This window comes from Rutilus rutilus, assembly GCF_951802725.1.
Source record: "Rutilus rutilus genome assembly, chromosome: 3".
NCBI classification, from domain to species: domain Eukaryota; kingdom Metazoa; phylum Chordata; class Actinopteri; order Cypriniformes; family Leuciscidae; genus Rutilus; species Rutilus rutilus.
The window spans coordinates 27,057,063-27,178,958 of NC_140211.1; the positions used below are offsets into that span (position 1 = coordinate 27,057,063).

At 37.8% G+C, this 121,896-nt stretch overlaps 8 protein-coding genes across 14 annotated transcripts in view; 5 read left to right on the forward strand and 3 right to left on the reverse strand.

Annotated features, from left to right (window-relative positions):
* Positions 1–18,360, reverse strand: part of LOC311288010 (E3 ubiquitin-protein ligase RNF182) — a 32,118-nt gene extending 13,758 nt beyond the window's left edge. The window contains exon 1 of the mRNA XM_084405212.1: positions 17,985–18,360. The gene's annotated coding sequence lies outside the window, so the exon portion shown is untranslated. The remainder of the gene's footprint in view (positions 1–17,984) is intronic.
* Positions 1–42,779, forward strand: part of cep89 (centrosomal protein 89) — a 116,231-nt gene extending 73,452 nt beyond the window's left edge. The window contains exons 18-19 of the mRNA XM_084405822.1: positions 18,134–18,303; positions 41,636–42,779. Coding sequence (XP_084261948.1) covers positions 18,134–18,303; positions 41,636–41,951 — 486 coding nt within the window. The 3' untranslated portion in view covers positions 41,952–42,779. The remainder of the gene's footprint in view (positions 1–18,133; positions 18,304–41,635) is intronic.
* Positions 42,780–48,247: 5,468 nt separating this feature from the next.
* On the forward strand, positions 48,248–60,675 carry slc7a9 (solute carrier family 7 member 9). Its single transcript, XM_084404368.1, has 14 exons — positions 48,248–48,625; positions 51,498–51,541; positions 54,230–54,376; positions 55,480–55,627; positions 56,419–56,661; positions 56,738–56,863; positions 57,211–57,310; positions 57,671–57,715; positions 58,186–58,309; positions 58,585–58,688; positions 58,778–58,874; positions 59,013–59,162; positions 59,650–59,824; positions 60,016–60,675. Exons 3-14 carry the CDS (start codon positions 54,275–54,277, stop codon positions 60,075–60,077), a joined length of 1,476 nt encoding a protein of 491 aa, XP_084260494.1. The 5' UTR covers positions 48,248–48,625; positions 51,498–51,541; positions 54,230–54,274; the 3' UTR covers positions 60,078–60,675.
* A 226-nt stretch (positions 60,676–60,901) lies between these two features.
* Positions 60,902–62,867, forward strand: nudt19 (nudix (nucleoside diphosphate linked moiety X)-type motif 19). The gene is made up of 3 exons (XM_084404369.1): positions 60,902–61,777; positions 62,129–62,336; positions 62,468–62,867. The coding sequence occupies exons 1-3, from the start codon at positions 61,010–61,012 to the stop codon at positions 62,695–62,697; spliced, it is 1,206 nt and encodes a 401-aa protein (XP_084260495.1). The 5' UTR covers positions 60,902–61,009; the 3' UTR covers positions 62,698–62,867.
* A 499-nt stretch (positions 62,868–63,366) lies between these two features.
* On the reverse strand, positions 63,367–97,354 carry celf1 (cugbp, Elav-like family member 1). Of its 6 annotated transcripts, none has more exons than XM_084404363.1 (16): positions 97,156–97,354; positions 95,322–95,364; positions 84,566–84,688; positions 79,551–79,738; positions 79,180–79,262; positions 78,897–78,945; positions 78,354–78,488; positions 77,451–77,530; positions 76,916–77,077; positions 72,694–72,751; positions 72,299–72,469; positions 71,597–71,713; positions 71,102–71,290; positions 68,911–69,054; positions 68,597–68,768; positions 63,367–65,274 (listed from the first exon to the last, which is right to left on the reverse strand). In XM_084404363.1, the coding sequence occupies exons 3-15, from the start codon at positions 84,667–84,669 to the stop codon at positions 68,641–68,643; spliced, it is 1,608 nt and encodes a 535-aa protein (XP_084260489.1). In that variant the 5' UTR covers positions 84,670–84,688; positions 95,322–95,364; positions 97,156–97,354; the 3' UTR covers positions 63,367–65,274; positions 68,597–68,640. The 6 variants fall into 6 exon arrangements, with proteins under 6 accessions (XP_084260489.1, XP_084260491.1, XP_084260490.1 ...); XM_084404365.1 differs by having other exon boundaries at positions 72,347–72,469; positions 97,156–97,348; XM_084404364.1 differs by having other exon boundaries at positions 72,347–72,469; positions 72,694–72,763; positions 97,156–97,348.
* Positions 97,355–98,171: 817 nt separating this feature from the next.
* Positions 98,172–103,033, forward strand: ptpmt1 (protein tyrosine phosphatase mitochondrial 1). Its single transcript, XM_084404370.1, has 4 exons — positions 98,172–98,441; positions 98,572–98,652; positions 98,743–98,934; positions 102,398–103,033. The coding sequence occupies exons 1-4, from the start codon at positions 98,295–98,297 to the stop codon at positions 102,527–102,529; spliced, it is 552 nt and encodes a 183-aa protein (XP_084260496.1). The 5' UTR covers positions 98,172–98,294; the 3' UTR covers positions 102,530–103,033.
* Positions 103,034–104,632: 1,599 nt separating this feature from the next.
* Positions 104,633–107,418, forward strand: ndufs3 (NADH:ubiquinone oxidoreductase core subunit S3). The gene is made up of 7 exons (XM_084405220.1): positions 104,633–104,786; positions 105,192–105,248; positions 105,580–105,677; positions 105,793–105,942; positions 106,189–106,314; positions 106,646–106,765; positions 107,178–107,418. The coding sequence occupies exons 1-7, from the start codon at positions 104,732–104,734 to the stop codon at positions 107,337–107,339; spliced, it is 768 nt and encodes a 255-aa protein (XP_084261346.1). The 5' UTR covers positions 104,633–104,731; the 3' UTR covers positions 107,340–107,418.
* A 2,670-nt stretch (positions 107,419–110,088) lies between these two features.
* Positions 110,089–117,713, reverse strand: c1qtnf4 (C1q and TNF related 4). Of its 2 annotated transcripts, XM_084404959.1 has the most exons (3): positions 117,502–117,713; positions 117,199–117,252; positions 110,089–112,916 (listed from the first exon to the last, which is right to left on the reverse strand). In XM_084404959.1, exon 3 carries the CDS (start codon positions 112,909–112,911, stop codon positions 111,763–111,765), a length of 1,149 nt encoding a protein of 382 aa, XP_084261085.1. In that variant the 5' UTR covers positions 112,912–112,916; positions 117,199–117,252; positions 117,502–117,713; the 3' UTR covers positions 110,089–111,762. The 2 variants fall into 2 exon arrangements, with proteins under 2 accessions (XP_084261085.1, XP_084261084.1); XM_084404958.1 differs by lacking the exon at positions 117,199–117,252.
* Positions 117,714–121,896: the final 4,183 nt, after the last annotated feature.

The following is a 121,896-nucleotide window of genomic DNA, read 5'->3' on the forward strand; positions in this document are numbered from 1 at the left end:
CCCCCACACCATTACACCACCACCACCAGCCTGCACAGTGGTAACAAGGCATGATGGATCCATGTTCTCATTCTGTTTACGCCAAATTCTGACTCTACCATCTGAATGTCTCAACAGAAATCGAGACTCATCAGACCAGGCAACATTTTTACAGTCTTCAACTGTCCAATTTTGGTGAACTCGTGCAAATTGTAGCCTCTTTTTCCTATTTTTAGTGGAGATGAGTGGTACCCGGTGGGGTCTTCTGCTGTTGTAGCCCATCCGCCTCAAGGTTGTGCGTGTTGTGGCTTCACAAATGCTTTGCTGCATACCTCGGTTGTAACGAGTGGTTATTTCAGTCAAAGTTGCTCTTCTATCAGCTTGAATCAGTCAGCCCATTCTCCTCTGACCTCTAGCATCAAACAAGGCATTTTCGCCCACAGGACTGCCGCATACTGGATGTTTTTCCCTTTTCACACCATTCTTTGTAAACCCTAGAAATGGTTGTGCGTGAAAATCCCAGTAACTGAGCAGATTGTGAAATACTCAGACCGGCCCGTCTGGCACCAACAACCATGCCACGCTCAAAATTGCTTAAATCACCTTTCTTTCCCATTCTGACATTCAGTTTGGAGTTCAGGAGATTGACTTGACCAGGACCACACCCCTAAATGCATTGAAGCAACTGCCATGTGATTGGTTGATTAGATAATTGCATTAATGAGAAATTGAACAGGTGTTCCTAATAATCCTTTAGGTGAGTGTGTGTATATATATATATATATATAAATATATATGAAGAGTTCAGATGCAAAAGCCTCTAAATGCCATCTGAAATTTTCTTCTAGAATGATCATTTTTATCAAGCTCGTATATTTAAATTCAATAATTTCACTTAAATGGCAATGAAGATTACCTATTAATTATCATTTAAGTGAAATTGCTGAACTTAAATATACAAGCTTGATAAAAATGATGATTCTATAAGAAAATTTCAAATGGCATTTAGAGGCTTTTGCATCTGAACTCTTCATATATATATATATATAATATATATATATAAATGCCATAGAATATTTATGCCAACAACTGAAGTTAAAAAAACAATTTCTAAAGATGGCTGCGCACTTATTTATCTGATGCATAAGGTACAAGACAAGGAAAGCACCAGGCCCAGACAGTGTTCCTCTATCTTGGCCCCTATCTTCACACAGATCACTGGAGCTGTGCTAAGTTCCTTCCTGCTTCAAATACTCCACCATCATCCCCATCCCAAATAAACCCAAAATCACTGGACTGAATGACTACAGACCTGTTGCCTTAATGTCTGGTGAAAGACTGGTGTTGGCATACCTGAGGGACATTACTGGACCCTTGCTTGACCCCCTGCAGTTTGTTTATCGAGCAAACAGGTCTGTAGATGATGCGGTCAACATGGGGCTGCATTACATCCTGCAACATCTGGACAAACTAGGGGCTGGGACTGAAATGCTTCCAATGCTCATTTTCGGCAGAATAGATAAACAATACCAGCTGCGCTTTCTCGCTCTCTCATGATCTCTCCGACAGCGAGTTGATGCACAAACCCACCTTCCCTCACGCACTCGTTTCGTTTGCTCCGGATGAATATTGTTGGTGTAACAGGGCTTAAATTTCTGCGTGGGACTGCACAAATTACACATAATTTTACTCATTCCCACAGATGTTGTGCTCACACCCAAAGCGCGGGAACATAAAAGCCTCTCAGTTCTAAATTGAGTTATTTTTGCCTAAACAGTCGAAAACACACAAAAGAATGTCAAAATGCTGGTCTTTGTGAGTATTAATGTAAACACAGTCAGTTATGTTTGAAGTGAAGTAAACAGTTGAGCAAGAAAATACATGTGTAACAGTATAATGGATCAGTGCATTAGGCATTAAAGTGACAGCAGCCTAATATACCTGTTGCCAAATTATGAGATATTATTAAAAATATCTATATGGCAGTTTTTCCCCATGGTATTGATGTCAAAATTGTGGCCAGTGAAAATGCTGAGTGGCTAGTAACTTTGGAAAACCAATAGCCACAGTGGCTGGTGAGCAAAAAAGTTAATATCAAGCCCTGTTGTCAGGCTTTGTCACGGCAGTCTTACGGAGAAAGAGGACCCAGATGCAGAATGACCAAGGGATTGAATTTTATTGACAAGACAAGGCACAATAGGGATGGTTAGGAGTGAGGATGATCCAAACAGTAGGACAGGGCAGTCAACAGGAGAAAGGGAAGACAGATGAGATCCTATCCGGGAAAAGCTAGGCAGGAGAACTGAGGAGATGGAGTAGCACCAGATAATGACAACACTGGAAATCAGCAGTAGTTTGAGGAACCAGAGGCTGGAAACTTTGAGCTGGAACTGAAGCTGTATCTGTCTTACTGCCTGGTCTAGGGAGCAGCAGCCAGGGTGGATCAGGATGGAGGACAGGAACGTTACATTTAATTTATTGCCTCACTTTAATATGTGAATTATATTATCAGAAAACTGAACATTTAGCATTTGTCAGGCTTTTATTTGTGCTTAATAGATAAAACAACGGCGCTGCACACTCAGGTATGTGGCTGCTATAAATTTGACCTGCCACAAGATGGCGCTGTTTTTGACACTCATGATGCTTTGAATCAAGGGAACAATCAAGGGAAAGCCTCAGTGCTTCATGAGGTTTCATTTGCCCATCCCTAAACTGGAACTAAACAGAGAAAAAAAAAACGAATCAAAATAGAACCCAAAAATAAGGTTTGAGAAACCTAGAGCAAAAGGCTAGAACTAGACTTCAGCAAACTCAAAAGAATAAAATGCAAAAACTAGAACTGGCAGGAACACTGTCTAAAAAGATCAGTAGACAAGCAAAAATCTCACATACGCAACGAACCAGCAAAGACATGAGGGAAAGGAGCACAATATAAAGGGATCAGAGCACATGAGGATCAGGTGAGCACAATTAGTGAAACAAGGACTAAACAAGGGGGTGTGGTAAAGGGAAACAAGGAGGTGGTACAAGAGGAGCAAATGGCCAACACAAACAAAGACAAAGCCATGTGCTCAGGCACAAGACAAATAAAGAAACATTAAACAGAGACAAGACTGTCAGGGTAGAACCCTGACACCTGTGTGTATGTATGTATGTATGTATGTATGTATGTATATTTATTCATTCTATTAGGGCTGTCAAAATTAACACGTTGATTAACACTGCAAAACACGCATGCAGTTATTTTTTTTTCAGTTTAACGCGTTAAGTAAAAAATATATTTTTTTCCGTCATTCTTTGGCTGCGCTACAGTGTATGATCACGCTATCATTCATTCAAGTGCTATTAAACCATTCAAGCACAATAAGAAGCATGTATTTTTATGCTGTGTCATGTCGCCGTTATTCTGTCTGTGCTGTGGAAGCTTCTTTCACCAAGACAAATTTCTCAATGTGTAAATATACTTGGAAGTTCAGCTCATTCTGATTCTGACTCTAATGTATGTGTCAATATATATATATATATATATATATATATATATATATATATATATATATATACACACACATACATATATATATATATATATATATATATATATATATGTGTATGTGTGTGTGTGTATATATATATATATATATATATATATATGTATGTGTGTGTGTGTATATATATATATATAAATTGGATTGGATATATACACTAGGGCTGTAACGATATGCGATATGAAACCGAAATCGCGACGCTCAGATGATCCACAAACCTGTGTCGTGGTGTGAGAAGGCAGAATCGCGACACGCCCCTTCCAACTCCCAGAGTTATCCTTCCCGTCCAGATCCAATGCTACCACATCTTTAAATAACTATTAGTATTATTTGAAGTTAACATTATAAAATACGTAGACCTACACCACAAAACTAGTTGAGGATCAATTCTTTAAAATTGGGCAATTCCAGCGTTATGGACGTGACATTTGCAGTCAAAACTTGAAATATAAATTCTCAGAAAATGCATTCTGATTTAATACCAATATATTGAAACGTCTGTTTATATATCCATACTCCCTTAATAAAGGAGTCCAAACATTAGAAAAATATCAGTCTACACATGCATTTTATATTTAATATGAGGGAAATACACATGCAGGGGCGTGTGGGACATGACACAAAAAATCGTTTACTTTTAGGTGGCAAATTTTTTTTTTTTTAATTCTGTGAAATAACATTGTGAAACTTAATTCTGCAAACCAAAAGTAATACTACCCACTAGGGCTGTCCCCGACTATGGATTTTCATAGTCGAATCAGAATCGTCACGTCTTGCCTGTAGTCGACTAATAGTCGAATCATGTGTATGGGGGTGGGGCTTTAACGTTTCAAAGCCGCGATGTACAGAAAATCACACAAAGATATAGAAGAAAATGTATAAAAACATTTTGGATCAATAAAACTAAGAAATAACATAAATAACTCCAGAAAGGCCACACTGCAGACAGGATTTGCATTTCACATGCAAATCAAATTAAATCAGCTAAATTACTTGTGCGAGCAGGCCAGCCTACAGCACAACATCGATGCACCGAAAAAATAAACAATTAATTTACTAAATTAAATTAGAACAGAATGTACCTTTCTAATAAATAAAAATACAAAACGAAATAAATCAGAATCAAGTCACAAGATGAGGAGCAAATGTGTGCAAAATGCCTAAAGTGCAGGGGAACATATATTCAAAACACAAGCCACAAATAGTTAGATTAGATAACCCTGACAGATTAATAAATAAAATAAAAATAAAGAAATTATTAAAATAACGATAGTAGCCAGAATTGCTAAACTGGAGAGGCAGTCTTTTTAGCTAAAAATGTTCACAGCATCCAAAAATCAAATTAGAACCGGCTGAAAAGTTTTGAAATCACTTGTACCCCACCTGATCGAGAGAACAAATCCAGTCTTTCACTCTGTCTGTGTCCGTTGGAGTCTTTTCAAATTGTGTGCACGGATAAAATACATTCTAACGTGAAACCCAGTCTATGCCTGAAACGTGTTAACGTTGGCCGGCAGAAGTGCGATCATGGTTTTCCTGATGCTAAATTCAGCCTTGGAGAATATCCTTTCTGATGGTGTACATCCACACTTTAGATTTTCTTATCCCAGACATTGTTAAAGATTTAAATCCTTGCCGCGAAGACGCTCCTCTGTCGGTCACGGATTGAAAGTGAAACCAAAATCTGTCACGGGGTGTTTAGATTTATTCACGCACGTTAAAAAATATTTATTAAAAGCTTCTTTCTTTGCACATTTTTATATACAGCATTATCATAATAGGCTGAATATTAACGTATTGACATAAAAGCTTGTTCTATGTGAAATCAGACATTGAGCGCCCTCATATAGCCAAAGTGGCATGATCCTCGTTTCATAACACCTCTGCGAAGATTCGACCGTGAGATCGGTAGTCGAATCAGGCTCCTCCTATCGAAGCATCGAATCTTCGACTATTCGGGGTCACCCCTACTACCCACCGGATGAAGAAGGGTTGGCTCTCCACTGAACCTAAAATAAATATTCATATTGAGTGTATAATGTTTGAGTGTATAATGTTACAAAAGCTTGATTCCTGCTTTTTCAGGAAGGGCTTGACAACTGCAGTTTTCAGGGAGTTTGGAAAACTCCCAGTGAGAAGTGAGGAGTTTACCTCTTCTAGGAGATCTGCTTCTAACAGTTTAACACACTTTTGAAAAAAGATGTGGGAAGTGCGTCAAGGGTGCAGGTTGATGTTTTAAGGTGCTGTACGGTTTCTTCCAAAATTTTGCCATCAATTTCTTCTAAATCAGACCATAGTATCTACTTTCTCAGGTTGTGGTCTGATCTGTCTGACCCCAGCGCATCTCAAGGATGTGCTGATCACCTTTCTGATATTATTGATTTTCTCAGAGAGGAAGGAAGCAAACTCACTACATTTGCTGTCTGAGAGCATTTCACTGGGAATCTGGCTTGGGGGGTTTGTCAGTCTCTCTACAGTAGCAAAAAGAGTGCGTGTGTTGTTTAAGTTGGTGTTTATAATATTTGAGAAGAAAGTCTGTCTAGCTTTGCCTAGTTCCATATTGAAAGCATGAAGGCTGTCTTTGTAGATGTTATAATGGACAAGTTTTGTCTTCCGCCACATGCGCTCTGCTTTTCTGCATTGTCTTTTCATATTTTGCACTGCTGTTGAGTTTCTCCAAGGTGCTTATTGTCTGCCACTCTTCTTCCTGACTTTCACAGGAGCAATATCATCAATTACACTTTTAACTTTTTGTGTCTTTTGTGTCACCAATGTGTCTGGTGAGAGGGTCTGTTGCTCTGGTGTTATCGGAGGCTGATATGTTGTCCTGGTTTTCCTGGCTGTTTTCCAGGAACTCATCCTTGGGTGCTGAATCTTGGAGCAGTTCTAATATGTCTCAGTCTGTCTGTGGTGAGCTCTGTGGGCAGGACTCAGCTGAGATTGTGTCCGTGAGCAGAGGTTGTTGTGGCTGCATGGTGTTATCATTATGTGATGTCCTGTGGTCATTCATACTGTGTGTGTGTGCCATTCAGATTGAGTGGATTGGCACAAACTGCAGAAGGATGATGGAGGGAGAAGTAGAAATTGTCGTTTAGCACTCTTGAACCAAGTTTGTTTGGGTGGTGGCCATCCTGTTTGAAACAGTTGTCTCTGACTCCAGAAAAGATTGAAGTTGTCAATGAAGTTCACTCCTTTTACATTGCAGGTTTTTTTGCAGCCATTAATCCCAAGCAACCATGAAAACCTGTTTGTTCCTTTTGCTGGGAGTGGTCCACTGATGAATGTCTGACCTTTCAGTTTTTTAGTGTTTCAAAAAGTTCATTGAAATCCTTCTTAAGGAGTTCTGACAGCTCTTTATGAATATCATTCTTCCCCACATGAATAAGTCGATTTGCAGTCTTATGTTTCATCAGAATGTTCTGAAGTTCCCTGTTTACATCGGAAGTTGTTGCTTGTGGAAGGCAGCACATCAGGGATGGAAATTAGCACCCGCCACCAGCCAAATGCGGGTGATTTTGTGTTGTGGCGGGTAAACTCGCTTCACCTACCGGCTACCGTGGCGGGTAAATAAAAATGTACTGTTTCACACAGACGGCGGACACTTTTAGAGGACATAAGTGTACGCTGAAATAAAGTCTTTCACCTCAGAAAAACGGACTTTCTTGTCCTGTCACGTCAGCCGTTATCCTGTTCTCGTAGCGAACACTCTTCAATTGCACGCGCAAATGTGGCGGCGCGCGCTGTGTATCGCCTCACTGTATATAAAGTGCAAAATAAACTACGAGCATGCAACGCCGTTACGTTGTAAATTACACAAAATAAAAGTAATGCAGGGATGATTTTCATACTATTCACCAGGAGCAGTTTCCATGGTTCATTAACAGTTATTGTTAATATTGTGTATTCACCATGGTAACTGTCGTTTCCATATTAACCCCAAAATGCCACTTTATTTTTCTTTGTGTTATTTTTTATATTTTTAAATGACTCTAGTGGCTCATACCAACATTGTATTAACAAAAACTAGTTTGGGACTGCTATTTAATAGCTTTAGCATAGGCCTAATGTTTATTTATTAGTACTAGTCTTTACTATTAGTCATATTCTTACAATTTATGTTAAGAAAAGGGGGACAGTACTTGTGTGTGTGGAAATAGCCGGTTTCAATAAAACTACTTGTGACGTCATATTTGGCTTTGACTTTGACTGAACATTTGCTCTCACTTTGCGGAAAAAATATCGGGATATATATCGTATATCGATATTCAGCCTAAATAATCGGGATATGACTTTTGGTCCATATCGCCCAGCCCTAGTTTCATTGTTGGGACTAAAAACCTAAAACTGGAAGCCATAAAAGACCACGAATCATTCAAATGCCACATCCAGGTAAAAAAGAGAAATATATATATATAAGAGAGAAAGAGAAAATGTCCGTATTTCATTGAGACTTGAGATTAAATAAACTGCTTAAGTATTGTAGATCTTGTAGTATTAATTTTCACATGCAGTTACACATTGTCGGTTAAAAACAAGAAAGTGGCTGGTAAAAACATTGAGTGGCTGGTAGATTTTGAAATCCACCAGCCACAGTGGCCGGTGGACAAAAAAGTTCATTTCCATCCCTGCAGCACATACTTGTATCCCTGCTCATATTTCTGATTATGGAGTCCCCCACTATCAGAGTCCTGTGCTCGGCTGCCCTCTGAGTTGAGTGCCGCTGTCTGCTCGACCTTGAGCGCCAGTTAGCATCAGTGTTAACTACTGGCTGATTCGATCTTTGTTTGATCATATTCATCACGTTTGGGGATTCCACATCTACATTCATTAATACTTCAAATCTGTTCTCAAGTTGTATAGGTGGTGGTAGGAAACCAGTGTTTGCAATCCTTGTCAGAGCCGTATCTGGGGTAGAGGATGCTACTGCGGCAATATGTGATGCTCGTGACAATCTGTCTCAAGTGCCTTTGGGTCTCGCTCCCTGTTTGTGCCATCGATTTGTATGTCGATCAGTTACGGCTTGTTTCTCTACACTCAGTATGGCCTGTCGAGGAGCACTAGATTCATGGGACTCACCGGCTGTCCATGACGAAGCTCTGTTGTGTGTCCCGCAAGTAACTTTGTTTCAAGAACTGCAATCCCTTGTGAAAGTCTGTGGCAGTTTGTGCAGCAAGTAGATTCTTGAACCAGAAGAGGCATTTTCTCTCTTATCCTTTTGAAAGTAGGCAGTTGTGTTTTCCTTTCCCCGGAATGTAAGCTGATGGCTTTCAGTGGGAGGCTGGTCGGATAAAAGAATTCTGCTTTTTTGTAGTAATCCAAGCTTTGCCGTTTGAGCACTGAGCTGATTTGCTGAAGTTAAAATTATGTGATAAAAGGAGATAAAATATAAAAATATAAAAGCGATAGAGCAAAGCGCGGAGCAGTAAGCAAGAGCTTCCAAACAGTACAACAGTCCGAACAGAACTGTGCGAGGTTCACTACTGCGAAGATCGCGAGTCAGCATCGTCAACTTCATCTTTGCAGCTGACACTGACACAGAAAACACTTGTTTATTAATAAACAATTAAAATGTCTCCTTGCTATATTTGACATATTCATAATCATTACTTTTGCCGGTTCTTTGTGACAGCTTTTAGGTGCTTTATTGGCAGTGCCACCCTTACGTGAACGCGTCACCACCGCATCAGCATATGCGCCCCTTTTCGGTTGTTGAAAACAAGGGGTTCAAGTATTTACTTAGTGTGCTTGAGCCCTGTTATGCATTACCAAGCTGGGCGCATTTCTCTCAAAATGTGCTACCAAAACTTTTATCAATATTATCAATGTTGAAAACAGTTATGTAAAGACAATTTTCAGGATTCTTTAATGAATAGAAAGTTCAATAGAACAAGAATTTATCTGAAATAGAAAGCTTTTGTAACATTATACACTCAAACATTATACACTCAATATGAGTACTTATATAATAAATCAGAATAGAATAAATTATATAGAATAAATCAGTACTTTTATTCAGCAAGGATGCATTAAATTGATCGAAAGTGACAGTAAAGACATTTATAACGTTACAAAAAAATTATATTTCAAATAAATTAAATAGAACTTTCTATTCATCAAAAGAAAATTACACATTGATGATAATAATAATGAATGTTTTTTGAGCATCAAACTAGCATATTAGAATGATTTCTGAAGGATCATGTGACACTGAAGACTGGAGAAATGATGCTGAAAATTCATCTTTGTATCACAGGAATAAATTACATTTCAAACTATATTCACATAGCAAACAGTTATTTTAAATTGTTATAATATTTAACAATATTTCTCTTTTTTTAAATCAAATAAATGCAGCTTTGGTGAGCATGAGAGACTTCTTTTAAAAACATTAAAAATGTTACTGATCCAAAAAAATATATATATATATATATATATATATATGACTAGGTCTCACTTGTAAAAGAGGTTTTAACCTCAATGTGACTTTCCTAGTTAAATAAAGGTTAAAAAAAAAATATATATATATACAGTACCAGTCAAAAGTTTGGAAACACTACTATTTTTAATGCTTTTGAAAGAAGTCTCTTATGCTCATCAAGCCTGCAGTTAAAAAAAACAAACAAAAAAAATTTATGAAATATTATTACAATTTAAAATAATGGTTCTCTTTTTTAATATACTTTAAAATGTATTTTATTTTTGTGATGCAAAGCTGAATTTTCATCAGCAAGTACTCCAGTCTTTGGTGTCTTATGATCCTTCAGAAATCATTCTAATATGCTGATTTATGATCAATGTTGGAAACAGTTGTCCTGCTTAATATTTTTTTATAACCTGAGGTACTTTTTTCAGGATTATTTGATGAATAAAAAGTTAAAAAGAACTGTATTTATTTAGAATAGAAATCTTTTGTAACAATATACACTACCGTTCAGTACCGTTCAAAAGTTTGGGAACAATAACTATTTTTTTTTTAAGAAATTAGTACTTTAATTCAACAAGAATGCGTTAAACTGATAAAAGGTGATGGTAACGATTTATATTGTTAGAAATGTTTTTATTTTGAATAAATGCTGTTTTTATGAATAAATGCTGTTAACGTTTTACTCATCAATGAATCCTGAAAAAAGTATTCCAAAAAAATATATTAAACAGCACAACTGTTTCCATCATTGATAATAACTGAGTATCAAATTATCATATTAGAATGATTTCTGAAGGATCATAAGACACAAAAGACTGGAGTACTTGCTGATGAAAATTCAGCTTTGCATCACAAAAATAAATTACATTTTAAAGTATATTAAAAAAGAGAACCATTATTTTAAATTGTAATAATATTTCATAATATTACTGTTTTTTTTTTTTTTGTTGTTTTTTTTTAACTGCAGGCTTGATGAGCATAAGAGACTTCTTGCAAAAGCATTAAAAATAGTAGTGTTTCCAAACTTTTGACTGGTACTGTATATATACAATACTAGCATGAACTGTAAATGAAACAATTAGAAATTACTCCTGATGAATAGAATGAACATCATACCTGCATGCAAATCTATGGAAGAAAATGAATGACAAATGTATTTGAAGCAAAAAAGCATCTGATTTAAAAAAAAAATGCATTGCATTAACCATGCAGGTATTTTTAGGGCTTGCATTTTTATTGGCTGAAATTCAACATGGCCGTATATTTAAGCTGTGAATATTTCAATTCAAAACATTTCACACACATTTTCATTATTAAAAATTAAATAATCCATATTCACCTTTCAGACTTCACATCCAAAATATTCGGTCTGTTTAAAAATACAACCTACTATATTTGACTGGCAATTTTCGTGCTAGTTGACATTCGCCTTTAGTCCTTTTGGTGTGTTCAACTGCATCTTTTTGACCGAGAGGTGACAACACAGTCTGCTTTCATCGCTGCTAGTTCTTTAATGCCGGCTTGGTTTGTCCCGAGCTTAAGATGAAGTCTCTGATATTAATATTGCCCACTAGAGGGAGCCACAGGATAAGGAATCTTTGAAGCTAATGTTTTTCTATCAATTTCCCGCTTGCAATGCAATTATTAAAATTTCCCCCAAAATAACTGTAATACTGACAAATTCTTTAATAATAAATAGACTCAATGTACAGATATTACAATGTGCAGTTTATTTTAAGTTCACAGGGCTCCAGACTAACATTTGAGGGCAGCAGCACCGGAGCCACTGAGTTCTACAAAAAATAATCTGGTAGCACTGGGGCTGACAATAAAGCACTAAGCTTAATTTAGGGTGTAGATGAAATTAACTTTAATTATTATCATTCATAATGTCTTAATATTAATTAAAAAGCAAAACAAGTGAAAAAAATTATATTAGGGAGTGAAAATAGCCAATAAGCATCCTACTGTTTCCAATGCAAATTTTGTAAAAAAAAATTATAAGTGTTATAGTTACTTTACTATTATAGTAATATTATAGTTTTGAAGTGCTGGAATAAGATGTGTAGTACTTGTAAGCGTTTGACTATTTATGTCACAATACCATAGTTATGGTTAGAGTTACTACATTAGCCTAAATCCATGGTGAATGTTGCTGATTTGTGGACTGAAAGCCTTCTACAAGTGTTTCTCCTGGTTTCCACGTCAGCGCTGTTTGATCAGATATCTATGGTTCATAACAGAGAACTCTGCGCCGAATCGGAATGTTTCTCACTGGATCTCGCAGCGATTTCGGGGCGCTGCGCTGTCTATTATTGGTCCGAACTATTAAATGGTCCGTGAAGCATAAATGAGTAGCGCATTTTCGTTCCGCTTTCATTTTGCTTGCATTCGCTGCTCGGCAACATTCATAGGGGCAACATTATGGTCGCGCCAGGGCGACCTAAATAAATATTTGGTCGCACCGGCAGGAAAAATGGTCACAAAATGCAACCAATTGGTCGCAGTCTGGAGCCCTGCAAATGACATCTTCACATTAATTTGAAATTGACCTGACATCCTATGACATGCGATTAATTTAAATTTAAAATTCGATTATTAGTCCACACTTACACAACTTATATTATGATCACATGCCTTACAACAGGAAACATTTTAGAGGGGTATTTTTAACTTCTTATTTAATCTAACACTAACATTAAGTGATTTCTTTTGAAAGTCAGTTGCCCTTTTTGACACGTGTTTTGCTGTAACCTGTTTCATATATTCCAAACTTTCAGTGAAGATTTAATTATACTTTTTTAAGATTAGTTTCAGTTGGATTACTAATCATCCACATGGACCATTGGTGCTTGGACCCCGAAGACGGCCTCTTGAGACAATATTTTGTTTTTAATTATAGAAAAGATGTAGTATAGATCAGAGGTCTCCAACCCCCGGGCCGCAGACCGGTACCGGTCCGTGGGACATTTGGTACCGGGCCGCACAGAAAGAATAAATAACTTAACGTATTTTCGGGACTATAAGTCACTCCGGAGTATAAGTCGCATCAGTCAAAAAATGCACCATGAAGAAGAAAAAACATATATAGCCTAAGTCGCACTGGACTATAAGTCGCATTTATTTCACACAAAAAAAACAATGTTACAGACGGGACAGTTCTCCTTTACGGAAAATCTGCTTTAAAACTTTCACAGAGACCTCAAACAGAATGCACAAAGCCTGTCTTTAAATTTAATTTTGTTTTGTATTAATTGTATCTTAATTTTAATCAGTGTTTCATCACCCAATTGCCTGGATTTAATAAATAAGAAGTAAATATATTAGAAAATAGATAATCACGACACAGAGCGTGAACTGGACTCCCGTCTCATAAATTAACCGAAACTCAGTGATAAGGTAGCCTACTTGCCTCACAGACCTGAGACATAGGCCTATATAGAAAGCTTGAAATGTCTACTTTTAAACAGAACAATTCAAAACGAAAGAAAACTGACTGTTCTCTGCTTATGTAATCCGTATGAAATGTGCATTTCTCTCTGGCGCGTTCACTGCGAAGATCGCGAGTCAGCATCGTCAACTTCATCTTTCCAGCCGACACGTAAAAAACTGGTTTATTAGTAAACAATTAAAATGTCTCCTGCTATATTTTACATATTCATAATCATTCATTTTGCCGGTTCGTTGTGACAGCTTTTATGTGCTTTATTGGCAGCACCACCCTTACATGTTACATGAATGCGTCAGCACCGAAAACATGGAGATTTTTTTCTTTTGGGGGGCATTTTGTTTGTGTTCAGGCTTTCTCAGTTGTCTTTAGGCGCGATGTTACGAGGACGCTGCTAATAAAGTTGCGAGTAGGCCTACACATTGGATTCACGTTTATTATTATATTTAAAAAATACTCCAGTTTTTATGCCGGTCGTATCATTTTATTTTGTTGTATTTATCCGCCACACCTTAAAGGCCGGTCCGTGAAAATATTGTCTGATATTAAACCGGTCCGTGGCGCAAAAAAGGTTGGGGACCGCTGGTATAGATGATATAGTATAGATTAAATATGATTGAATGCTTGTTTGCTTAGGTGTTACCACTTCTTACAGGCCTCATGCCACCGCCTTGCCACACCATAAAAAAATGTCTAAATCCAGGCCTGCTGTTTTTTGTCCTACTATTAGGTTGGGAAGTATGCACATTCAGACACAGGGCATGAGATATCATTCACTACACTATGGGATTCCTACGATCTAATCAGGGTCTCCCATCGCCTTTGAAACTGGTGACATAAATGATCTTCTCAGTAGAAAATACTCTCTGATTCTCAGACCTTAGGACATATTGTAAATGCAACCTACCCAGTTCCATCACCGTTTTACTATTGTCTTTTCAACTTTCATTTGAAAGCAAACCTTCATGTTCATCTCTGTATTCTTCAGTAAACTGACCTCAATCTGACACTTTTTCCTCTGAAAAATGTGTCTTTCAAAAGAAAAATTTGGTTTGATTACTTTAGGTACTTGGACTGTCTAAACCTCCTACCACATATCGGAGACCCCGATCACAGCAGTCTTTACGTTAATAAGTCATTATTGGTGACGCATCAGCTGCTGAACTAAACTTATTACAACAGTTGATTTACTGCAGTGGCCTCCATGCTCATTACAGCATATGATTAATCTCCATGTTTCAAGTACAGAACAGTGTGTGATTATAATATGCACGACCAAAGAAATTAATACTTTTTTAATAGCAAGGATGCATTAAATTGATCAAAAGTGTCAGTTAAGACATTTATAATGTTTAAAAAAATCGAATAAATAATGTTATTTTAAACTTTTTATTCATCAAAGAATGAAGCTATTACAGTTTCTGCAAAAATATTCAGCAGCACAACTGTTTTCAACATTGATAATAATAAGAAATGTTTCTTGAGCAACAAATGCTTCTGAAGGATCATGCGACACTGAAGACTGGAGTAATAATGCTGAAAATTCTGCTTTGCCATTACACAGGAATAAATTACATTTTAAAATATATTAAAATATAAAACAGTATTTTAAATTGTAATAATATTTCACAATATTACAAATTTTACTGTATTTTTGATCAAATAAATGCAGTCTTGGTGAGCTTAAGAGACTTTTTGAAAAGCAATAAAACATATTACTGAAATATTACCCAACATTTTTAACGGTAGTATATATCTATATTCTATTATTTGCAGTTATGCAGTTATATTCGAATATATAGATTTTGTGCATTATATATAATAACCACAGAATGGCAAAATAGTTTGTGTTTAAAAATCTATTTCATATTTGTAATGTATGATTAGAAAAGTGCAAGGGAATTATATCAAATTTAGTAGAGGCGCTAAATTTGTAAATAAATTCTTTTCCACTTCAGCATTAGACTGATGGGTAGCATTCAGGTGAAAAGCAGCAGTGAGATTGCAGTGAACATGAGCCTTAATGAAAACTTTTCCAACTGTTACGATGGAGTCGTTCATTGAGTCATACTAAACAGATGTCTAAACTTTTGTTGTCTATACATGGACACGCCTAATTAAAGTGCTTTAGCCCATTATGTACCTTTCACACTTGAACATTTACTACCTTCTTTGAAAAGGCTGAAAAATCCAAAACCAAGTTAAACAAGCTATAGAGGCAACCCAAAAGCTTAGTCATCTGAAAAGAAACTACACACCAAAATCTTATAAATCTTTTTCATATTCAGAAATATACCTGGGGCCAGATTCATGAAACATTTTTAAGAATCTTCTTTTTAACTGCTGTTTTCTAATTATTTTCTAACTTAAGGATAAAGTATAAAGTTAAGAATATTTTGTATTCCCATAAAACATTTTTTAAGAATGTTATCATTTTCCTGAAGATTGTCAAAGTCAAAAACTTAAAAATAATTTGAATTCCTGAAAAGAATGTTATTAAAAATTAGAATAACCTACAATTTGTCTTAAATTCCCAAATGTAAGATGTTAAATTAATTTATTGGGTTGTTTTAAATATTAAGCATTACAACATAACACTAGCGCTATATATGATACATATTACCATTATTATTAGTCTTTAATAGATTATGTAAACAATGGGCGGTCATGATTATGCCTGACAACTTTTTTGTCAATTTATAATTCCGACATCATTTTTGAAAGCACATTCATACAGAGAGAGAGAGCCCAGAATTGCAAAAAAAAAATTGAATCTGACCCCTGTTTGATTTAACAGTTAACAGATTGAACTTCCCAAATGATTCCCTATAGTGTTTAGCCTCATTCTGACCACTGTCTGAAAGAATCTGGCCAATTCATTTTGACAACACTAGTTTTGGCTTATCATTATGATGCCTTAACAGCTCTTAGGAGAAAGTTTTGTATGGAAAAGCTCCATTATGGACAGCAGAGTACAGAAGAGCATACAAAGCTTTCCAAAGACAGAAGAACTTAGAACAGAAGTGAAATATCCAAACAGCAAATGGACGAATGGACGATGCTGCTTACAGTTCCAACTGACAGATTTACCATGTTGGAGAGAATTACAAAAGCAAGCAAGCATGGCATGAAGAGCAGTATAGCCAGAAGCTTGCTATTACAAGCCCAATGAATATGTCACTATCATATAAATAAAATGTCACAAATTGAAATCACATTAGCACCATCTTTATAATGGTGCAGTCACTGAAGTCACTGAAATCGCTTCATGTTGGCACGCTTGTTTGCAATATTAGTTCTGGTACTCCTTATTGGTTTTGTGGTTTGTCTGGTGTCATCTCAGATGTTCTATAACACGATCAAGACAACACTAATATCTCTAGAAGAGAAAGGGGCGAGAGAACCAGAGAGACTCAGAACTGCTGTAATTGAATGCTCACACACACATGCACTGAAAGAGCTGTTGACTGAGACTTGTTTGTGTGGAGTGTTATTGATCCATATGTGAGGGAAAGGTTGGGACCCTATGTGTTCTAAAACCCCACAGAGAACAGTCAGATCTCTCCCTCTGTTCCACACACACACACACACACACACACACACAATCCCACGGTCTCCACACATGCTCATTCTCTGCTCAAAACAGATATAACAACACAGGGTGTCCATTAAAAACATTACCATTGCTAATCAGCTCTCTAAACGCATGCGTATGTGTTTTCACGTTTACATGCATGGACATTTTCTTTCTGGATATTATTTAGTTTTCACTCTTGCATTCCTCCCTCTGGGTTATGATCTCTGAAGGAAATCACAATTGTGCCTAACAACAGTTACCAAGGAGAACAACTCTCAGCATCAAATTATCTGTCGCTCTGTTTTTTTCCATTTTATTGCCCTTCTATCCATTTGTCTGACTCTCTTGGTTTTTCTTTGCAATTAAATGTTTTCTCAGAGATCCGTCTCATATCCTCCCCGGTGTCATGTATTTATGATGAGGCATTTATGGACTGAGCATATCTGACTACTCACGTTTACTCATGTAGCTGTAATTGTCTCATTGCCCTTTGCTATGTGAAGATGAGTTATATCAACAGGCTGCCTCTCCCTTGAAACCCCAGGAGCTGCGCAAATGTGCATGTTTGTTTTTCTAAATAGCTCACATCTGTTTTAGCAGCAGACAGGCCAACATCTGTTCCTCTCCGTAATGCATCTGCCCTGAAGTCTGCGGTTCAATATCACTGCAATATCCCAGCACATCAGATCTCTGCTTCATTCATCTCCAGTAACTGTATTTCTTTCAACCTGTTTTTTTTTTTTTTATTGTGTGTGTATGTGGGTTCATTTTGTCATCCACAAGGTAACCAGCTGGAGGTAAAATATTTCCTCGTAAATGTTAACAACCTCAAGTATTAAACTGTAAATTCAGACCTTCTTCGTTGCTCCCATACCCTCCCTTTTCTTCAGCTCTCCTCTCTTTACAGGTAATAATAGTTTGTCACTTTTCCTGCATTGGTTAGACTTGATCTAATCCAGACAGATGAACATGTCTCCACACACACATTAGCACTCTTTCTAGTCTTACCGTGTTGTGTAGTCTCTGGCTCTGGCTCCTCCAGGGTTGTTTGAGTTATTTTATTTTCCCTTGATTTTTTATTAGTTTAAATGGTACTCCACCGTTCCTCTGTGCTTTCCAGCGCAACTGTTTTCATATCTCTCTCTCGGCCACTCTAGGTGTACAAGCAGAAGGCGTCAGCAAGTGTATATTCGCTGGGTCGGCGTCTGCGCGAACAGGAGGAAGACTTTGCGGGGAAAGCAGCGAGTTATCAACGAGAGATCCGGCACCTGCAGAGCCAACTAAGAGACAGACAGGAACAACTGCACGGAGCTCTGCAGCAGAAGAGGTAATCCTCTCTCACACACACACACACACACACTCTCTCTCTCCCCCTCTTGCTCTCTGTGTATAGAGGGATGCAGCAGAAGAGGTGAGAGCAGTAAAGGGAGCTGCTGTCACAAAGGCACAAACCAATAACAGACAGCAGAAAGAGAGAGAGAGAGAGAGAGAGAGAGAGAGAGGAGGGGCTCTAGACAAGCTGGCACAGCTGCAGGCTCATCTGTCTAAATGTTCCATGTGCTCGTAATTTTGAGCTCTCATTATTACATTTGGGTTTCTAGGAAATGTACTGTTTCTGACTGAATTCATAAAAATATGTTAAATTCAGAAACTGGAATCAGTGGGACACTGATCATTTATCATTTACCTAAGCATTTACCATTTATATATATACCGGTACTGTAACCTTTTTTTATTATTTTTTATAATGTTACTCAAACAGCAAAACTGGGTTTTATACATTATAATGATCTATTTGGAAGAGCAGAGACTTTTTTGGTGCTTTCTAAATAGTACAAAATTCTATGTTTGTGTATCTATATTTGCTTGCAGATGCCACGGGCAGCCTTGTAGCAGAAGAGGTAAATCTAGTTAAAAGGAAAAATGTCTTGAAAAACGTCCTTTCCACCTTTTAAAATTAATTCAGGGCTTTACAAGTAATAAGCCTATAGATATTATGTTACAACTCAGAGCAGCATTTTCAAGGTTGTTGTGGTGCTGTTTATAGTACAAAGAAGAGCTGTTGTTTGTTATTTTGTTGTAAGTCATACATCACACTTTTTTATAAAGTTCAGTAACATACTCTGCAGAACATACTACTTTGCAGTGGATCAATGTTTGTGTCAGAATGAGTGTGAATATGCCTATTATACAGACATAGAAAACAGACATAAGCACAACTTACTAACTAGCTAACTAACTGAACCACACAGTTGTAATTATTGCTTTAAAGGGGACATATCATGAACATCTGACTTTTTCCATGTTTAAGTGCTATAATCGGGTAACCCAGTGCATCTAAACACAGAAAATGTGAAAAGTGACAACCCAGTAACTTTGTTTTGGCAATGAAAAAATACGCCGATCAGATTTCGCTCCCCTTCTGACGAAGGAAGGGGATCTTTCTATAATATTACCGCCCCTTAATCTGCATGTTTTCACCCACATCGCCGCCATTTGGTTTTCACAAACGACAACAGTTCTAACGCAATGGCAAAAGTTTGAGCAAAGCATGCAAACTGTTCTGTCGTTGGCTGCACAGACAAGCACAGAACACTAATTGACCAAAAAATTGCACAGCTGTCTTATAAAGACCTCAGGGAACTGTGTCAACTTGTGTAAAGTTAAACATGACGGTACATACAAGTCGATTAGACGAATCAATGTAACTCCACAACAACAACTACATAAATGTATCCACTAACCATTCAGAAACGTCCAGGTGCATCTAAAAGTTGCAACCTCTTCCTAAGTCTCTATATACGACTGCACTCCGCTACTGGTTATTTCTGAAATTTGACTGAAATTCACGTGTTTTGTTACTGCCGGAGTATCCGAAGCTCGTGTACTGGATCGGCCCTTTTCTGAACGGAGGCGGGAGCAGCAGCTCATTTGCATTTAAAGGGACACACACATAAAGGGGCAAATTTGACAAGCTATTTTGAGCTGAAATTTCACAGACACATTCTGGGGACACCATAGATTTATATTACATCTTGTGAAAAGGTGCATAATATGTCACCTTTAAAGATTTGGACAGACTTGACTGAATGTGTTTATTATGATTTTTTTACTTAAAGACTTAAATGCTAGAAATGGGTTTTGTTTTGTTGGCAGTAATAATGAATTTCTTTACAAAACTAAATATATATATATACAGTACCAGTCAAAAGTTTGGAAACACTACTATTTTTAATGCTTTTGCAAGAAGTCTCTTATGCTCATCAAGCCTGCAGTTAAAAAAAAAAAAAAAAAAAAAAAACAGTAATATTATGAAATATTATTACAATTTAAAATAATGGTTCTCTTTTTTAATATACTTTAAAATGTAATTTATTTTTGTGATGCAAAGCTGAATTTTCTTCAGCAAGTACTCCAGTCTTTGGTGTCTTATGATCCTTCAGAAATCATTCTAATATGATGATTTGATACTCAGTTATTATCAATGATGGAAACAGTTGTGCTTTTTAATATATTTTTTTGGAATACTTTTTTCAGGATTCATTGATGAGTAAAACGTTAACAGCATTTATTCATAAAAACAGCATTTATTCAAAATAAAAACATTTCTAACAATATAAATCGTTACCATCACCTTTTATCAATTTTAACGCATTCTTGTTGAATTAAAGTACTAATTTCTATAAAAAAAAATAGTTATTGTTCCCAAACTTTTGAACGGTAGTGTATATTGTTACAAAAGATTTCTATTCTAAATAAATACAGTTCTTTTTAACTTTTTATTCATCAAATAATCCTGAAAAAAGTATCTCAGGTTATAAAAAAATATTAAGCAGCACAACTGTTTCCAACATTGATCATAAATCAGCATATTAGAATGATTTCTGAAGGATCATAAGACACCAAAGACTGGAGTACTTGCTGATGAAAATTCAGCTTTGCATCACAAAAATAAAATACATTTTAAAGTATATTAAAAAAGAGAACCATTATTTTAAATTGTAATAATATTTCATAATATTACTGTTTTTTTTGTTTTTTGTTTGTTTTTAACTGCAGGCTTGATGAGCATAAGAGACTTCTTTCAAAAGCATTAAAAATAGTAGTGTTTCCAAACTTTTGACTGGTACTGTATATATATATATATATATATATATATATATATATATACACACACACTGTATATTAATACTGGTCCAACTCAACTCAGCTCGAACTCAAGTCTGTCTCTCTCTCTCTCTCTCTCTCTCTCTCTCTCTCTCTCTCTCTCTCTCTCTCTCTCTCTCTCTCTCTCTCTCTCTCTCTTAACCCTACATCAAAGCTCATTTTGAAGTCAGTTCCCTTCCTAAGCCTGAGTGTGAGGGTTTTAAATGTCGGCTTTGATATGTCAGTCAAATGCTTCTCCTTCAGAAGAATTTGTTTTCATGCATGTGTGTTTGACATTGTGAAGAATATGAAAAGGAAATGACAACTCCTTTGTTAATATTAACTATTCTTGCTCTTACTATGCAGCTGTTCACACATCTGCTTCAACCACTTTAATTTTTGACACCAAACTCAGTGTTGGAGGGGCTGTTTTTCAGGAAGAGATGTGGCATTATTTGGCTGTAAAACCTGTGGTGATTCTACAAATGATCATGTATGTGATGTGATATGGCTACTGTTTCACCACAGCTCATAATGCTGCCATCACACACTCTTTCTTCCTCTCTGTCTTCATGAGTGCTTTTATAAGTATTTGTGGTGACATGCTTTATGGTCTAGTGTTTGTGTGTTGATTTCTTTTAACACTGTGATGTTCAAAGGTGTAATGATTCAACACTAATTATTATCTTGTTCCCTGTGTTGTAGACTTCTTCATGTGTGAATGATTAATAAACACTTACTCAACTGGGTCATCATGGGACCTTTTCAATACAAACAATTTGCATACACACAAATGGCAGATTTATTAAAACTTATATATACCATGTTCATGAGCATCCTCAGTGGGTATTAAAATGACATAAAAATTAAAAACTAAAAATCATTTACTCACCCCCATGTTGCTACTTACATATATTACTTTCTTCTGTGGAGCACAAAATAATACACACTGCTGTTTAAAAGATTTTGGATCTGTGAGCTTTTTCTTTAGTTTTTGAAAGTCTCTTATGTTCATGACTCCATTTATATATCAAAATACAGTAAAAACCGTAAGGTTGTGAAATATACAATTCAAAATAACTGTTTTCAAATTTAAAATGTAATTTATTCCTGTGATCAAAGCTGAATTTTCAGCATCATTACTCCAGCTTTCAGTGTCGCATGATCCTTGAAAAATATCTTCTTTTGTGTTGAGCAAAAGGAAGAAAGTCATAGAGGATTGGAATGACATGAGGATGAGTAAATGATGACAGAATGTTCATTTTCAGGTGAACTATCCCTTTATTTCTGGAGGATTTCACTCCAACTATGGGCTACTTTGCAGTGCTGTGTGGGGGAGAGAGAAAAAGTGTGTGTTCAAGTGTGGGCCAAAGGTGGAACTCATGGGGATCTAGAGAGATCTAATCTGGCTAATCTTTTGCTGCTCATATTGCTTTTGTAGTCTGCTGAAACATTTGCTTCCAATCATATAGAGATTATTGTGTGTGCTCAGAGATTTGTGTGTAAGAAAGAGAGATAAAAAGCTTGGTTATATACTGAAATGTCACCGGACTGTGTGAGTGAGAACAGAACATTTAGAGAGAGAATGAAAAGAGAAAAGAAAGGGAAGATTAATGGACATATCTAAATTACACATGAGCGCTTTGTCAAATGATATAGTCTTCCTCCTTTTTTAACTTTTTTTATTATTATGCAATAATAACAAATACAAAAACAAGACAATAATAAACAATACAGAGGGTTACATTGCATAAGCATAAAGAATATTAAACTAGCTGAAATGATTGACACCATTGCAGAGTCTTACATGCAGTAGAGTTTTTAGAGATCCTCAAAGAATTTAGATATATATCAAAATCTTTCTTAAAAATAAAAAAGGAGTTTTCTTTGAAAATGTACACTTGTGAATATAAAATTTGGCAAGAAAAAGTAGCAAGTTAAGAACAAATTAAAAATGATAAGGGTCTAATTTCAGAGTCACCAAAACATATATATATATTTTTTTTTTGATGGATACCTTTTAACAAAGTTTGAAAAGTCAACCCAAATTTTTTTAATACACACATTCCCAAAACAAATGAATAATTGTCTCATCAAACTGATTACAAAAGGAGCACAAGGGGCGAAATGTTTCAATTTTTCAAAGCACAAATTTATAATTAACTGGGTAGCAATTGTGAATAATTTTAATGGAGACTTCAGCCACTTTAAAAAAAAAAAATTTGCTGAAAAAGCCAGACATTTTCCCGTTCTATATCATCAAATTGTTATTCCAAAAACTTACACAAGCAGGTAAAGAAATCTGAGCTCTGTTAAGAATTTTCTTGTTTGACAAGCTACTGAGAGGATATTGATCAACAAATAGAGTAGTGTTGTCAAAAATAGGTGGAGAGCATAAAGGACCTTTAGGGTCAGGTTTGACTAAAGGTTTCACACAATCAGGAATTGCACTAAAAACAATGGCATATTCTCTTGGGGGGACTGAAAAAGAGAATTCTTAAGTATAAAGTGTTCATTAGAGAGCAAGACAGCCCTTTCATCTAAAAGTTGACTCACTAAAAGTATATTTTTATCAAACCAATTATAACAAATAAAAAAAAATATTTATTTTTATATTTAATATTTTGATTGTTCCAGATAAAATAGCTATGTGGAGAAAAATTGTAATTATATATTAGGGACCAGCATATTAAAGCCTGTTTATGAAAACTAGAAAGAGTTAAAGGTATTTTAGAGATGTCATAGTTGCAGCGCAACAAAAAAAATGCAAACCTCCAACTGAACTGAAAATATGATTTGGGATAATATTCCAAAAAGATGTAGGGTTGTTCAAAAAAGATTTTATCCACTTACTGTAACCTTGAAAGAATTATTAAGAGTGGAAAAGTCCACTAAGTGAAAAACACCCATTGTCCGGTCAGCTATCATAACACTCTTTTTAATTAAATGATTTTTAGATTTCCAAACAAAGATTACTGTCATTTCTACAAATCTCCACAGAAACATCCAGAGCCATTGCAGGATAGATAACCCGAGATAACCCATCTGCTCTGGAAAGCAACACTCTGTTATAGACAGATCACGCTGTAACCAAGAATTACATTTGCGTTGAATAGAAAGAAGAGGTTCAAAGTTCAGTTTTGATCTTTTTTTAGTTCAAGTATTTAACTTAGGATTTGACTGGAATGTCACAGACTTTAACATCAGTGGAATGTTTAATAGATAAAAGTTCACATTTGTGAATATTAATATTAAGAACTAAACCAGAAGCAGATGAAAAGAGATCAATTATATTTAAGGCTACAGAAACTTGATCTTTATTTTTCAAAAACAGAGTTGTGTCATCAGCCAATTGGCTTATTAATATTGATCGGTTTGCAATAGAGATAACTTTCAAATGACTATTTTGAATGTGGATGGCTAATAATTGCATAGGAAGCAGAAAAAGATACGACGATATTGGGCAGCCTTGACGGATACCTCTGTCTATATTAAATCTATGAGTTGTACCATGCTGTAATTTATTTGAAGCAGTGGCGTTATTGTACAAAGTTTGAATTGCATTGATAAAGTTGGGGCCAAAACCAAAAATATTCAAAGATTTAAGAATAAAAGGAAACTCAACAGAATCAAAAGCTTTATAAAAAAAAAAAGAAGAAAGAAACCGTCATCAGGGATCAGATCCGAGTAATCTAAAATATCAAGAGCAAGTCTAATATTATTTGAAATAAGTCTGTCTTTCATGAAACCTGACTGAAAGTCATCAATTATATTATCTAAAACACATTTAATTCTTTTAGCAAAAATCATGGCTAGTATTTTGTAATCATTATTTAACAAGCTTATAGGTCACCAATTTTCAAGTTGAGCAGGGTCCCTTTGAGGTTTAGGGATCAAATTTATAACACCCTGAGTCATAGAGCTTGGGAGAGTTCCCTTATGCAGGCTTTCTAAATACACTTGGAGAAGACACTAAGACACTAAGTTTCAGCTTATCGATCGCCTCAGAAATATCTTTAATTTGAATAGGAGATTCACACAGACTTTTGCCAATATCATCAATTTTGGAAATACGGAATTAAAGAGAGTCAAGAGAATTAAAAAATACATCAAAATTTTGTTGACAGTGTCTAGAACGATAAAGAATTTGTATAAAATTCTTCACAATAATTAGAAATTTCTTTATGATATTTTAAAACCAATCCATTTATGTTAAGACTATTTATATAATTGAGATGATTACGCTGTTTCTCTAACTTAAAAAAATAACTGGAATTTCGTTCTCCCTCTTCCATCCATCTCCTTCTTGAACGAACAAAAGCACCCTTTGCTTTAATATATATATATATATATATATATATATATATATATATATATATATATATATATATATATAAGGTATCTAATGAGTTCTGAAGTTCAGCCAATTCTAATTTCTGGAATAAATAAATTTTCCTTATATTAACCTAATATTGTATTTTAATAGCTCCCAAATAGAACCAAAATTATTTTCAGCTTGAGCTTTATTAAAAAAGAAATGAATCTTAGAAATTACAGATTGACAAGTTTCCTCATCCTCTAATAAAGCAGAGTTTAGTTTTTGTACAAAAGGTTTTTGTACCTTGTAGGTCAGGATGGTGTAAGTGATTTTAGCAGAACTGACAGCTCAAAATACACAAATGCATCAGCATACGTCTCGCATCTCTCTGCTTGGGATTAGTTTTCATGTGTATTGTATCTGGGGATTTTTTCCTCATTAGAGAAACTCACACAAACTAGTAATGAGACACTCTAATGCAATTAAAGACCTGTAGCCCTCCTGATCTCACCCTGTCATCCTGACCCTACCGCACTAATGACGCTCAGTTTTCTCTGGGTACGTGACATGTTAAAACGTTAATTTGCCTACCAGCCACTTTATGTGAGCTGACTGAGACCTTGCATAGTTTCTGTATGTTGCTCTGCAGTGCTGCAGTTCAGATGAAACATTGATTTAATTTCCACACACTCAGCGTAGAAGATACTGGTCTTAGTATTAAATATGATGACATTGCTAAGCATGTCTGTCACACACAAATTATGGCCGCTATTGTCTTGCAGTAACATTTAGTCTTTGTTGTTCTCTCACACATGTGAGTGTAGGTTTGTGTTCATGTGTGTGCATGTGCTGGCCTATATGTTGATCCGTTCCAGTTGTATGGCTGAATCATCCCTCATTAAGTCTGTAATCCATTACACACCACTAATGAATTATATTAGTAATGCCGTATGTGTGTGAATTGGATTAATGCTGCTGAGTGGCCATTTGTGCACCTAATTTAACTTTGTAATGTACAGACGTAAAATGAACGGATGAGACTATAAAATGTAGATTATATTGGAAATTATATAAAACATGCTGTGGTTGATTCTTTTGCTATTGTACATTAACAAGACCATGTGATTTTAATAGATTAACACCTAACTCTTAGTACTATAATATTCCCTTTAGTACAATAATATTCCCATATCCATAGGTATTTTTGTTTTTCTGAAATCTGTGATACAGTCACAGAGATGTTTCAGATACACAGGATATAATAATTTAATATTTAATGCTTATTATAAATACTAATATTCATATTTAGTCAATTATTAGATGTTTTAACCAAAGCGACTTGCAACTGCGGTTGGAATATCTGACTGAGATTATTGATTTTGAGGAAATATTGGAATAAACAATAAAAATGATTAAAATAGGTACTCTCAGTGCCCTCCACCATACAGTCAGCAACATGTCATATACTGGGAATGTGGGGGAAATCAAATGTAGGGAAGCCTCTAGTAGAATTAGGTGTGTTTAGAAAGAAAAAAATTACCCACTTTATACTGTTTTTTTACTATTTTATAACTTTTTAAAACTTTATATTGTCTTTAAAGTGTTAAAGGGATAGTTCACCCAAAAATGTTAATTCTGTCATCAATTACTCACCCTCAAGTTATTCCAAACCTGTATGAATTTCTTTCTTGTGCAGAACACAAACAGAAGATAATTTTAAACAATGTCTGTAACCAAACTTTTTTATATATATATATATTTTTTTTTTTTTTATTTTTTTTTTTTATACTGTTTCACACTTTTTTTTCATACTATGGAAGTCAATGGAGCCATCAAGTGTTTGGCTACCCATATTCTTCAAAATATCTTCTTTACAAAATTTTTGGGTGAACTATCCCTTTAATTGCTATGTGCTAACATTTCAATTTCAATTATTTTTTTATTTTTTTACAGAGCCAAAAAACTGTTTTTTTGTCAACTGTCAGTTGCATAAAATAAGCTATCAGAAGCAATCAGTGTATAAAATAATCTATCAACAATTCAGTGACAAGAAAGCAAAGTTAAGTCTGATGGAACTGTTTCCCCATCACAGTAAACCAAAGCACCAATAAATGACACATTAATTACTGAAACTATGAGACTGAATTGAAGGTTACATCAATATATACTGATAATCAGAAAGTGAACATTCAAAAAGTAAAATATGATGAATTATGTACTGTAGGTTTACTGTATTTTCTCCTATTTTTTATGACATTTCACAATATTATTGTTTTAGGTTTATTTTAAGGTTTATTTTGTCCTTGTTAGATTGTAATTATACATTCAAATGCTGAGTAATATTAAAGGTCACCCATCACACGTGTAGACAGTCAACGAGCGCCGCTAACAAACAGCAGACACCTTTTACAGTTCCTCCTGAACCAAAATGTGCCGTTCTACCAAATACTTTATATACAGAAAGACAGTGCACTCTTTTTACTATGAATGGGAGAAAGTGCAATATATGGCGGAATAAGTCCCGCCTTCTTAAGAAAAGAGCCAATCACCGATTGGTTAAGTCATTGTTTCATTGCAACTGATGCACGCTTGGTCTGCGCATTAGCTTGGTCCAGCCTGAAAAATGCTGTTTTTGTCATGATTTGAGCATTTAGAAACAAAATTTATGAGACAACTTTTGTCAGATTTCATTGGTGATTTCAAATATGAAATTTAATCGTAACCGTGGCAAACAGTCGTGGAGAATTCCATTCAAAGAGATAGGAGCTGCACTTGCATGCCCGAGAGGCCTTTCCAATATGGCTACCGAGTGAAATGACTTGCCTTGACTTTGGTTCTACTCGGAGCTGTTCACGTCCTTGGACTCGTAATTATACATTTCTATGGCTTGTTCATTATTGTAATGTTATGTGCTTTGAGACAGAGATAATTTAATGCTGTCTCTCGTGACATTTTGCAAACTTTGCTCTGACTGTGTGCACTCATGTGTTTTGGAGGAGGCGTGGCTTTGGAGATGCTCTGAAGGGAGGGTGGGATCTCATGCTTTCAAAGATAGCCTCTCCAGAATTGCCTACCCTACCGTTAATTAACAACGTGTAAACTTTTTTTCCTCACGCGGTACTCACGCTTTCAATGCAGGCATTCGTTGGATCTCTTACACAGACAAGCCTTAGCACACACAGATTCTCCCGGTGCTCGCTATGTCCCGCCTTTCCCACTATTAATGCACTATACATATAAGAATAAACCATGTAAAATTATTTGAATAATCATACTACTAAAACTACATGTGATACTGATTTAAATTATATTTGCATTTTCACTTTGAGGAGTACTGTAACAGCGTGTGTGCTTCAGATGATCCAATGCAATCAATCAAAGTTCTGATCGCAAGAAAGCATGCCAAAAGTGACTATTCTAAAGTGGTTATTCTAACTGTAAATGGCTAGTTAATCCAAAAATATAAATTCTGCATTTACTCACTCTCATGTTGTATTCGCGCGTCACACACGCATTTGAACGTCCGTGTTTTCTACAGTATGCGCGTCGTTGTAAATCTGTTCATCATATAAAGCCATCGCCATTTAGATAAGACCACTCGATTGATTATTTTTACGATGCCTTTATGAATTTTTTTTTATCTTTTAAGTTTTAGAGGAATGGACACTAAATGGAGGGACAGAAATCTTTCAGGTTCCATATAAAATATCTTCATTTGTGTTTGGAAGTTGAACAAAAATCGTAAACGACATTAAGGGGAGTACATGATGACAAAATTTTTTGGGGGGTGAATTCTACCTTATAAATACAGTAAGAATACAGTAAGCTGAGCCTTGAATAAAACTAACTATCATGAATCATATCGTTCACATTAACGATACATATCGTCGCATTTGTATATCGCGATATCTCGATATATGTATCGTTACATCCCCCATTCTACCAGTATCACCACGGGAATCGTTTCACTGTTTGTATCACTGCTTGCAGAATTTCTCAGAGCGAGTGTCACGGTGGACGAGCAAACACCATCATTTTACAAATACTAGGTGCCATCTTGTCTTGTCCTCGTCACACAAAAGATGCGTCCGTTTTCACTCCAGAAAATCACTGTAAGAAAACAGTAGTGCGCATTAAAGTCTTATCCATAAACTCTCTCTCTCCCTTTCATTATTATCAACATACACAGCGAATTACACAAAAACACTTGAAATGTAAAATGTAAAAAATGTATTAGGTGGATTTTTATAATTATAGGCTTGTTGTTTACACACACTGTTCAAACACCTTGTAAAAATGAATTTTGCATAATAGGTCACCTTTAACTGTTAAAAGGACAAAGACAGATATCGCTTTCCTCAGCGGACAGTCAATTGATTCTGTTATTATGAATATAAGATTCACCTGAAGAATATCAGCTAGATGTATACATATATACTGTATATATACTGTGTGTGTGTGTGTACATATATTAGGGGTGTAACGGTTCAATTGTATCATGGTTCGGTTTTTATCACGGTTTTAGGGTCATGGTTTTGATATGGTGCGGTATGAGATATGTTGAAGGAAAAAAGGACAATTGTCTAATAATCTCATTTTATATCTCATCTCGCCATGACTCCCACTGGTGCCCTCTCAAAAACAATAGACTAGGTGACTACATATGGTTACCAGCCCAGGTTTTTAAGCACTAGGCAACCCCATGAGGAAGAAACCAAGCATGAAGTCAACATTTCCTATCTCTGACATGAGCTGTTCACCAGTAAATTACAGCTTGGTTGATCTGACGTAGATGAAATGTATGGCATCATTCAAAGTGGCTTTTACATACAGTGACACAGCAGAATGTACCACAACCTCATTACTCAAATTACTACTGCTCCCATGAACCTACTTCCCAGTGCAGCTTTCACAAAGTACTCTCCCGTCTCTCTCATTTCTTTTTAATCTCTTCTTGAAGACTTTGATGCTAAAACCAGCCTGGTCAATACTGGGCTCTCTCTCATCTTTCATCTCCTGACGTTTCAGCACTCAGACGTGTCACTTCTTTTCTCCACACCCACTCGTGCCCGTCTCTCTGGTCCTATTCCTTCTCTCTTTTGGCAACTGGGTCATGAGAATGAGAGCAAAAGCAAACACTAGCAATCGATTAGATGGTGAGAGAAGGGCATGCAGGAAGCATGAATTGAAGTAAATAATCTAAATGATTATTATTTTGTCTTAATATATTTTAAAAGGAGGATATTAGAGCAGAAAAAATGTCATTCACTAACCTAGAAACAGTTTCTACCAATGTTTCTTCCTGCATCCTGTCTGGATTGTTGATGTGCACTGATCAGAATCTATGCAACCATTAATATTAAAGTTTTATCATATAATTTGATGATGCTTTCAGCTACTAGTTTGCATGTAGTATTCTCAGCTCCATTTTTTTTAGCACAGAAAATGCAAAGAAGTCTGATGATACCATTTGGGCTTATACATTCAGATGTGGTAGTAGTCTGTCAGACATGTCTCCACTGCTGATCTGTCTGTCTGTGGGTTTTTTTGTCCCTCACTTCTGCCCTCTCTGCATCTCTCTGTCCTACTGTCTGTTCCCCTGTCTGACACTATTGATCAGCTGACCCACCCACTGACAGCAATCTCTCTCTCTGTTTCTCTCTTCTGTTATAAATCTCTAAGGTGACAGAGGCAGGATAGCTGTGTGCATAGATAAGGCCTTGTTTGGTTTTTGCTGAGACTGCACAATATGTGATGAATAGAAAGGAGGAAGGAGAGAGGAAAAGGGCACCTACAAGGAGAAATAAAAGAGTCTCGAGGTGAGAATCTGATTAGGTATTCAAGTAAGCCGGAAAACTAGACGAAAAATATACATTAAATTAAATAGAACTATTTACCTGACAGGATGTAAAAAGAGCAGCCAGGCACTATATGACAACACATCAATGACAAAATGATGTATAATATTAAGTATTAGGACAAATCCGCTGTCTTAAACTGAAATATGGATTTTTTTTAAACATTTTTGAGTTTGAATCAGAGGTTTAAGCTTAAGGGTCTAGAAATGGAGTGCTGGTGAGAGTAAAGCTATTTGCTGTTTTATTAGACTCTCAGTTATGTGTTAATAGGGGCTTTTGTACCCGGTAACTAAATGTTCCCTTAGAACCTTTTTCCTGGTTGCATTCGCACCGCCATTTGGAACTCTGAAGTGACGTAAGCCGTGTTGTTGTGCGGGACTTTAATTTTGATGGTGGGCACACTGGGCAGACTTTAAATTTGACGGCGCTGAGAACGGCCTAGCCAGAGTCTGAGCACACAGTGCTCACATTCTCCGTCTTCTCCGTCTTCACTAGTTTATGATTTACCAGGTTCCTCCAACAAAGATTCTTAACACAAAAATACTGACTATATTCAAAATCCCAACCAGAGAAGAGAGGGATGTGCTGTTTAGATTAATTGATGTTTTTCTTTTAATTGTTTATAATTCAAGTCTTAACAATAAGAACTTAATATATTCACTACTGTTCAGAAGTTTGGTATCAGTAAGATTTTTTTTAATGTGTTTGAAAAAAGTATCTTGTGTTTACCAAGGCTGAATTTCTGTCAGGACAAAGTCAAAGATGATTGACAATTAGCATACAGTTTGGATTGGCGATATGGTTCTGTTCTCCCTGCCCATCCATGCAGCCTACCATGGATAAGAGCAGGGATAGTAGCAATTACATGAATGAATGATTGTTTTTTCCAAGGAGGAATTTTACAGAAGTGTGTTTGTTTCAGTATGCTTAGTATGGATGGGCAATTTCGATATTGATAGATCTCAAAGATGAGTACTCAAATTATAACGTTATAACGTGCAAATATGTCTATAAAAATATGAATGAAAAATAACACTGCTAGATTATCAATAATGCATGTTTTCGAAAAAGAAACCTCTAAAAGAAATAGCTGCTTGATGTGAAGCTGAAGAGTGAATGATCACCAGTAAACTGAAGCTAGTTCTATATGACGCATATGAGATTAATCAGATATCCTAGATACACAACATAAATGTAACATTACAAACATGATTCTGCACAAAAGCACCCAAATGCAAGTGAACTTGAATTAAGTTAAGTGCTTGCCAGAAAGTTTTGTGTGAGTGTGCTCTTCCCATAACAACGCGCTGAAACACTGGCAACTAAAGCATAAAGAATTCACAACATTATAGTGTTCTTATTATAATATCATGGCGCTGCACAACTTCCACTTAACTGTATTTTCATCTACTTTATCAAGTTATTCCAGACATTCCTGCACGTTTTCAAAGCTATGACGAAAAATTATTTTGTTAAAAAAATATGATGGAAAAAAATAACCCTGCTGGGTTATTAATAATATCAGTGTGTTTGAAAAAGACACATCTAAAAAGAATATGAATGTCACCAAAGTCCAATCATAGTTAATAATGTTGGGCATTGCCGTTTGAGCTGATGCTAAAGAGTTGAACACAGTTAAACTGAAGCACTTTTTGAAGCGGGTTACAGTTTTTCTCGATTGCTTAAATGCATTTCTTGAAACTACGTATTCTCAAAACAGTAAACACAAATCCATAACGTCTCACCCAATTCCCCAAATTTCTATTTTCTGGCCAAAATGAAGCTCTACACTTAAAACCATTCACTCTTGCTGAAAAACTAAACTTTGCCCTCAGACATCACACACATGCCCTCACAAACACACACATTACAACATAGTCTTACACACTGGTGCAATAAATTCAAAACAACATTTCCAAAACTGGTAAGTTATGTTGCTTGTGGTAACCCCCCCCCCCCCCCCCCCCCCTCACAAACCTTTTCACAAGATGAACACAAAAGACACAACCAATGGATACATTGGCACATTTTTATTCCTTAATGTACTGTACAGTGCAAAACACCAAACAAACAAACAAAAAGAAATACTCTGCCCCAGCATCCTGTCTTTGGTCTGGGTCAGGCCAGAGAATCTTGTCAGCATCACAGGCTATATTGGCCCTAGCCAGGCAGCGGAGGTAAAATCCACTTGTATGCCTGTTTCCCGTTGGCACGCATCAACTGAAATATTTGGCAGGCTTCTTCCATTTCATCGTCTCTGTGTAGAAAAATAGAAATACTGATTACTGTAACTGTAACGCATCCTTTTTACAAAATGGAAGCATTCAGAAAACTATCTGTATGTGAGGCAATTTGATGCATTTTTTTTATTTATTACAGTAGTATAGACCAATTTCGAGCCGACGGATCGTAGGCTACCACACAAGTCTTGTACGTGACCATTTAGTACAGTTGTAGGCATCTAAAGATTTATATGCCCTCAGTTTCTCTTTATGCTTAGTTTCTCTATCAGGTAGGTGTAGAAGTCAGGCCACTCAGCCGGAGGTAGCGTTAACGTTAATCCTGTCAGATCGTCCATTCATTGACTGAGCTTGTACGCGTCAGCCAATCTGGGATATCCGTTAAAATGAACTTTTGCAAATAACAATCGCGGTCCTGGACAGTGAGTGACCTTGCACATTAAGATAAAGCATTATTAAAAAACAAGCTAACAAAACTTGCAAATGTGTTAGGTGTCGCCCAGTCTGCAGCTCTGCAGATGTCTGTTAGCAAGGCGCCGTGCGCTAGAGCCCAAGAGGAGGCTACACTCCAAGTGGAGTGAACCCGAACCCCAAGGGGACATGGTTACCTTGCTGCTGGTATGCCAAAGCAATGGCGTCCACTATCCAGTGAGACAACCTTTGCTTGAAGAGAGCCTTTCCCTTCAGCTTCCCACCATAACAGACAAAGAGCTGGTCTGAGGTCCTGAAACACTGCGTTCTGTCTACGTAATCTCGGAGGGGTGCGTACTGGACAGAGCAGTGCCAAGGCTGGGTCGGCCTCCTCCAAGGGCAGCGCTTGCAGGTTCACCTCCTGATTTCGAAAGGGAGTGATGGGAACCTTGGGCACGTATCCAGGCCGGGGTCTCAGGATCACGTGAGAATTAGCTGGCCCGAATTCCAGGCACGCTTCGTCAACCGAAAATGCCTGCAGGTCCCCTACCCTCTTGATGGAGGCCAATGCAACTAGGAGCGCTGTCTTCATTAACAGGAACTTAAAGGGGTGGTTCAGGATTTTCGACATCGGACCTCATTTTCAAGTGAGCCTGGTTGTTATTCATCAGTGGAGACAGTTTTCAAAAAAATTCATCCAGTCCTTACTTTTGGATAGTTCGCCTATGCTAGGCTAGCGCGAGTCAACGATGCACGTTAGCCTGCCATTAAAAACAGTCTTAACCACTCCACACACAGTACACCAAAAGCAAATAAATTGTAACGCCAGACTATCGATGTAAATGTCTATTGACAGAATAATGTTAGAAATCAAAGTACTGTTTGATGAGTGAGTGTGGCAGGTAAATACACTTGCGTGATTGTTATGTGGACCGGCTCTCTCGGTTTCCTAGGTAACCAAATATAACTCCGCCGCTGCTGTAGACTGCTTATAAATACAGGGAACAAATTATAACTAATGCACTGTGATGAAAGGGTAGTTTGATTTCTAACATTATTCTCTCAACAGACATGTACATCGATAGTCTGGCGTTATAATTTATTTGCTTTTGGTGTACTGTGGAGTGGGTAAAACTGTTTTAAATGGCAGGCTAACGTGCACCGTTGACTCGCACTAGCCTAGCATAGGCGAACTATCCAAAAGTAAGGACTGGATGAATTTTTTTGGAAACTGTCTCCACTGATGAATAACAACCATGCTCACTTGAAAATGAGGTCCGATGTTGAAAATCCTGAACCACCCCTTTAAGCTCAACTGATTGCAGAGGCTCAAAGGGAGCACTCTGCAGAGCAGATAACACCACTGCGTGGTCCCAAGACGGTACAAGATGAGAGCAAGGAGGATTTAGTCACTTTGCTCCTCTAAGGAACCTGACGACCAAGTTATGCTTCCCCAAAGACTTACCTTCAACTGCATCGTGATGTGTGGCGATAGCGGCAACATACACTTTGAGGGTGGAGGGAGGCAGCCTTCGCTCCAACCCATCTTGCAGGAAGGAAAGCACGACACTGATCGGGCATTTTCTGGGGTCTTCTCTGCGAGAAGAGCACCAGGTGATGAAGAGGTTCCACTTCAACACATAGGTGTGTTGAGTAGACAAGGCCCTAGTGGAAATTATGATAGTCACCACAGGTGGTGGCTACCATCACTTCCGATAGGGTGCCAGAGGGTGCCCCGTCTCCAAGAAAGGAGGTCCTTCCTCAGAGGAATTGGCCAGGGAGGGGCTGTCGCGAGGAGTACTAGTTCGGAGAACCAAAATGACCTGCTCCTCATCCTCCCTGATCTTGCACAGAGTTTGTTTTTCTGATGGGTGTCAGCGCGTGCAGCCCCCAAGAACCAATCATCCAACCAGCGCTCAGGACAGGGCGGAGTGTTTCACTCTAGTCCGATACTCGCGGCAGCCCGGGAAAGCATGGCTGTCAATTCCGGGTTGGACTCGGGCAATGCTGGCACACCCGAAGGCGGCATTGCAGCAGAATCTTCATCCTCAGAAGACTCTAGCCCACCTTGCGATGCGGTGATCGACATCGTCTCGTCATCTGGAGCCCCAAATGAGACACGGGGAATGTCGGTAGACGGCCCCGCCATCATACTCGGGAGGCTCACGGGTTGTGGTGCGCAAAGAGGGGGGTGCGGCCCGAGGAAGCATCGTCAGGGCGTTGTTCCACACCGTAACCCTCAGGTCACCCTGGCCACCAGCCAAAGTATCGCCTCTCGTGGAGGGGATAGATTGGGGTGTGGCAGAGGGGACTCTACCTCTAGTGAGGTCACGGAGTCTTGACCGCAGCACCACGATGGTCATGTTCCCACAGTGAGAACATGATTCATCCACAAACGCTCCCTTAGCGTGATCTAAGCCCAAACACACAAGACCGCGCTCGTGCCCATCAGAAGACAGAACAGAATGACCGCACCCAGAAGTGCACGGTCGAGACATCTTTAAAAAGACATGCCACGTGCAAGCTCTTTTTGTGAGAGGAAGCTCAGCAGCTGTGCTGAAGCACCCAGGGATAAACACACACGCTGTTGCAGACCACTGTACATATCAGCAGGCAGGAATGTGAAACTTGCTGAAAAAACGCCGTCACACCAACACAGACTGGAGAGCTGCTTGTCTCGAAGATTCTCGAAGATGACACTCAGAAAACAGGCTTACAGGAGTGAAGAGGACCTCTTGGCTCCGAAGCAGAAACATAACTGCATGTTGCCAGCGTACTTGCTTATATACCCACGAGGTGTACCCTCCTCCTCCACTCCAGTGTCCTCAACCTCTTCCTTCATGTCTTTCTGGATCCATTGTTCCAAAACTGAATAAACTGACTCTGGCCCTTTAATAAGAGTGTTTCCACTTGGGTAATTGTGTGCTAACTGAACTGAAGCTGTGCTGACTTGAGTGAGCAATATTGAATGCTAGTGCTTTCTAAATGACAACATGGTGTAGGCAATGAGAAATGAAGGGATTTGTGTGTAGAGTTTTGCAGTGACAGTTCAACAAATCTGACTTATGTGTCAAAACAGGGGAATAGTGTTTATAGGGAAATGGGTGTGCTTTTTGATAAATGGCGTTATGGATTTGAAATTTTAGGTCAAAAGCCTGGTTATGGTGTTTAAGCAATCAAGAAAAACTGTAATAAACTCAACTTAACACTTAACACTTAACCCTATTTGACAGGGATCGGGAACCTTTTTTGACAAAATAGATGTTTTTTTCATTTTTGGTTTATGCATTTTTTCAAAAGAGCCACAGCAACAACAAAAAGATAGAATATTATAAAAAGAACATGTTTTTTTTGTTTGTTTGTTTTTTTATAACATTTCAATAATGGGATCTTTGTTTGGTCCATAGACAACTAAAAACAAATAGCCTATGCAACAAAAATAAATAGGCTTCAATGTGGAATTAATTGTGGCTTTCATTGTGAGGTTGAGTTACCACCTGAGGAGCATAAACCCCTTTCAGACTGTGCATTGTTCTTCACTCACTCACTCACACTCTCTCTCTCTCTCTCTCTCTCTCTCTCTCTCTCTCTCTCTCTCTCTCTCTCACACACACACACACACACACACACACACACACACACACACACACACACACACACACATACACAGTGCTAGTGCTTACATCGACTGTGTTTACGTGAATATACATGGCATAGTATACCATACATAGTATATGAGATTAGTCTATAATGTATACAACATAAAAGTAATATTACAACTTACATCTGCCCAAAAGGATGCGAATACGGACGTAAACCGTGCTTGTCTGAATGTGCAACTCCCGTTGTGGATGCGCTCTTCCTGTAACAACGCGCTGATACACGGGCAACTAAAGCACAAAGAATTATATTGCAGTAGTGTTCTCAATATAATGTTATGCATATGGCAGATTGGTGCTGCACATCTTGCATTTAACTGTATTTTCATGATAAAAGTCATGAAGGCATCCAGGCATCACTACACAATTTTAAATCCATAGTTTCACTTTATTTCGCCATTCTGGACTGCATGCTGTCCTAACGCTAACCAATCAGACATCAGGAACCGCCCAAAATGCCTCAATAACAGAAACAATTTAATCAGAAAAAAATTTATATATTTTCTCTGTCACTGTGATCATCGACCATGGTTCCCTGAGAAGGAAACGAGATCCTGCGGCAAAAGTAGTGAAGCTATGGGAACACCTCTGCGCGTACAATTCTGCATCCAGAGCTGCATAGGGGACAAATAGAGTGGACTAAAATTAGTAGTGGCTACCTCAAACAATGTGACAAAAATATAGTAAGCATTACTATACTAATTACTAGGGATGTCCCGATCCGATCACGTGATCGGAAATCGGCCCCGATCACGTGTTTTCAGACTCGATCGGAATCGGACGTTACCTCCCGATCAGGACTCGGATATATATGTATATATATTCTCATTATTTTTTAACACATAAATAGTTATGCGGTGGCACAGAGTTACGCCGGTTTCACACTGCACGTGTTAGCAGAGCATAAGCAGCGCAGGAGCAGTGCGTATGGTGAGCAGGAGCAGGACACGCGCGTTTTGCTTTCACACTGGCAGCGTTTGTCACGTGCGGCTGAAAAGTTGGCATTGCTTTTTTTCGTTTTCAAATACATTTAAGAGAAAAGACTTGTCAAGAAGCTTATTTTATTAATAATTTCATATAACTTTTGGTTCATCTTTGTTTTTATTGTTATGGCAACAAGTTTGTTTTTGGACATTTGTTTTCTTTTTAAATTGCTGTTGGTCATTTGATTGACTGTTTAAAACACAATAGATATCATCAATGCACTTTTTGGATAAAACTGCGGTGTATTGTGGCCATGATCAATGTATTGTCACTTTAATTCAGCAAAAGCGGCGCAGCAAAAATAGACTCGGCGCCGAAACGATCGCGGCACTTCTGCTCTGCTATGCACTGCCGCGCCACCTCTGCGCGCGGTGTGAATGCTCTAAAGCCTGGTTTAATCTGTTAACATGGGCGGCGAAAAAAAATACGCACTGCATGCTCTGCTAACAGTGCAGTGTGAAACCGGCGTAAGAGTTAGGAGTGCAGTTCCTAAAAGCACATTACTGGCTTTGCAAACACTGTAGCACTTTTATTTTTTATTTGTTTACATGCCTGCCGGGTATTTTAAGTTGAGGTGCTATTTGTTTATATATTAGACTTTTTTTATATTTACTGTTGCACTAAAGTCCAAAAGTGAAGAATTTATTTATTACTTGATTGTTCAAGCTACCTCACAGAAGTGCTCTGTTTGTTAAGAGTTGTTGAATGTTAAAATAAGGTGAATTAAATAAAAAATAAGGAACATCCTGGATCTGTTTTTTCGCTCTTCTTTATTATTTTTTTTATGTATTAAGTATCGGATCGGGACTCGGTATCGGCAGTTACTCAAAATCAAATGACTCGGACTCGAGGGCAAAAAAACCTGATCGGGACATCCCTACTAATTACTAATATAAGCTACTAATATAGAAGCAAATAAAGTGAGAGACTATACATGTAATATACATTTATGTAATTTTAATGCTCAGGCCTTTGCAGATATTTAAAGATGGCCATCTTTAAACATAGCAGACTCTTTGGATTTATATGAAATGTAACACTTTACAATAAGATTACATTTTTAGCATTAACTAAGGTTAATAAATGTTGTAGTATTGTTCATTGTTAGTTTGTTAATTTCAGCATTTACTAAATACATTTTAAATTGAGTTGTAATTTTTATTTTATCTGTTAACCTTAGTTAATGTACTAACTATGAACTAACATGAATGATCAAGGTACAATTGTATTGCTCAAATATTAATACATGCTATAAAAATGTATATTCCATAATGCATATAGTTCATGAAAGCTAGCTAAGTGTTACCTATGACATTACGTATGTTTCTAGGTTATAGCTAAAGAAACAAACATTTGAACTGTAATAGTTTAATGTTTAAATTATTTTCTGTAGACCTTCTCATTTTAAAGCCAAGTAATATGTATTTGTTTTCGCCGCTAGGGGTCGCTAACCTCTTACAATAACAAAGGCTTATATTGATGACACACAAGAGGAATTATGGAACTTGCCGTCATGCCGAAGGATCTAATAATGTTTATGGATGAGTGAATAAATTGATGATTTTAACATGACTGTGGTATGAAGCAGGTTGCTATTGCTAATGAGAGACAGATATCAGCATCACATGCGAGTCCCGCGGATATAAAGGAATAAGGACATTTCATTCTAACGTTACCGAACTAACTTACCAGCAAGTGCTGAATTATTACTCATATGGGTCAGTTTATTAGACGAATGAAACTTGTGAGGTAACGCAGTGCTGTTTCACTTGGTCTACACTATCACACTAAACTGCATTTGAGTGTGTTGAAAGTTATAATGTTATTCTATGTGTTAATTTAAGCTAGATCAACACTATAGAATAACATCATATTCTAACATTTCATCATGTTGAGCTATATAACATTGATTAGTTTTATGTACATTTGCTCACCTCTACATTTGCGAGTCTCTGTCAAGTCGAAGTTTGTCACGGACGTGGAGCTCTCGGCATCTCGAAAACGCCACGCTGATATTGATCCTCGTTTTAGTTCTCCTTTTGTCCCAAAGTCTGCTTGTCATGGTCCACAATGTTTCAACGAAACAACAACAGCGTGAGCTCAGCGTAAACAACAACTCTGCGTTTCGTCTAATATGGGCTAAGTAACGCAGTTGTCCACGTCTGTCGCCATGGTTACTATGGCAGTACGAGCGGAAACCAGGGATAACGCGGATATTAGTGGATGTTAACATTGTAGATTAGTGTACAATGTTTTACAATAATATTTTTTTTTCTTATTTAGTGTCAAACATCCTGTTTCATTCTGTTTCTGAGGTACGTGGTGTCTGAAGCAGTGTGAGAGGAGATGAGTTTGAACAAGTCTGCTCGACACTGCTTAAGTCTGTCAGAGATGCTGTGTATTGAGGCAGGTAGAGGAGAAGATGGCAGCTTAAAAACACATCTTAATAACAGACCAGAATCCCGCAAAGTAAAGGGCACTTACAGAGATGACTCGACACTTTCCACACAGTGGGAGACAAAGAGAGATAGACTGTCATTGTCATAAACCTTGTCATAAACCACACAGTGTGTGTGTGTGTGTCTGTGTATGCATGTGTGTATGCATGTGGAAGCGAGGATGTGCGTCAACAGATGGTTGGGCTAATTGATCTATCATTACGACAGCTTACACACCTCTGCCGCTCGGTCATCTCCTTCGTTCTCTCGCTCTCTCGCTCTGTTCATGTTTGTGCTTCAGCACATTTCCAGTTAATACCTGTTATTATTGCACAGCTGAGCCCTCAGAATCCTGGTGAGCGAATCCACTGCTATTGACTGGAGGGTACAAAATGACTGAAAGGTCGCAGAAATTTGTGTGTTCATGTGTATTTTGAATGCTTGTGTGTGTTCGCTTGAGTGTGAAGCAAGACATTCTACCTTTTTTAGAGCACTTGATGGAACAAGAGAGCACGTATTTGAATCAGGAAAGCCTATCCATACTGCAAATTAAACAAGCCTCTCTCTCTCTCTCTCTCTCTCTCTCTCTCTCTCTCTCTCCTCAGAGAAGTGGAAGGTGATTTGGAGGTGGTTTGGGAAGCAGCGACCAGAGAGAGTCAGCGCTTGAGAGAGGTGGTGTTGAGGAGCAGTACACTAAGTCCAGCCACCATGGCTCCAGCCCTACGCAGCACTTCCGGCAAGTCTCCTGCCAGGATCCCCCGTATAGAGGATCATTTGTCCTGCTCACTGCCCCCTCCCTTCACCTCCAGACAGAGTCATCTGCCACATCCTTTACAGTGCAGCCCCATGTATGACTCCGATTCTGACCAGCACCAGAATCCGTCATCTGATGAGAGTGACAAGAGCGGACAGGATTCCTAATAATTCCGGATTCTCCTTAATAAGTGTTTTAAGTTCATGAATTCATTTTCGTGGTTTACCTGAATGCTGAATGTGTTTTCATTTAAAATGCATAAGGCCCTTAAATACACAACCATTCTTTCTGTTAACTTTGATAAATGTGCTTTGATGTTTTTTCCCAGCATATATGTGTATCACAGTGTTCTCGATTGTTAATAATGATTATCCTGTAGATGGAGCGTTTCTTGAGCTACTGAGCTTAATTCAGAAAGCATTTGTGACAGAGCAGTTCCAGCAGTGGATGCACAGGAAATTCTGTTACACAAGCCATTTGATGAAGGATTGAGCAACAGAAATCTCATTCTCTCTCTAGGAAAAAAGCTTTGCACAAAAGTTTGCACTGTCTAAGGTTGTCCCTCATAATGTTCTATAATAAGGACAAAGTATGGTATACAATAATATAATTAGCATCTCTGTTTGTTGATTTTTTTTTTTTCTCGTGACCCACAGTGAGCTCAAGTCTGTGCTGTTCCAAATTACTAAAACAGTAAGTTTTTCTTGAGGGAAACAGTAACTCTATTTGATTACGCATATACTGCCTCATCAGTAAACATGTCAAGGTACATGTTAAAGTCACCATGAAATCAAAATTGACAATTCTTATTTTTAGGGAATATTGCAGTTTATTGTTATTATTATAAATTATTTATCTGTGCACATAACATTTTTTAATTCATGTGCCCCTACCATTGACGGAATTTTCCTGCTTTCCATGTTTTAACTTATACTGTAGGGGCACTGTTACGCAACTTCTGAAAGAGTACAGGATATCTGGATCAAAACACATGCAAAAAAGAAGCAGAAACATGTGATAAAAGCTTTGCTTAGGGCAGTGGTATTTAAATGGCGGACGACGGTCCGGTTCCGGACCCTGGATTGGTTCCATCCGAACCATAGGATCCGAACCAATAGATAATTGCACCATTTGACTGTTTCTAGAGATTAAAGTGAGCAGCACATCAAAACAACAGACCACAAGCGCTCAGGGTTGTTTATGGTAATGATCTTTCGGCACTACATTCTCTAATATTTTTATCTAGAGCCAAACACGCTTCATTCAAGCCATTTCCAAACCATGCACGTTCTCTCTCCTGCTAAAGACTTAAAGCGCCACATTAAGAGCTGCAGAAGGCACGGTTATTTTAACAACAAGAATGCAGTAAATAAAAATACAAAAATTCTGTCATAAACTCCGACCGTTTAGACCGCAAACCAGGTTTGTGACAAGTTACGCGTGAACTTTAGACGTTTTGTTTTTTCCCCATACATTTAGCTTTTAAAGCATTTCATAATAAATTATAAATTGGAAAATTATTTAGAGATGGCAAGGGAAGGCAAAAAAAACTTTGAAATTACTTGTTAACTTTGTTAAATTTGTGCTCATGATGAGATCTTTCATTATTAGATTGTTTGTTTTAGTAGTTTATTACTTTGAGCAAATATAAAAATGTTCCATATGTTTCTTCTTACGTGTCTGGTGGCCCTCTATGTACCATACGCATAGTTGTTTAAATGTAAAATAAATAAATAATAGCCTGATAAAACATCTGATCTTACCTTTTTAGATTCATATCCAGTTGGGAGATATATTCATTTTTTTGTCAATATTGGTTAAAATTCTTAGACATCACTGCTTTGGCTCGTGTGATTTTTGGCCCATATGTGAACACTCCAAATGATCTTTTTCACTTGGGTGTGTATATTGGATCTGCACATTACTGTAGTTCTTAAAGTGAAAGCAGCCTAAAATAAGAATTAGTAGAGTATGTTTTATTCATACAGTGAAGAATATGCAGTTTTATTTTTTCATTCGATTATTCAATTTCATAATTGAAAGCTGCTTTGGGGCATACCTACTTTACCTGGAAAATTTAAAGCAGTTTATTTTATCTGCATCTTACTTTTATTGTATTTGTCCTGTATTGTTTGTTTGTTTGATTTTGAATGCTGACATTAATGCCTTCTGCAAAAAAAAAAAAAAAAAAAACATGATTCAAGGAAAACAATTCAAAGTAAATGTTATTTATAAATGTGCATGTGTGATATAGTGCAAGAATCTGGATGTAGTGTTGCAAAAATTTTTATGTTTTTGTGTAAAAGATAAACTTAGAGTTATGCTAAGTTAACAGCATTTGTAGCAATGTCGTTTTACAAAATAATAGTAATAATTAATTATAATAATCCATACAAACAAATATCTTCCATTGGCCATCAAACACTGAAATGGACTAAATAGAAAAAGATCCGTTGCCATGATTTTTGGAATGACTTATCGCAAGAGGTAAAAATGAAGTTTTAGTTCGCATCACATTGATTAATGGAAACGCTGTCATTTTGCAATAGTTTTTATCGACATTTTGAAAATATCACAAAACCTTTGCGCAAATCTGTAATGGAAAAGCATCTACTGTAACCTTAACCAATTAAATAAGTGGTTTGGGGGGAAAATTGCGCTTCCTCATTAACTTTGAAACAGGAAGAAGCATTGAGAAGTCTTAACCCTCTTAAAAATAAAAAATCGCTACTTTTCAAAAATGAATCGTTACTTTCCTCAAAATGAATCGCTACTTTCCTCAAAATGAATCGCTACTTTTCTAATAAAGAATCGCTACTTTCCTCAAATTAAACCGCTACTTTTCTCAAAATGAATCGCGACTTTTCTCAAAATGAATCGCTACTTTTCTAAAATGAATCTGCTACTTTTCAAAAATGAATCGCTACTTTTCTAAAATGAATCGCTACTTTTCAAAAATGAATCGCTACTTTTCTAAAAAAAAAAAATCACTACTTTTCAAAAAAATCGCTACTTACTACTTTTCTCAAAAAAGAATCGCTGCTTTTCTCAAAAAGATTCACTACTTTTCAAAAAAGATTCGCTACTTTTCAAAAACGAATCGATACTTTTCAAAACAGAAGCACTACTTTTCAAAAAAGTTAAAATAAATATATTTCAAATAAAATTTGGTATATTTATTTTTTACTAGGTTGTTAATATTGGATCCATGCATTACCATAAGTAGTTCTTAAAGTGAAAGCAGCCTAATGTAAGGATCAGTAGAGTATACGTTTTATTCATACAGTGATTTTGAGCTCCCGGAGTTTGAGCTCCCTCCAAAGATTCTCCATTGGGTTTAGGTCTGGAGACTGGCTAGGCCACACCAGAACCTTGATATGCTTCTTACAGAGCCACTCCTTGGTTATCCTGGCTGTGTGCTTCGGGTCATTGTCATGTTGGAAGACCCAGCCTCGACCCATCTTCAATGCTCTAACTGAGGGAACGAGGTTGTTCCCCAAAATCTCGCAATACATGGCCCCAGTCATCCTCTCCTTAATACAGTGCAGTCGCCCTGTCCCATGTGCAGAAAAACACCCCCAAAGCATGATGCTACCACCCCCATGCTTCACAGTAGGGATGGTGTTCTTGGGATGGTACTCATCATCCTTCTTCCTCCAAATACGTTTAGTGGAATTATGACCAAAAAGTTCTATTTTGGTCTCATCTGACCACATGACTTTCTCCCATGACTCCTCTGGATCATCCAAATGGTCATTGGCAAACTTAAGACGGGCCTTGACATGTGCTGGTTTAAGCAGGGGAACCTTCCGTGCCATGCATGATTTCAAACCATGACGTCTTAGTGTATTACCAACAGTAACCTTGGAAACGGTGGTCCCAGCTCTTTTCAGGTCATTGACCAGCTCCTCCCGTGTAGTTCTGGGCTGATTTCTCACCTTTCTTAGGATCATTGAGACCCCACGAGGTGAGATCTTGCATGGAGCCCCAGTCCGAGGGAGATTGACAGTCATGTTTAGCTTCTTCCATTTTCTAATGATTGCTCCAACAGTGGACCTTTTTTCACCAAGCTGCTTGGCAATTTCCCCGTAGCCCTTTCCAGCCTTGTGGAGGTGTACAATTTTGTCTCTAGTGTCTTTGGACAGCTCTTTGGTCTTGGCCATGTTAGTAGTTGGATTCTTACTGATTGTATGGGGTGGACAGGTGTCTTTATGCAGCTAACGACCTCAAACAGGTGCATCTAATTTAGGATAATAAATGGAGTGGAGGTGGACATTTTAAAGGCAGACTAACAGGTCTTTGAGGGTCAGAATTCTAGCTGATAGACAGGTGTTCAAATACTTATTTGCAGCTGTATCATACAAATAAATAGTTAAAAAATCATATATTGTGATTTCTGGATTTTTTTTTTTTAGATTATGTCTCTCACAGTGGACATGCACCTACGATGACAATTTCAGACCCCTCCATGATTTCCAAGTGGGAGAACTTGCAAAATAGCAGGGTGTTCAAATACTTATTTACAAATACCTGGAACATTTAAAGCAGTTTATTTTATTTGCATCTTTCTTTTATTGTATTTGTCCTATATTGTTTGTTTGTTTGCTTTTTGTATGCTAACGTTACCAATGCCTTCTGCAATAAAAAAAATTAAAAAACATGATTCAAGGAAAACAATTCTAAATGTTTTTTTTACAAAGGTGGATGTGTGATATAGTGCAAGAATATGGATGTAGTATTGTAAAAAAAATAAAAAAAATTGTGTAAAAGATAAACAACAAGCCCTGTTTGTTTGAACCGCGAGAGGCGTCAAAGCTTACGTGTGTTACTCTTTTTGCGTAAGTCGACTTGCGTAGGCCGTCTGCCGGAAGCTATAGTTATTTTAGTCTATACAATTTTAAATATGGATATTTTTCTTACACGAACGCATAGCTTCACTACAGAAGGCCTTTATTAACCCCCCAGAGCTGTGTGGAGCACTTTTATCATGGATGGATGGATGCGCTTTGATGGACTTCAAAAAATATAAAGCCATTCACTGCCATTATAAAGCTTGAAAGAGCCAGGACATTTTTTTAATATAACTCTGATTGTATTTGTCTGAAAGAAGAATGTCATATCTATAGGATGACTTGAGGGTGAGTAGATCATGGGCTAATTTTCATTTTTGGGTGAACTATCCCTTTAAAAGAGTCTGAGTTCTTTTAAAGAGGACTTTAAACATGCTTGTGCACCTTGTAGTCATTAACACGATTTTCTCAGCTTTTTGTTCAAAATGTTGCTTTTTTTATGAAACTTACCCACATTCAATTGTTGATTACAAAAGAATGCATGAAGCTAGAATAAAGCGAAAAATAAATAAAAGAAGAGGCTCTGTTTATTCTTTTGGTATATTGCATGTTATGTATTCATACAACAAAACATTCTGGGGACCATGAAAGTTTTGTGGAAATGATCAAAAGTGCTGGTGATGGCTGGAAACTTATTTAAAAACGCTAACGGGAATAGAGTTGATTAAAAACATTATGTAGCCTACTCCCCCTCCCTATATAACTATAACTATAACTATAACTTCCCCTCCCCCTCACACAACGACATGACAGTCTCTGATGAGGTTAGCACCGCCACCAACAAAAGGGCGGGACAATAATGTCTTATGGGATTATTATGGGAATCCCTTCCCTTCAGCAACCTGCCACTCACTTGAAATAGCAATTGGAAAAAAACAATATTACGATAAATTCTCAATGGACAAAATTAGGCTATGTCCCGGCCTACAAATTTTTCTTTGTATTTTTCTCATGTTTTTTCATCCTTTTCACTTATACATAAATCACAAAAAGGGAAAAAAATATGATCACAATTTCCACATCATGCTGACTTATGCTTGAAATATCTAAACCTTCTTCTTAATTTAAAATATTTTTGCTAGTACAGTGAAAGTGAATGACACATTGTCTTTTGAGTCAAATTATTTTCTATTTAACGTTCAAAGTTTTTTTTAATTTTTTTATCCTGGGACAAAAATAAAGAAATATTTTTTTCTTGTTCCCTGGAGGTTTTTGGTTTTAAGCAGCTTCTATAAACACACAGATGTGAAGCTCTCCTGAGGAGATCAATCTTAATTCCACTGATAAACGATGAGTTCTAAAGCCAATCAGCTGTGGTCGGGACAAAACTAGCGAGACAGCAATAAAACCAAAAACAGTGACGCTATTGCATACACCTCATCGATTTATTTTTATTTATTTATGTATTTTTTAAGTGCCTGTCTGACTGTTGCAGCATAATTAGGACAGTCCAATAGTTCCTCTCTCCATAATGACACAGCACTATTTTAGAGCAAAATTATAACCCAGCAATCACTATGCCCAAAACAAACCTCATTCAATCAGGAGTCAGGGCGTCTGTTGTTACGGTGTCACAGACCTGCAGTTCGTGTGCATGACATGTGCGCAAGCTCACTACAGAAATAGAGCACTACTGGTTAGCAGTAGGATACTAATTCTAAATGACCTAGATTAGCTGTGTAGTATTTCAAATAGTCAACTGTTTATTGATTAATTGCTTTGCTTTAGTGATTACATCTTAGTTTTGTTGATTTTTACTCATCGGAGCATGTTTGTTATAATATAGGCCTATGTATATGACTGCGGTAGAATTTTGTTTATGTCACAGATGTATTTTTTAAGAACAAATATCTTTCTGATAGTGTGAACCCCATGAACTGGAGAGATAGAACAGACCTGAAGTGCTTTGGTATGTTATAAATCAGGAATCTATTTTTTTAGGATGAAATGTAGGACGACTGTCTGCAAAGAGCTACAGCTTATCACCCATAGCTGTCAACCCTCCCGTTTTTTCCGGGTTTCTCACGTATTTTAACTCTTTTCCCGCTGTCTTCCCGTTTTAGTATTTTCCCGTAAAATATCCCGTATTTTTAAAAGTCTTAAAAACGGACAGATTTTCATCCTAGGTCTTAAATTTCATTTAGTCAGGTGACATGTCTAAAAAAGTAATTTCCAGAAACGCTGGCCGCAGAAAGTTGTTACAAAGTAGCAAAAAAGTATGGAGTATGTAGCCTACAAAGCGGAGCGCTAGATCAGGGGTCTCAACTCGTCGCTCGCGTGCTACCAGTCGCTCGTGGCTCAATATGAGCTAGCTCGCCAGACGCCGTTCACATATCGCGTCTTTTGCGCGCTCAAGTTTGTTCAAATGTAGGCGCGCGGCAAGCACGCTCATAATTGAAGCGACGCACAATTTTTTTTACCAGGCGCAACGAGATGAAAAAAATCTACACTTTTCAGAATGCCGCAAACGCACCGCAGGTCCTGTGACAGGAACCAACCAATCACCCCTTTCCATAACAACATTGAAAGCTCAGTCAACATGAAGGATGGGGGTGCACCCAAACACTACTAATAAATATAAGCTATAATGTGTAAATGTCAGTAATTTATCTTTTTTGACTTTTTATAAAAAAAAATATTTAAAGGCTGAAATATGAGGTTTATCTTTGTATAAAACCTTTTTTGTCAAAACTTTATTTGAACTTGTACATGTTAGTAGATAACATGTTGCAAGACACTCTTAAAATCTGGCCATCATTTTTAATGGTATTTTAATGTTTACGTAAACAAAAAGTGCATATTGATGCTAATCAATTTGTTTTTTGCTGTTTTTCAACATAAAACTTGTTGAATTGACTTCATTATGTAGTATTAGTACTTTTTGAACAGGATTCTGTGATAACCGTGATAATTTTGGTCACTTTAATCATCTTATCATTTCCTCTATCACAATCAACAATAATTGTGTTTTTACAGTATAATATGCAAAAGTACAATTTTCTATAAAAAAATATCTACCTCTCCCTCTGTCTCACACACACACATCAGATAATCCTAGATAGATAGAAAGATAGATAAATAGATACATAATGATCCCGAGGTAATATCTATCTAACTTGGATAATGCGTCGTCACGTGTAGGGTCTTAAATTTGAATCTTTATGGTCTTAAAATGTCTTAAAAAGGTCTTAAATTTGACTTACTGAAACCTGCAGAAACCCTGAATGTTTACTTTGTTAATAAATAAAGCTCTTTAAACATATCCATTGGTCTGTAATATATATTGTGTAGTTATAAACTCTTTAGACTGGTAATGATTAGTGCTTTTTTTTTAAGTTTTTGGGTAAGAATCGTGTAAAAAAAAATCCCTTATTTTGGGGATGGATTCCGGGAAATCTCCCTTATTTTCAATGTTCAATGTTGACAGCTATGCTTATCACAGTAAGTGGAAGAAAAGCACTATCTGTGTGTGAAAGAGTGTCTGAATGCTTATGAGCATGTGAAGTAGCCAATAGCTCTCACTTGTTCCCTTTCACAGACCCAGTGGACTGAGGTTCTGACAGGAGAGAAAAATGAATACAACAGTACAACTAAAATAATTAACATTAGAATGACAGAATTGGGCCCGATCAAAACTGATGTTGGCCTGTTTCCTCAGTGGAGCTAATAGAAGATACGAAAAGTAGTGCTGCCATCTGCTGGACATTGTTATTAAATCAATTAAACAAATGTCAAAAAGCCTGAGGAGTAACTGGAAATACAGTTAAAGTCACAAAGACCAGCTATTGAATAATATAAAGAAAAATGCACACAGGCCTGATTAATCTGTAACGTTCTGATGAATCTGTGACAGATTTTGAGACAGGCCACCTAGATAAATCACATAAACATTACAATAGATACATTTACAGATCCTGTTGAACAGTTCCTGGAGAAGCTTTTTTAAAGTTTAGTACCTGTCCTCTGGGACGGTCTAGAGTTGTAGTTTGTTCCTTATCTAGGTTAGCATCTCATTGTAAGGTCAGCTGGGTTGATCACTCAATCAATCACTCTATTGATGTGCTCTTGTGAAGGGTCTGGAGCCTGCTGCCAGTGGGGGCCTTTCATTCAGCAACACCAGGGTAGATTTTCTAAAGTAAGCTATTATTACCATGACTTCATGTGATTTAATGCAGACAAATTTAATAACATTATGTCACTGTTATGTCTTCACTTGCATCACATCCTGTAGGCCGCCCCTTACTAAATTTTACCATTAGCTACTTTATAGATTATTATTGTGCAACCAATATAAATGTGAATATGGGATTTCCTTTCATATACCGGTAGTGTCTTTCTTTCATTTTGCCAGTGGTGGCAGATTCATTTCTCTGTTTTACACTAAATGAAACCCTTTCATTTAAACTGACTCCTGAATTTAATTTTCTCATCTATTGAGACACAATTACTGGGTTTTATAATAACAACAACTTGACTTTAACTGTAACTGATGGGTAATAAAATCACTCAGAAACAAAATAAAACAATAAAACATGGGCATGGGTCGCTTTATGAGGTCAGTAAAACATTAACACCACTTAGACAATTAAAAATAAATCCTTAAATGTAGCTCATAAACATATTATGCTCATATTAAAAGAATTGAAGTTAATGAAATTGTTTGGGATAATTCATTTTGAAGTGATTTTCTCTCTGAATGTTCAATGAGCTGCATAAACATGAAGTCTGTCTGAGATGTTTCTCTGGGTTTCAGTGTTGCATGTGAAAGAAGGATGTCCACACTGTGACAGGGGTCGGGTTAATTGTTAGCTGCTCAGATGCCACCCAGAATGTGCGTGTAATTCCTGCTGTTATTTCTTTCAGATCTGATCTGATTCAGTTTGGGATAAGAAGGAGCCCATCTAAAGGTAAGGAATCATGTAAAGAGTACACTGTTGATATACTGTATTTGTGTAGTTTTTATATCTAAGGGTGCCTGCCATTGGCTTGCATGTCCTTGGAAGTTCCTTGATGAATAAATATTGGAAGTACGAGAATAACGTTGCTTGTGGAGGAAGTAGATCAATGACATTTTCACCTTAATATCTATTAGGAACTGTTAATGCAGATTTTTTTTTTTTTAAGGTTTACTCATGTTGATCATTTTGAAGATTGGCAATGAGAAGTGATGCTGTTTGTCTCATTTTGTGTTGGGTTGTATTGGTCTTTATTAGTGTTCATACTGTATGTGGAGGCTAGGAATTGTTGAAACACTGGGAGTAGTTACACAGTAACACAGCAAGTTGCTGGAAAGTTAGAGCTGTGCTGTCATTTGTGTAGATAGGAACACTTTGGACACACAGTTACAATTAACATTGCGTTATGTTAATATATTATGTATTAGCTATCCTGAACTAACAATAAACAACCCTCTTACAGTGTTTATTATTATTCATTGATTGTTCATTTCTACACACAATTTGCAACAATTCAAGTTGAATAAATAAACAATTATGAATGTATTTCAAACAAACATGAATAACAATAAGCTTATTTATGAATTATACATTATAGTAGAATAATAAATGCTGTAAATTGCCAGGAAAAGTGAGAAAAGTACTTTTCGTATCAGTATTTGTAATACCGCAGCAAGCTATTAAATGCCTGACTCCTTTTGAAACTCGAGATACATCTCATTGGCCAGCTTTTGAACTCGACGAATGAAAAGGGGAGACAGTAGAGACGAGTGCATCAATCGGAGAAGCTCTTCTTGGCTGTGAAATGTATTTATAATGGAGATCATGGAGCTTACACTACTTCAAGTAGGCTATTTACCGGCCTGTATTTATTTAAAGGGATAGTTCACCCAAAAATGAAAATTCTGTCATCATTTACTCACCCTCAAGTTGTTCCAAACCTGTATGAGTTTCTTTCCTCAGTTAAACACAAAAGAAGATATTTTGAATAAGATTGGTAACTAAACAGTTTCTGGTCCCTATTGACTTTCATAGTAGGAAAAAAAAAATACTATGGAAGTCAATGGGGTCCAGAAACTGCTTGGTTTCCTGACATTCATCAGAATATCTTCTTTTGTGTTCAACAGAAGAAAGAAATTCATACAGGTTTGGAACAACTTGAGGGTGAGTAAATGATGACAGAATTTTCATTTTTGGGTGAACTATCCCTTTAAGCACTGGCCTGTACTGAGTTGCATTGGCAGTGCTTTTGATCTGAGATGGTTCTGTGTTCTGGTCAATCCTTGGCTTCACACTGTCACCCCCTCTTTCCAACCAAACCATATCAGGTGTCTCTTTCAAAGGAGTATTGTGTTGGTCAGAGCCTGCTCACCTCTAGCCAATCCTGGTCCCTCTCCTCCTTCTTGTCACGTGTTTGCTTCAATCACGGTCAGCCAGGAGAATAACTGAACATTGAAGGTTCCACCCACTTTTGTTGGTTATTAAACACATGAATTTGCAAATGGATCAAAACTTTTCTGCTGGAAAAACTGAAAGCATTGCAGGTTTGTCTTTCGCCTCACGCCTCGAGTTAGACATGATTCTCGTGTGACGGTGGAATTGGTGGCACAGAAAGTAAGCTTGAGTTAACCTATAGTTTGTCTTTGCTGACTGCACCTGAAAAATGTTCAATCAGAAAAATATAGTCAATGCATTATCATTTTTGTTACAATATTGTGAGTAAATATTTTCTACAAGTATGATACATGTTTGGCAGAAAAGGAAACAGTCATCTTAACTGAAGTATTGATGTGTGTTTGTTTACACTGTAAATCTTCATGTTAAGTGAGAGTATTTATAGGGTTACATAATGGACCATCAAGACAAGGTCCTATTGACTTTTGACGGTCTACAAATCAATTTTTTCAGTAGATTTAGTATCAGTAGCTGCTTGTGGACATCAGCCTGACTATCTTAATTGTAGATAAGATACAATATTTTCTTGTCTGTGTAGAATGAGAGAGCAAGTTCTTTAAAATTGGCATTTAAAATTTCTAAATTTATTTGACTACCTAATGCACAAATAAATGGACCTTTAAGAGAAGTTTAATCATAAACTTAAATCGTGAATAAATAATGTTTGTGAATTCTTCTACTGAGTTTACCGCAGTATTTGTTATTTTTGTACTCATTTTCCTCCATTTTTTTTTTTTTTTTTTGCAGCCAATTCTAGTCTTTGCTTCTTGTCTATAGTATAAACTGAACATTTGACTATTGTACTGCAGTTGCTAGGAGACAAAATGATCTGAATTGAAGTGCAAGTGGAGCAGATGTTATGTGTTTGAATAAAAAGATCTGTCAGAGAGCCCATAACATGTTGACGCTCATTCACCTGCATCAGCAACACTTAAAGCATTATAATGTCTTTAAACTTTAACTTGGCCTTTAGGATGCTTCAGGTAATCTGACATGAAGAACAAGACATCAAAACAACAAGAATAAAAGTGCTATATTCCCTAGATTTCTATCTGTCTTTTAGGTTCACAGGCTTAGTCATTTTTGGTCTTTTTAATTATTATTCTTTTTTAAATTGATCATCATAATAAATGTAATTAGGTTTATAAGAAAGAGTATATTATAGTTGTGTCTGTATTTATTCAGGCTGACTGCACAAAGTTAAAACTGAACTGTTGACCCTGGCTGTGAATGATGGACGAGGATCTGAAAAAAGCGAACACTCACAATGGGAGCATTCCAGAGGCTTTGAAAACTAAAAAGCAGCCAAAAGCAGCAGTTCTGCATCAGGATGTGAGTATGAGAGAATGAGGCATATTACTCAAAAGAATGTGAAAAATGTTCAATGATCAATGGTTTCCGTCCAGAGTCGATGCATGTGGGCGTGTGAGTAAGTGTGTGAAGGGTTTAACTGTGGGTTAACCTGGCAGTGCCTGTCACCATCACTACAGTGTAATCCCTTCCTTTCCTGACCCGTCTGTCCGAGCATTCTTCTGGTCTTTTGTAGCTCTCATTAGTGACAAGTTTAACTATTTTTATACCATGGTCTGGGTGAATACTCGATTCTGATTGGCAGCAGGGTGTCCATTGAAAAGTGATACCTAGTAAATAAACCGTCAGGCGTAACCAGGGAAACCAAGTTATTGTTTGTGAAAACTTTAGATTTCGATTGTAAAACTAATTAAAATATAAACTAATGTTTTAAAAAATGTGTTAGTTGGCAAGTGACCATGGTATAAGCGGGTTAATGCCCTTCGAGGTGTCCATTGTCAGGTATTAATGGACTTCGGCGGAGGCAACGGTTCACGCCTCACCGTCGTCGATTAATACCTGACAATGGACACCTCGAAGGGCATTAACCCTTAACTGTTACATAATGTAAACCTGCATACATAAGGACATGGAAGGTCTAGTAATATGAATCGCTTTAAGTAGTTATTGCAACCCTTGTTCTTTATGTTGACCATATATTCAGAGAAAACAATCAGGCAATATAAATAGAAGCTTCATCTTTCCTGTGTTAAAGTGGAGTGATATCATCATTTAGATCATTGTACATTTATTGGTAAAATGCCAGTTCTAAATGCTACATGTGAATTTAGACATTAAAACATTATTATGTACGGTATAAAAAAAGGATGTTTATGAAGAGATTTGCTAAATTATGAGTGTTTTAAGGATTAACTTTAAAGGCAAAAATGGTAACCTAAATGTAAAAATAATCAAATGAGCATAAACAACTGGTATCCAGCAGATCAGATAAAGTAAACAATCTCTAAAATCAGCTGACATCTCATGTGGTATCGAATCTAATTTTATTATCACGTTAACTTAATTACATTATCAGTTAAACCAATCCCTAACCCTTTAACCTTAAGCCTGTCTGAATGCCTCAGGTGGGTCTTGTAAGTGGCATCTGTCTGATAGTGGGAACAATGATCGGCTCCGGGATCTTCATTTCTCCCAAAGCGGTGCTGGAGGGAACTGGAGCCGTGGGTCCGTGTCTGATTGTGTGGGCGGCGTGCGGATTACTGGCTACACTGGGTCAGTATCCACACAAAAAAGACATTATCTATGATGGGGTTGCACAAAAGCCTTGAAAAGCCTGATTACCCCTTATAACAAAGATTAATGGGTGAGATTAAGCACAATCATATTTCATATTTGTATTTGCTTAATCTCACCATATTCCATATATGCAAAATATAACCTTTTTTATAGTGTGTAACATAATTTAAAGTCTAAAGGTTGCTGCTTTATTAATTTGTTTATTAATTATTGAACATTTTACGATAAGGCTCAGTTTGTTCATGCATTAAGTAGTTTAAACTAACAATGAACAGGATTTCGTAATAATCAAGGTTAATGTTCATTTTTGTTCATACTACATAAATGCCTAGTAATACTAATTTCTGACAAATTAAATGTTAAATAAATGAACATTAACCAGGATTGTTAGTTCATGATACGTGATGCCTTAAATAATGTTAATGTATTGAACCTTTTTTTCATTTGCTCCATTCGTTGCAGCTGTTGTCTTACAGCTTTATGTGTTACAAATATGTAAATCTAAACTAAATCTTTATTTTATCCAGCACTTTCTGCTGAGATTATAGTTGGGCAAAGTCAAGGAGGTTAATCAGATATGTTCACTCACTCAGAAACCCCCAGTCAGTCTTTTTAAGTCACATACTGTTCTGGAAAATTCCCAAGACACAGAAATCCTCTTTGGTTTAATACTGACTCTGCCTGCAGAAGACCTTTTGGTAATGGACTCATTGACCTCAACTTGAACACTGAGAAACTAATGGGAAACTATGTGCGTGTGTGTGCAGGGGCCCTCTGCTATGCCGAGCTTGGCACAATGATCATGAAGTCTGGTGGTGAGTATCCATACCTGATGGAGGGCTTTGGGCCAGTGCTGGCATACCTATATTCCTGGACCACGATCATCGTGTTAAAGCCTTCGTCATTTGCCATCATTGCCCTGAGTTGTGCCGAGTACGCCTCCGCTCCATTTTACCCAGGATGCACTCCTCCTCAAGTGGTTACCAAATGCCTGGCTGCAGCTTGTATCTGTATGTACAAGTCTAGACCCTGTTTCTATTCCAATGACATTATTTTGGTCTAACCCTCACTTTGTTCTCTCATCAGTAATAATCACACTCATCAACTGTCTGAGTGTGAAGCTGGCCTCCAGAGTGCAGAACTTTTTCACAGCAGCCAAACTCTTGATTATTGTCGTTATCGTGGTTTCAGGAATCGTTCTGTTGGCTCAAGGTACCTCTCTATTCCCTGAGAACAATCAAACCTGCTTTTACCCGACCTCATATCTCATTGCCAGATCTGTTTTAGTGAATCCTATCTTATATGATATCAGTTTTTTATTGACTGGTTTGTGTGACATTGAAAAGGACAGCAGCATCTTATAATTCAATTGAAGGGACTGAGTGATAACATATATTATCAAATATTATATTTTTTTATTATGTTGTGAAAGATGACTCATCGTAGACTATGCCCAGAGACTAGTGTAGATATGTGTGTTTAGATAAGTAGACCTCTGTAAATGTCCAATGAAAGATCAATAAAATGTGTCTTTTTATTGTGTTCTAATTGTTTTTTAGGCAATACACAGAATCTTAAAGACCCATTTGCAGGGGGAACAACATCATTTGGAGCAATTGGCCTTGCATTTTACAATGGTCTCTGGGCTTATGACGGATGGTAAAGTAACTAGGAGCTCATATAATGTTGCACATGTGGCATATGAGGCTAATGTTAAGCAGCAGTGTTCATCTTTTTAAAAGCTTTAATAAGACTATAGTAGATTCAAAGAATCAACGTTCTAGTGTGCTCTCAGCCCTGGGAACCATTCACACCGTCTAATGATAAAGGGAAGTATCATTACATAATGAAAAGGGAAATTGAATGCTTGTCAAACCTTAAATCCAGTAGGATTTACTTTTAGTTTACTTTCACCAGATCATTCTTTATCCATGGCTTTTTCATTCTGAGAGAAGCGTGTATAAGACCAGAAGTCAGCTATGGCAATTCATGTCAAAGTTCTCTTTTCTTTTTTCATAGGAATCAGCTTAACTTCATAACAGAAGAGCTGAAAAATCCATACAAGTGAGACTGAAATGTTCTAAATATAAATTCCAATTCTGTTTTTCTAAAACATGTGAAAGTTGTAATATTATAGTATTGTTAGCTGCAATATTATCTGCAAAATGACGTGGCAGTATATCTGCAATCTTACATCGTAAGCTAAGAAGGTCTTATTATGTTATTGAAAATGTCTTGTGTTTTTGTATATATATATACTGTAAATATATACAGTACTGTGCAAAAGTCTTAGGCATGTTAGTATTTTACACACAAAAAAAGGTTTTAAGCCAGTTATTAGGCTTGAAGGTAGTTAGATGCCTAAGACTTTTGCACAGTACAGCATACTATACAGTATATATTTATCATGAAGGTGTTATTGTATTATTGAAAATGTCTTGTTTTTTGTGGTTTTATTTATTCATTTCATAGATATGTTTATTTATTTACTTATTTATGATTAGGATTATTATTATTATTTGTTTGTTTTACAGAAACCTTCCCCTGGCTATCATGATTGGGATTCCCCTGGTTACTGTGTGCTATATATTGGTCAACATAGCATATTTCACTGTCATGACCCCTGCTGAACTTCTACAGTCTTCTGCTGTTGCTGTGGTGAGTGTGTATTGTAGTCATAGTTCCCAGTACCATGGAAAACCTGGAAATATCAGGGAATTTTAAATCTGTGATTTCCAGACCTCTATTTCTATAGAAAATAAGTATGTTCCCTAGTTCTAAAATGTTTAATCAGCCAAAAAAAAAAAAAAGTTTGAGTACCGTTCTTGTCAGTTTCTTAAAAAAAAAAAAAAGAAAAAAAAAATTGTCAGTTAATAAATGCTTGTGCAATGATCTTTGATTTGCATTTTACTAAATCATTGGGTTCTCCACAGACCTTTGGTGACAGAGTGCTGTACCCATTATCATGGGTTGTGCCTCTATTTGTGGTTTTTTCCACTTTTGGTGCAGCCAATGGGAGCTGTTTCACCGCAGGAAGGTTAGGAACTTCAGCTGTTTCAAAGAAATTTGCACACAGGATTAAGTGCATGCTGAAAATTGTCTGTTGTGTCTGTTTGCACCTGTTAGGTTGACGTATGTGGCAGGACGGGAGGGTCACATGGTTAGGATCTTGTCGTACATCAATGTGAAACGTTTCACACCTTCTCCAGCTCTCATGTTTAATGTAAGTCTCATGTAATATTCCATCCTCAACACTTTTTGGACAAGGCTTATCACTAATTTTGCCATATTACATCAACCATGACAACTGTTCTAAACACATTAACATTATATTTGATTTCTTCTTGTATGTGATTTGCAGGGCTTCCTGTCGATCATCTACATCATGCCAGCAGACATAAACACTCTCATCAATTATTTCAGTTTTGCTCAGTGGGTTTTCTATGGGCTCACGTGCCTTGTGCTCATCGTTATGCGATTCACAAGAAAGGAGCTTCATAGACCAGTCAAGGTTAGAGTACATTACGCATGGTGACACAGCATAAAGTGGCTGGATTAAAAATAATAATAATAGTAATAATTAGCAGATGCTATTATCCAAAGCAACTTTAAAATTATGAAGATCATAAGCTATTTGTCATAAGACCCAACAATAAATGCGAAGGCAACTTTCAAGAGTAAGCTAGAGTAGAAGCTAAAACAGAAGTGAAAATCTGAGAATCTTTTTTCATATATTATGTTTATCATAGCAAGTGCCTTTGTTTATGAATTCATTTAGTACTTGCATAAGAGGTGGTTATTTCCTATCTAGCTATTGCAGTAAACCATTCTGAGTCTCAAATTTTGTCCGTATTTTATATTGCCCATATATAGTGTCTATTCTCGTATGTGTTAGATATTTAGCTCAATGCATGGACTGAATCAACCATACATTTAAAAATTATTCTTGTAAAATGACTATACCCAACATGAAAATGTTTGCCTTTTGTTCCTCTCAGATTCCGATAGTCATTCCTGCTTTGGTGGTGATTGTGTCCTGTTACCTAGTTCTCGCTCCCATCATAGACAAGCCTGAGTGGGAGTACCTGTACTGCACAGTGTTCATAGTCGGCGGTCTTCTCTTATATGTACCCTTCATTTACTACAAATTCAACTGGACTCGCCACATCATGAGTAAGTAGCTGGAAATCGCACATTTAGATATATTACAGCGAACCCTTGAAATGTACAATAATTACATGTTTTCTGAATAATATACAACTTTTAAGGCTGTTTTTAGTGGATGTTCACCATTACCAGAAACATTTAAATAGCAACTCTTCCCAAATGCTAGATTCTTAAACTTGACCTGTTGACGCTTACAGGGCCACTCACTATGCACCTTCAGCTGCTACTGCAAGTCGTTCCACCTGAAAAGGTTGAGTGACAGATGTCAAACTGGAGAAAAGACACAGACATAATAGCCTGCAATGGACAACAGACTGATCCGTGGAAATGTGGATAAAGGATCCTTAAAGGGAACACGGCTGCATATGGACAGATTGTTTTTTGATTCCTAATGCAAGACCATCCATTGTTTTTACAATGTATTGCAAGCCTTTCCCAGGTCACAGGGATTTGTTTTTACTTTAAAGAATAACATATCACTTCCACGAGTGTCTGTAAATTATGACAACTTCCAGTTCATCTAACTTATTGTGTAATTAAATGCAAGCTTGTTGTTCAGGATAGCAATGATATTTTTCCACGTTTACTGAACTCAAATGTATTAATTGTGTTAATATATTGACTCAAACTCATTTAATCACAGTAGAACAATTGTAGTAATGTAAGTCTTTAAGTAGCCAATTATAATTGTAGTTACATTTTCTCCACAGGTGAATTGATTTATAACTTTTAAAGACAGACCTACTGTAAGCTATGAGGATGATTTTGTTGAGGCCTATTTTTATATGCACTCATGTTTTAACTGTTCACTTTTTGTTTTCAATTCAGTGGCTATATTAAAGATTTACATTAGGCCTACTCTGCAATCATTTTTAACTGCCAGACATGTTAAATGGTTGGGCTATACTGGTGTGCTTATCGGGATTGACATAGGCTATAACACAGTTGACTTGGTAGCAATCATAAATCAATCGATTATAGGCCTAACTGTGTCTGAAATATAATAGAAACGTCCTGATGTGAATGTGGCAATGAAAAGCAAGAGTTCTTCCCTTGCTGTAGATGGCGCTCAATCACCAAATACAAAATAAATAGACTATTATTTTCTCTGTGCTGTCCTTCACGCGACCGATGTCGAAAGTTTCCGGATAAGATACCAGCGTATCTGTGATCATGTAAACAGGGAACAAGATGAACACGGCGCTGAAACACTGGAGAGAGGCGGCGACGGTGATCCTGGCGGCCGGGCTGAGACACACTCCGTGTGCGGACTCTATTAAAGCAGGTCTGGGAAAAGTCACTGATGTAGCGCACAAATCTGCCTTCGACTATCAAGTGCTACTGCTGAAACGGAGCGGTCGCAGCGGGTTCATGCCCAATGCCTACGTGTTTCCTGGAGGGCTGGTGGATTCGTCTGACTTCTCCAGTGAGTGGCAGGAGATCTTTAAAGCCTTTACGAAAGCGCCCAACTACGGCATCGGAGTTGTGAAGCAGCCGCCGGCGACCAGGCCACCCATTTTTGCCACTGACAGATCTCAGCTGGGATCCCCGATACCGGGAGATGTGGCTTTCAGGATCTGTGCGGTGAGAGAGACGTTTGAGGAGTCAGGTGTGCTCCTGGCGGTTCCCAAACACGAGGAAAGCGGGATTCGCGTGCACACAGATGATGCTTATAACAGTGACACCCAGCCAACACTGACCCGATCGAGCGGACTGTGGAATAAAGACGTGCTGTCTAAGTGGAGATCTCTGGTTATTGGTAACCCGGCGAACTTTATCAAGATGTGCAGGGAGTTGCAGTGTCTGCCCAACATCTGGGCTCTGCATGAATGGGGGAACTGGCTGACACCCATAGGCGTGTACGGCAAACAGAGGCGCTACGACACGGCATTTTACATCTGCTGCCTACACGAGATTCCATATACGCTTCACGACGAGAAGGAAATCGTTCATTTTAAGGTGCGTTTTGAATGGTACATTTAAAATTGTATTTGGCAGACACTTACTGAGCGTGTATTTGATCAGTTCTTGCATTCGTGACTAATTTGTGTCCAGCTAAGTTAGTTGAAAAGACTTTGCTCGTTAATGTCAATGTGTATTTCCTGGAGCGTCCACCCATGGCCTCATTAATATTCATAAGCCCATTAATACTCATTAAGCGCTCATTCGCCAGCAATGCTGCGCCCACTTTACGTCACGGAACGTAATTAATATTCATAACCCAGGCCATTCCCATATAGGTCATTCAGTCTCGCCCTGATGAGAACAGCCGATTCATGACTGTTGGGAAATAACTGCCTTGTCTCTCAGTGGTCCACTCCCTCAGAAGTGCTGCACAGCTACAAATCAAAGGAAATCTGGATAGCTCCACCTCAGTACTACGACCTTGGACGAATGTGCCATTTCCCAGCTCTCAGAGATCTCCATCGCTTTGCCTGGCAGAGGTCTTTGGAGGGATGTGAGCAGTGGCTGCCTATTTACCTGGTGTCACCTGACTGCTATGCAAGTCTTTTACCAGGTAATTGTCACATAAATTCCTTCAGCTGTCTGCTAAATGTTGCTTCTTGATGGGATAATAGAGTGCTGTGACTGAGTAAGGAACTTACTTTCACAAAACTGAGCCTTTTTTCCCCCTCGTCTGATACCTAGGGGACGATCTGTACCCAGAGAAAGTGGACACTTCTGGAAAGAGTGGTGGTGTGGTTAAAATTGAGAAAAGCCTTGAAGAGCTCCAGCAGGACAGTGCACACATGCACCGCATTGTCGGTCAGGATCCATATTCAATATCTATCCATATGAACATCAGGCCCAAGTATAACCACCTCCCTCCCCTCTGCGGTGAAGATGTGGGTGGCGCCTCCAAAAACAGTAAACTCTGACACTTACCTGTCACTACCCATAGTGGCAGGACTGATGGACAAAGCCTAGATGTATAATTAGCTGATTTCTACATCCTGATGTGTCCTTGGCCTTGACCTATGCAATGTAGTTTGGTATATGGTCCATTTAAGTTTTATGTCATAAAGAAAATACACAATGACTTCCTTGTTGACTTCATATATTTTTTAACTTTATCAAAAACTCTTAAAGTGGATTGTTCTGGTTGTCGTCTATATTGCAGTACAACACAGTAACGGGCATATGATGCAAACAAATTCTGAACGTTCAATAGCTGTATTCAAGTTTGAATTGTCACATTTGTTCTTTATTGCAGATGAGATGGTAAAGCAGAACTGTTACTGAAGCATTGTACAGCGCTGTCAGCGTTTCCATGCATTGAGTTGCAGAATACAGGATTCTAAAAACAACTTAAAAAAAGTAGTGTACAAATATTATAATTTGTCTGATTGGTCTATGGCTTGCATATAAATAACCAATTACAATGAATTTGACTAGCAACTATTGCATATTTATTAAAAATATTGGCTAGAATTATCACCCTAAATTGAAGTACAATGAAAAGTGAATCAAGAAAAAAAAAAAAAAAAAGCATGGTGCATTTCTAGCATTTTTAAACTGAGAAAAAACAAATGAATTCAGACAATGTGTGTGAATCTTTTCAAACAGTTTAATCATACATGAACTAAAGATAAACTACCAGATGACTGTTTCGTAGGTGTCTAGATTTCTGTAGAGACAGTAGCATAAAATCCTGAACCAACTTAATACAAACACACTTGTTTCAGACATCTAATAAATTCTGCACTCTCTACACTTCCAATGAAAACCACACAACTTGAATGACAAAACGACAAAAAAAAAAAAAAAACACATCTTCCGTTAAAGGCTGTTTTGTGGAGTTGATTTTTTTTGTTTGTGGTTTTGGTTATTTTGTACAGGTTGATGTTTGGTCATGGTGTTACAGTCTACATGCTTCTACTTACTGGGACTTACATTGTGAAACAACTTATGAAGTAGAAAAGGCAAAATCTGTACAAATCTTAAATGTTAAATACAATCACTCTGTACCAGTAATGACAAACATCCCACAGGAAATTTTCTCAGAATACATATAAACTCACAAAACAGCAGCTTAAAATCTAAATAGAAAACAACCACCTCAACCCCCCAATTAGATAAATCTGTCACAATACATCTTTAAAAAAAAAAAAAAAAAAGTAGCTCTTCATCCATGTAGACATGTTGGACATTAGAGAGTTGCCCCCAAACTAAAGGTTTAGGGGGAAAAGCTGCAGTTGAGCTCTACCAATCAGTCCAGAACTTCACAACTTGTACAGATGCCAGAATGGGGGGGGGGAAATGCCTGCAAGCTGAGTGTAAAACAGACCAACTCTATGGTTATAAAAAAATTGTCATTAACTGAACAACATTTTAAGAAGAGCATGTGTTTTTGCTGTTGTAGGCACAATCATTTATATCTAAGGGCTCATTTGAAAACCACTTCAGTTTTTGTAACAAGAATGCATTTAAAACTCACTTTAACTCATTACCTAAACACACATTGTATTGTTTTTAAAAATCTTAAACCATCAAAATGAGTACGTGTCATTGTAGCAGGAGCCATAAACATGATGTGAAACATACTGCAAATGTAACCAACAGCAACATGCAAAACTTTTGGCACCACTTTATTCATCTTGACTTTTTGAAACAGAACTAGATCACATTTTGCTGAGGATTTCAGTGCACTTACAAAATAACATGCATGCTTAATATTTACCTGTGACAAGAAATTCAACTCTGCTCATTCTATGCATTATTTCAGCTAATCCTGATTTTCACACAATAAGGAAATGAAAAACATGTGCCTATGTTGGCTCGACACACAAAGAAGAAAAAAGGCAATTCAAGTGTCTATTGTAAATGTCACTCTGTTAATAAAAACTCCCAAAATTACATCATGCCAACTAATCTAACACAAAATTACAAAGTTTATCCTCGATTTCAGCAAAATGTGACGAAAACATCCTCTAAAAGTTTTAGAACTAACAAGTGAGAGAAAGGGAAACACACCCACACTTGAACACACAAAAGTGATTCTATAAACTGAATGGCTGCTATGAGAAGAAAAAAAAAAAAAAGAAAAAAAATACAATTAGAAGCGCTAGGAAGACTGCTTAAAACAATAAAAACCAATAAAGAAAAACAAAATCTGAGAAATTAAACAAATGAAAATTAAAAGCTTCTGCAAAAATCTAGTGGTTATGTTTGTACGTTCTAGAAAAATAGACTCTTTGCTCAGAACAATTTTCATGAAACTTTTTACACTTTTAGCAGTCTTTCTAACGCTCCCTATTGGCAGCACAAATGACAGAAATGAACATCACACAAAGAAACAAACAAAAGTAAATCAATAAGCGTCAAAAGTTAACAAAAAAAGGTCAAGTGTGAAATTTCAAGCGTCAGAGAAGCGAAGAGGACAACGGACTGGACGATGAACTTTTGACGTCACATCGACATGCTAGGCAAACGATGACAAACGGGCACGAAGATATCTAGAACAAAACAAAAACAAAAACGAATAACAAACCTAGGTTAAAGCACAACGGAAAAAGGAGAGGGGATGAAAAAGAAAATCATGAATGATTATTTTTACATGGGGGGGGGGGGGGGGGGGGGGTTCAAAGATGCACATGGTCTAAACACAAAACATTGAATGCAACACAGGAAACGATGAAGAAAAGTGGGAAGAAAGAGGGAGAAGTAAGCACCATGCCAATAGTGAACAAAGGGAATAACATTAAACACAACCTGCCTACTACAGCTACGACAACTCAACACTGTTCTCGACAGCAACATTTGAACTCAAATGAAAATGTTCAACTTCTCACAACCACATTTTGATTTTAGACCAAGGGATAGAGAGAGAGAAAGAGAGAGAGAGAGAAACAAAAAGAAAAATTGTGCTTCAATGTTTCAGCTCTTTCAGTGAAAGTCTTTTTATTTTGTGCTTCAACTTTGAATTGTGTGGGACTGTGGAATAATGCATATTTGGAGCTGCTCATATTGGTTCTTATTCACAAAACACCTGCCATGGGTAACACAAATGGATACAGTTTAGCTACATTGAACTCCGTGAAGGACAACAACAACAACAACATGATGGGACACAGAGCGAGTAACAGAGTATCATCATTAAACGTGTACAGAAATTTAAGACTCGATGTGTTTGGCACATAAGTGGAACTACTCTGCACTTGTGAGATGTTTTAAGGTGCACAAATCTGCAGACCTTCACACAAACGCCAGTCAATCTGCTCTGGATAAAAAGCAACAAAACTATGAAAAGATTCTGTCTAACAAACAAAAATCCCTGCCTAGAACAAGTTCACAAGAATCTTTGGATTGTTCAAAATGGTGATTCGTGGTGCAACTCGGACATGTCCGAGGCCTTCACATTTTTCTTCCACTAAATGGTTTTTGTAATGCGTGTGTTTATTTGAACAGAGGCACAGACCAGGGACTGGGGATTCCCTGCACTAGCATCTAAACACCTCAAGAGGGGCTTCGCACCTGGGTTCAGTCTAAAGCGTATGAAACTAACTTAAAAGGCATACAGGACCGGCATATCTGTACAAGTCGCAAGAGTGGCACACGTTTCCTCACCTGGATTGTTGGAAGTGTGTCCGTACTTGATGAAAATAGAAAGATTGTGAGGTTAACAAGAATTGGCTTATTTGCAATTAATCAGTGAAAATAAAAAGCACCATTAATAAATACAAGCGTTTCAAACAGTGATGACAATAGTGAGGTAAATGTCATACAACAACAATAAAAAATAATTATAAAAAAAAAAAAAAAGAGTCTAAAACACTAATTTCACTTATTTTTTTTACTCATTGCGACTCAGGGCTCAAGTTATGCTGTGAGGAAATAAACGAATGACTTCTGATAAAAGCACATTTCAGCATCGTCACTGCACATGTAAGTGTACTTAGCTTAAGAGATATTAAGTAAGAACTTTAGACTGAACCGTGGATCTGCTTCAGACTTAAAAAAAAAAAAAAAAAAGAAGCTCTTGGTACAATTCTTTTGACTGAACAGATGACACTAAATCTAGTGAAAAGGGCCACACATCAGTTGTTTTAACAATCGGTGAATGCATCCACAAAACTTCACAAGGATTCTACAAAAACACTGTTGAATCTTTTGAGTGATTTTTTTTTTTTAAACAACCGTTTTAATTCAGAGAAATTATTTAGGCAATATTATAAAACCTCTATAAAAATAGAAAAGGCATAATAGTTAAGTAATATACACTATCTGGATAATGATTTCTTCTCAATTTCCATAAAAACAATCTTCTTACCTCACGACCCTGCAGGACATTAACATTTGATTACGTTTTGAACACTAATTTACTGCCATGGTCAACTAAAGTGAGCCGCATGGAGTAACTCAAATACACGATCAACAAGGTCAACTGTGAGTCTGAGGAGTCTCGATATACCAGGGTGCACGAGACCACCTGCAAACACTGAGAATAAAATACTTATTGAAATTGACTTAATTCATACGGACAATTAAGTGGCCGTGAATTCAGAAATTGTAAACTTCCTTCCTTCTTTATGTTCTTGGCAACATTATCTCTCACTCTTTTCCAGAATGCAAATATTGCTAAAAGCTTCAAGACCAACCTCTTGAATTGAGGCGTAGGATAATGTATCAAATGACCATCAAAATAAAAGTAAATGTTGTGGATTGTGTACAAATGCCATTTTAAAACCATATGTGCTACCATTGTGATTCTTCAGCAACTTCCAAAGAATAAAAAAAAAAAAAAAAAATCTTATTTTTGTTTGAGGCTTTTAAGAAAGGATTCATGAACTGAAATGAAGCACTCCATCACTTATTTCATCATGTACCAGGCGTGAGTAGAATAATGGGCAAGTAGTTTTGGTCTGACAGAATGGTGAGAATGTCCTGAGAGTAAGTGTAGCATCTCCAGCAAACTAGCAATACTGAAATATTAACCACCATCTATGAACCAGCATGTGATATAATACCCTTGCTTAGTGTTTGTCTTTTTAGAATGTAAAAATATTAATGTGAATTAAAAACAAGCAAAAAGCATCATCATTACTGTTGTTAGCTGAGCCCTCCAACAGAATACATAAAACAGACTTTGAAGCAATGTTACATCACCCTCATTGTGAAGACACAGATACATTAAAAAAATAAATAAATAAATTAGTGAAATAAATAAATGAATTAAATAAAAAGGCATCCATGAAAACGGAGTCTAGTGAAGTGCAGCCTGACCTTCCAGATGCTCAATACAATATTCAGGTGACTGATTGATTATCTTTTGCACCGATGCAGCAAGCCTCCTTCATTTTCAAGAAAGGCAGCATTGTAGGAGGCATCAGCATTACACTGTCCGAATGTACTACAAGAGTCTAGTGTAAACACAGGAGAACATCTACAGGGGCCAGACCGTGATGATCAAAAGTCTAAGGGACTGAAAGCAGTCACACAGGCTGGCTTTCATTGTGCAACATCCTTTGACGCAAGATTTAGATTTATACACAGCAAACTTGTAATATGGCACCAAAAAAATAAAAAATAATAATAAGACTTAAGGGAAAACAAAAGATCAACAAAACAATTAGATATATAAATGTGAAAAAAAAAAAGAAAAAGAAAAAAATTCTCCTTGGAACAAATTCATAATGCTAACAATTTGCATGTTGTCTTTGTTTTTAAGGTTAAGAGAGAAGATATGTAGGAAAGGCCAGAGAAGTAAAAGGATTAGGAAAGGCAGGTGTTAAGGGTGGGTGGGGTCATTATAACTTTCCAACGTCACACTCCACTTACCAGAAAAACATTTTCAAAACAAGTCCATTTGAGAGTAAAAGCACTCAGTATGGCTTGCTGTCATTTTTGGATCGTTTAAGTTGCACCTTCAGCCGCTTCATTCCAATCTGAAAACCGTTCATTGACTGAATGGCCGCCTGGGACGAAACTGGATTGTCGTAACTTACAAAGCCTTAAAAAAAAAAAAAAAAAAAAAAAAAAAAAAAGACAGACAAAAAAAAGAACAGAACCGGATCATAGTTACCCACGGCTCAGAATATACATCAACGGCTTGTTTCTGATGTCTGAATTCAAAAATTAAGTTCTCGACTCACCAAAACACTTGCTAAGGTTGGTCTGTTTGTCAATGAAGACCTTGGCAGAGATAACATTGCCGAAAGGCATAAACATCTGCAGCAAATCCTGATCACCAAACTCCTGTGGCAGATGGTAGATGAACAAGTTTGCTCCTTCAGGGCCTTTAGAAAAACAGAGGAGAAACAAAGATAACTTTTGACTGCCTAGCAACCTTTTTATTTTCAATTTAGGTTTATCATTTATTCTCCTTGCCTAGTTAAAAGAATATTCTGTGTTAAATACAACTCAAGCATCCTGCAGATTAGCACAGAAAATAGAGACCCAAGTTGATACAACTATCATACTGTAGGGTTTGCATTTTGTTATAGCATTATAATTCAATTCATAATTGAAGCGCAAATTGCTCTTTTGATGTGGGAATACATTTCTAGGTGAATGAAGGTCTGTTTATGCGTTACTGCCATAATTACTAGTAATGCATCGATGATGCCACTTTTTCCAGAACGAGGCCAATACCTTCATTTTTGGTATACCTGTATTTTCACTGCATTTGTAATTTTTAGGCAGAGAAACCAAAATAATATGAAACATATTCATTGATTTAATTTGTTTAGCAAATATTTATTCCCTTTAATTATTTTCATGCTTAATTATGATTGTTAAAATTTATTGTACAAGCCTCTGTTACTTTCATTGTTATTTCTATTGCACTATCCTATTTTATCTTTCATTTAATAGCACAGCACATATTTAGAGCTGCTTTAGCAATGAAATATCACAATTCTTTATTAAAATTTTGATAGTACAGCAAAAAACTACTAGCCTAACTAAAATGGCACAAATAAATATAACAGACCAAAGATACAAATGAAATGGTGCTTTTCAGGTATTTTTAACAGTAGTTTTTTAGGTACAGAATTTGAATAAAGTAATCAAATGTGAAATAGCACTGCACAGTCTTCACTGTATAAATTAAATATCGATGAATCTATATTAAAGTCACAAAAGTCAGTCAGTCAAGAGCAGTGAATGATTTCTTTGTTGTTTGATTAACATTAAAAACACAGCAGCAGGTTTATTAAGATGCTGTCCCTTTAAAGGCCAGGACACACCAAGCCGACGGTCGGCCGCCGGGCCGTTTTTGAGCATCGGTTGGCTTAGTTTTTTGGTGTGTTTCGCACCATTGGCTCTAGTCGGATGCCGTTGGGTTTTTTGGGCCAATTCAGCATGTTGATCATCAGTGAGAGAGAACTCTGATTGGCTGTTTAGATTGTCATATTACCCAGGCATTCAAATGCACAATTTTCATAATAACATGAGCGGAGTGGAATAAACAAAGTGATCAGCGCCAGTAATATTCAAAATGGAAAGCAAGTGCTGCTTGGTTACGGTTTGTATATCTGCAGTCCTAGTTTCAGTATCCCTTTTTGAATGACGAAAAATAGACTATTTATGCCTGCTGATATAGACACTTTCCTTACACCAAAAAATCTGGCCTTGCTGAACTAACAGCATGTGAAATCTGGAAAGAGGGCTTTCAGGACGAATATTGTCATTTACATTTTTTAGTAGTCTTTACTTAATATCTTAAATGAATAATCTTCTTAGGTCTAACATACACTACTATTTAAAAGTCTAGTGTCAGTATTATTTAAAGTATATATACACTTTTATTTAGCAATTAATCAGCATTAAATTAAATGTGACAAATCTTTTGTAAAATTATAGATGCATTTACTATTTCAAATAAATGCATTTGAACTTTCAACAAAGAATACTGAAAAAAAATGATCCTGGTTTCCAAAACTACAGAAACTGTTCGTTTTCAACATTTATAATAATTGGTCATAAAATACAAGCATAAAAAAGCATGCTACGGATGATTCCGATAGGCTTGAAGTTGTATTTAACCCAGAATGCTTCTTGAATTCATTGGCAGAGTTGCTGGCATGGATCTCCACATACTTTTAAACAAACCAAAATGTAGAAAATGGACATTGTGGAGAGTGATTATGATGTCTTACCCGCACTCTGATTGGGACTTGCTGTTGCAGCATATTTAAAACAAGAATGAATCCTTAAGATGGTGATCACAAAAGCCACATCAACACACACACACACACACACACACAGTTTCTCTTGTACAGAGGCTTTCACTCTCCCAACCCAAACAGCTGCTCAAAGCTCATCAGACCTCCATGTACTCACCTTCCTTCTGGCTGCCAGCGGCACTAACGTTCTGCTGGGACAGTAAACTCTGACTATAGAGGCTAGGCAGTGCGGCAGCGGCATACTGCTGGATTCCGGAATAGGCTGCCTGAGTCAGAGCCTCCATAGTGCTCCCCGAGCCGTTAGAGAGACCTCCACTGCCCAGACCACCATTCAGAGCAGCCATGCCTGCGCAAACAGAAACACAGCTCAGCTTTCAGACACACAAAAACTACTGAGACACAGAGAAGCCGCATTCAGAGAAGGAGATACAGCAGAAACAGAAACGAGGCAAAGAAAGTTAAAAATCATATTGATACTGTAAATACAAATGCATCCTTATGTGTTCCAGACAATAGTAAAAGAATTAAACATGTAGAAGTAACTTTATGTGCTCCTTTTTTGTTAATGTGACCACATCACCTGAGATGCATTTTAATAACATGGACAAACCGGATATTTAGCAACACCACCTGAACGTTTCTTCTTTCTTACTTGCTAGGGAGCTCATGTTGAGACCTGCTCCAGCGCCCGCAGCAAGAGACTGAAGAGCACCTAAAGACGCCATGGGGTTCACCGAATTACTAGTACTGGAGGTGGGAGAGGAACCCGCTGTGAGGAGAAGAGAAAACAAGAACCAGGTTTGACACATTACTAATCCTTCAGACATATTGCCAATTCACATTTCACATGCTCTCACTGCACAGACATGTAAAGCAAATGAGACTGAGAAGAAACAGCAGACGGTAATGAGAGAAGTCATGTATTTCAGAGTGCAAAAAGTGAATAAGTCAAATAAAGACAGCACTTTAAAAGCAAATGATGGGGATTATTAAGAGTCAAGGTGGGCAGACTGATGCATGAACAGCAAGATATGTTTTAAACACATTACACAGTTGTTTTCTGTTTTTGTTTGAAGAAATTGCTAACACTTTAGGTTCAATTTGTCAACATTAGCTGTCATTACCAACGAACAATTACTTAACCAAGATTAGTAAATGCTGTAAATGTACGTTTCCACATATGCAAATAACATCAGGCATAAACTAATTTTACTTAAAATTCAAAGCTCCAATGTTTTGAAATTAGTAAAGTGAAATTTGCTATTGGACAGAAATATTCCACAGAGCAATTCTATTTCACAGACTGATAAGCAGCAAAATTAAGAACAGGAGGAGATTAAAAAGCGGGACCAACCCTTGTAGGCGTCCCAGGCAGATTGAGCGGGCTGTCCGGAGGGCATACCTGAGCTGGTGAGGACACTGAGAGGGGAGCTGGAGGTGGTCAGAGCACTGCTACCTGTGGGTGTAGCCTGTGTAGCACTCGCTGCTGCTGCTAATGCAGCCAGATTCTGCATGGCATTCAGACCTGCCGCAGATCACAGACCATCCAGAACATCAAGAACTACACAACACCACACACTTGCTTCTCTCCATCATTCACATGCACAACCTCCTTTCATCGTCCTAAAGCTAATAGGCAGTCAAAACCAATGATTTTATGGGCTTGCAATGCATCTGAGAAAGTGGCTAACTAACAGCCGCTATCATTTTTAGCGGGTCTGAGTGGAGCGAAGCACTTCAGACTCTCACCTGACATTGGATGGAGATTGTTGAGCGCATTTCCAGAGGATGCAGACTGCTGTAGAAGCTGCAAATAAAGCTAGACATTACATCAAAACAGAGAACAGAGAGAGTCAGGACTGCATCCAGGACTGTGATGGAGAGGAGAGGAGAGGAGAGGAGAGGAGAGGAGAGGAGAGGAGAGGAGAGGAGAGGAGAGGAGAGGAGAGGAGAGGAGAGGAGAGGAGAGGAGAGGAGAGGAGAGGAGAGGAGAGGAGAGGAGAGGAGAGGAGAGGAGAGGAGAGGAGAGGAGAGGAGAGGAGAGGCGAAAGGAGATAAATCAGGCAAACAAGGCAAAATAAAGACACAAAGGAGCGCATGTGAACAAGACAGAAACATAGAAGAGGGAAATGTGGACATTCAAGGGCGATCAGAAATTATAATAGGACTGAAAAGGATTAGAAAGGGAAAAGATGAAGATAGAAGAAGTTTTCACAGCACACCCATGGAGCAGCACTAACACATTCAAACAGGGCTACACATCTATGCCGGCCCATGTGAGGAAACAACCAATTAAACAGTAACTTTAGGAGTAACCAATCATAGACAATCAGGATTTTGAGAAGCCAAATTAAATGCATTTAAATAACGGCCAAACACAGACCTGTAGCCCATGTGCTCAAACACAGCAGAAAAACACAGCAACCTTTTTTTTTAAAGCAAATCTGTATCTAATCTAATCACTACAGTTTAGGGCTGCACGATTAATCGCAATGAAACCGCACGCGATTTGACAAAGGCTGCGATTATTTTATGCGCGCTGATCAGTAGTAAATGCTGCTTCATCTGTTGAAGCATTGTGATTATCCATTGTGATAACACATCATACTATCTTGTATGGAAAGTGCATTTCAAATACACATAAGTGACTCAAACTCGTAGTGCTTTCAGATGGAGCAGTGTTTACAGAGCCATACATCAATGACAAACTGCGCGTAAAAAAACAAAAACAAACGCAGCCTTTGTGATTTCATAATCGCTATAAGCCAAATCGGTTTAAGTGCGATTTCATGTAAATAGCAATTAATCGTGCATCCCTACTACAGATGCAAACAATAATGCATTATAGTTTTGATAAAGCAAATTACATTTTGAATGGAGCTAGGGGTGTCGCAATATACCAGCATTGATAAGTGATACTTAAGAAAAATCTTGATATGATAATACCACACCAATGATAATATCGTAATTAATCCAGCAATCTGCTTGACACGCCAACATAGGAGGTGGCAGTATTGCACCTTAATGCTTGTTTCTACCAGGCTTGTGCAAAATTCAGAATTTCAGAATTGGCCTCCATTCAATTCATGAATTGGAATTTGAATTGAATTTACTCCGCCCCACAGGACATTGAATTGAATTTGAATTGGAATGACAGGAAGTGGAATTAAATTCATGGCAATTCAAAGCAATTCCACACAGTCACACAAGAGAAAGAATGTATTGAGTCTCGCATGCATTCAGTGTTAGGAAGGTTACTTTGGAAATGTTATTGCTTACTGTTATTAGTTACCCATTATAGATGTGGTTTGGATTACTTTATTTGGACAACTTTATCAATGCAAAGCAATTTCGTTTTAAGTTGATTAGTAACTAATTGAATTAAACATTTTACGTCAGTAATACAACTAAATACAATTACATTAATTTTGTAATTTAATAACAGAAATTTCATTTCACGTAAATATTTACTCCTCAACCCTGCATACATTTTGTTCTAAAATAGATATTGATCAAATTCTTGAAATAAATTACCCCCTCAATGTTGTTTAATTAGTTTTGTTCCAATGTAATTTTCATTTCATTTCAAAGTAATCACACAAACACAAAGTTGTTGTAAATGCAGTTATCATTTATCATTTATCATATGCATATCATTAGGGTTCTAGTTCTTTGCTATATGCTGATGACACTGTTATTTTTCTTTCTGGTTCTAATATCGACACAATCAATTACAAACTTAACATAGATCTGCAGCATTTACATAACTGGCTGCAAGATAATCATTTAACACTTAATGTCAAGAAAACACAATGCATGTATTTTTACTCATCTAGGAGACAGCTATCCATATCTAATCCTATTATTTTTTCTAATCAAACGCTTTCAATTGTATCAGCATATAAGTATTTGGGAGTCTATCTTGATTCACATCTTACTTATCAAGAACATGTTCAAACCCTAACCAGAAAGTTAAACCAAAAGTTATATGTTTATAGCAAAATTAGACCATATTTGTTGCTTTCTGTTTCAAAAACCTATCTTCATGCCATCATTCTGTCCACTTTGTCGTATTGTTTACCTGTTTGGTCACTAACAACAAATGAGATTATTGAACCAGTAATAAGACTTTATAATAGAGCTCATAAGATCCATGTCAGGCTTCCAGGCTGGACTCACCACTGTACTGCACTATCTTTGTGTAATGCCTTGACATTTCAGAACTATAAAATTAGCCATGGGATAAACCTGTTTTATCAAATCTCAAATGGACATACTGTAACTGCTCTAACCGAATTGGTTCCGAAACTTGGCTCAAGGTCTGAGCGCACTACGAGATCTTTTACAAATGGACTTTTGCCTTTACCGGCTTTTAGAAACTGTTATGGACAGAGATCTTTTTTTCATGTGCTCACTAAAACCTGGAATGAGATCCCACAGCACATCAGAACTATCACATCAAGAAGACTATTTAAAATAACATTTGCTCGCCATTTAACGGACAGGTATATCTGTGACCATTGAGAGGGCTCTATAGCCCCTCCTGCTGCCTAGTATCTTGGTTTGTGTGTCTGTTGTTGTCTCTAGCTGTCTAGTGTGTGAGCTTTGTTGTGTATGTGGTTTTTATGTTCTGCAGAGCAGGAACCTGCTGAAAATCAGTTTTATACTGAGCCAGGCCCGATTGTCCTTAATCTTTTCCTGTTTTAAAAATATAAATAAATAAAAATAAATAAATCATTTATTCCAAATGCAAAAAAAATTACTGAGCAACACTGTTGCATCTAATTCTCAATAGCTCCTCAAATGTTTTTTCATTGAGTCTGCACCGTTCTGGTCTGAATATCTTTCCTGCAACACTAAAGATTCTCTCAACAGGTGCAGAGTGAAGTTGTAAGGGACTTCTGAAACTTAAAAAGTCCAGTGTTGCCCATCAAATTGTGCTTTCAAACAAATGTCCACCTCAAATTATTTAGCAACCATTTTAAATATTTGGTTAAAGTAAAGCATTCTGGGAAATGGAGTCATGTTCCATCATGTTCCACAAAATTACAATTACAATAAATCAAACTTAATTATTTGTTCTGTGACTAGTGCTTTTAACATTCATTGCTAGGGGAAAACATATCCTTTTAAAGTAATCTGTACAAACTAATATAATTTATAATGCAATCATATCTGACATATACTGTAAAGCTTCATTGTTAAACACTTCACTTAAAATATGTATATGAATTTCTTTGAATTTTTGTTGAATTGCAATTCTGCTTCCTTTAATTCAAATTCGAATTGTAATTCTAGATCCTGTTTTTGACATCAATTCAAATTCAATTCAAATTCAAGAATTGAATTGGAATTAAGGAGTCATTCTCAATTCAATTCTGAATTGTGCACAAGCCTGGTTTCTACTATGATGACGCAGAGTGTAGCTACTACTGCCTCACAAAATCCCCTCAGAGGAGATGACAGACGAAAGAGAGATGTTCTAGTGGGAGTTTTTTTAGATACAGTAAAAATAAAATAAAAACGGTGATGTTAGACACCCCAATCAGCAAGTAGTGCTAATCAACAGTAAGTGCTTTTTGTACAGTTAAGGTTACAAACTCTCTCTTGTCTACCTACCCACATATTTTAAGTGATTCTTTTTTCCAAACAAATTAAAACAAAAAGTTAAATTTGACTGACAGGTTTTGTTTTTCTTTCAAAATTTCTATAGATTTTGTGATTATAGATATCGTGATTATAATGTTACTGTGAAGTATTTTGGCTATGATAATCATTTAGTGAAATTCCGATATTGTGACAGCCCTAGATGGAGCAAAGACCAGCTCTCATGTTCTAAATATGAATGTTTTCATTGTGCACGGCACGTGCTTTGTGTAGTTTATGCAGTGCAGTTTGCATGTTTTAAACAGTGGCGCGGTTTCTACGTGCATAGACCTCAGATGCAACGGGATCTGTCCTGTGTACTCACTGCAAGGTACTGTGGCCCCAGTGAGTTCAGTCCTGTAAGGTTTCCCCACATGGAGGCAGCGTTGAGCTGCTGCATCTGTTGCTGCAGCTGCTGGGTGATGCGTTTCTGTTCCTTATCCTTCTGTGTGTCTGCAAACTTCACCACGATGGGAGAAGAGCAGCCCTAAGGGACACAACAGAAATCAAAATATAGCATAGAATATAATTTAGAAACATATAAAAAGGAAAGCAACCAAGTTGTCACAGATTTGTTTATACTCTTATATGTTACAGCAGCGTCTCAGCCTTTCATAATACACTAATGTTCAAATATTTTGGGACAGTATGATTTTTTTCTTCTGGAAGAGAGAAATTAATACTTTTGATCAATTTGCATCCTTGCTGAATAAAATACATTTACAAACTGTTTCAAATAAATGCTGTTCTTTTAAAATTTCTATTCATAGAATCCTGAAAAACGAAAAGAGATATAGATATATCTTTATACTATGCATTGGGGCATAGGCATTTATGAGTGTATGTGTATGTGTGTTTACCTCCATGGTCTGTGACTGGTGCATGGATTTGATGGCAGACTGGGCCATCTGTCTCGCTGTGAATGTGACGAAGGCACAGCCTGTGAACAGAGTTGACAAGTAAGAGAGTAGATCACAAAAGGACACCAACTTCTGTGTTTAAACCAAAAACCTAAATCCAATCAGGAACAATCAGGCAGAAACACAACCTCATCAAAAACGGGCCCGATTCAGGCCCAGTCTCTTTGGAAAACGGTTCGAGGGCTGCTGAGTCAAAATGGGTTGTGCCTATTACTTATGCAGTTCCCATGGTGATGGACAGCAAGTTCACTCAAGCTAATTCTAAAATAAATAGCGTGGGCCTGAATGTGCATAATGTTCCCTTGGTTACACTTTGGTTAACTTAAAAATCACAGTGATTCTCTACGCCACAGGTAAATGACAGCGAGAAACTAGGAGAATAAGTGGACAAGAAAAAAAAAAAAATTTAATTATCAAAGCGACTGTGCAAATATTCTCAATTTGTTGCATGCAGTTATGGTTATATAACCTCTAATATCAGTTGCCATGTTGAGTTTGGGATGAATGAAGCCATTTTCATCTGGGCCGACAGGAGCCAAATGAGTCTCATTTTTCTCTGATGGGTTGTGTCTGCAACTATTAGTTACGCAAACACTACCTCCTCAAAATAACTAAAATGAGAGAGTAACTGATGAAGATGTTTATTAGTGTGCTACCAGTGCACTGAAGGAAAGACTGCTGAAGTTAAATTAATGCGTGTATGGGCTAGAAGTCAAAACATTCACAGTACTGCCTCTATTCTCTCTCTCTTTTTTTTTTTTTTTAATTGGGTCACATGATGGGTGTATAATTTCCTTTGGCTGGTGATAATGACAATATACATGTGCTTGATAGAGTTCTCACCGCGGCTCAGTCCGTCAGGGCCTCTCAGTATACGGCACTCCTCAATTTGACCGTATGGAGAAAACATGAGCCTTATGTCATTCTCATTACACTTCTTTGAAATCATTCCAATAAACAGCTTTCTATCTTCTACCGCTGAAACACAAGAAAAGTGTGTTATGGCAGCACTGCCTCTGCACAGCTGTTCAACAGTCTTTGCTAACATTTCCTCGAACAATACACTACCGTTCAAACGTTTGGGGCCGGTAAGATTAAGATTAATTATCTTAATCTCACATTTAATCAAAAATACAGTAAAACAGTAATATTGTGAAATATTACTACAAATCAACAATTTTGGTAAAGCTGAATTTTCATTACTCATATGATCCTTCAGAAATCATTCTAATATAGTAAGAACTCAAGATGTTATCAAATGTTGAAAAGTTGTTGCTGAATTTTTTTTTTTTTTTGAGAAACTGATGAATATTTTTTTTCAGGATTCTTTGACTGACCCTAAACTTTTGAACGGAGAGTAACTTTGAGTAAATTCAAGTCACCCACCATTGTTTTTTTCACTGTCTGCAGGCTTCATCTGTATGGGATGATGCATCTGTGCAGAGAAAAATAATAATCACATGACTTATCAATACTGACATTTCCCATCCCCCATGAGAAATCAGCTGTTTGAAAAGCTTTAATAGTTTCTTCTGGGTGTACTAAAAAAATACATGTGTAGATTTGATGCATTTTTAAGAGCAATAAATATAAGGCGGCCATCTGAAGACACACATGAAGGATTAATGGATTATTGATACAATAAAATAAAAATAGATCCTTTTCTCACCCCTGGAAGAATCTTCATGTTGTGAAGGGCATTTTGTGCTTCTAACGCAGATTTACGGGTGTAATATGTGACAAAACAACAACCTGCAAATGCAATAAATGGTCTATGAACCAAGTCCAAGATGACAACATTTCCGCTGAGACCAATTTCTAGAACTGCGTTCCAAATCCTAGTGAGCAGCATTTTAAGGGATTGTTGGCACACTCCCAACATGAGGACTGTTCCAAAAAGTAGGCAACTTAATTGCTCTGCCACATAAGACAACTTGTTTATGCCAAGCTTTTTAAGCAGCACTGCATGTGTGTGTGCTATGTGCTCACTAGGATTTGGAACAGACCGTACAAGTCCGCAGTGTACTGACTGTCAAGTACCTTTACTCTGTGGGGGGTTCTGACTCCTGTCCCGAAGAACATTGATTTCATAAACTGCACCATAGGGCTCAAACAGCTCACGCAGCTGATCCTCTGACCACGTCCGGGGGACCTGACCCACAAACATCTTTATAGCATCAATGTCGGGCTGGTCTGGGTGGTCCAGAGACCCATTCATCTTCTTGGTTCTACAGAAAAGAAAAAAAACCTAAGTCTGTTTAACTAGTCTTAAGGACATGGCCCTCAATGTCTCCCTGACAGATGATGATACTCAAACATATTGCACATGGAAGGATGCACACAACAATCTCATATCGTGCCCACTGCCCAAGTATGAAAACCCCAAATTTACAACCAAGTCTTATTTACCAACAGCACACCGGTGTTAGACTAATCGGTCAGGCTGATTAAACCAGTTGATGATTGTTTTTTAGACCAAATCTTTTATTTGGCAGATAACAGTTTCCACTTGGTCAGCTTCGCCAATATATGATGCATTTGCTGTTCTCAGGTTGAGATGGGTAAATGGCTTGCAAAATAAGTACTTATTTCAACAGCTGCGTACATCTTATTTGCTATCACAAAAATGCTTTCTGTAAATAAATACTTTGTATTGCATTACATAATGATTGTCTATACCATTAGATCTCAGAACCAGCATCAGCCATTGAAAAACCCAAATTGATTGACCACTAGTCCAAACATGATCATTCAGATACAATTTCTTCTATATTCTGATTAGATTTCTTGTAAAACTGTAGCTGTGCGAATAAAAATTGTGAATGCTGCAGAGCAATTTAAACCGGTTCTCTTATGAAAAAAAAAAAAAACCGTTACTTATGTTACTGCTGCTTTATGTTTTACTAGTGATTAGCAATGCAAATTAGCAGAAAACATGGTACCTAAAGCATTCATGGCGGCATTATTAGCAAATTCTTCAGCCATTGTGTGAAGCGCAAACAAGAGTAAAATCCCTGCTCAAACAACATGTATGAAGCCTTAAAGTGATGGTTCGGAGTAAAAACAACCTAGGATCCTTTGCACCATGACCTCGAGCCAAACACCCCCCCAGAAGCCTTTTTTCCCTTGGTCGAACATTATTAAAGTTAGAGCTTATTTAGAGAAATCAGCCGAATGGCTTAGTGCAGATACTAATGGATCCAAGGATGCATCTCGTAAATTACCCCACTAATAATGCCCGGAATGGTTACACTACATCCTTATGCATCGCTTTCTGCCAGGACTTTTACATGCTTTTCCCAAACCACTGAAGTGGCGTTGACGTCCGGGTTAGCAGTAGCATGAGCCATCAGGCAAGTGTTATTTAAATAAACTCCTGATGTACTTACAAACTTTCCAATGCCTAGTTTTATGAGTACAGAGCCTATTTGTACTACTGTAGAAGTTTGGTACCATTCCGGGCATTATTAGTGGGGTAATTTACCAGATACAACCTTGGATCCGTTAGCGCCTGCACTAAGCCATTCGGCTGATATCTCTAAATAAACTCTAGCTTTAATAATGTTCGACCAAGGGAAAAAAGGCTTCTGGGGGGGGAGATTGAGGATTGTGATCACTCTCACAATTAAGAGTGATTTTACTCTGAACCATCCCTTTAAAATGGCTACACAAGATTTTCTGAGGTAAGCAATAACTGAAAATTGTTCATGCACTAACAGTTTTCAACTAACTGGATTTAAAGTCGTAATGAAATGGAAGCAGTGACAGATCTTTTCTTACATATTGTGACAAACATGTGAGTGTAACAGATTATCGAAAAAGACAAAATGGGCTTGGTTCTATGCATCAGTTGTTGATTGTGAAGATGTGGGCGTTGCACTCAAAATTGGAGGCAGATGAATGCGAGCTTGTAGGGGCAGAGTTTAAGCAGACTAAATGATTGCAGAAATCAAGCATCCGGAAATCTGGAAATCCATCTGCCGTTTTCACCTGAAGGTCCAGTAATGACATTGATTAAACATTACGAGGCCCAACATAAAAAAAAATAAAAATAATAATAATAATAATAATGAAACGTGTAGATTCACAATAACATAGATTTAGAAAGTAGATTTGGACCTCAGTCAATAAACCACCAAAAATGACATTAAAAAGAGAAAGGAAAATGTCAGATATCACAAAAGAATATCAAAGTCTGTGATGAGAATTAATTAAAAGAACATCTTGACACACTTCTGCTTGACAAGAGTAAAGCATGAGGGGAAGCAACGAGTGATGTCATGGACAGGCCTGAAGCACTGCTTCATCACTCTCTTTAGCAGCTGCTGATGATCAGTGGAGTGACAGATCACTTTACGAAAACACAGCATTGTCCTGCTGACAAAGAGCAGCATTAGCCAGAAGCTAAAAGCCAGATTAATGGCGTTTATTGATCAGAGAACAGCAGAGCTTATAAAACCTTCCACTTTGTCGATTTTCCAGCAACCAGAACTTGTTCATACAAGCAGATAACAGCCTCTCTAGAAGATCATCCAATCTGGGCCAGAGGAACATTGGGTGTTCACTGGGGCAAAAACATTTAAGTGCATGAACTGACCAGTTCCTGACTGTTGGGATTAGCTAAAGTCACAGAACATCAGAACACAATGTTGGAGAAGAATCAGAAGATTCTACCGATTCAACAAAAACTACTAAACCCGAATGGAAGAACAATCAGACAAACAGGAAGGAGATAATCAAGATGGTAGTCATCTCTTTCCCATTGCTGCAAATTAATATGAATAGTATATGAATGCTGCCTTCAATCTGAAAACTATTAGCAACAATGAACTCTGTTCTTTTTGGGTTATTTGTTATGCAAGAGATGCAGAGAAGGCAATTTACCATAGCTCTAGCTCAGTCAGCAGTTCCTGGCCCTGTTCTTGGCTAAATTGTTCCCTTTGAGGTTGTAAAACCTCACAGTGAGAATCACAAACAACCCTTGTGATTTTAATAAGACAAACACTGAAATGTTTTATTTCAGCATCCTGCAACAGCAAAGAATGAAATCTTGCGTTAACATAAATAATATACGGGGCAATACATCCTATCCTATAGGGAACAGCCAGGGAACAGCCACTCAAGATGGCGGAGTAAGTAGTAAAACAAGGATTTTTACTTTCCTTTCTAAAAAATGTGAGTGACTAACTCATTGACTATTTGAGAAATATAACCGAGTTCACACCACAGGTTTTTACAATGCCTCAATCATATAAAACATCCTCTCCAGATTTTTAACTTCTCTTTATTTGCTTTTCCTGGGCAGATTATGAAACGTCCAAATATCTTCATTTAGCAGATCCAACTAGTAGATCATACACAGTCAAAGTATTGGGCTTTTATTAAAGGAGAGGTTTCAGACTGGGCTGCGATTAGACAATACAGTCTAATAATAAAAACAACAACAACATGTTTACTACAGGATTAAGCAGTAAACATGAACTAGCATCCCTCACTGCAGGCCTCTGGCCATTGGGCATTGACTTTCAGCTCCTTAATACTGCCTGACATTTACATTTACTGGCTTTTCGGCTCAGAATAAGACGTAAACAAACCAGTAAATCACTTCGATTTTACAAACTACACTAATTAATAAAATTAAACAGTCTCTGTAGTAAAAAAAAAAAAAAATGAATACGGTGACACTCAAAAAAAAAAAGGAGAACTTAAGGTATTAGAGTGAAACCCAAATCAAGTTACACCAAGCTGAACACTAAAGTCTGTACTCACACTGGGTTGGAAGTCAAACTGCAATGGTCCACCATCATCTCAGGAAGAAAATCCAGCTTAAAGGAAGCCATTTTCTTCAGCACTTCACCAATCAGTAAGTCTCAAATGAACACTGACAGAATCCACAAAAAAGCACTTGTTTACACTTAAACAGCCACAGCAACTATCCGTCTATACAACGTCTCTCAAGGTTCAGAAGTCGTGAGAAGTGACATGGGAACAGCTGAGAGAGAAAGGGAAATGTACACCTCATGGAGGCTGATCAGACCCCACAAAACTCAAATCGACATGGAGCAAAGAGAGACAACGATGAGGCTCGGCACTGTGCTGGATGACAAACACAGGCCGTAGCTCTGGTCACTGGGCTGGGACTGAGGATTAGGACGGGCCCGACGGGCCACTAAAAGCTGCACCCCTGCTTCCACAAAGGAAAGTGCTGATGGAGGGGGACTTTTTTGTGAGTTTTTCTCTTAGCAAAGCAGAAAGGAGTGCAGTGTCAGATAAATAAAGCGTCAGATTGATGCTGATAAGCGTGAGTGAGCGGCAGGAATGAATGGGGACGGGCAGCTCTCTGGTAATCCCCGAGCTGAAGCGCCCCTAGGACACAATCGTGTTCCGGCAACGGGCCACGAACGGTGCACTGTTCCAGCATGGTGGGGGTGGCGGAAGGGAGGGAGGAACGTGCTGCTCGGGGTCATGCAACATGGGTCATTTTATAAGCTTGCAGTCAAAGGTGTCAAACAAAACAAGCCACAGGCAGCCTGAGGTATACTATCAAGTCTTGTTTAGCACAAAAACACCAATGGCCCTATAATAAGTATATAACAAATAACATTCAAATGCCTTGATTGGCAAAAAAGTGTGTTGATGGTTTGTAAAATGATGATTCGTTCAGAAAATAATGCATATAAATAATTTATGCAGGAATATATAAAAGGGTGTTAAATATAAGGATGTATGTAAGGATGTTTCCTTACAAAAATGTTTCAGCAATTAATCAGAATGTTATCATTTTTTTCTTCCTCAACAGTCTGTCTCAGATATTCAAATAGGCCATGACATCATCGCTAGTCATGCAGTGACATCTGGTGGGCTGCTCACTGCAGATATGCTTACTATTTAGAAAAAGGAGCAATGACAAAATAAGAGCAAGTTATTTTTTCTTCTCATTCCAGCTTCAAAGAGAAGCTGCTTAAAAGACTTGTTTCCCACTGAGGGAAAACCTGTAGATGGAGGGTATCCTCACACCCCTGGGGTAAAAGGATGTGGAGTGTATGTGTTCTTACCCGCCAAGGGCAGGTACTTCCACAGCAGGAAGGGAAAGCTCGCATTGAGGTTGCCCGATCTGCGCTGTGGTCAGGTAGAGGGCTTCAGCGTCGATGCTATCCATCCAGTGACTTTGTTAAATGCTACAGAAACACACCAAACATTACAGGACACACACATCAGACACACATACACAGGTAAACATAAACTGGAAAGGAAAAAGAAAGAGACGTCTTCTGACAGAATAGACAGCATGCAAACCTCATGTCACAAAACTGCATGCACACAGAAAACACATATGTAGGAGACTGAGAAGACACTTCCTGGATGATCTGAACATAATCATGTAAATGACGGACTATAATCTGAGAGGAAGCTGTTGTCACTTTCATTGGAGGTAATCCGTTTGTAGAGGCTCAAACACAAAGGTTTGTCACATTAAAAAAGGGAAAAAATGGTCTCCAAGCTCAGACCAAACCAGATGTTCAGCCCAAAGTATATTTTCAATTTACTTTTAACAAAGAGTTACTGAAAGGAGTGTATATGACTGTAACAGCACTGTGTAAAATACTACTCTGCTGAGAAACAAAATATAAAGTCTCACATACCCAACCAGTAGCAAAAAAAGATTCACCAATCAGATCTGTGGTCAAAGTAAATACAACTGATACATCAGTAACATAATATCAGTGTTTATAATATACAGAAATGTACAAGTGCATAGGATCACTATCATGGTGAAACAACCAGACCACAATGACAAGACAGAATTTTCATTTTTGGGTGAACTATCCTTTTAACGTGTATGAACATTAATCTGAACAAAACAATTCGCTAGAATGAATCTGACATTCCAACACTGCATTTGAGCACATACACTACACAACTTTTAAAATATGAACAGATTTTAAAACACTAGGCATCATACACTTGCCGACTTTGTATATATTTACAGAGGAAATTACCGGGCATCATACTAAACGACTAAGGATCACACTAAGTCAGAAGAGAACAAACTCACACAGAAACACATGCTTTGTTGCTAGGAGACGCATGACAAATGAAAACAATGTGTTCTAAAATCTGCTCAAAATATTAAACATGTTTGATGTCCTACAACGGCATGGAAACAAACTTTGAAGCTAAAAATAAAAAATAAAGATTTGGAGTCTGACCATCATACACTACACTGTTTTCTGTGAAATCGGTTTTAAACTGCAGACTGGCTAGGGATGACAATTTACACAAATTCCCATGATCGATCGTCATTTAAATTAACGATCAATGAATCAATGAATCGTTAGCCTTAATATTGCAATATACGTCTACTGCAGTGGCATATAGCTAACAGCATGACATTGACAAGGTGTGCAAATGCTGCTCAAAACGCCATGTTTCTCACCAAATGAATGAGAAGGGTTTTTAGTCTAAATAAAGGGCTAGTGGGATTGTAAGATGAGTCAATATGATTGATCATTTAATTAAATTACTCATTTAATAATCAAATATAACGACTAATAGCCTACAACATGTCAATGCCGCCTCAGATGCGTGCTAGTCAGAATGTGTAACTCCTGTTTGTGGACGCGATCTTTGATTAATCGTCAGCATCCCTGAGACTGACTATGGGGCTGTTTACACCTGGCCACTTCATGCGTTTTCACAGATCGGATAGCTATCTGATTTATCAAAACGATTCCATTTACACCTGGTCACATAAATGTGTTTTTGCGAAACGGATTTAAATCCGATCTTCAATTCCCGCGCTATATGCAGATTTACTGGAGTGCACGTCACCAAAAGCAACAGATATGAACTGCATTTTATTGATCATCAGCTAAAATTTCAAAATCAAAGTCCGCAATAAGAGAGAGCAGCAACAGCCCTGGTAAGATCATTTCGTTTCTTTACTTTTAATGATGATGATTAAGTTAAGCGTCTGCGACTCACTTTCACTTTGATTCGCGATAGTTTGCACGTTGGCTTAATGAAGAGATGCTCAGCTTCTCATCTGCTGTGACGCGAGTGTTCCAGTAGCGTCGTCATATCTGGCTATAACATTACATATAGCCTATAACACTCTCACACGTTTATTTTTTTAGCATAGAGTACAATTTGCATATGTGGTTTCAACAACCAGATGCATTTACACTTGTCCAGTTTCGTCTGGAATGTGGCCCAGACCACCTCCTGAAGTGGTTTGAGCGATCGGATTCAAATCCGTCTCGAATGCGTTTTGGAGGGCGTTTACACCTGGTCTTTTCACGATCGGATAGCTATCCGATCTGAGAAAACGCATGAAGTGGCCAGGTGTAAACAGCCCCTATGACTTTCACCAAATAGCATCAACTTGTCCAGACTGTAAATCTGGGGGGAAATCTGGGCAAAAGTTGTGTAGTGAATTCCAGCCTTTAAAAACAGTAAATGTAACATTTAGAGGGAAATAAAAACTACCTTGATACCAAAGTCTACACTATTTCTGAACTACGGTAAGGCTTCCAAATTACCACTAGTAGCACTGCAACTTTTGGAAAGCTGCCTGATTCTCAACACTGTACACATCAATAATTTATCTTCCCTTTGGGAAACTCATGCCATGCAGCTGTGATGTGGCTTCTGACCCTGGGAGCGAAGTGAGAATGCTCTAAGACCACAGGCCATGTTTTAATGACTGATGAGTGACTGTGTGGCTTATTCATGGACTGTCTATGTAAGGCAGTGTTATAGGCCTTTGGGGTGGAGGTGGGGGGGGGCAGAGCATATGGTGCGCAGTTCATCTAACAACAAACTCACTCTCGAACACCGGCACAGACAGAGAGCACTCTGGACAAATGGAGTAATACCGAAGCATCTGGAACGACCCAGCAGCTGAGAATACAACACACACACAGCTGACTGATCAGAGAAAGGGGTATAGATGGACAATTACAAACCTCCCATCAGTATAGGGCACTACCTCCATCCTGTTCCTCTCTGTATGACTACAAAAATAACAACTTGTACTACTACATCCTGATCAGAGCACCCCACGCCAGCCGTTCAGAATGCCAAGGGTCATAAACTGCCGACCAACACGGACAGCTCACTCACTGTCCAAAACAGAAGGTTACTTCATGGCAGAAATTAAAATGGCCACAATTCTATTGGAAATAGAACAGCAAATAGTGTCCAAATTATTCTAATGAAGTTGTCCGGGTTCACTTCACTACCTTGAGTGCATATTTGATTTCTGTGACGTGCAGGGCATTAGACGCCACATCAAAAATACAGAAAGCATCTTTGCCAAGATCCAAAGCAGCTTAGAGAAATCAATCAGGTATAATCAATCAATTCAGCCATTGGTGCATTAACCCTCCATTAATTCTGTTTGTCCTGCAAACCTAACACATACTGGACGTTTCACAAGCTCATGGTTTACCATTATGTAAAAAAGAAAGCAAAGTATCTGAAACTACTCAAATGTAGCATTTCGCAGCGATTCCTGAGGTCTGATTGGTTAGCATTAGGACAGCATGCCGTTCAGACAGGCAAAATAAAGTGAAACTATATTTGAAAGCACGCAGAGACGCCTGAATTACTTTTATGCAAGATGTGCTGATCTGACATGTACATAACATTATAATGAGAACACCACTGTAACAGAAATGTGTAATTTCTTTGCGCTTTAGTTGCCTGACCGTGTTTCAGCGTTGTCGTCAAGGGAAAAGCGCACGCAACTTGTAATATTACTTTCAATCATTTTTTCTCGTCGTCATTTTTCAACAGTAGGCCTAAAATAGGACTGCATGATATTGAAGAAAAATGCGATAACTCGTTAAACAGTGCGATATTCAATATGAGCTATGATAATACAGTAAGTGTGTAAAACAAATTTTTATTATTGTAAATACATTTAAAAACCGTGATATTTTTATCGGTGTACGGCTTCACATTACGTGGGGTTTTTCCTGCATAGAGAATTACAAAGAGGCCGTCTCCGTCAAATTTCGTGCCGCCTCCGGCTGTCGACAAAACTATCGACTACAGTCACATGCTCAGATACCCTTTTCCACCGACACGGTTCTGTTGCGGGTTCCTGGCCTGTGTCCATTCTCCAAGCTTACGATAGTGATGCGCGGATCGCGTTATATCTGCGGATACTGCAGATGTACTGCAACGTATTTCTCTTAAGGGAAAAGCAATCAAGGAAAACATTTCTAGAGCACCTAGAGGTCATTATATAAAACACAAAGGAAAAACCCTACATGAGATTGCTTTATAACTTAACAGCTTTAACTGAAAATATACACAAGCTTAACATAATTATTCTGATAAGAGTGGTTTCCAACAATGATGTAATGAAACAGTGATATTTTTAAGTTTGAAGGGAGTAAAGCCTGTGTTTAGGCTATTAAAGAAATGTAATTTTGCCAAACTAAAACTTTTATTTTAAATAAATGTTCATTTACAACACCACAAACAAACAGCAGCCACAGTTTCTCCTGAACCAAAACAACAAGCTTACTGTCATTGCATGCCACGTCGTAACCGTAATTACAAGATGGCATTGGCAACCCGTGACATTCTACCCAGAATTGTTCACGTCCTCAGACTCTGATTTATGCATTTCAATGGCAACACTATCAATGCCGAAATTAAACTGCAGCAGTCAGGTAGTACAAGTAAGAGCTCTGTAAGTGGTTTATGTTCATTATTATTGTAATGGTATGTGCTTTGAGAAATTTAACAGCGTCTCTCGTGACGCTTTGCAGACTCTGCTCTGGCTGTGTGCACTCATGTGTTTGAGGAGGCGTGGCTTTGGGGACGCTCTGAAGGGAGGGTGGGTTCTCATGCTTTCAAAGATAGCTCGTTATTGCTAACATCTCAGAAATTGCCTACCCTACCTTTAAGCACACAGATGATAGTAGGTTTATTAGGCTGATGTCACTTTAAGAGCTGCATAGATCCAAATTATTGTTACATGCACACTTTCTTTCTCAGTTGTTTAGTCCACTTAAGACATAACCGACTGCGTTTACTCACCAAGACAGGCGTTTTGACAATTGTGTGTGTATTTGGCCATGTAAGCTACGGAAGAGAATTGAATTTAGGATCACACGCTGTTCGAGAGGCAGCTTCCTGTGTGCGAGTACTTTGCTTATTGCATTAAATAACATTAAGCATGTCACATGTAAGTAACATTTATGCGACCTGTCTACTCTCTGCGTTGACCTAAAACTTGGACTTTTTGTAATCTTTTCGAGTACGAATATCACGCAGTTATCACAAGTTGTTGCGATATGTACATTTGTGATATTTCGATATATCGTGCAGCCCTAATGAGAACACTATAATGTTGTGAATTAACTTAGTTCAAGTTCACTTGCATTTGCGTCCTTGAATGAATGAGGCATTTATATAGCGCTTTCATATGTACTACTGTACACCCAATCATATCAGGAAATCTCTTCTCAACCACCACTAGTGTGCAGAATCCACTTGGATGATGCGACGGCAGCCGCAGTACAACGGCGCCAGTGCGCTCACCACACACCAGCTATAGGTGGAGAGAGAGAGAGAGAGAGAGTGATAGAGCCAATTCAATGTAAGGGTCTTTGCAGAAACCAGTTGTCATGTTGGCGCTTATGTTGTGCATGTAGGATATCAGATTAATCTCACATGCGTCATATAGAAAGGGCTTCAGTTTACTGGTGTTCATTCACTCTTCAGCTTCACCTCATGCAGATATTGCTTTTAGATGTTTCTTTTTTGAAAACATGCATTATTGATAATCTAGTGTTATTTTTCTAGTCTTATTTTTATAAACATTTTCATGTCATTTTTATTTGTCTACATTAGTTTTCATAACAGTATTTTAACTAAAATATTAATAAAATTGAATATCCCACATTTCTGTCACAATACCATGGTGCAGTTAGTGTTACTACAGTAAATTGTGGCAATTTTGTAGATTGAAAGCCTTCTGACTGTATTGTTGCGCACAGTGTTTCTCTTGTTTTTCTGTGCCATTTCATCAGGCTTTAAACTAGTTTAAATCCCCAAGACATTTGTGTTCTTCACTGAATTCAAGCGCTGACACTGGATCTCACAGCGCTGTTTAGTGGTCGCGTGACTAAGACCGATCAGCATGTAAACGCATCTGCTTTAGTAAGCTCGTGCTGCACTGCCATATGAACTCTGAGCCGAGCGGATAAATGGTCCGTGTAGTGCATGGTTCAAATGAGTAGCGCTGTTTCATTCCGCTTTTGGAGCGTAAACATTATGTCGAGCATTTATTTAACTTATCGTTTTAGAGGAAAATTATTATCGCGATAATTATCGTTATTGTTTTATCACCCACCTATCGTCTAACTAAACACACTGGGATGCTACAGCATTAGGCCCGTTCCACAATAAAAAATTAAATACAATACACCCCAAAATTAAAATTCTGTCAACTCCAGTCATTATGGTAAACATGGAAGCTCAACCATGCTTGCTTCACAAGCAAGAAACAGTGAGGTTTGTTCTCGCACAGAGCAAGCAGAGTTGAGCTTCTGTGTTTACTAGCGATGCACCAATATAATTGTATATCGAAACCCAAGTTAAGTTTTCATTTAGCCGAATACCAAAACCAGAAATAAACTTTGGGTAGTTCAATGTGTACTTGAATTCTTGTGTTCTCAGGTGATAAATTAATTATTGTAGTGCTTTTTTTTTTTGTCAATAAGCCAGTTCTTGATATTTCAGATACATATATATTTCTCTAGCACAGTGGTTCTCAAACAGGGCCCTCGACAAACCTCCAAGGGGACCTCAAGGTGACTGTGCAGAACAGACTGCAAAAACTAACCCGACAGACGCTCAAAAACGGCTCACCGGCAGCTTGGTGTGTCCAGGCATTTAGTCTCACTAAAATGGTCTTTTTGGACTGAAGAGGGAATTGAGTTAGGTTTATTTCAAAAGATCAAGAATAAAGATTTTTTTCAAGAGAGAGTGCTGTGCACATTTCCCCTTTTTTCTTTTTGGACATCTGCCTCCAGCAGAACCACCCGTTTCACTGCCAAACTGGAGAAAACTCACAGCCAACTCAACCTCTGATGATGACAAACTCCAGCTTAAATTCATGTGCAACAGAAAGTCAGGCTGCGTCTTAGGATACTGAAATGTGTATCAAAATGAACAATGATACAGACCAAGCATGTGCGCATGGTGACAACACGCATAATATAAGATATAGTCCCTTCCTTCACTACATGCAATAAAGAAGTTTTTTTTTTATGAAATACAATGTAACAATATTGTCATACTTTGGAAATGTTTAAATCAGGGCTGAATACAGCCAAAATGGCTGAAAAACTGAATTCAAATTTTATTCTTAAATATTACTAATATTCAAATTATATTTGAATGAAATTTCAGTTAGAGGGAAAAATGCTTTTGGCTTGTCTCCTGAGGCCACAAGAGGGCGCGATGAGCAAAACCAAAAAAAATTAAAATTATTGTAAGCAATGAAATAATGTGGCTGTGTCTGAAAGAAAAAAAAACCGCTGCCTTTGGAGGATGCAATCCAAGTTAGGAAGGCACATCCGGATCTAATGCTAGCATCGCTTCCTGTCTCCTGAGACACCTTCATCTGATACATTTTTACATAACGATATTCTTTGCTACCTCTGATATCCCACAATCCAAAAATAAAGATGGCGTCTAAAAGTTATAGTTGGTGGTCAATTTGAGTGTAAATGTAAGTTTTTGACCAACAGCAAGAAATTACTATTGTAGTAATTAAATATTTGCTTCATCACCAAAGCTCGCTGTTTTTTCTATAGATCATTAAACCGTTACGCTGCCTGAGAAGTCTGTCCGAAATCAATTTGTGCGCAAATGCTTTAAATATAATTTTTTTGAATTGCATAAACAATTATGAGCATAAGAGCATTGGGTATTTATGAATAGTTTTAGGCAAAGAGTCGAAATGCCAATCACACAGAGTGGCTTTTGTGTTTAAAGACATGCCATGCAGTGGAATGAAAAAAAAGACAACAACAACAAAGTCTTGAGACATGTTTTTACATGGCTCTCGTGCGAGACGCGAGTGCAAGAGTCGAAGATGTCCATCTAGCGTATGTTTACGTAATGGAAAAGCAGCACAGAAAATGAGTTGTGTGTGAATGGCTAGGTAACCTGTTTTCACATAACCACGATCTTCTCCGCATTGAGCTTCTCTATTTCTGCAATGTTTTGTATCTAGAGCAGGGATGGGCGACTTTGGTCCTGGAGGGCCTTTGTATCTAGAGCAGGGATGGGCGACTTTGGTCCTGGAGGGCCACTGTCCTGCACAGTTTAGCTCCAACTCTAATCAAACATATCTGAACATGCTAATCAATGTCTTCAGGATTACCAGAAAGCTACTGGCAGGTGGCTTTTAGCAGGGTTGGAGCTGAACTCTGCAGTACAGTGGCCGTCCAGGACCGAAGTTGTCTATCCCTGATCTAGAGGGTTCAACTGGATAGGCTAACAAAAACATTAAAACGCAACAACGCCATCATCGCCTCTCGTGTGCCACGACACACACCTAAAATTTGAGTGCACTGTTTTTGCATTCTAGGTGAATTTTATTTTAAATTGGACAAATATTCAGAATTTATTTTGACAGCCCTAGTTTAAATGTATAGGAATAATTATTCAGGTCTTTAATGGCATTCATTACCCACATTAGCAGGAGCATAAACAGGAATGTTCCCGACAGGTGCTGCTGCTGACCTCCATGTGGTAACTCCCTCCTGGAGAGCGTTGTCATGATTTAACAGCTGCCATGGTGCAGCAACTGTCAGACACGAATTTACCACAGCGAAATCTGACAGAAGTCAAAGCTAAAGAGCTTTTTGCCTGAAAGCATTAGCATGTTAAGTACAAAATGAAACTGAAGACTTTCAGTGGCTCAGTACAAGTATTTTAGTCCCCTCATGAGTGTCTTAAAGGTAACGCAGTAGATGATTGATGGCTCCTTTAAAGAGCCTGCACTCTGACACACTTCCCTTCCCCCTGTAATGGAGACATAAACCCCCCTGACTTTGCGCTAAGCGCTCAAACTCACGCCTACAATTGCACTCTAGACTCTCCAGCCGAACGCTCTTCTGAAAACCCTCAGTATTTATGTAAATACACACTCAAATATGAGCAGAGTCTGACGGAATTGTCAGCCCTCAGTTGAAGATAATGGAGGTGTTGCCATGCAGGACAAAAATCCAACTGCAAAGAACAGCCCACCATAGCAGCATCAACTCACAAGCGTGCGTGTGTGCGCACTAACTAGTAACCAAGGAAACGGTTTGTCCTCAATTCGGAGCACTAAACACCAAGGAACAGGGAGTTCATTTCATACAATTTTGCTTCACGCAGCTCTCTAATAGCATGACAGAAATTGACAAAAATGGAGGTGCAAAATCCTAAATGACAATAGACCTCCACATGTGTGACTAATACATCATTTAAGCTGACATACACCAACAATAATTATCCAAACGCTAGCAGAAAAACATCCAAAAACAGAGAGGACTGCGGTGTAAGAGTTTGCACAAATGACACTGCTGGCTCTCATTAAAAGTTAAATGCTCAAGGATCTACAAGCACTGAATGTCCAAATAGTCGGAGGAACACAGGCCACAACTACTCATTTCTATCAAAGAGACTTGAATAGAAACTGAAGTTCAAAGATCAGTATAATTGTTTTGTTTTACACAGTGACGTTCTCAACAGGCATGCGATCAGGCTTGAAAATAACGAGGTTTCATTTGTGCCAAAAATAAGTTGACTAATTTGTGCTTTATACTACACGTATGTCCTTGTCTACAGTCACTGCCTACTTGTTCAGATAAATTAGTATATGTTGATATGTATGTTGTTCTCTGTTTATGTCATTGTTCTGTCATTGTCTTCTGACGTCTTTACTGTTGTCGTCCTCACTGTACTCTTGCTCTGTCATCTTTACTGTTGTCTATGGAAGGCGGTTTCAAAAAAAGGCGGTTTGTGCCCGTGTGTACAGATATAAAAACAAAAAACAAAATACAAAATCTTATCTGCCAGCAAAGTGTGCAAAATAATTGCATTCATTCATGTGTGTGGAAAAAAAAACTTGTTAAAATGATTTCACGCATTTAACGCGCCCGCCACAGACTTACGGTCATCTTACATTTCATACAGTTGACTGGTGACAAACATGAAGCAGGGCAAAAACTCACTGCGTAATGGAGTCTATAGAATGCAGTTAGAATTCACCTAAAATTCAAGATATTGGGGCAAAAATGTCCATGTATGAGTTGTCTCATATTTATCATATGATCTAGTTAAGCAATATCACACAGTGCTGTTTTTGTACGGACAGAACAAGACTACAGTAAGGACGACAGAGAAAGACGACAGTAAAGACGTCAGAACAAGAGTACATAAACAGAGAACATATGTCAAAATATACTGGTTTTAATCATTATTGTAGACATGGACACATATAGTATACGTATAGAATAATGCACAAAGCAAGCTACTCATTTCTGGCACAAATGGAACCTCATAGAAAATAAACTGAAAATCAACTCATTTGCGACTTCTCAAACTAATCTGTTGGCTGAACATTTGTGTGCGCAGTCTGATGATTCTAGTCAAATCATGTTCTTCTGAGCGCCAGTCATTTGGAATATGAATACCTACCTTTCCCACATTCACGCATGACATTGTGATGTCTCACTTAACAAATAGTCCATTGTAATACATCCTAACACAAAAGTGAGAACCACTTACCCTCTCTGTGGCCTTGCTTTTCTGAAACGTTGCTCCCGTCAACCTGCAAAAAGAACGTAGCATGGTTAGACCGGCATTTTATCAGTGAACATCTGTGATGATTCCCAGTATTTGCGGACTTGCTGTCCTTTACCTCCATTACCATGCTTATTTGTATTATTTATACTGCCTCTATTAGAGTTGGGTTTTCCTTTTAATAATTCTGGGAGACAGACAGATCTTACAAGAGAGTCAATGCTGCAGAATTTGCCAATGTCAGATAAGGACTAAACAGGTCGGTTACAACTGGCCTTGAACTGGAATGAAGAATAATAAAATGCAAACGCAGAATACAAGCATATAGCCTATTGCCCCTCTACATTAAGATAATATAAATTTTCAGTGCAACATTTTTACTTTATTCTCACAATGCTAGCTGTGTATTTTTTCTAACTGGTTATGTGTATGCCATAGGGTGTATATTAGTATATACTATCTGTATAATTACAATGTATTAGTTGGAGGAAGATTCATATTCATTACAACATTATGGCTAAATTATCCCGTTAACAATCTCAGCCAGGTTAAAGAAATCAAGTTCATTATCAAACAGCAGAATTAGACAAAACACCAAAGATCCAATTTCAAGCAATGTATCAGCCTATGTTGTCTTTTCCCTGAAAAGCTTTTACCTACAAGGCACCCATTCTAGACATAACTCATTTCTATACCAAACTACAACTGAAGGTCACAACACAACATAATAAAGCATTCCCAACAGAACACAGTCCAGTCCACATTAGATTACCACTGCATTAAACACCGACTAGTCCTGATAATGCAGATTCCTTAACTCTTGTTCAAAAAGCTTTAAAAATGCCTTATTCCTTTATAACGGTTTGGCTTGGAAATAAAAGGACAATAGTCCATTGTTAAGCTCTTATCAAATGATAGTGATAGTTCACGTGACAGTCCTGAACAGCAGCAGCTTTCTGTTCAGCAGGCCTCCGTGCTCAAAAACCAGCAGGCCAGAAACTAATACCTCTCACTGCATTTAACTTTACACATTTTGTTGACATACTTTGTGGAAATAAGCAGCAACATAAGCAAGTTTTAAATTTAATTAGATACAAACACAGACACTGAGTGTGATGATCTCAGAAGTACTTTTGCATGTTGTATTTGTATTTCATTAGCACGTTAGCTTTGAAACAAGCCAGTAAAAGGACTACCAGGTAGAGACATTTAATTCGCAGCAAGTACTAGGAGTCGCTAGTTTAACTTGCTATGATCGATACTTCCAGAGATTAAGACACACAGCTGCACGGTACTTGCAAAAGGAGATTTTTGCAAATGGAGAACATGACAGGCTCTGTGCTAAAACTTAACACTGCTACTATACGAACACATTTGCTTCGTTCATTTGAATTTAGCCGGGGAGTGACCATGCGTTTTCCAACAGAACCTCTAACGTTAGTTACTTAATTTCCAGACCGATCGCTGTGAAAATACATGCGATGTTAAGACCGCGTGTGCAACACAGGGAACGACCTGTGTGAGAGTTCTGCTCATCACCTGCACCGTTTTAATTGCGTTGCATCATTGTTAGACTTCTGTGACGCTAAACTTAGCAGAACAGCTCGGACAACACGCCGAAGTTACACAGGTTTAGATTACTCTTGACGCAACCGTGCATGTACTACTGACCAAACCAGCATCTTTAACCGAAATTAGCACTATGGGCTCGCGGTGGTCGATGTGCTCTTACATAATGACGCATGTTAACGCGTGCTAGCGACCGTAAACAACCACCAGTTAGCTCGCGCAGCTACAACCGTGAACAATCAACACTTACCCTCGATGCCCCCTTTTTCAAACGGAGGGAACTGAGTAGGTATGGTGTGCTGACACAGGGGAATTATTGTTTAGTGGGATTTGTGAATTAGTTCTTTTTCTCAGATTACGTCTTCCCACGACAACCTACTTTCTGGGTGAAACAGGGACGGTGCAAAATGGCTGTCTTTCCTGCATGCACCATCACATTTATTAAAAGGGGATTGGGGTGGAGCCTCTGTCGAAATGTACTGGGCAAATATGTACTTTTGGAGACAAAACGTTGATAGACGTGACTATAACAACAAATTCTTTTGGTCTTTTATGACAAATTGCCATATAAATACTTAGAACAGAAGTTATAAGGAATTGGTTGAAATACGCCCCCCTTCTTAAAGAGACAGATACACGTTTCTCTCACGTGGTCGCTGAAGTCAATAAAAACCCAAAAGGCCTGCGCGTGTGATATGGAGATAAACATCAAATGTGTGCAACTGACAGACTGGTTAACGTGAATTGTCCTTTTAATGTCTGTACAGTTGTGTTGGTATTATTATGTGTTTTATTGTAGAATGCGTTATATAATGCATTCACAATGCCAAATAATCCTAAGAAAGCACAAATACATTTTATCCACACTGTAAATGGACATTAACCACGTCTGCAGGCACATGTCCTTATATCCGTCTTTATCCTTGCATGCTATTGGACTATTAACCGGAAATTCTGTTTAATGTTTTTAAATGAATGTAATTGATTAATTAATGTTCATTCACAAACACCATCAAACAAGAACACGAAACTACAAAATTAAACGAGACTCCATGGACTTTTATTTTAAGTCTCTATATACTTTACACACAAAAATTGTTTATTGCATCAATGGCGTCTGATCAATAGCTTAAGATAGGTAATTATTATTTTTATATTTTTTTAAGATAGGTGTTATTCCTTCATTTTCTAGTCGCTGGACGTTATTGGATTAGACACTGTATCCAACCAATTAACCTCCAAAACAGAAGAGGGCAATGTCGAGGATCTGTGATAGGCGTCGAAGAAAAAAACTTAAAAGAGCGTCTCTCTCATAATGCAGTGCTATGTACGAGTAGTTGAGAAAGAATGAAACTTCTGTGATTCGTTTCGTTCGTTTACATGTGAACGATGTCTAGTGTTCTAGCTAGGATTTTATTTTATCCCACACTCGCTTACAATGTTGTCATGGAAAAGGTCACCTCCAGACAATGGTTTAATCGCGTGGATCCGACTGTCATTCTTGGTGCTCTCCCATTCAGGTCAATGACAGAGGAGGTAAGATTTTACTTTTACTGTATTAATGAATTACAGACAATTGTAATGATCCTAGCACATTTATAATTTGCCTCATATCGTAGTCCTGTTTAAGAGTTTAACTAATCCCTCTTGTCTCATTTGGCTTTAGTTGGTCCAAAAAGAGAAAATCAAAGGAGTCATTACCATGAATGAAGAATATGAAACAAAATATTTCTGCAATTCAGATGAGGTAAGTGTCTCTCCTAACTCTTTCACTCATTCCCAACTAAAATCACAGGTGGCAATGCACATCTAAGGATAGTACTTATATTAATAACAGGAGTGGCGAGCTGTTGGCGTTGAGCAGATCAGACTGGACACGGTGGACCTGACAGGTGTCCCCAGCCTAGAGCACATCCACAAGGGTGTGGACTTCACCTTGAGACATCGTCAGCAAGGCAGTAGTGTCTATATTCACTGCAAGGCCGGCCGTTCACGCAGTGCAACTATTGCAGCTGCATACCTCATCAGGGTGGGTATCAGTCTGTCTGCCTGCCCTAAAACATGTACAATAGTCAAACCAGCAGCATCAATACAAAAAGCTCTGAGTCATAGGTCACCACTGTAAACATTATTTGTCATTGTGCGGTTGTACATTTCTTTAGCACATTCTTTGAGCATTGTACAAGACACACCTGAAATTTTTTCGCCATAATATTGTTGGTGGAGAATTTTGGAGAGGGAACATTAATATATACGTTAATTCAAGTGATGCTGTTCACTTCCTCTACATGAAACCCACACATGCATGCAGAATACAAAGGGACTTTTACTTAAAGTGCCACTATTATGCTATTTTAAAGTTTCCTAATGTTGTTTTGGAGTCTCCTACAACAGGCTTACATGCATCAAAGGTAAAAAAACACTGTTTAATTTTCTCATAATATACATTTGCACATCACCACATTTTCAATGATTCTCAAACGACTCGTCAGATTAATCAATCTCTACAGTGCGCATGTCGAAAAACAAAAACGCCCATTGCCATAACAGCATCAGCTCTGCATGTCCTGCTTCCTACACCGTAAACTAAACACAGTAACAAACGATGACGTCAATTTTACCATATCAATGCGAGTATGAAACACTGGAAGAACTAGTTATTCAACTCGAACCTCCATCACAAGGACAACTCGAGCAGGACGTTTCTCAGTGATACACTACTCAGTTTGAGGTACATTATGAGATGTTGCAACTGTAATTCCTCACCATCAGCATTAACAAGTGCATGTCCATCAACAAACTGATTATTTTACTTATTTATTTACAGAGTATTTTTCTAATTTATTGCGGTGAACATGTGGAAACTGTATCAATAACAGTGCATACATTAGCCAAGCTCTAGTGTGAATGACTGATGTAACATAAACGTTGGTCTACGCTTAATCTTTACTCAAAGTAGTGAGAACGACAGACAATCTGCATTAATAGACACAGTTATAGGTAATAGTGGTTAGCAGTTACCACAGCTGATTAGCAGAGGTATTTCAGTAAGACAGTAATAATGTGAGTTAACCAGTTAGCAGGAGACCAACACAATATAAAACTCCAAAACTAAGTATTTTGAACACCATCAATCAAGAGCAAGCGGTGTGCGAATCCTGCATTGAACTCCGAGATTTGAGAAGCAGTCGTCAGTAAATTAAAGGGAACAAACAAAAGTTTAGGATTATACCGCTGCAGTATCGTGGTACAGATGAATTTTAACCACTGATTCTTCACATGCTCGTCCTTGGGCAGTGAAAAAAAACTGGCTTTACCTTCACATTGTAGAGCACAGCGTCTTCTCGACATGATGCTATCCAGTATCCACAGGAATCAGCTGCAGTGTTTGAGGTTCACGTTTTCCCTGGTGTCTGCGCGCACAATAAGTGGCAGGCAATAGGCTATGCTAATGTTTCATCTTGACGTCACAACGTACCGGCTTATGACTCGTTTGAAAAACGATTCGTTTCGTTGACTCAGAGTCGACTTTTACTTTTGAAAGACAGTAACTTTATATATGGTGCACTTTCAGATTTAAAACTTTGCTGGATGTTTTCATTCACTTAGAGCTATGTTACACACTACATGAAAGGTCATTTTCAAAAATCTATAATAGGTGCACTTCTCCTTTTTTTAAGAATAAGCCATACTAGGGCTGAACGATATTCTGTTTTAACATCGACATCGCGATGTGCGAATGAGCGATAGTCACATCGCCGGAACATGCGATGTGAAGGGTAACGTTAGTAGTAGGCTACCCATAAGAGAACGGTAGCACCAGGGTAGCACACAAACACGAGTTTGTTGTATGGCTTTTTGCTGGGGTGACATACGCGTTCTGCGTGCATGCACAGTGATTGGTTCGCTGTGCCGCAGCTCACCGCGCTCACCGCTCACAGCCAACATTCAAAAATGCGCGACGAAGAGGATCCGCCGCAAAAAAAGTCAAAATCAGCTATTTGGGACTAGCCTATTTCGTCTACAAAAAGGAGGATGTTGACCAAAAAGAGGTAGGCTACTTTGCTGGAGGTTTATAAAGTTGTGGATGGTTGTCTTTTTTAAACATTCGTTTATTTTTCGTGTTCGCATTTATGAGGAAAAAACAATGTTACGTGACATTACGGACGCGACCGTTATGAAAGCAGCACTAAAAGACTGCTTTAAAACTTTCACAGAGACCTCAAACAGAAAGCACAAAGCCTTTCTTTAAAACGAATTTCGTTTTGTGTTAATTGTATCTTAATTTTAATCAGTATTTCACTATCCAATTTCCTGGATTTAATAATGATTAATAATAATTAAATTTAGCAGCCAGCGCCTGAACCGGAGATTAAGCTATGATCCATGAACCGAAACTCAGCGTAAAAGGTAGCCTACTCGCCTCACACACCTAAAAAAAAAAAAGAAAAAAAAAATATATATATCTATTATCTACAGAAATCTCTACTTTTAAACAGAACCATTAAAATAATATATAGCTATATTTAATCTGTATGAAAAGTGCATTTCTCCCGATCACTGCTGCGAAGATCGCGAGTCAGTATATTGTCAACTTCATCTTTACAGAAAACACTTGTTTATTAATAAACAATTAAAATGTCTCATTGTAATATTTTACAATTTACATATTATTAATCATTACTTTTGCTGGGTCTATGTGCCGTTTACATGAACGCGTCACTGAATCAGCACAGAAAACATAATTTTTCAGGTCCTAGAACCCGAAGAACGTTAGGTCCTGCGTAGAACGTTCACCGAATTCTGAGAGAAATATGTTTCTGGAATAAAATATTAAGTGGCCTTTTTGTTACTTGTAATGAAGCTTGCTTATTAGTGAAATTATTAATAACATGGAATGGTAATTATTGACTTTAGCCTGGATTGATGGCTCGCAATATCGCGATATATATCGTTGGGAAAAAAATATCGCAATGTAATTTTTTTTCCACTATCGTGCAGCCCTAAGCCATACGTAATTTCACTTATTATACACACGCAGTATATTATTTATATGAATTTGTTCCTTCTTGAACCAGTATCAACCAGTTATTTCTGAAGATGCTTATATATAATTATATGCATCGTATCATGCAGTTATATAAAGGGAAAGAAAAACAGTTATGTCAAAAGAATGTTAGAAAACTCAAGAGTGTGACAGTCTTTGGAATCTGCATTTGATGTTAAACCAAGGTTATAACCATGTAAAATAATTAGAATTTATACTTGTAAGTAATATAGGAATATATTATATTTCTTATTTTAAAATATGCCAACATTCACTCTTAAACGTCTAATATGTCACAAACAGCTCCATTAATGTTCTTTGTCTCATCACAGTATGAATTAGCCTACATTAATCACAGTTGAGTTGTTTGCATTAATGGATGTTGTCTGCCTTAATGACTATGGTAGTTATGGCCCTGTGTTTAACCTTTTTTCTCCTTTCACAGCTACACTGTTGGAGTCCAGAGGAGGCCTGTAAGATGCTGGCCTCAGTCCGGCCTCATGTGCTGATCCGCTCAGCCCAGCTGGAGGTGCTGCAGGAGTACTATAAGCAAGTCTGCGCTTCAGAGTCCAGCTAGAAGATACACCGTGTACAAATGCCAACATTCATGCTGAATCTCTTATGCTATACATTGTTAATAAGTTGTTTTTTCCTTGCTGGAGTGCAGATTTTTTATATATTTGTATAAGAATTTGTGTACTATACATAAAAATAGACTTTAAGCGATAATGTCAATCTGGATCATCGGTTATATAGTGAATTTTTTTTTTTTTTTTATCACCTCAGATGTTTAGACAGTAAATTCCCAAATTGTATTTATTTTTCTTTGAGTTAGGGATTTAAAATTGTTTTTAATAATATTAGAACAGATTTCTTTTTCTTTTTTTATTCCACCTAGCCTCTTTGTGTTGGAAGCTGTTCAAAAACCTGTTTCCTTGTGATTATGTATAAGATCATGATATTTTTTAATTGTCTACTGTAAACAGTAAACATTATCTTAAAGCTTAACTTTCATACTTTCTATGTATTTAATTATGTATTGTTATACACTATAATCAATTAAAGAAAGGTGTACAACTGGTTCTGTACTGACTTATTTAAAACCATTTCAAATACATTTTAATTAATATGATAAAATAATGGTATGCTGTGGTCTATTTAGTGAAATATGTGAACAGCGTTTGTAACCCTAGAAGGTCTACTGTATCATAGTTGACACATAAGTTTCTAATGCTTCTAAACTATTCACATGATCAAAACATTGCTCAAAAACTTGTTGCACACAGTCTTGGTTAGGTTAGAAAGCTTTATTAATCCCTGTGAGGGGAAACTCTTGCCATCATTGAACATACACATCTCGAACAGTTCAAACAATTACATCAAATTAAACATTACATAAAAAAAAACTAAGACATAATTTAAAATGCTATACAAAATACAACATAATCAATCAATACAGTAATTACACATCTTCATTTAAAAAACGAACTGCAGCCGTGATAAAATACCTTTTAAATCGCACAGTGGAACACTGAGGCATCGCTAATCTATAACAAATGTACTTTGTCCCCCCCCCCCCCAAATGAACACCAAGATATTTATAAGAATGAACTATCTTCTGATAATCTTCTGTCACTGGTAATACAGTTTCTTTATTTCTTCTAAAAAATCAATAATTAGCTCCATGGTCTTCTCCACAATTTATTGTCTTCAATTTTAAAAGTAAGTTTAGTAATTTACCATGCCTTTTGCCATATGATTAACAGATTGATAGTTCATACACTTTTTTTAATAGGTAAAAGGCCTTTTTGTATGAATCTATAAATGTCCTCCTTCAGGTTGTGGTGCATGTGCTGTTTTGCTGTGAAATATACAATAATTTCAAGTTAGTAATATTTTAAGATAAGCATTCACTGGACTGAAGCAATTTAGGTTTACTTGATTATCCATTCACATTTTTTTTTTTTTTTTTTTTAGTTAAAATGTATGTATCATCAAATATGATACAACAGGCTTTTGAGGAACGTTTATTGCATTGCCCCCACAATTAAAACTACAGCGCTTTGATCATAAGACATATTATTAGGGGGCATATGACAACTGATGTTTAGGTTATACTTAAGAAGAAGCATTGAAGAATAAGTCTGAGAAGTCTGTAATACTGCTATTGAAATCTCAGTGGTTTAGGCTACATTACAAGCCATCAGAATTTAATCTTACATTTTGGCCAAATAACAACAACCGCAACAAATTGCATATTTGTGTTAAGTTTTGGCCTCTGAAAAGAAGATGTTTCTCTCCTCCATGAGTGTGAGCTCCATATTCTCACTATATCATACTATATGGGCCATAAAAACCTGATGTATTAAATATGATACAAAACATAAAACACATATACACATATTTATATTTTGTCTAAAGGTTCATTAAAATTGTTGAACACAAAACAAGATATTTAAAGAAGATAACCAGAAAGTTGACTGCACCCATTGACTTCCATAGAAAAAAAATACTATGGAAGTCAGTGGGTGCCGTCAACTGTCTGGTTACCAACGTTCTTCAAAATATCTTCTTTTTAACAGAAGAAAGAAACTCATACAGGTTTGGAACAACCTGAGGGGGAGTAAGTATTAAGCAATGACAAAATTTTCATTTTTGGGTGAACTATCGCTTTAATACCTCGATTGTAGCGCCTGAAGATGGCAGCAGCGCACTGCAGAACGCACCCGCAACTCCAGCATCAGTAAATCCCGCGAGGAAGGACGGTGAGGGAGTAAAGATGGCGGCCTCCTTGGTTAGATTTGTCCGCAGCGGTTTTGGAAAAAGTCTGAACGGTAAGAAATAAACAAGAACAGCACAGACGTGTTTAAGATGAATTATTTACTCATTTAACCATGATTGTCACTGTGCAGGACCCAAACAAGCTCTTCTGTGTTTAAGGCTTTTCTTCGCTGTTGACCTTTAACGTTACATACACACAGAACGCCAATGACAGTGTCGACTGATTTACAGTTATAATCTGAATTATGCCAATACAGCTTCTTTTATTCTTGATATTTAGACGTCACGCTACCAGTGAGATGAATTTTGGAGTTATTTGGAAATATAAGGGATGTCTTTAATCTATGTTTTGAATTTCATCAGACACAAACTAACGTTACCAATTTGGTTTATTTTGATGTCTTGACCTGAACTTGCCGCAATGACACTATATTGTAATGCATTGATTTCTCTCATAGTTGCTAGACAGAGCGCTGCGATCGTCCAGACAAGAACAACGACAACTGAAACCAGGCGTGAGTAGATTTTTGGAAGTCTGTTGTTAACGTTGCGTCTTGCTGTATATTAGGTGTCTTTAACTACTTACATAAAAAATGTGTTGGGTACATGCTATGGTGTTCATCTTGTTTTGCAAAACACTTGAGGTGAGATACGGTTCAGGGACAGGTGTAATTATACAGCAATTATTTTAAGCTGGTAAATTTTTTTTTAATAGAAGTAAAGTGTGGAAAATAAAGTATGTACACAATAAGTGCATTGTATCAAATTAATTATTTAAATCTTACATAGTAGTTAAAGACATGTATAAAGTAAGACCAAATGTCTTTTTGTTTTGTTTTGCATTAGCTACTGTAAGGCCCAAGGATCCAGTCACCCACACTCAGCTTTCAGAGTTTGGCGAATACATTGCAGAGATTCTCCCCAAATATGTGCAACAAGTTCAGGTAATTTATTCTCATGTATATCTTTGTCAGATCCAGAGATGACAGATTAGTGATTAGTTGCACTCTGCAATTCCTCAAAAATGGCTCTATTTACAGCCTTTTGTTTGAATCCTAGGTGACCTGCTTTAATGAGCTGGAGGTAATGATCCATCCAGAAGGGATTATACCTGTTCTCACCTTCTTGAAAGATCACACAAACGCTCAGTTCAACAACATGACTGACCTGACAGCTGTGGATGTCCCTACAAGGCACTATCGCTTTGAGGTGAGCATGCTCAGTTTCAACTATGAAATGTCCATAAAATATTATCTTGATTTTGTGTTTTTAGCAAGTTAGATTATTTTAATAGACTTGTAATTGGTAAAATACATAAGTACTGCACATATTATGCATACTTTGGTAGCCTGGATGGCGAAAGTTATTGGCATTTGAAATACAAATCCATCAGAATTTTTTTTTCTTCTAAAACCGTTCTGCAAATGATTGATGATCCATTTTTTTCCTTTTCAGATTGTGTATAATCTGCTGTCCCTGCGCTATAACTCTCGAATCCGAGTGAAGACCTACACTGACGAGCTGAGTCCTCTTGACTCCTCTGTGTCTGTGCACCAGGCAGCTAACTGGTATGAGAGAGAGGTATGTGTGTCTCACTGTAATCAGCTGAGGTTTCATGAACAGGTTTTGACATTTGTATATTTCTCACTTCAAAATAGATGTCTGTTTTGTGTAGCATATGCTTAGACACAACAATCTGCAGTGCTCATGCAGTGGAGCCCTCTGAAGCAGCTGCTGCTTCCCACATGCTATGACACTGCAGACTCTGACTGAGGGAGGGTTGAGGGTTGTCCATTGTCTAATGGTCCATTAGATCATGTATCATAGCTGTAGTTGCATGCAAATGTTAAGTCTGTTTTTTCAAATTTTAGAGACAGTTTGTCTTCACTCTGAAATGAATGTTTCATTACAGATTTGGGACATGTATGGAGTTTTCTTCGCAAACCATCCAGATCTGAGACGTATCTTGACAGATTATGGATTTGAGGGTCATCCATTCAGGAAAGACTTTCCTTTGTCTGGATATGTGGAGGTAAATGCACAATTCATTGTTATACAACCTTTTTAACAATGATAATAATAAGAAATGTTTCTTGAGCAGCAAATCCGCATATTAGAATGATTTCTGAAGGATCATGTGACGCTGAAGACTGGAGTAATGATGCTGAAAATTCAGCTTTGCATCGCAGGAGTAAATTACATTTTAAAGTACATTAAAATAGAAAACGTACATAATATATATTTCACAATATTACAGTTTTTAATGTATTTCTGATCAAATGAATGCAGCCTTGGTGAGCATAAGAGACGCACAAAAAAAAGAGTAACCTCAAAATTTTTAACAGTGTATGTAGGGCAATTATGTCATTTTAATTTACTTTAAACATTCCTGTAAAAGGGGTGTGGCTTCATTTATGTTGAGTTGTTTTCTTCTATTTTCTCAGGTGCGTTATGACGATGAGGTGAAGCGGGTTGTGGCTGAACCTGTGGAGCTCGCTCAGGAGTTCCGTAAGTTTGACTTGAACAGTCCATGGGAAGCGTTCCCCGCATACAGGGAGCCCAAAGATGCACCCAAGCTGGAGTCTGGGGACAAACCAGCAAAGTAACCCTGGAGAGCTGTAATGATCAGAACATATTTATGTAAATAAGACCCTGTGCTACATCTAAATAAAACAATGAAACGACTCCTGGTTTTGCATGTCATTTAATATTTATAAATTACTTTTTTTGTAATAATACTGGTTGCACTTAACATTTTGATAGTTGTATCTGTGTACACAACAGACTTACACAAATCAAAATAAGCTCTTTTCAGATCTCTGAATGATCAGGATTATGTGTTTATATCCTACAATTTTAAGAATTTTGTTAAAAGTCATGTTATGTGATAACATTGCTTGGTTGTTAAATTGAAAAAAAAAAAAAAGTGACAAAGATAACGCAGGGAAATATACCACTTATATGTTTTGCTAGACATTTCTCTCAGGTATTCTAATCAAAACTGAATTTAGTGTGTATATGAATAATGCTTAAATGCACATTCTTAAGTTCACTGATAACCGTTCTCTTATCTTTATAATTCAGCAATTAAATGTGCGTATTGCCAAATGCCTTTAAGGTTTTATATATCCCAGTTACCTCTACAAAAGATAACAATAAGTCATACTGACAGGTTATTTCCAAAAAGATTTTTATCTGCAAAATCATGAGTTTTAGCCACAAAATTGTTTAATTGCCATTCAGGAATGTCATAGAACAGTGCAAAATTATAGGTATGAAAATTTCTCCTCCATAATTAACTGTGGCTTTTATTTACCAATCTCATTACAATTTGTGGCACGTCAGCTACTCGGCTGTCTGCTGCTAGTGCGTTCTCTCATTCCCTCGTGAGTGGGGTTCTGCTGCAGTCGTCAGCTCTGGCATGTCTGCTTTATTGTGTCATTTCTTTAATATAATTTACTTTGTAATACTGATTACTGTTATGCATATTCAGTGGCTTGTGAAAGTATTCAAACCCCCTTTTTTTTTTTACATTTTATGATGTTGTTAAACTATATATCATTGTAGTTTGATATGTACAATCACGCCCTTTGATAACTGCACATTTATTAAAAAAGGAAAAACTTAAATAATTACATAATTGCATAAGTAGTATCTGGGACACTTGAAATTTAACCTCAGGCGCATTCCAATTTCGCTTGTAGAGGTTAATACACTTCGAGTGGAGTTAACCTGTGGCAAATTCAATGGAACGGGTATGATTTGGAAAGACACACACCTCTCAATACAAGGTCTAACAGCTGAAAATGCATATCAAAGAAATAGGTCAAAGGAACTGTCTGTAGAGCTTAGAGACAGGATAGTATATATAAAAAAAAGTATGTTCACAGAAGCATGTAGCCTCCATAATCTTTAATGGAAGAAGTCTGGAACAACCAGGACTCTTCTTAGAGCTGGCCTCCTGGCTAAACTGAGCAATCGATGGAGAAGGGGCTTGGTTAGAGTGGTCACAGGGAAGCTGATGATGGTCACTCTGGTTGAGCTCCATGATCATATATGGAAATGAGAGAAATTTACAGAAGGACAAACATCACGGCAACACCACCAATCCGGGCTCATACCAATCTAGTGTCCAGACTCAAGCCTCTCCTCGCTGAAGACACATGAAAACCCACTTGGCAGCAAAATACAGTCTTAGCCTTAATAAAATCCTAGTCCAGAGCATTCAGAACCTCAGACTGGGCAGAAAGTTCACCTTCCAACAGGACAATGACCCCTAAGCACACAGCTAAGACAATGCAAGGGTGGTTTATGGACAACTCTGTGAATGTCCTTGAGTGGCCCAGCCAGAGCCTGGGCTTGAACCCAATCGAACATCTCTGGAGAAACCTGTCAATGTCTGTCCACCGATGGTCCCCATCCAACCTGACAGATCTAAGGAGAAGAATAGCAGAAAATCGCCAAATGTAGATGTGCCAAGCTTGTCACATTATACCCCAAAATACTTTAAGGGCTGTAAAGGTGCTTTAACTACTGAGTAAAGGGTTTGAATACTTGTGCAATGTACTTGTTTCAGTTTTTTTAAGTTGTCATAGATCTGTTTTTTGCTTGTCATTATGGTGTATGGATTGTAATGTGGAAAAATGTCATTTAAAGCATAACATAAGGCAGTAACCTTGCAAACAGTGAGTTTCAAGGGGAAGGTTTTACTCCACTAATGTAGTTTTTTTTTTAAACGTCTTCATAATTATAGTGCACTCGGGTTTTTGATTTTATAATTATAAGTCTGGTCACTGACAGGGTCATTCTATAATACAAACCCTCTTTTCTCCCAAGCCATTCCTTCATTGTTTTTGATGTATGTTATTCCACCACCATAATGATACAAAAGGTATTATCTGGGTGTCGCTGTATATGGCTTGCACCAAACACAGTGCTTCACTTTCAGACTTTTTATCTCTTTAATCAGACAAATTCATCTTAAACTTCCCCAGGCATCTCCTTGATCCTCATGACAGAAAACTAATCTGGATCTGCTATTTTAGTTCCGAGACCTCACAAAGGCTGTGACATTCATGGTGAAATCAAGCTCATGTGGATTCAAAAAGAACACAAATGTGTGCTTTGTTATTGCTTAAGATAATTAAGTATCTCAACTGGTATAAATTGTTGAAATAAAATGTGTTTCAGCTGGGATTTTAAAATATCTACTTGATTCAGATTTGACTAATTTTAAGGATATTTGAATATCAAACACTTTGTTTCATCATCATAGAAAAATCCTTGTACAGAATAAGATAGAATTGGTAGGAGTGTAGATAACACTGTAGATGTTAAATATTGACACTACTAAAAAATGCAAGACAAAAGAGTTTACATTCAGAGTTTTTATTTGGCTTGCTTCTGAGGACTGGCTTCTTCCACAATAAGAATCCAGTGTACACTGAAACCACCGTTACGGTACTTAACAAAGTAGCTCATACTGCACAAACACTGAAAAGCTTATCCAGCATTCATTCACAGAGTTAATTTGCTGGATTAAACCCATACAGAAAAGTACATAAGACCAGGCACAGAATTAGAAATGCAAACGTTCACTTATATAGAAATGGATAAAAAAAACACAAAAGTATTTACATTTTGGAATTGTGCACTTCATACATATACTTTGTCACCTAAATAAATATGTATGGCCATATACACACAACAGAATAAACCAGAAGAATTATATAAACTGATCAATATCTTTGATAAAAAATTTCCCCCAAAATATAAACATCAATATTTGTTGAACAATTTTCCAAAATCATTAGTATCAGTTGGTGTACAGTAAATGTTTTTGGCAGTGAATAAAATGCTTTGTTCCTTTAAAAGCTGTGAGCCTGCATTCAGCAGTTACAGACACGATCCTCAGTTTAAATGTGCAGTGAAGTGCTGTTCCAAAACCAGACTGATTATTGACTGAATATATGAATTATGATTTAATTATGATTTACAAATGTCGTCATCACTGTTTGTGTGTGTGTGTGTGTGTGTGTGTGTGTGTGTCATGAACACTGATTTTACAATAGAAATAATTCATGAATACGCAGAAGACAGAGCTCTCGTGCAAATCTTTCGTGCAAAAGCTTCAAAGACAACACTGTTTCTTATTTGAAAAATACATGCATTTAATAATTGTTCAATTTGAGAGAGTATGAAACACAGTTTTGAGTTGGAGCTATATAATGAATTGCCTCTGCAGAGATAAGTGCTTTAGTGCTAAGAATCTCAGATTTTTTAAATATTTATTTTTATTCATCTTTTATTATTATTATTATTATTTTTGTTTAAATTTTTAATATATATTTTTGCATTTTACAAATGATTGATATTAATTTAAAAGTGACATGTTTGATTTTTTTTAATCATAAGAACTCCGCATTCAAGGCCTTAAAGTCACCATGAAATCAAAATTGACAATTCTTATTTTTTTCATGGAATGTTGCAGTCTTTATTATGTGATTTATCTGTGCAAATAATTTTTTTAAATGTATGTGTCCTCGTAATATTTCACCAAGAACATTAACGCCCCCTCCCAACGACATCTCTGATAATGTATGCTCCAGCGCTCCGGCTGGGAAATAATCCAGCAACCTGTCACTCACATGAGGTTGCTCAATTTGCAAACAACAACAATCCAACGTTCCAATCAATTCCCGATGGACAACAGAGAAGAACAGAAGATCACAATTTCCGTTTCATGCTGACTTTAGGGATGCTGAGTAGAGGCCTTGTTTAACCAATGTGTTATAGGTGCTGCTTGCTTGACTTAGTCATTTTTTCATAAAGTAGATAAACAAAATAAAAACAAGAGCTTGAGAGATTTAGTAATAAGGAAACTGAAGAAGCAAACCACAAGAGTGATGACATACAGTCTCTAGAGTGTAGAAGTTTGTGTGTGGGGAACTCACACTTTTTCCACACAAACGCTCCTCCAAAATCGTTCCCATCCTAAAGACCCACAGACAGACTGGCTACTTGACTTGCCTACAATGCCTTCTCCTGTTTCTGCTGCGGAGGAGAGCTTTGGTGGAGCTCAGGATACACCAGGAAGCCAGTGAAAGTGATATACTTGGCGTGATTACTGTAAGCACCAAATCCATCCCTCTGGTGGCTGTAGAGCCAGACAGTGTCTCCATCCTGCAGTGACAACATCAGACTCTGGCTCTGCAGGGCCTTCTCAGTGTCGCTGTCATCGTAGATCATGGTCTGTACCTCCAAATGGTTCTTCATCAGCTTCACTGACAGGGTCTTATGGGGCAGCTTGCCAGCATTGAAGGAGAAGTAATAGGCTCCTGGTACACTGCATTTGAATATACCAGAGCTTAAGTTGAAGTCGTTGCCGATGTTGACAAACTCAGTGTCAAAGATGATGGGATGGTGCTCAGGGTATCCTTGATCCACTCCCACAATACTCTGAGTGCGGCCGACTGAGAATGCAGACCTCTGGTCGTCGTCTTCCTCCTCTCCATTTCTCACGTCCTCCTCTGTTATCTCTTCATCCCTTCTCTCTTCTTTCATACTCACACCAGTGTCTTTGGTAATTGTATTTTCGTGCTCAGACAGTAAGTGATCGCTGATTTTCGGTGGTTGACGGTCACTGTCATGGACCTTGTGAGTGGGCTCTTGGTAGCCGTACACATCAGGGTAGATCAGGTAACCGTTGAAGGTGGTGTAATGACCAGTGTTGCTGTAGATAGCGTAGCGAGGGTCTCCATGAAGACGAAGCCAGACAGTGTCTCCGAAATCAAGCTGCAGCATGGCGCTCTGGCTCTGCACTTTCCGCTCTTCTCCGGCGTTCTCGTCGTACACGATCGCCTGAACCTCATTGCGGTTCTTCATCAGCATGACCGACAGGTCTCGCCGTGGGAACTTCCCCACTGTGAAAGAAAAATAGTATGCGCCCGGAATCCTGCAGCGAAACAAGCCGGCCTTTGGATCGAAATCGCCACCGATGTTGACGTACACCTTGTCAAAGGTGATGACCATCTTCGGCCCTCCCTCCATGCTGCTGGTACGTGCCACAGAGAACGCGGACCGCAGCTCCACGGCGTCGGACATGCGGGCGAATGCCCATGTGGTGGTCACATGACACAGCACACACAGCAGCAGCAGGGGCCTGGTACCAGGCAGCATTGTAACTGCAGAGGGAGCAAAGAATAATAAAAAAGCTCTGTTAATTATCATTAACCGAAGCCGTTAACATAAACAAAAAAGGTTGAACACTCTTATTTAAATGATCACATTCAGTTAAGCTTGTAAATGATAGCTGCTGCTCGTTACCAACGCACCAGCTCAAAAAAAGAGCAATCATTATGCATACAAGTGCCAGCGGGAGGTGGGATCAAAACAGAAGAGATCAGTGCCTTCAGTAGATACAGCAGGATGAGAGCTGTATTATCAGACCCTCTCCATTTATTTTCCCCTGAGATAAGCACACACACTGGATCAGCAGAACACTGGAGGTGACAGAACATTGTCACTGAAATTTCAGATCATTTCTGCACAGCTTTCAGGGGTCCCATCCCCAAATCCCATTGCAAATTTTCACCCCATCTTATAGTGCGTCTCATATCATGGCGAACGTTACAAGAAGACTACAAACACATGTGGGTATTAAATTGGATTTCTGAAGCATTTTTATTTAAATCAACCCCATTTGTTGTGATTCATCAAATGATTCATATCAAATGCTAAGAAGTGGTTGTTATAGATATGCACATAAACTGCAAAAGCAAAAAAAAAAGGAGTTTAGGCTGCATTAAGCACCTCATATTGTGACGCAGATACCGCCAGCCCTCCATTCGCTGAACTACAGCCCATAAGAGCGTGTGCCTGAGGGGAGAGAGAGGGGTGTCTGTATATGGGACATTGCAGGACACCTGGTGACTATTGGGTCTAAACACTGCAGTTAAAAAGCCTTCATAACGTTTCTCCCTGTGTCCCAGAGATCCATTAGCAATACAGCCAGACTGCCTCTTTCCCTGTTTTACTGGAACAACCATCCCCCACAATCTCCAATGCTATATCTCCATATTTCATTCTTTTTAACAGACTTTAACAAGACACAGATTATACTGTTGGCGGTGCCTCCTGCATGAATTAAGACATGAAACCTTAAAGCAGCCGTTTCTGTTTGATTTGATGATGGATGGAGCTCATCATACCTCTGCCACATCGAAATATGAATAAAAATGCAAAGAGGTTTTTGCTCTTAATGAGATCTCCTGAGATGCCAGAGAAGTTGGACTTCTGTTTCACGGATGGAACACTGAGCTAAGCCATGATAAAAATAGAGTGCCCACTTTCTGTTTGGTATTTGAACAGTTTAAGAATATTCAAATGAAACGCATGAGTAAATCAGCATGTGTATGTGGTTATGTTAAGATTTTCCAAAAATATTGTCTAAGCAGCCCTAAAAACAATTAGTTACAGGATATTAAATTTGCTGGCGGGTTAAGTAACAACAACTAAATAAAATGAACAACGTTTGATCTCTATTTTTGGCTGAGTGATGCTTTCATGCCCTAACAATCTGAACACAGGGGAGGGAGACATCAATATTTGTCAATGCCTTTCTTATGTTTTCAGCTACACCTTTTTTCTCACCGAATGCTGAACTGCAATGTCCTTTGAGAACACATGGAGTAAACCCTTCAGCTCAGTGAAGCAAAAAAACAAAATGTCTATACGCAAAAGCTGAGAACAAAAATCCCTAAAAATGAATTTTATTGCATGTCAAGATTCCCCCCTATTTTTTTTTTTTTTTTTTTTGTTGCTTATGTACAAATACTATTTGTATGATTTTGTTTGCCCACTTCCAGGTCCAACCCCGTTTTCAGCTGGGTATGCTTTGTTAACTTGAGTTTAAAATGTAACTGTAAAATAACAATAATAATGTAAAACAATGCAGGTCAACTACTTGCAGGCTTATTAATTAACACTTGGGTCTTGATTAGCAAATAATTGCATCTTTAACAGTGTAATTAGATTACTGTACTAATTACTCTCTCTAAAAAGTATTGCATTACTTATTACTAATTACTTTCTAAATCCCATATCAACCCCAACCAGCTTATTTATGTGTTGGTGTGAACAGGCCTGGTCAATGCTGACGTCAATTGTACACGAGGAGTGTGAACATACATGGCCTGAAAAACAAGCAGCATTTACAGTTAGCTGAATTGCATTTTGTATATATCCAAATGCTTTCTTTCTATGCTTGGTATTTTAACGATTAGACATCTTTCTTTAGGTATTTTGAAGTCACCATGAAATTGAAACTGAAACGATTTATACATGCACATCTTTTTTTTTTTTAAATGAATGTGACTTTATCTTTAATCAAAAATATTAACTTCTCCCTCACAAAGACATCTCTTTTCCCTGATGACATGAGCACTTACGTAAAAATCCTTCCCCTCCAGCAACCCATTACTCACATGAGATCGCAGCTATTAGCAAATGACTATGATCCAATCAGTTACTGATGGACAAAATCAATTCCTCAATTCTCATTCAAGAATCCATTTTTACAGATATATGCCACAATAGAGAAGAAAAACTAGCAAATTCTGCGGCTTAAAACACATGCAGTGACCAAGTGTAAATACCCACCTTACGTCACAGAGATTGCACTACAGCACTAATTTGTAAATATACACACAGACATCAATGGATGTTCTTTGTGGACTGATAGGTGGCCTGTAGCATTCACAAAGCTATCGCTGAGAGAGGCAATACATTATTGATAATCCAGCCAGTGGATACAGTTGCTCTTTTCACAGGAAACACTAACATCCATAAGCAGGAGCACTAAAGTGATTCAAAGCAAAATGTGATCGCAGGTAAAGAGGAGTGGACACACTTGGCCTCAGTTTGCTTGTGAAACTCCACTCAGCAAGTGAAGGGCAGTGTGTGTGACACGACTGTGGTGTTTAATGAAGGTCCGTGGAGTATCGGCATACACTGAAGAGCACAGCGCCTGTGAGCTTGTGCTCCAGGGCCCAGTTATCTCCTCTCTCTTTCTCTCTCCCTTTCCCTAACAGCCTTTGGTACCACACTCTGATAATGCCACTTCCACTGAACCATTCAGCCAAAGCCGCACACACACACCCTCTATTCTGACAGCACAGTCTAAATCTCGAACACAAGCAGACAAAATACAGCAGTCTTTACAGGCGTGTTGGATATAGGTGCAGGAGATGAGAGGGAAAAAGAAAAGGATACGGTTTTATGAGTCAACAAGAAAAATAGAACAGGAGAGAGATAAAAGACCATTTAAATATTGGGACGATGACAGTCACAACGTAATGAGGGGCTCAACCCGACAGCTGGCGTCTCACAAAACTCCCAGCGATAGACAGTATCAGTCATTCTCCACATTTGTAGCATTCCATTAGACTAATAAGTGGTTGTAAATTAAACTACTATCAATTTGAATATTTTTCATGCTTCAATATTTCACAGTGTAATCTGCAGCAGTCAAGATGAATAAAGTTGGGTAATGGCGCGGTTCCCCTGCTGCTCTATTTGTGTGTATGTAATCTGTTATCTGTGACATGGGTAATGGCCCAGCATACAAACAACCTGCTGCCAAACACAACACCTCTTCTGTTAGACTAGGATGAAGTACATCATGCAAAACATATAAATAATAATGCCTCTCACTAAGACTATGATCTTGTAATTCATCTCAATGCCACAAGCAAAAATAAATAATAATAATAATAATAATAATAATTCGCTCACTCTCCTTAACACCGCCTAAAATAAATACAGCACACTTGAACAATTGAGAAGGTTGAAAATATTTACAGTAATTTTATAGAGCTAAGAAATTAGTCAATAAATACATATGCCTTATACATTATGTATATCGTTGTAAGCACAATAATGTTTACAGACTGTGTGCTTTGAATCTCCACACATACAATTAAACATGCTGTGGATATTATTTAAAGCTGATTAGTGTTTTCATTTACAGTGATTCTTGCACAATAGAACAGTGTTTTGTGCTCCAGTTTGAATTCTGCCATGGAAACGTGCAATTCCCTTCCTCTACTATAACCTACATGCTAAGATCTATAAATAGGTAAACCGACATTTATTGGGAAGTCATTTCATACAATTTTAATGAGTTTGTCTGCGTAAATATTCACTTTGACCGGACAGCAGGCAGTTTCTGATTCAGCACACACACATATGCGCAAGCTGAATGGGTTTTTAGTGTCTTCGGGGATATCTCCCTGGCAGTGCAGATCCGTATCAGATCACTATGAGCAACAAAGAGCCTCTCTCCGTCTCTCCCTCGCTCACGCTGTCCCGAGGTGATGTGGATATGAGCGTAGAGAGCGTATGACCTGGCTTTGTTAGTACCATCCCCACGTGTGCTGTTTTCAAAGCGTTCAGCCAAAGGTTTACCTCTGTTACGGCTCTGCTCTCTGCTGTGTTCAACAATAGCAACGTCAGCATCCGCTAGAATCAGAGAGCATCATCACAGTAAATCAGTTCCCCTTCTCTCATATAGGTATAAAATGACAGGGACAAACCAGGACAACTGCAGCACAGAGAGGTCCAAGACCGATCGTATAAGTTTGCACCTCTGATTGAGGGTTTACGCCGATCAGATAAAAGACGAATACAAAACGGTGGGGTGCGATTGCCACTGCATCACAAGATAGAGAGAGATAAAGAGAGACCACATCCTCATGCTGTTGTCCTTACCTGTGCGTTTGGATCTGCAGGAAGCGGTCTTGAAGTTATCTCGGAGGAATGAATGAAAGAGTGTCTCTTTCTCTTTTTCTTTCTCTCCCTTTATTCTTTTCTTCTCTCTCTTGCTACCTCTGTGTGTCGGCTCTCAACCTGCTGCTGATGTCTGGTGCAGCACACACCCACACATTCATGCACGCACACTCACACTCACACACACTCTCCAATACAGTCATTGGAGGATTTAAGAGCAATCGGGGTGCTGCAAGCTGATTGGGGGGCTCTGGAGCAGGCAAATGAACGGCCATTCTGGAAGGACTATCAATAGGGAGACTCCAGGGGGTGTTGTCTCTGTGTACATGAGCAAACATCTGTTTAAGAGCAAGCCAAACTGGACACAATGATCCCTTAGGATCTAATTTTGTGACTCAATATGAAAATGAATGGATTCAATAATTCTCACAAGACCCAAGTTCAATGGCAGACTGTAATACACACAGGCTTTAGTTTTGACACAACAATTGTGGTAATTTCACACCTCTGCACACAATCATAGACAGCACTCAGAGTCCCTGAGGAGAGATATTTTGCACTGAATGAGAGACTGATTTTGTTAGCTATTCCACTTTTATTGTTTGCAATTATATATTCGTTTTTTGTTTTTTACTTTAAACACAAATGACCAATCTGTTTTGGTCTCTGCGCTTGTATATCTCTCTCTATCTATCTTACTTCCTTTCTCTTTCTCTCTCTCTGCAGGCACCATATGGACTGGGTCTATGTTCCTGTTCCCAGTTCCCCCCCATCCTGATCATTCTGGCACTGAGCGGATTAATCTGTTTCCATAACATTCATTCTGGCCCTCTCTCATTGTTTGCCATGATGAATGCTTGTATCAAGTTTCTGGAAGATGAGCATTTGGGACAATAATAGCTATATTTAGTTATTATACAGTTAGGTCTTCTCGCGTAATTGATTTGAAGGTGTTCATTCAGATGTGAAATTGAATCGTCCCCATGTAAAGTGCAAAAGCCGCTCAAGTTTGGAGGATTTCTATGACTTTCACATGGGTCATGTGGAGAGATGAGCTCTCTCTCTCTCTCTCTCTCTCTCTCTCTCTCTCTCTCTCTCTCTCTCTCTCTCCTCCTGTGACTCAGTGCTGCTTGAAATGAGCATCTGAAGAAAACAGGTTGCTCAAACCCCTCCACAAGCGGACCCATCCGTGAAGACTGAACTGAAATGCTATTATGATGAAAGACTCCTTTCTAAACTTCAGTCGCAGGCACTTTAAAGCTCCTTGGACATCATGGCTGCCTGGTCTGAGCTCTTAATTGAACTATTTCACTGCAACAGGTGTTTATACAGCGATATCATTCTAGCTGTCAAATGCAGAGTTCATTCACCCTGATCCAGTTTTATCTGTGCGCTATAATGCAAAACTGTCATAATGGTTTCTTTTAATTAAATCAGTAAATATCTCTTGGTCAAATCCAAGCAAAGCTCTTTAATACTCAACAAGACTTCTTAAGTGCCTGATGTCTTTGATGCCCTGCTTTGAGGAATGGTAGTTATTTTTAGATCAGACACTCCCTCAAAGACAAACTCACATCTTGGAATACAGGCCTTGAAAGATTGGTAAGAGTAAACGTATTCGGCTGCAAAGGAAGGGCTCAAGCAAAAGACTCAAGTTGAGCTCTAAGTTCCCCCCTGGACTACTTAAAGTTAAATATGAAGGTGGATTTGGAAGGGTGCAGAAGATTTGTCACAGGAGCGAGGCAAACAACACAAAGCACTTCCATAACGCTTCATAGCTCTCCCATGCAGAGGGAGAGCTACGCCAGACTGACGTTGCCAGTACACACAAACTGGGGGGGGGGGGGGGGGGGGGGCATTCATAATTCTTGAGGATCTTAATAATTGCTCTTTATCACAGGGCTTACAAGAATAATACATAAACTGAATAAAATAAAATACTAAATGTATTATTACTTATAATTGCCAAATAGAAAATATTATTATTATTGTACATTATTTCCTTTTTTATTACATTGTAAGTTCAAGTTTGATATTCATATAACAATTCTAAAGCTGATAAAGTACAAAAATAAATAACATGACTTCCTACTTCTCACTGGACAAAATACCTTGCACGAAACAAAATGTCATGAGGAGCTATGTAGGCCTACTACCTTTTGGTTCACAAGGTGACTCCTAGAGCAAGTTGTAATCGGTTTAATCAAGAGGGAAACACAAACTGTTGTTTTGCTTATTAGCATAGCTAGCAGTGCTACATGAGCATGGCAGCCAGGGGAAGTTAACTGAGCAACATGAAATCAGTAATACATCCCTTCAATTTCACGCTCAGACCATGACAAGCTGCTCTGGAAGGAGAGGTGCCAGACCTCATACCTCAAGGCAGCAATCCATGACAAAAAATGTGTCTGTGCATTTGTGTTTGTGTATCATGTAGGGAGTGAGTGACAGAGAGGGAATTTTCCTTGACAGATCTCTCCAGTTACGGGGATTAGATGGAACAAATTTCCTGAGCTCCAGTTTCCCACCATCCTCTCTCTGACACTGCTCGTTTTTCTCGATCTCCTTAAAATAACACCTTCAAAGAGAGAGGGAATGACAGAGATAGCGAGCTAGAAAGAAATAGAATAAATAGATGTCCTCAAACTTAATCTACAGTCCACCAAAACCCTCACCTCACCCAATCTCTATCTCTCCCCCTTTCTTTCTCACCCCATCAGTTTAGCACTTCAAGCAGGGTGACTGTGTGTCTTATTGAGTGTTTTGTGCCTCGTCGGATGGTTTCTGTTAAGCTGTGTGGAATTGTCTGTGTCTGTCAGGGGAAATGTTATTTTTCCGACTGATTTATTTTATTTATGGCTATTTATACATCTTTAACTAAAGGAATTGTGAACAAACGTTGAAAGTTGCAGAATAGAAAAAACTCTTTTAGAATACTTTTTAACAATACACCATTTAATAAAGCAAGGCCCCTCGGGTGTCCCTAGAACCTAGTTTGAAAACCCTGGTTATATCGAGCACCTGAATATGAATTCATTTTGTGAAGGCACAATCTCTAAATCCAGCCACACTTATTTACATGAAAATTCATGATTTCAGTGTAGTCTGGTACTGTTTATATATTTCTACGGTCCAGTAAATATGGATCAAAGTGTATGTATTAGACACAAGCTTTTGCAATTTGAGATGGTTCACAGGCTCAATCTGTCTAGAAATAAATTGTCTAAAATGTATCCAGGGTCAGACTCAACAACGTGCCTCAGATGTAGTCTGGAACTAGCAGACCTGAGTCACATGTTCTGGGGATGCCCTAGATTACCAAAATTCTGGACAGACATTTTCAGAACGTTATGATTTATATGCAACAAAGATCTTGATCCCAATCCTCTGACTTCAATCTTAGTGTAGTGCCAGAAGAAATGCAGCTAACAACCGATCAGATAGCGCTTATAGCCTTCTCCACATTATTGGCTAGACGCCCGATTCTTCTCAGTTGGAAAAATTCAATGCCACCATCTCACAAACTCTGGATGACAGAGGTGATGTCATACCTCAAACTTGTGCACCTTAAATATAATATCCAAGGCTCCTCTGGAAGGTTTTATGGGGTCTGGCAGCCCTTTAAACCTTTTTTTTTTTTTTTATCGGCTAGTATAATTATGTTTACATTTTTTAAACCCTCCTCTCTCTCTTCGCCCTTTTCCTTTTGTTGTAGGGGTGTGTCTGTTTATGTGTCAGGATGTGGAATATGTATGTAGGTCTGGAATTAATGTTGTATGTGTCTCTGTGTGGTAGTGATTGTTGCATAACAAGGAAAGTAATACAAATATTTGTATAATAAATATGGATAAAAGTGCAATCAATAATGGAGAATTAAACACTCAAATAGATTATTTTCATTGTGTTTAATATGATTTGGGATTGTTCACAGAAATGTGTATCTTCACATCTCACAATCAGAACAACTGATGCTATAGATCAGAGCAAAGACGCACCTCCCACTAGGCCAGGAAATCTTATTGATGTGCTCATGGGGAGTACTAAAAAAAGTGCCCTCCGAAGCCCTTTGGCTTCCTAGCCAAAGAGAAATTAACAGAGAAGGAGACTTAGGGGGCTCACGATTGTTATGAGCATTTGTTTGAGTCTTGATCTGGTGTTCTCACTGATAAACCGCCATCTGCCACAAAGTGAGAGACCGAGGGAGACCGAGGGAGAGCGAGCAAGAGAGCGCAAAAGATCAGAGAGAGAGGGAGGTAGCTTATCCAGTCCCCAGGGGGACTTCTCAAACCCATTCTCACCTCCTGAGGAGCAGATGGGGGAGGAAGAGGGACAGTATTGGATGAACTGGAACACACTGTTGTCTAGGAGGAGCTTCTA

Coding starts and splice junctions, on each gene's coding strand:
- slc7a9 (XM_084404368.1), top strand. CDS start 54,275: ATGATGGACGAGGATCTGAAAAAAGCGAACACTCACAATGGGAGCATT. Junction 56,864..57,210: donor AATCGTTCTGTTGGCTCAAG/GTACCTCTCTAT, acceptor ATTGTTTTTTAG/GCAATACACAGAATCTTAAA. Junction 58,310..58,584: donor AGTCTTCTGCTGTTGCTGTG/GTGAGTGTGTAT, acceptor GGTTCTCCACAG/ACCTTTGGTGACAGAGTGCT.
- nudt19 (XM_084404369.1), top strand. CDS start 61,010: ATGAACACGGCGCTGAAACACTGGAGAGAGGCGGCGACGGTGATCCTG. Junction 61,778..62,128: donor AGGAAATCGTTCATTTTAAG/GTGCGTTTTGAA, acceptor CTTGTCTCTCAG/TGGTCCACTCCCTCAGAAGT. Junction 62,337..62,467: donor CTATGCAAGTCTTTTACCAG/GTAATTGTCACA, acceptor TCTGATACCTAG/GGGACGATCTGTACCCAGAG.
- celf1 (XM_084404362.1), bottom strand. CDS start 84,669: ATGGATAGCATCGACGCTGAAGCCCTCTACCTGACCACAGCGCAGATC. Junction 78,489..78,896: donor AGACAGTGAAAAAAACAATG/GTGGGTGACTTG, acceptor CTTGTGTTTCAG/CGGTAGAAGATAGAAAGCTG. Junction 68,769..68,910: donor CAACCTTAGCAAGTGTTTTG/GTGAGTCGAGAA, acceptor TTTTTTTTTAAG/GCTTTGTAAGTTACGACAAT.
- ptpmt1 (XM_084404370.1), top strand. CDS start 98,295: ATGTCTAGTGTTCTAGCTAGGATTTTATTTTATCCCACACTCGCTTAC. Junction 98,653..98,742: donor ATTTCTGCAATTCAGATGAG/GTAAGTGTCTCT, acceptor TATTAATAACAG/GAGTGGCGAGCTGTTGGCGT. Junction 98,935..102,397: donor CAGCTGCATACCTCATCAGG/GTGGGTATCAGT, acceptor CTCCTTTCACAG/CTACACTGTTGGAGTCCAGA.
- ndufs3 (XM_084405220.1), top strand. CDS start 104,732: ATGGCGGCCTCCTTGGTTAGATTTGTCCGCAGCGGTTTTGGAAAAAGT. Junction 105,249..105,579: donor AACGACAACTGAAACCAGGC/GTGAGTAGATTT, acceptor GTTTTGCATTAG/CTACTGTAAGGCCCAAGGAT. Junction 106,766..107,177: donor CTTTGTCTGGATATGTGGAG/GTAAATGCACAA, acceptor CTATTTTCTCAG/GTGCGTTATGACGATGAGGT.
- c1qtnf4 (XM_084404958.1), bottom strand. CDS start 112,911: ATGCTGCCTGGTACCAGGCCCCTGCTGCTGCTGTGTGTGCTGTGTCAT.